The sequence below is a fragment of the Cervus canadensis genome, chromosome 1 (genome assembly GCF_019320065.1).
Source record: "Cervus canadensis isolate Bull #8, Minnesota chromosome 1, ASM1932006v1, whole genome shotgun sequence".
Lineage (NCBI taxonomy): Eukaryota > Metazoa > Chordata > Mammalia > Artiodactyla > Cervidae > Cervus > Cervus canadensis.
Genome location: NC_057386.1, coordinates 25,769,483 through 25,890,195, shown reverse-complemented (window position 1 = coordinate 25,890,195; position 120,713 = coordinate 25,769,483). Strand labels below are relative to the sequence as shown.

General features: G+C 53.8%; 1 protein-coding gene and 1 non-coding gene across 12 annotated transcripts; both read right to left on the bottom strand.

Moving 5' to 3' along the window:
• Positions 1–10,325: 10,325 nt before the first annotated feature.
• LOC122443771 (myosin phosphatase Rho interacting protein) lies at positions 10,326–105,232 on the bottom strand. 11 transcript variants are annotated; one of them, XM_043472365.1, is made up of 26 exons: positions 104,822–105,231; positions 77,841–77,918; positions 75,907–75,972; positions 54,732–54,883; positions 48,656–48,740; positions 43,861–44,074; positions 42,628–42,787; positions 42,274–42,540; positions 39,094–39,235; positions 38,195–38,299; positions 36,831–36,887; positions 35,857–35,925; positions 32,988–33,077; positions 31,280–31,389; positions 28,700–29,249; positions 27,413–27,529; positions 21,337–24,978; positions 18,620–18,767; positions 17,916–18,033; positions 16,809–16,968; positions 15,989–16,108; positions 15,616–15,702; positions 15,037–15,199; positions 14,083–14,168; positions 13,656–13,720; positions 10,812–10,943 (listed from the first exon to the last, which is right to left on the bottom strand). In XM_043472365.1, exons 1-25 carry the CDS (start codon positions 104,942–104,944, stop codon positions 13,688–13,690), a joined length of 6,942 nt encoding a protein of 2,313 aa, XP_043328300.1. In that variant the 5' UTR covers positions 104,945–105,231; the 3' UTR covers positions 10,812–10,943; positions 13,656–13,687. The 11 variants fall into 11 exon arrangements, with proteins under 11 accessions (XP_043328271.1, XP_043328282.1, XP_043328305.1 ...); XM_043472356.1 differs by having other exon boundaries at positions 13,660–13,720; XM_043472336.1 differs by lacking the exon at positions 13,656–13,720 and having other exon boundaries at positions 10,326–10,943.
• A 13,982-nt stretch (positions 105,233–119,214) lies between these two features.
• Positions 119,215–119,321, bottom strand: LOC122425136. Its single transcript, XR_006264716.1, has one exon. It is a non-coding gene; the product is annotated as a U6 spliceosomal RNA (small nuclear RNA).
• Positions 119,322–120,713: the final 1,392 nt, after the last annotated feature.

Here is a 120,713-nt window from a genome sequence, read left to right as displayed (position 1 = left end):
GTTTCAGGTAACAGGCGTTCTGTTCTGAGGGCCTGAGGAGGTGAGCACTGACATCAGCCTGCAGAGTGGAGGCTGGCTGTCCCCGCTGAGGGTGGGCAACTGCCCGAGGTGACCAGAGCCCCGCTCTGACGGGAGAGGCGTGAGGAGGGGCAGCTGGGTGGCAGCAGGGCTTGGGCCGAGCCCAGCGTGTCCAGTCCTCCCAATAAGCTGGTGGGGATCGCTGCTGAGGCCGCGGGAGGTCCCAGGCTCCCAGCTGGTGAGGGTGGGTGAGCTGAGCGGTGGGTGTGCTCTTGGTGAAGAAGGCAGTTCAGGCCGAGTCTGGGGCTTTGTACTGGGTGGCAGCTGTCCGGGCGCGTCCAGAACTGCGCAGGCGTACTAAGGAGACCCTGGAAGTGTAGCTGACGTGCCTCAGGGCAGTAACCGGAGGGCAAGAGGCTGGGAGGGGACTTGTGTAGTGTGTGTCCAAAGCTACGTGCTTTGTCCGCCAGATTCTGGCATGAACAGGACCTTTACAGGAAGTGGTCAACCCCAGGAGGCTTGGCAGTTACTTCCTAAGAGGACTAGAGGCGGCCTCTCTTACTGACCTGACCCCCACCCCTGCCCCACAGCCTCTCGTTCAGCCTGTGGTTTGGGTTCAAGCTTGTCATTTTAACCATGGGACAGGGATGCATTCTAACAGCATAGGGGGAATGTTGGCACCGTACACGAGATATTTTAAACTCTTGAGAAACTTGTGATAAAGAAATCGTCCTGGTAGTAATAGCGTGGCTGTCAGTCCCCCTGTACCTGTCAAATTCAGGAGAACGTCGGGATGAAACCACACAGCTCCATTGCTTGTGCTGAACTGCTTTTTTAAAATAGTTTTTTAATGCATTTTTGGCTGTGGTAGGACTTCATTGCTGCGAGGGCTTCTCTGAATTGTGTGGAGCCGGGGTTCCCCTTCTCATTGCGGAGCACGAGTTCTGGGTGTGCGGGCTTCAGTAGTTTGGGGGCACAGGTTTAGTTGCCCCTCTTTACCACTGGGCCACCAGGGAAGCCCCTGAATTGGTTTTTAAAGCAACTGACTACTTTAAAAATAACACTTCATTGAGATTCACATACCATAAAATTCACTGTTTTAAAAGTGTGCAGCTGAGTGTATTGATAGTATATTAACAGATTATTAGTTGTCAGTATGTTAACAGAGTTATTTGGTGGTTATTTACTATAATAACAGGGTTGTGCAGCCATCAGTACCATCAATTTTCAGAGCATTTTCTTCACTCCAGAAAGAAACCCTGTTTCTGTGGGTTTATGTGCTGTGGGTGTTTTGTATAATGGAATCCCACAACACGCTGTGTGATCTCAGGGTGTCCCTCCTTTGCCTAAGTGTAGTGTTTTTGAGGGCCATCCATGTTGTAGCAGGTGTCAGTATTTTTTTACTTATTTTTATAGCTGAATAATAAGTCACTGTATGGACAGATCACATTGTGTTTACCTGTTTATCAGTTGATGGACATTGGGGTTGTCTCTACCTTTTGCCTGTTGTAAATATAATGCTATAAACATGCACATACAAGCGTTTGTAAATGTGGTGCTGTAAACGCTCACATACAAATGTCTGTGTGGACATGTTCTTGAGACTCTTGAGTATATACCTAGGAGTGGAGTAGTTGGGTCATAAAACTCTATTTAACCATTTTATAAACTGCCAGATGGTTTTCCAAAGCAATTGAACCATTTTATATTCCCACCAGCAGGTATAAGGATTCCTTTTTCTCTACATCATCACCAGCAAAAAGCTATTATTTGACTTTTTTTAAAGTTAATTTTTAAAATGGAGGTTGAGGTACAATATTATGTAAGTTTTAGGCATACAACAGTGATTCATAATATTTGAAGGTTATAGTCCATTTAGAGTTGTTATAAAATACTGACTATATGTTGTATTAAATATGCTTGTAACTTATTTTGTATATTGAAGTTTGTACCTCTTAATTCACTATTCTTACCGCACCCCTCCCCCTTCCATCTCCCCGCTGATAACCCCTAGTTTGTTCTCTATATCTGAGTCTCTTCCTTTTTTTGTTGTTTATTTTTTTCTCTTCCTTTTTTGTTGTTTACTAGTCTCTCTTATTTTTTAGATTCCACATGTGATACCATACAGTATTTGTCTTTCTCTGACTTCGCTTAGCATGATACCCTCCAAGTCCATGCATGTTCTTGCAAATGGCATTATTTCATTCTTTTTTTTTTCTTTTAAATAGTAGTATTCATTTTTTTTTAATAGTAGTATTCCTTTGTAGGTGTGTACCAGAACTTTATCTGTTCATCTATGATGGACACTTAGGTTGCTTCTAGTTTCTGGCTATTGTAAATAGTGCTGCTATGAACATCGGGGTGCATATATCTTTCCTAATCAGTGTTTTCATTTGCTTTGAATATATGCCCACAAGTAGAATCACTGGGTCATATGGTAATATTTAATTTGAGAAACCTCCATACAGTTTTCTGTAGTGGCTGCACCAGTTCACACTCCCACCAGTGGTGCAGGAGTTTTCTTTATCCCACATCCTCTCCAGCATGTGTTATTTGTAGTCTTTTTGGTGCTGGCCATTCTGACAGGTGTGAGGAGTGAAGAAAATGCTCTGAAAATTGATGGTACTGATGGCTGCACAACCCTGTTATTATAGTAAATAACCACCAAATAACTCTGTTAACATACTGACAACTAATAATCTGTTAATATACTATCAATACACTCAGCTGCACACTTTTAAAACAGTGAATTTTATGGTATGTGAATCTCAATGAAGTGTTATTTTTAAAGTAGTCAGTTGCTTTAAAAACCAATTCAGGGGCTTCCCTGGTGGCCCAGTGGTAAAATCTCATTGTGATTTTAATCTGCGTTTCCCCTGATGATTAACGATGTTGAGCATCTACTAATAGGCCAGTTGACCATCTGTATATTTCATTTATAAAGAATTTCTATTCAGGTCTTCTCCCCATTTTTAAATTGGGTGGTTTGTTTTTTTGATGTCAAGTTGTATGAACTGTTTATATATTTTGCATATTAACCCCTTATCAGTCATATCATTTGCAGATATTTTCTCCCATTCAGTAGCTTGTCTTTTTGTTGGTGGTTTCCTTTGCTTTGCAATTTTTAAATTTAGTTAGGTCTTATTTGTTTGTATTTGCTTTTATTTTCTTTGCTTTAGAGACATCAAAAAAATATTGCTATAATTTAGGTTAAAGAATATTCCACGAAAAAAAAAAAGAATATTCCACGTATATTTTCTTTTAGTTTAATGGTTTCTGGTCTTACATTTAGGTTTTTAATCCATTATTTTATTTTATTTTATTTTTAATCCATTATTTTAAAATGGAAGTATAATTGATTTACAATGTTGTGTTAGTTTCAAGTGTACATCAAAGTGATTCAGTTGTGTGTGTATATATATGTGTATATCCATATATATATGTTGCTGACCTTTTCAGATTCTTTTCCGTAAGAGGTTATTACAAGATACTGAATGTAGTTACCCGTATTATAACTCACTTTTTAAAAATCTATTTTACATACAGTAGTGTTTGTTAATCCCAAATTCCTAATTTATACCCCCTTTGGTAACCAAGTTTGTTTTCTATGTCTCTGAGTCTGTTTTTGTTTTGTAAATGAGTTCATTTGTATTTTTTTTAGAGTCTACATAGAAGTAATGTATTTGTCTGTCTCTGATTTATTTCAGTTATCATGATAATCTCTAGGTCCATCCATGTTGCTGCAGATGGCATTTTTTCATTATTTTTTATGGCTGAGTAATATTCTATTGTTTATATGTACTGCCGCCTCTTTATCATCTGTTGATGGGCATTTATTTATGTTGCTTCCATATCTTGGCTGTTTAAATAGTGCTGCTGTGAACACTGGGGTGTGTTATCTTTCTGAATTAAGAGTTTTTGTCTTTTCCAGACACATGCCCAGGAGTGTGACTGTAGGATTCTATGATATCTGTGTTTTTATCTTTTTGAGAAACCGTCACACTGTCCTCAGTAGCGGCTGCACCAGTTTACATTCCCACCAACAATGTAGGAAGGTTCTCTTTTCTCCACACCATCTCTAATAGGCCCTTATTCCATTTTGAGTTGATTGTTGTGTATGGTGTGAGGAAATGTCCTGGTTTCTTTCTTTTGCATGAGGCTGCCATTTTTCCAGCAACTATCTGACTTCACCATCACCAGCCTGTTGGGTGTGAGGTGCTGCCTTCTTGTGGTTTTACCTTGTATTTCCTGAAGGACTGGTAACGTTGAGTTCTGTTCATGTATTTTTTCACCTTTTATATAGTCTTTGGAGAAATGTCTATTCAAATCCTTTACCCATTAAAAAAAGGTTGTGTTGCCTGTTTATTGTTGGCATTGTGAGAGCCTTTGTATATTCTGTGTGTTGGTCCCTTATCAGAAGTGTGACTTGCAGGTGTTCCCTCCCACCTGTGGGTAGTCTGCTTGCATTCTTGGTGGTATTGTTTGCAGTGCATGTTTTTGGTATGGTTCAGTTTATCTATTTTTACTTTTCCTGTTTGTGCTTTGGTGTCTTAACTAAGAAATCACTGCCCAGCCAGGCATCACAAATGTTTGCTTTTTTCTCTGAAAGGCTTATATTCAGGTCTGTGAAGCATTGGGGTTAATTTTTGTACATGCTGGGATGTAGGGCAGTGGTCCCCAACCATTTTGGAACCAGGGACTGGTTTCGTGGAGGACAGTTTCTCCGTGGCAGGGTGAGGTGTGGTCCAGGGGGTGGTTGGAGCCACGGGGTGCAGTAGGTGGAGCTTCGCTTGCTCTCCTGCTGCTGACCTCCTGCTCTGCAGCCAGGGACTGGGGAACCCTGACTTAGGGGGTTTGACTTCATTCTTTTTCTGGTGGGTAGCTGCCATGTCCCAGCACTATTTGCTGAAGAGGCTGTTTTCTCCCCACTGAATGGTCTTGACGTCTTTGTTGAAATCCATTGACTGTAAATGTAGGGGCTTATTTCTGGACCCTTGGTTCTGTCCAATTATCTGTATGTCAGTCCTCATGCCGGTACCACACTGGCTTGATTCTGGAAGCCTTGCAATTGTCCTGGGACCCAGTAGAAAGAGTCCTCTTGCTTCATTCGTCTTCCTCAGCATTACTCTGGGCCGTTGTGCATTTCCACAGGAACCTTGGGCCAGCTGGTCAACTTGACGAAGGCAGCTGGGATTTGTAGGGGTTGCCTTGAATTGTAGATGAAACTGGAGAGTACTGCTCTTCTAACAATATTGCATCTTCCAACTCATGAACAAGGGACACCTTTCCGTTTATTTAAGTCTTTTAAAATTTCTTTCAATAAGGTTTCATAGTTTTCAGTATACAAGTCTTACACTTTAGAAAAATGTATCCATTTCAGATTGTTAGTGGTGTAGAGTCAGTTGGCTTTTGTATATGAGCCTTGGATCCTGCACACTTGCTGAGCTCATTTTTAGTTTAATGATTTTTTGGTGGATTCCTTCGATTTCCTATACATGGGTCCTGCCATGTGCAGGTGGAAGTAGACTTCCTGTCTTTCCGCACGGCCGCCCCGCCTCCTCCTGAGCTCTGGGGGGTCTCCAGCGCAGTGGGCAGAGGGGCGAGAACACACATCCTTGTCTTGCTCCCGGGCACAGGCGCGCTTTCAGTCTTACGGTCGAGTGTGATGGCAATGGGGTTTTTCATAGCTGTCCTGAAATGTTGAGGGTGCACTCTTCTGTGCCTCATTTGTTGAGTGTCTTTATCACTTTCCCAATTGCCAACTGATTTTTAAAATTGTACTTACATTGCTTTAAAATACAGCATGTGTTAAAGCTGAACACCACAGTATCAGATCAGTGTCCCAAAGCCATATGTACATTTGTTTGACCAGAATAATTTTTTTTTTTCAGAATAATTTTTTAAATGGGTAAAAATACTACTGAAACATCTTGTCAACAGTTGGACCAGTACTGGAAAGTTTGCATCTCAAGTTTACTTTCACTCCCTTTTACAGATACCACAGTTGATTTCTAATAGTCAGACTTTAGTTTGTGTTTAGCTGAGTGAAAGTTTGGATCCCCACATTTTCACACATTTTATTCCAACAGCGATAGTATTGCTGGCAGTGGGGGTGGGGGAGGCAGTTTCTTATTTTAAATTTATATAGCCAGAATTTTTAAAATGCAGTGGGATAGACTTCAAAGTATGTCCCAGAAAGGGCACATTCTTCTGTGAACTCATGGTTGTGGCTGGGTGTGCGCGCCTACTAGGTCATAATGTAGGATGCATGTTTTTTTTAAACAGAAAGTAAAGCTGTTGCAAATAAATCTGCTAGTAAAGGGGCAGGTATGGGGCAGTTAGTTCCTTCTTCTGGTTGGTATTTCTTTCCATCCTTTTGGCCCCTTGAAAGTTTCCATAACTGAGCCAGTGTGTCTTAATTAGATTATGGATGTAAACTATTTTTAACTATTTACTGTGTGTGAACATGTGAAATCTCCTGATTTTAAAATGTTGACAACTCACCCAAAACTTAAAAAATGGGTTTTGTAAAAGTTAAACCAAAACTCCATTATAAACCTCTAGGTTCCTGATCCAGATTCTGACTTTTGACCTCAATGCTTGTTTTGCCTTGTGTCCTTCTGTTAAACAAAACCTCTGTTCACAGCATACAAAGGGTGATGCAAAAATAGTTTATTAGGACATTGTTTATGTAAAGTTAGGTAATATTTACAGTAGAAATGATCAGCTACATCCATGGGAATCTAGCATGTCACACAAAGGAATAAATATTTTGACAAAGTAACACTTCAGTTGTAGCGAACACTTGATCAGAAATTTTGTTTTTAAAAAAGAGCTTCTAACTAAACTAAGCGGTAAAAGTTTTTAATTGTCAGCAGCAAGCTGACCAGGCTCTTCTCTTCCCGGGGCCCCTGCTGCCCGCATGAGGGTTGGGCTCCCAAGGGTGGGCTCTCAGGGTCTGAGGGCAGCCCAGTCTGGTGAGCACTGTCTTTTAGCATCAGCACAGAGCAATGCAGGCTTGTTCTCCGAGCACGTGCCCCCTGAATGAACAGCCGGTGGGGGTAGGCATGGTTGCCATCAGGGACCACTCACAGACGTGTTGCAGCGGCAGCCGCTGTCTCCGTGTCCCCATTCTGTCCGGGGACTGCCTGGGCCCAGCAGTCAGGCACAGCATGTGTTGTCTCAAGTCTGGATTGAGACAGTCACCCTGATAGAAGTGTGTCTGTGAGGAAAATCTCTGAGGATTCTAATTGTTAAGGAGCCACTTAGAACCTTACATTTTATAAATACTACTTAGGAAAACTCTTATCACTTAACTGGTTTTGAATCCTAACAGTCAGTAGATATGTTGCCATTACTAAGGTTAAATCCTAACATCAATTGGCTGTGATACAAACATAACACAAGAATGAGTTTTGTGTTCTTTGTACTGTTCCCAGCTTCCTATGAAATAAGACGCAGATGTGTGTCCCAGCTAGCTGTGGAGAGGTGAGGGTGGATGGCAGGGACATCTGACGGACAGGCAGCATGGCAGGGGCTCAGCCTGCAGGTCCACGTGGTGGAGGGACGGCAGTGTGAAGCCGCCACACCAAGCCCAGAGCCCGTGGTCTCCACGTGGCCGCAGTGCCCTGACACAGACCCTGATGCATCAGGCTGCCGGCACGGCCTGGGTTACCGTGCATGCGGCCTGGGCAAAGAGGAGCACTCCTGCGTCATCCTCCTGGTTTTCCCTCAAGACTGAGTGACTTTCCCAAGAATGAGGAACACGTATTACCAAGATCTTTCAGGAAGAAACAGAACCAACTATTAAATGACTCAGGCTTTATAAAAGATAGGTCAGTCATTAAAAATGTTTCCTTCTCATGTTGGTTGGAACTGTGTCATACCCAAGCTGTTTCTTCTTGTCTTAAAAAGCGGTGCTTATATAAGGAGAAAGAAAAACCCACACACAGACTTCGTCACAGAAATCCACTGCAGTGACTCTGAGCACTGTTGACACCGCTTGCTCTGCATGACGTCCCAACAGTTCTCCACACAGAGGAGCAGGGAGCCACCTGAGGGGCCGGCGCCTGCTCAGGGAAGGGGAGGCCTTCTCTTTACAGAGGAACCTGCTGTTCTCGAGAGACTGACAGAGTTCACACCCCTCCTGGGTTTCCGTCCCGTCTTCTATCAGAGTACCAAAACATGTGGTTTCAGAGACCTCCCTTCAGGCTGTGGAGGGTAGAGCCTGGCAACAGTGTGTACGTGTGAAGACAGAAGGGCAACCCCGTGCCCCGAGAGGATGGCAGGCCCGCTGCAGCGGGAGTGTCCCAGGCGCCCTGCGCTCGGGGCCGCTGGGCGGGCACAGCGAGAAGGTGGCGGTCCCTTTGCAGGACAGTGGCCCTGTGGATGTTGGCCTTGGCTTGCTCAGGCAGACCCTGAGTCACAAGTGCGCTTTTGTACAAACTGCCGCTCCCGCTCTTCGTAGGTCTGGATGCTGCGAGTGACATGCTCCAGGGCTGCGGCCCGGGGCTGGGCCTTCCCGAGTTCTTTTCCTCCCACCTGCTGAGCCCCTGCTCGGTCTCGCAGCATGGCCATCGCTCCCCCCCACAAAGCCACACTGGTTCTGACGCCCAATGGCACAAGCCCTAGTGTCACACTGCAGCCAGCACAGTCACCCAGACGCTGGCTTTCAGCCCTGCCCGGGGCTGGCGGAACGCGCGCCCAGAGCGGGCACGAGCCTGGCACGCGTGCCAAAGGTGCGCAGGCGCACAGCACGGTCACGTGACGCCACACCTCCAGCTGTCCCCTTGGCGGGGGGTGTGGCTCAGATGCAGGTGCCTGCAGGCCCCCAGGGAAGGAGTGAACGTCTATAGAAGAGTCGGCGCAGTGGTCTCCTCCCATCCTTGGGGACATGGGGACGCTTTCCCCGTGGGGTGGGGGCCGGAGCTCCCTGGGCTTGGGGTCACCCGTGCCTCCCTGTCCACAGCCCCCTAGGGTGCCCTCTGCCAGCACAGAAACCACCTCCAAGGCTGCCTCTGCACTTGTGCTCTTTCCTCCTCTGCAGTCGTGGCGGACCCCTGTCTAGGAGCTGGGGTGACTGCTGACCCCCGTCGAGGAGCTGGGGTGCCTGTAGGGAGTGCGCCAAGGACACTGCAGAGCAGGGATCCCTGTGTCCAGCATGCTCCCTCCAGCCATTCACAGCCCTCACCTCCGTGGCCAACACTGCCCGGGGCAGAGGGTGCAAGTTTGGGGAGACCCAGAAAGGCGAGTCCTGCCGCCTCTGGGTGCGGGGGCGGCAATGACGGGGTCCCTGTGCAGTGCTAGGTCAGACCCCAGGGTCACTGATGGAGACACAGAGGGAGAAGCTCGTTTGCCGTGATGAGAGGCAGTGTGCAGCCCACAGGCAGATGGAGCGGCTCCGTGCGGACCCTGCACCCTGAAGGAGGCAGCGGTGGCACAGTCTTAGCGCCCAGATAGCACCCCCTCCACCATCGTCAGACCCTCAGAGCCCCCATCACCCACAAAGGCGGCTCTGAGACACGCTGGTGTAGGAGGTGTCTGATGAGCAGGGTTAAGGAGCTTTTGCAAACATGGACCAACAGCAGCAATGCAGTGGCCAGCATAGGGTCGGGAACAGGGAAGGCCCTGCAGCCGGGTGCTCTGAGCTGTCCCAGCGAGAAGATGGGCAGGGCCACATGCTTTGCACCCCCGGGCCTCTGCCCTGCCTCCAGGGACACCCCACGTGGCCTCATGTGTTCATTTCATCTACAAACTGCACAACAATGTGTATGTTTTCACCCTGAAAGTACCTGCGTACCCCAAGGCCGTGGCCCTCATCCGAGCGCTGACCAGATGCCGCACGGGCTCCCCCTGGGGCCATGTCCCTGCTCCCATCCTCACAGGATTCGTTTTTACAGAGTGCTGGAGGGTGCCTGGTGGTGGTCAGAAACGTGTTACTCAGGCCACCGAGAACACAGAGGCACGGGTGCAGGCCCCGTGTGGACGCCCCAGTGCCCTGGGCTCAGCTCAGGTGAACCGAGCACAAGTGAACACACATCACAATGGCCGGTTTCCATCTAGCTCCAACATCCTCTCTGCCTTCTTGACATAACAGGGTCTCCAATCAACCTTCCCAAAGCAAGTGGGGGCTTCTTTCTAGAAAGGTTAGGGGTGAGTAAGCATTCTCCTCCAGTGACTCTGAGGAAACGTGCTGTCACTGTGATCCCAGTCTGGAACCCAGGCTGCAGGGCAGCATCCGCCTCATGTGAAAAGAGTGGGGTTCCTGGTGACCAAGAGAGAATAAGCATAGGAAGGAATGAGAGGGGCCGGGTTTTGTGCAAGATTTAATAAAAAACAGACAAAAATAGGAGTGGCTGCTTTCAGCATTTCCCAGGCTGTGAAGGGTTTACCACGATGGTCTGGGGTGCGGCTCTAAGCGCTGTCAGTGGATGTGTAAGAGCTGCTGCCCTCGCCCCAAGCCCACGGGGCAGGTGCAGGCTCAGCCCCACCCTGGGCTTCCAGGTCCTCCCTGGGCTGCGAGCTGTCAGCACGGGACCCACAGCACAGCCTCGTGGCCCCTCCTGCCCCGCCTGCGTGCGGGGTGAGACAGAGCTAGCTTATCCCAGGCTGCTGGGCCGTAATACTGACAGGGAGCCGGGGCAAGGCGGGGCAGGCTGCAGTAACCAGGGAAAGCTTGGATGAAGACCCCAGGGAGTGGAGCGAGCCACCCACAGGCCAGTCTCTCATGCATCCGACCACAGTCAATGCAGACAACACCACCAAGAACGAGGACGACAATAAAAAATGAAGGGATGGACAGGAGTGGCACGGGGGCTGTGGCCGGGAGGTGTGTCCAAGCTGCACGGGAGCAACTAGTCGCGCTCCAGGTCCCGGGACTCAAAGAGCTTCAGGCGATCTTGCACCGTCAGGCCTTCCTTCAGACTCTGGTGGAGAAACAGACAGGCTGTTGGCCTCGGCCCTGCAAGGTGCGGGCGGCCAGTGGTGAGGCACGGCGCGGGGCCCCGGAGGGTTAGTGGGTGTGCGAGGAGGGCCACGGCCCCTGAGGAAGTGGTGTTACTGAACAAGAAAGAAAAAGTCAGAAACAAGACCGATGCTGAGCTTAGGGCTCTGTCAACAGGCAAGGATGAGACCAATGGCGCTGGAGAGAAGACCCTGCGGAGAACAAGGAAGCACCTGCTGTGCCCATATGTGGCCCCAGGAGGCCCCGAGCACGCTCCAGGGCGGACAGCCTCCCTGCTCCCGGGCCTCATGGGCCCCACTGGTCTCTCTTGGGGCTTGGGGACATGGAGGCCGTTCCTGAGCCTTTCAGAACAGAAGCCTGCCCATATGCGTGTGGACCTTGGTAAAGGTGAAGAACATCCAGACCCTGGTGGCACATGGAGGCTTCCCTGAGGATGAGGGCAGGTCTGGGCCCGCTTTCCCTGGGGCCCCGGCTTCACCCAGGACAGTGCTGCTTGCCTGTTTTAACTCTGACGCCACCAAGTGCTCAGAGGAAGGGGATAAGCCCACGTCCCACTGTGACTCCCCGTAACGTGCACAAGGGCCTCACGTGTTCTCAGGACTCTGCTCCCAAGCATGCCTGCTTCAGGTCAGTGCCGCTGTCTACACAGCAGTGTCTCACCCAGGGCTGGCCCTGGCACCTGCCACCCATGCTGTTCTGGCTGGGAACTTCCTTCCCTAAGGGGCAGCAGACTGCTAACTCCTGAGACCCGAGGAAACAGGCTTCCAAGCCCTGTCACAGGCTGGAAGCGGTCAGTTGCTGCCCACCCAGCACCTCTGTGACTCTGTGCGCAGCTGCCCAGAGAGGCCCCCCGTGAGGACCCTCGACACATCCCGTCTGCTCTCAGTCCCAGAGAAGCCCGGCTGCTCTTAAGACGAGGAGCTGCTGACCCAGTGAGGCCAAGCTCTCCTGTCCCTGAGGGAGGCAGGTACAGAGACCACCTACAGGAAAGGCAAACACCCACAGAGCAGACCTTGGTTCAGAAAGCCCTGGGGACACAGTTAGTTTCTGGGTGACTTCACTCCTGTCTACAAACACATCAGGACAGAGGGCCACACGGGACCCGTGTGGCTGGCTGTTGACAGCACGTCATAGGCCCAGTGGTGTCCCTGAGGAAGACAGCAAGGGCCCAGCTTCTCCCTGGGCCAGCAAGAATGCTGTTCTTATGTTGAAAACTTGCCAAGCCAAACTGACTCACTGTGACTCTTGGGAACCCTGTCCCTGAGCTCCCCCCAACTCACTTGGTCCAGCCTCGCCAAGACCCCCGGACAGACAGACCCTCGCTTCCTGCCCCCGCCTTCACCAGCGTGCAAGGCCTTCTCAGCACACCTCTGCAGAGGCCTTGTGAACAGAGACCTGGCCCTTTGTCCAGAGCCCAAGCTCCTTGCTGTACTGCTTTCAGGATCTTAGTTCCCGACCAGGGACTGAACCTGAGTCCTGGCACTGAGAGTGCCAAGTCCTAACCACTGGATTGCCAGGCAAGTCCTACAAAGTACTTTATTTCCCCTGACACGTGGTCAGCCTGAGGAGGCGGGCTCGCTGGAGCAAGGCTTCCCTGAGAGTCCTGTCATTTACAGGCACAGGCAGAAGGCCCACAGCACTCACGGTGAACCTGTAGCAATGGCAGGCCAGCCTCAGGCAAGGAAGTAAGATTCGTCAATAAGAAAACCAGAAACCAAAGAATAAGTCTGGGTTTGCTGAACAGAATTGCTTCCACGTTTAAAGAAAAAAGCCCCGAAGTTTTTAACCAGTCTGAACCATATCTGGTGGTAAGTGACTCAGGTCTGTAGGAACCTAAGTGTAACACACACACAAAAAAAAAAGGAACCTAAGTGTAACCGAGCTGAGGACAAACTGCTCAGGTTTACTTCAGCTCCTCCTGACACAGACCCTGCTCCCTGCCGGCGAGTGGGGGGCACCTGCTGGCCAGCCCTGAGGCTCCATCAGCATCCCCTCTGCCCAGCCCTTCCTGCTGCCCTCAGCTTCCTTACCAGGGAGTCAACAAGATCAGGTCAGTCGAGCTGGTGAGCCCACTCAGGAGGGAGTGACCCTGGGCCCTGGATGCCTGGCCCTGTGGGAGCCAGGAGTGTCCAGGCGCAGTGTCGGAGTCAGGCAGCCAGTGTTCAGCCCATGCCTCCCATCTCTGAGGTGCCTGGGTCCTCGGGGCTGGGAAACGCTCAGCCCCTAGTGCCTGTGGGCCCCTTGCTCTGCTGAGCATCTGCCAAGCTACAGGCATGAGGCATCAGCCCCCTTGGACTGTCGATCCTGGGGGTGGGGAGTGGGAACTACTTCAGTGACAGGAGGCTCTCGTCAAGCTCGCCTCCTGACAGAGGGCAGAAGTGTCCCAAGAGAACGTGAGCGCACACCATTTGACACACACAGGATGAAGGGCTGACAGCACCTGTGCCCCCCAGGATGCGGCTCTGGGCAGCCTGCCAGGCTGGGGGAGCACCCCTCTGTTAAGAGGTTACAGTAAACTCCCCAGAAGAGGTAAGAAACTTCACATGGATCCTGTCTGTGCTGCTGAGCAGGAGGAACGAGAGTGACGGGAAAACGAGCTCCCGTGGAGGAGTGAGCAGGGCATGCAGGCAGCGCCCTCGCGGGCGGCAGGCGAGTGGCGTGAGAGGAGGTTTACCTACACGACAGGGGGCCGGGAAGCGGGTCGTTTCAGTTATCCCATGAGACCTGCTCAATTACGGACTGTCAGGGGAAGAGCAAAAACAAGACACACACACAGTAAATCCTAAGTGCAACAAGCTGGGCACCCCACCCTCCGCCCCACCTTCCCGCGGAGGGGTGCACGGGGGCAGGGGCCCAAGTGGAGGAAAGTGTTCGGATGGTGTCAGCGTGAACTGTAGACATGCGAGGGGCAGTCCAGATGACAGGACGGCCCCCAGGAGCCCCGCCGTCACTGAGGAGACAGTCCTGCTGCTGTGCAAGGGGCACTCAGCCTGAAGCCCCAGCACTGACCCAGTGGGATGTGCGTGACTTGAGGCACCCTGGGGACCCTCCGTGCAGCCCCTGGTGGGCTCTGCACACCCAGGGCGGGCCCCCAGACTCACCTTGGACCTGAGGCCTCTGAGCTGCCGGCCGACACAGGACCTGTCTGTCTTCAGGAAATCGGGATTGCTCTTGGACTTCATGATATCTGAGAAGATGAAGAGGGCACGGTGCTAGTTTTGTAAACCCCCCAGAACACACAAGTCTGAGAGCTTCCCAGCTTAGCATCATCACTCACGTGACATCTCCGTCAACAAACCAGGGGAACGCCAAGCCTATAACCATGTCACAAGATCCTCAGAACAAGGCACGGGGAGACCTGGAAGATGACTACGGCCCCAGGCTGGCCGCGGCCCCCACTGCTGCTGGGCAGCCCTGCTGCCTACTCTCCTGAGACCCCGGGATTTAGCTTCCTATACTTAAGGCTCGCTCTCCCTCTCTTGTGAAGAGCTGCATGGTGACTAGCGGGCTAGAAGCTGAGCCAGCTCTGTGCTCCTGTGTGAAGTGCCAGGTCACAGGATGCATGCGCTTCTGACTAACCCAAAGTCCTCTGGCCCCCAGACTCCTTGGAAGCAGCCAGTGTTACATCTGAGCTGAACTTTGCTGCCTGTGGCCTGCCTGCCTTTAAGAGAACTCCTAACGCCTGGCCAGCAGCGATGCAGACCGCCGAGCAGGGGTCCTCACTAGCTGAGGGGGAGGTTCCAGGATCAGTGAGTTTGGACGTGGCCTCAGTCCTCGCCCTGCGGCCTTTTATAGGTTTTTTGGTGAAACCCCAGGATCACAAACCAGTGAGAGCCACTTCCAGAACCAGGGAGTCCATCAGGAAAATGAGAAACATGGCCTGCTATCGTGAACATGCGTGCCAAAGAGTGACTGCCCCTCATGAGCTGGTGCCCGCCACGCCCTGACCATTCAGCCAGAGAGAGTGTCTGACACAGTAAGGGTCCTCTGCTGGATCAAGGGCCAGCAACCCCACCACCTAATTTCCAGAGAGAATCCAGAGCCACAGGACTCACCGTATCCGGACACAGGCGGGTTCTCTGGGGACTTCTCACCCAGCGCTTCTGTGGCGGCTTTCAGCTGCTCCTTCAACCTGCTGACGTCACAGTCGGCCTTTGCCCTCACAATGCTGAGTTCTGTGTAGATATCTTTGTACTTGTCACTGGCGTACTTCTTGTCCTTGGGGACAAAAGGATAGCAGAGAGTGGTTACAGATAGGCTGGACTAGGGATGCCTCCAGAAGCGGAGGAAGCAGGTGGAGCCCATCTTGCGGAGGCAGAAACCAGACACAAAGTACAAGGGGCGTGGCAGGGCCCCCGCTCCGTGCGGGCTGGTGCTGCCTTGACCCTGAGGACACCTCTGTGCTTCAGGCTGGAAAACCCTGTCCTGGCTACCCCAAGTGAGTCCGCCTCCAGGAGCAGCCGCAGGAAACAGCCATGCACTGGGGCCTTGGGCCCCGCCAGGCGGGGGACAGGACTGGCCCTCCCTCGTGTCCGCTGCCCCTGCCCGAGAACAGGGTGAACGTACTCGGGCCTCTGCGTGTGATCTGGACACGCGTGGCCCCACCCTCCAGGCCCTCGTGGGACATGCATTACCCGCAACGCTGTCTGTAACTCGTCCTTGAGGGAGCTGATCTCCTGTTTCAGGTACTGAATTTCTGATTCCTTGACCCTCAACAAGACCTAGAGAAAGAGAAATGAGGGAGCTGCAGTGTCACGCAGTTGTTCAGTGTTTCGTTTTGGAGATCAGCACTTGTGATGTGGTGAAAACCAGGGAGGGGGGCAGGTGAGTGAGGATGGGTTAAATGTAAAGGTCCCTGGGGCCTCGAGAGGTCCCCTGCTGCCTGATGGCTAACTGTTCTTTGTGTCCTGGCACGAGTTGGGTTTTCCCATAAGCTGGGGCCACCCCTGGTCCCACGTGCAACTCATGCGCTGCAAGCTGGTGAAGGGACCTGGCTCTGAGCCGTACCTCTAACTCGTAGGCGTCCTTGCCCTGTGTGAGGGGCGAACCAGCGGCCTCGCCACCGGCGTCCCCAGTCAGCAGTGTCCGTAGCCGTGAGATTTCTGCAGCCAGGCGGTTGTTCAGCTCCTGGAGACAGCGACACAACCACAAGGTGCTCTCAGAGCTGCCTCGGGCTGTGACCAGGGTGCAGTGGGCGTCTGAGTCAGCACGTGAGCTGTGACACCTGTGCAGAAGCTGTGTGCATGGGCCGGAGGTGTCCATGGAACTGCCCCGGCAGGAGCCGTGCTCCCAGCCCGTCACCACAGCCGGTGCTGAAGCAGTTCCAGTTGTTCCCCAGTTTCTGCAGGGTTGGGGCCTTTTGCTGCCCTCAGCTTCTTTCCAGCTGACAGGTGGTTGCCTTTGGCCACTGCAGTGACCAGGCAGGCAGCTGTGGGCCCCCAGGGTCTCGAGCTGGGGCCAGGCTGACAGGCCTGTCTGCTCGGTGCCTTGGGAGGATGAGTGGTCCAGTGCACACAGAGAGGCTCTCTTCAGATTAGACCTACCTTGAGCTGTTCCATCAGCCAGTATTTTAAGTGTGCCCCAGTTTTCTAAGCGGCAGGCACATTTTAAGAAAATAACCTGACAAAATCCCATGTGAGCCTTGTATGGTCTTGACCGGGAGGTGTTTAAACACAGTCCCAGCCTTGGGGATGGAACCCTGGACCCAAACCACACAGTGACAAGAGAAACAGAGCCCGAGGCTAGCAGCGGCGGTGCCTTCTGCCCACACCCTGGTGAAGCTGTTCATCGGGTGGGGCCTGCAGAGCAGGGCCCCTGTGAGGCTCACCTGGTTGTGGGCATTGAGCTCCTGGTTCTCACGCTGGCATTGCCGCAGGGCCTGCCGCTCGGCCTCCAGAGCCTGGGCCAGGTGGGCGTTCTCCAGGCACTTCTGCGAGTACTGCTCTGAGAGGACCTCCAGTTCACGTTGCACAGACTGCAGCTCCTCCCTGGGGAGCGGGCACCACTCACTCCTCTAGCCACGCCCTGGGCCCAGCGTCCCCTTCACGAACCCAAGGGACAGCGGGACACCACCAGGCGGGGCAGCCACGCGCACCCCGTGCCCTGTCACAGCTGCAGGTCTGCAGCCCGGCCTAGGGCTCCGTCCATCCCCCGGGAGTCTGAACTCCTCTCCTGGGGTTCGGGATCGGGAGAGCCTCACCCTTGCACCCAAAACATGCTGTTTCAGATGGAGGCCAGAACTGGGCCATTTCCAGCGCTGGCTGACAGCCTACACCAGGTCTACCCGGATTTGGAAAACCAAGGCCAAGGGGCTACAGGCTGCCTCCAGCTGAGGTGAGCTGCTGCTGCCGCCCACCCACCTCTACCGTGAATACGGCCCCCGTGAAGGCGGCTCTGCATGGCCTTCGGTGGCCGAGGGGAAAGCTCCCAGGGGTGCTGGTTCCCCTAAGGGCAGAGCTCAAGAGCAGCTGTGGGGTGGACGTGCCTCACCCTGCCGCCTTGGCAGAGAACAGTGGAGCGAGTGCTGCTTGAACACGTGGGGGTTGTGGCCACATCTGCATGCACAGTTGAGGCATCCGCACTGCGCCGCCGCCCCCCCCCCGGCCCCCCCAGCTTCTGAAGCAGGGGCAGCTGACGGAGAGAAGGGATCCAAGGGTCTCCCAGGTGGGTCCTGAATATCTGACACTGTTAAGACCTCTTCTGCTACATCTTACTCCTTAGGTTTTACTAATTGGCTTCTGTTCAGCTCAGTAATGGGACCACTTGGGCCATGAGAGCAGTGCTAGGCCAGAGTGGTGTGGGGCGCCTTGAACAGGAGGCTCTGAGTGGCCTTAGTGCCTTGGGCCTCCACCTGCACTCCCAGGACCCACATCTCAGAGGCTTGCACAAAGACAGGTGGAAGGCACTGTCTGCCCAGCTGGCCGGCCCAACTCACAGGTACTGTCGCCGCAGAGCCTCGACATCTGCGTTGACACTGCTGATCTGGGACCGCTGGCTCTTCTCTAGCTCCCGCTCCATCTCCTCGCGGTGGGCGTTCTTCATGGCTTCAATGGCTGTGGACAGGATGTGGCCCTTAGTACCAAGAGGCTTGGGGCGAGACCAACAGGAAGGAGGCATCCTGCACCTTTGAGGCTTGGCCCATTGGCAGGTGGGCCAGGAGGATTCCCAGGAAAATCCCCGACAAAAGGCATCAGGTGTGGTTTGGTTTTAATATTTAAAAAAAAAAAAAAACTGATTCCATAAACACCAATATAATATAGAACAAGCAGGCTTTCAGGTTGGCCTGTCTTCTCTGAACAAGCAGGCTTTCGGGTTGGCCTGTCTTCTCTCTCAGTGCTAAGACCCAAAGCTGCTGTGGAACACAAAAGGTGGGAATGCTGGCTGAGGCCCAGTGCTCACTGCTGCCGCTCCAGGCTCTGACGGACCAAGGCCCTGCAGAATGTCCGCTATCAGAGAAGCACCAGCAAAGAGGCTGACAAGATGAGGACAACCCCTCCAATGCACAGGTGTGACTGGCTCGGGGCTGATGAACTCCCAAAGTGCTCCTTCCTTAAGCCAGCTGTCCCCCTGGAGAAGTGTTAGAGCTTGTGCCCAGCTCAGTGAGAGCCCATCACCCATCCCGGGGTGAGCGACTCCCACCTGAGATGGTGGCCGCTGTCTCCTCAGCCAGGAGGCGGTCCTTCTCCTCCCGCAGTTTCTCCAGCTCCCGCTGGTGCTGCCTCTGCAGGTCCTCAATCTTCTTTTGGTGTGTCTCTTCCATGGCTGCAAACCCCCGCTCGCACGTGGCCTGGAAGGTGCACAAGGGGCTTTACCCACTTCCCTTCGGCTCCCTGAGCAAACCGTGACTGAGCAGACCACAGTCCCACCCCGCCTGGCCCGCAGGGCAGGGAGCTGCTCTCTGGGGCTGAGCCCGGCACCAGCTCACACCCAGAACAGTTAGAAAAGGGTGTTCAACCCGGTGAGTCCTGCCTGATTCCTGTGGTTGTTTTGAGTTCCATTTCTCTGCAAAAAGCTGGTACTGTGGGTAGGAGGCTGCTGCCATGGAATTGAAAACAGCCCATCCTGGCCCTTTATGGAATGACTGCCAGGTACGACTGACAGGAGGACGACAGAGAGCATGGGCAGAGGCTGGCATGTCTGGTCTTGAGTTAACCCCTGATGTGCTCAGCACCGCCATACCCCAGGTGCTGGGCACAGTTGTGAACAGAGATGTCTTGGTCAGCTGCCAGGAGCTGAGAGACCCTGTGAATGACAGTGACCCAGGACACGGAGCCGGGGGCCCAGCCCTGCCACTGCCCAGCTGGCCACTCTGAGATGGTCACTGAACTTCTCAGGCACGCGCTGAAAGAATCAGATTAGGGTGTGGGACACTTCCTTTTCCTTGTGAAGGAGTACAAAGAGGGGTCCTAATTACCAGGTGCCTCTGCTCATTGCATCGAGGTCATGGCAGAACTGCTCCCCGGCCTGGTCTGTGCCTTGCTCCAGCCTGGCTTGGTTTATGACCTGGATGTGGCCTTGGGGACCTAAGAAGTGGTCCCACTACCCCACACACCCACCCTGTATCCACCAGGCCTGGCCTATCAGGTTAGTCTTCTGCCCGGGGTGGGTGAGCGTGCCTGTGGCCGTCAGGGCTGGTCTGTGCAGCCCTTTGGTGGATGGAGGCACACTGGGGCCTCTCTAACAGAGAGGGCTTTGCTCAGTAAGGCACAGCAACCACGTTTCTCAGTTCTCTTTCAGAGCTGCGAGAATGTGGCCACATCAACTCTGATCTAAGTCTGCGGGATCTTCTTGTGCCCGGATCCAGGAAGGATACCAGGAACCCAGTCTGTGTCTGGGCACCTCCGTCTGACTCCCACAGGAGCAGACAGACCTTTCTAGACTCCCCAGTCAGCATTTTCACACTCAGGGTCTGCACTTCCCTGGGACAGACCTGCTGTCCACCACTCACTGGGCATTCCTCCTCACAGTGCCTTCCAGATGGAGCCCCTGTCTCCTCTTTGCAGCTCACACACCCCTGGACACCTGGAGAGTCCCAGAGCTGCCCTCCCACATGCTTTGGTTCAGCATGGCCTCTCGGTCAACACACGGGCAGGGGAGTGTCTAAGTCATAGTTTGATGGGAATGTTTTAGAGTATTTCAAGGTAAGGATCAGAACTCTTACAGAAACACTCAGGTAGTTCCTTGGATAGCATATGTTAATCTGTAAATACAATTCTAACTTGTAAGACAGTAAACCCTGGGGTCAGTCGGTTCCTCGATGACTACTGTGCAGAGTTGCCAGAAACGGCACCAGCTTGCAGCTATCAGGAGAGGAACCGAGAACCCAGTCTCCCTCAAGTGACTGCCATCAGCCCGGCACCCAGGAGAGCAGTTTGGTTGTAATTCCTGAGTCTCACAGGACCCAACGAGAACAGACTCAGGACAGAGAATGCTACCCAAGTCCCCAGCCTGGCCTACATCCCTTCAGGGGCCCAGCATGTGCCCACATCAGCACAGGGGCTTCTTCCCTCCTGACTTCAGGCCAACTGTGCAAGAGGCCGGTCCGCACCTCGTCTAAGTTGCCTCCCGTGCAGACCCTGAGTGTCAGGGGAAGCAGGTGGGACATTACTTTCAAACGCCTTGCTGGTGTGCCCTGACCGCATGAGACCGTGCAGCACTTTCCATCAGCCCTTGAAGCTTCCTCAGGATTCAGAATGGCTTTCAAAAGGTTTGGACTGATTTGGGAAAAGGCAATAGAAACAGCCTGGCAGGTGCCAAAGTGCCTGCTAATGCCCAAATTCTTATCACAGCAGCACAGCCACCTCAGCACTGGATGTGGTGCCGGCCAGAGGAAGGGGGACACGTGAGGAGCCTGGCATTTACTGCACTCGTGTGGCGAGAAGCCCAAGAGCAGGCGGCCCAAAGCCCAGGCAGTGACACACAGCTGAATGCTCCGCGGCCGGGAACGTCACCTGGACAGGCCAGGGCCATGGCGTCCTGCCCACCAAGCGGGGTGTGAAACAGGATGGATGTGTTGGGGGAAGGTCACTTCTCCAAACCATGGAGAAAGGAAGGCTGCACCTCCTTGAGAAAACAACCATTCCTGCACAAGGTTCCCCACTGGACGCGGCCCCTGGTGGGGGAGGTGGGAAGTGTGGCAAACACCCCTGTCCTTCGAGAAGTCCGACTTTACACTCCCAGGACAGTTAGGAGAGGAACCTCACCAAGTCCAGGCCTGCACAGCCTGGAGGTGAGGGTGGGGTCCCCCATCGGGCTCTGCTGAGACCCCCTGAAGCCCACAGGCAGTCAAGGGGGAACAGCACATTTGGAGCTAAGAACCCTGTCCCAGCTCCACCCCGACCGCTCTGCTTTGAGACCTTGAGGCTCTCCAAGTCCCTCTGGCGCTCCTCCTGCAGCAAGGCCACGCCGCCCGACGGGTCCTTGTGCTCCAGCTCCTCCCGCAGGATGTCCACTTGTGCCTCTAGCTCCTGGACGCGCTCCCTCAGCCCCGCCATGGACTCAGCCTCGCCCTCAGCTGGTGAGCCGGAGAGGGGCTGGCCCTGGTAGTGGCCCAGAGTTTCCTGCAGGCACCGCAGGGTCTGCGAGTAGTGCTCCTGCAGGGCCCGCAGCTCCTCCTCATGGATGGTCTGGAGCTCTCTCACCTTGAGCTGGAACCTGGCCTCCAGGGCCTGCACCTGCTCCACAGGCCGCCCCCCCAGATCCTGCTCGGCCCTGGCCCCGGCGTCAGGCTGGCCCCGGGCCCTGCCACATGCAGCCTGCAGCACGCCCTCCATGTGGACCTCCTCCTTGAACTGCTCTGGTGGGGCAGCCAGACGCTCGCCGTGCGCCAACTCCAGACGCCTCTGCTGCTGGTCCAGCTGGGCGACCTTGGTCTGGAGCTCCACGTTCTCCCTTTGGGTGAAGGCAAGCACGTCCAAGTACTCGCCTTTCTGCTTGCGGAGAAGCTCCTCGGACTCCCCTTGCAGGGCCCCCAAGGCCTGCTCATGCCCCTGATAGGGGGCCTCCTGGCCCAGCCAGGACTCCTTGTAGCCCCGGAGCTCATTCTCATACTCGAGCCGGATCCTGCAGGCTGCATAACACACCTGAGCCTGAAGAATCGCATCCTGAACTAATAAAGAAGAATACTGGCCGAGGCCTCCCAGACAAGCACGGCGCGAGAGATGCTGGGACGCCTGGAGAAGCTTCCGACAGTCCCCGAGTGCCTCCACAGAGGGAAGCGAGGTTAGGGACGCAGAAATCTCCCCCAGGAGACTGGCCTTATCTTTAAGCTGCAGGGCGAGCTCCTCCTGAATAGCAGCTAAGACCCCAGAACTCTGGCTGGACAAGGGACAAGCCAGGGAGCCGGCTGGGTCCTGATGACTTGGTGCTTCTACCGGCGGGCGCCCGGCCCAGGACACCTGGTCACCGTCTCTGGTGCCCAGCGGAAGCTGCAGGGCTTCCGAGACCTGCTGCATCACCCTCTCAAAGGCAGGGGTCCGATAGGCCCCCAGGACCTCCTGCAGCATGCACTTATGCTGTTGCAAGGCCGCCTGTGTCCCCTGGAGGGTCTCCTGGGTGCTCCGGAGCCTGCGGTGGAGGGACTCCCTCATCGAGCATGCGGCGAGACTGAGCTCGGCCCTGACCCATGTGGCGTCCGCCAGGGCAGGGGCCGGGGCCGGCCGGGCACACGCCTGCCTGCCTCCTGAGGCGCTGGCTGCCTCTCCGCCCAGCATCTCCAGGTGCCGGCTCAGGGACTCGACCTGGCTCCAGAACTCTCCATCCACCAGCACCTTCTTGGCCCAGGCATCTGCTGGGGCCTCTGGACAGACCACGGCACTTTCAGACTCCAGCGGCCACCGTCCTGACTGAGCGATCTCCAGGAAGACCTGCGACATGTCCAACGTCGTGTTCCGTAGCGAGTCTGCGATCTGGTCTATGAGGGCGGCTTCCAGAGCGATCTGCTCAGAGAGGAGCTGCAGCTGCTCCTGCTCGCTCAGCGTCAGCATGTGTGGCAGCTGCTGGGATGGCGCCTTCTCCTCCTCCGAGAAGCCTGCTTCCCCCGTGGAAGATGGCCGGGGACGCAGGGCCTGGACAGCACCCACGAGCAGGCTCTCCAGACCAGCCAAGGGCCCTGCTCCTGCGTCCCCTGGCAGGGACCGCAGCTGTTCTCGACAGCTCTCCAGGCAAGCCAGAGCCTGGCTGTTTTTCACCTGGAAGTCGTTGAGCTCCCCAACATGGCTCTCGACCGCCTCCGCCCTGGCCTGTCTCTCCTGCTCCAGCTGGGCGGCCAGCGCGGTGACCTGGAGCAGGCTGGCTCGGAGCTGCTCACAGAGCCGCGCCTCGGTGCCGGCCCACTGCTGGTGCAGCGCAAGCAGGGCCTCCTGGCTCTGGCCCTGCTGGCTCTCCAGCCTCGCCGTCACACCTTTGAGCTTCTCCTCAGTGACGTAGAGCTTGGTCTCCAGGGAGTGGATGATGGACAGGTAAGCGTCCGGGTCGCTGGGCATGGGAAGCGAGCTGGGGGTAGCCTCTGATGACATACTTTCCTCCGAGGGTGAGCGCTCCTGACTGGTGTCCGAGGACACGCTGCTGGCCCCGGTCTTCTCGCACCCGTCAGGGTGGGTATACTTCTGACACTGGATTGTGGAGAATCGGATTCTTTGCCTCTTAACGCCAGGTACTCCCTGGTCAGGTTTTGAGGACACTTCCGACCTCAGGAGCACCATGCTCTCTTCTCTGCTGGGGCTGCTGTCCCCCAGCTCCTCCCCTGGGGCCACATCCTCCAGCCCCGAGCAGGGCAGGCCTGGAGGCATGCCGGCAGTCTGGCACTGCAGGCCCACATGAGCAAGGCTGTCCTCAGCATCCTCCAGAGACTCTGTGGCCAGTCGCCGTTCGATCTCTCCCTCTGCCTGGAGCTTCCCGTCTGCCTCATCTAGGCTGCTCCCCAGGGCGGACGTCCCCAGAAGAGCCTGCTGCAGGCCCTGCCCCTCCCTCTCCAGCACCTTCTCGTGCGCGTCCTGCAGGCGCCGCAGCTCCTCCTCCTTTTCCTGGAGCCGCGTGTGTGCGCCCTGGAGCTGGCCGGCCACCCTCCTGAAGGAGTGCTCCAGGCTCTGGTAGTCAGCCTCCCTCCCCCTCAGCTTCTCCTGCAGTGCAGCCACATCCCCATCGGACAGGGTGATGCGGCCCAGCAGCTCTTGGAGACGCTGCTGCGTCAGATCGCGCTCATCCCGCAGGCTCTGCACGTGCTCAGCCAGCTTCTGGATGCTAGCCTCCTTCATCTCCAGCTGCTGTTCCAGCCGCTGCACCGCCTCGCTGCCCTCACACCCGGCGCTCAGCTTCTCTTCCTGCAGCGCCTCCACCCGGTGCTCATGCTCCTGCAGCCGCCCCTCAAAGGCGCGGGCCCTGTCCTCTGCCTCCGCCAGGCTCCGCAGCAGCTCCTGCTTCTCCCGCTCGCAGCTCCCCAGTAGCAGCTCGTAGTTCCTCTGCAGTTTCTCCTCCATCAGCCTCTGGGCCCGCTCACTGGCGCCCAGCTGCTGGCTGAGGTCAGCGATGCGCTCCTGCAACTGCTGTACCTCCTTGTGCCGGTCCCGCTGCAGCGCCTGCTGCCGCTCCAGGTCCCGCAGCTCCTGTGTCCTGCCCAGCAGCAGGGCCTCTGCGCTCTGCAGCTTCCGCTCGCTGGCGCGTAGCTGGGCGTTGAGCGCGGCCTCACTGTGCTGCCGCTCCTCCAGCTGCTCGCGCACCTTGTCCTTCTCCAGCCTCAGCTCGCCCTGGAGCTTGGCCAGCGCCTGCTCCTTGATGGCCAGCTCGGCGGCGGTGTTGCCCAGCCGCGCCTGGAGGCTCCGGATCTCGGCCTCGTGGTGCCGGATCGCATCCTTGGCCTCCCCGTAGCTGCGCTTCAGGGCCTGAATCTGCCGTGTGATGAGCTCCTGGCGCTGGCACTGGGCCTCCAGCTCGCCGTGCAGATCCTGGTTGACTCTGTGGAGCCTCTGCCAGGTGCCAGACGGGGAGGTAGCCACTTCGGTCTTAAAAAAACCGATGAAACACGAGTTAGTAACACTCGGCCTCCCAGTTCTGAGTGTCACACCTCTGGCCGGGGTCAACCACAGAAAGGCTCCTTTGTGGGTCTGTCTTTTATCCTTTGCACAATTTTTTCCCCCCATTTAAAAAAATAACAAATCATCTCAATTTTTTTGGTAAGCAGCTGTTTCCAGATAAACAGAAAACATGAACAGTAACATCAAAACAGCTCTAACTGCACAGCTTCTAGGAGAAATAAACCAAACAAAACTGAATAATGGAGCACAGTGGTAAGCAAACGAAGACTGCGGGACGAGAGACTCTGGCAGGAGGCGCGGGTAGGAGCAGAGCAGAGCATCATTTGTTTTGCGAAACAAAAGGCACATGGCTCTAGACCACAAACCCCACAAGAGCGCAGCACCCGACACGCTGCCCCTTCCTTCTGGGACAGGAGAAGGAAGGGCGGCACCGCTGGTGGACGTCAGTGAGGTGACATCCGAGACACTCCTGTGGGAGGTGGCGCCTGTCCTCCACAGTGACAGGAAGAACTAACCTCTACCTGCAAGAAGACAAAACGAGGGGGAACGGAAACCATGGAGTAAAACATGAGAGTTAACAAAACAAACCTTTGTGGAGTTCAAAATAACAAAGTGAAGCATGCAGAAAATAAAACAATTGAAACAAAACTCCTCAAACTGAAAGGCATGCAGAACAGACAGAACTAATTAACGGAGGAAAAAACAAGAACATGAAGGGAGTGAGAACAGCTCAGCCTCAGAACTGGCCTGCCCATGGCTCCCTTGAGGTATGCTGGCGGGGAAGCCACAGGTGTGACACTCAGTTACATAAGTTAAGAGACACTCCACGGCCACACATGCCAGCTCCTCCTCCCGGCCGGCAGCACGGCGCCCACCCGCCACCATGACCCTCCTCACCCTTAACCCCAGAGGCCCTCCTCGCTCACCCAGACTTGAGATCATAAGCAGTGTGAAAGCAGAGGGAGGTTAAGAGTAACTGCCCTCTGACCTGGGAGGGAAGTATTAACATATCTGGCCTGGGGCCAGGCTCATGCAACCATCCAGGTCAGACACAGGTGGGTTCTAAGGTTAGCAATGTGCAAAATCTGCTGCCAGGATCTTCTCGGCCTGGCAGCCCAACCGGGGTTTAAAAAGGAGCTCCCCAAACCTGCAGGGTCTCTGCACAGATGTCCCAGAAAGTCCTGGAGTGACATGTGCAGCAAAGAGGGGTGTCCCCACACTAGGTCCCAGGGCCTCAGGGTCTGAACTGGGCATGGCAACAACTACGGCTGAAGGGCTGGGAGAAGGGTCCAGGGCACACGGGGTGCCTAGGGCTGAGGCCAAAGCTGGGGGAAAAGGAAAGCAGAAAAAACATCCACCAGAGGGTGTTGTGGAGAAGGGCAGGAGGACAGACTGTCCCGAAAGTCCACCAGACCAAGGAAACCAGTGTGCTGCGGTCTGCAGATGCAGAGATGTATCACAGCAACTCAGGGGCCTGGAGTCAGGGGTGCCCTCTGGGACCGTGTCTTCATCTACACAGACAAGGAACCTGGTGCTGGGGGAGGGGGTGCAGGACCCAGACTGGACTGTGGCGCCCTCAGCCTTGCATGACGAGACTTACGTTCCCAGCCCCACCATCCTGCTTTGCCTTTCCTGGAGCTCAAGCTCACCTGTCTGTTACCTCTCCCCACCACACATCTGCTAAGGGGGCAGCGGAGTGCTGGACTCCAGAATGGAGCAGGGCCTGGAGCACTGCGGGACGCGCAGCTCACACCAGCCTGCCCTGCCCAGATGCCCTCCTGCCTGTGAGACACCTGTGGCTCCCTGGCAGCCGGCACTCTGGCACAGAGACCTCTGCGGGAGACAATGGGTCTGGACTCTTGGCTCAGGAATGGGCAGCTGTGTTTCCCCCTCAAACCTCAGGCTCAGCAGAAAGTAAGATGTGGGGCTGCTAGGCAAGTGGACAGTCCCAGGCTGCCCCATGGGTGGGGCACAGACATGGCTGGGGGAGGGGACCAGTCCTAGCTCTGCCACAGGCAGATCCTAAGGAGGCACCTGGGAGGATCCTAAGGAGGCCTATTCCTCAGTGTCTTCTGTAAAATGAGACTAACGCTCTTCTTGTGAAGTTAGAAATGACTTGCAAACATGTGACATTGATTAATAAATATATGTTGGGCTCTTTGAAAGCTGAAAAGAAAGACAACCAGAATTATTTTATTAAAAAACAAAAGAGCCTTAGCTGTAGAGGGTTCATCAGACTCTCCCAATGTTGTATGAGCAGCAGCAGCACACTGTCCAGAGTGCCTGCTCCTGCAACAGAGGGCCCTGGAGCCTGGCACTGGTTTTTGCACATTCCTAGCCTGCCTGGGTCCTGCACATGAAGCCCGTGGGTGCCCAGAGGGTGGCAGCCCCTCAGCCCTACCTGCAACACATAGCCCTCCCGGGCGCTCTGCTCCCGGCCCAGAGCCACCCTCAGCTGGTCCTGCAGCAGTCGGTTCTGTTCCAGAAGGTCTGAGGCCTCCTTCTGGCTCTGCTCCAACTGCGGGCAGAAAGACACACGTGTGAAGCAGGATGGCAGCAGTGGTCAGGGGCAGCACAGCATGGCCCTCGTGGTCCTCCCGGTCCAGCGTGGTGGAGCTCGCCGGCAGGTGCACTTCTCGGGTCTACACTGCACCAACGGTTCAGCTCAGGCCGTGAGTCTGCATGGGCGCCACTAGCTTCCAGCTGCTGGGGGCTGCACCAGGCCAGGCCCTACAGGAACAAGGCCTCCATGCCTGTGTCTGAGGGAAGACCGCCCACTGGGTCCTTTGGGTGTCCTCAGCATGGCCAAACAGGCCTGTGCTGCTCCAGGCAGGCCTTGTGCCAGGCTCTACACCTCAGCTCCTACAGAACCCCCTATGACCAGCTGGACACGATGGATTTTGTATAAAATCATGTTGGTGAAGATATGGCTCCTAGCAGCTGTGAGTCCAGCTGTCGCCTGCTGCCCCCTTCTAGCTGCAGGGCCCTGGTCAGTGGGGAGCTGGGTGCACAGCAGGCTGTGCTGACTAGCATGGGGACCTTCGTATCAAACCCTGCTGTCTGAAACAGTCTCAGAGTCCAGTGTGTGTGGCCTGCTGACCTACAGTCCAGCTGTTTAGAGCAATCTCATTTTGGACTGTTAACTTACTCCGTTTTGCCTCCTTTATTGTATTAACAGGCATAGAAAAGTGTTGATGCTAGTGGTAAATATAAGCCTCATGAATCTAACAAGATGAGAGGTGAAGGCAGGCCAGATGCCCAGCCTATGGTTTCATCAGCCTCCAAAGTAAAGAGCACACCTGAATCAGCAGGCAGGCCGGCCATGCACACCCCTCAGGGCTCACCCAGGGTGCCAGGCTGCTGTGCCCAGACAGGAGCCTACCAGTTCACTGTCCTCTCCGCCAGTGCACCCCAGAAACAGGGCAGGTAAAAGACACCCCACCCCACCCCCACCTCTGGCCCCACTGGCTCTCAATGGCAGTACCCACCCCTCTGGTCTATGGAAAGGCCTGATGTGCACCTTCCCTGACCCAGCCCTCCCCCCAGTACTTATCTGGGACCCGTCTGTGTGCCTGGTTTGCTGAGGGGCCTACAAGCCCTTGGGCCTAGGCCCACAGCTCCTATACTCTTGGGCACAGAGGGGGCCAAGGAAAGGGGCTGCATGGAGTCAGCCAGCACGCCCACCCACCCTGGCCGCTACCTCCTTCTCCAGCAGCGAGGTCAGCTCGGGCGTGGAGAGTCGGTCGCTGCCATCCTCAGAGGACAGGTGCAGGGGGGCGATGGGCACCTGCTTCTCCTCCCGGAGAGGGGTGGTCTCCACCTGATGCCAGCGCTGCTCGATCTCCACATGCACATTCTGGGTCCTGAGCTCAGCAGCTGTAGGCGGCCCCAGGCCCCGGTCGACCTCCATGCGCAGGGCCGCATCCTCTGCACTGGGCCCCTCCACATCCGGCGTCCCAAAGCGCTTGCGCCGCTCCTCCCGCCGTCGTGCGCGCTCCCGCTCCAGCTCCCCGGGTTCTGCCTCGGCCCGAGAGCCACCAGCCCTCTCCTGGGCCAAGGCCTGCTGGATAGGGCGGAACTCGGCCCAGTCGAAGGTCTTGGAGCGGCCCTCGCGCCTGCGCTCACGCGCCCGGCTCCTCTTCTGCTCAGGGTCAGGCTCCCCAAGCTCCCCGTCCTGCTTCTCCAGCGGCCTTGCCTCCGAGGGGGAGCCGCTCCGGGCCTTCACCTGCGGCAGCGAGCTGCAGGGGCCAGAGACAGTGGTCAGGTGGGGCCCCCACCACCAGGCCCGGCCCCTGCTGTCAATATGTGCTTTTCCTGCTCAGCTGCGGTCCCTGGAGGGAACCCCAAGGGGCTCTGAGCCGTGCCAGCAGAGAAGGAGCCACAGACGACAGCCCAGAGGTTTCCTGCTGGATGATGATAGGGTCTGAGAGCCCTGTCAGATTTGCTGGGCACAGCCACCATCCAAACGAGGCCATATGGGAGGGAAGCATGTGCTGGGCTGACGGTGTCAGAGTGAACGGGAGCAGCTACTTTCCTCAAGGCTTGTGGGTTTTCAATAAGCGGGTAAGGAACACAGTCAGTGTGACAACCCTGGGACCACCTGTGGGCCAGTGAGCTGGCCGGCCCAGGTGGTTCCCATGAACCAGCACCACACAGGGGCTCACTGGTCAGGACTTGAGAAGACTGGGTGGCCCACCTGGGCCAGACGCTGGAGGACACCCCTGCCTGCCCGGCAGCCGGGTGCACCCCCTCCCCCACAACCCTAAGATGTGGCTGTCTCAACATAAGACCCCGAGACCCCCCCACCCTGAGCAGAATGGCCTCTGGTCCCACCCAAGCCCTCAGCACAGGGTGGGAAGCCCCTGAGTGGCAAGGGCTAGGGCTGGGGGGCTCCAGGGAACACAGACAAGGAACCTCCGGAAGAAGCACCCTCTGTCCTGGGGGCTTCCAGGTCAGGACCACATGCCTGGACACATTTCTCCAGGATGGACCTTTCAACAACACCCAACTGCAAGCTGGCCCACGGCCCCAACCATGTGATGGTCAAGATGACATAGCACCTCTCTGCCACTCTCTCTGGAGATGAAGCCCCTGCGACCCCACCAGATCGGGGCTGCAGCACTTGGACTGAGCTACAACTTCTGGCATCTACACCTTCCTGGGACATGGCCTAGCTGCACTAGCTGCACTTTCCTCAAAGTGTAAAAGCCCCCACACAGAGCACACAGTGAGGCAAGCACCTATGGCTCAGACCACGGACACTGGAGTCTCTTCCTGTCAGGAGAATGCTGTGGCCCTGACGTGGAGGGGAGGAGCTGTCCTGAGCCACGTGGGCCTGAGCACGTCCTCCACACTGCTTTTGAGGCCAAAGCCCCACACCTGCTCTGTGACACCCGAGGCTGACATCCCCCGACCTGGAGCTGGACCGGCCGCGCGGGGTCCTTCAAAGAGCCCAGAGAGGGCCTTGGCCTCTGCTCCTGGTCCTACAGACTCAGGAACAACCAAATACTCTGTTCATCTAACGAAAAAAGGAATAGAGTCAGCACAGGACAGAAGTAGAAAGGAGAGTCCCTTTAGGATCCCTTCCCGACTCTGTTAAAAAATGTAGATGACCAGGTGGGAAGCAGGACTTGGCAAAGGTGTGAAGCCACCCCCAGTAAGAGATGTGAGTGCTCTGTGGGCATGAGGGCCACCCTCCGGACATGGCCTCCAACCCAAGAGGCACTTGAGAAGCACTGGGACTACAGGAGGGAAAGGGTAAGGGAGAAACTCTCAGGATCAGTGAAGGCTCTGAGGCCAGGAAGTGAGGGTAGCAAGAGTTCTGGCTGTCACAGAACCAGCCGCATGCAGAGATCCTGTCCTGTCTGCTTTTTGTGAAATGAAAACAGCAGGTTTCTAACCATCAGGGCAGGAGGAAAGTTTGGGGCAAATGATGACCTTCCCAGAGGTGGCTATCAACACGGGAACATCCCCAGCTTCGCCCCCCGCACCAAGAGCTCCAAAGGGACATTTGTCCTGGTTGCACAGACATCCTGCAGATGCAGGAGTGAGGCAGAAAGACCAAAAAAAGGCAATGCTGAGGTGGCCTGTGGACACAGCATCTGGTGCTGCCTTTAACCAACCAGGGCTCAGCGGCCGGAGATGCCCTGCACCCAGGCCCCAGGGAGTTCATGCACTGGGCAGGGCTGGCAGGGGGTGGCGCAGTGCAAGTAACAGACAGAGGAATAGGGTGGCTGCACTGAGTCTCCTGGGCACCTGACTGGCTCACCTCGTCACGTCCGGGGCAGAGGTTGGGTGGACGTGCTTCATGATGGTCTGGATCCAGTTCCTCCGGATTCCGGACGTCATGGCAGACAGAGTGAAGGCGCCCTCCTTCGTCTGCATGGAAGATGAGGCGTTAGCCATGAGTATCCCTCACTGACCCCGAAGGGCTTGCAGGAAGGACTCACCCCCAGGATGCCCCTCCCAGAGGAGCTGCTCTTGATGGGAGAGGCTGAGGGAGGGGGGTCTCAACACGAGGCCCAGAGAGCAGGAACCTGGCACCACCCCCAGCATCATCCGCAGAGGTGGCTAGGGGTCTGGCTCACTGAGCATGCCTCTCCCTCCTGCAGGACAGGGGCACAGGGAATCATCGGAGTCCCCAAGTCACAGCTGGAGTCCAGATGCCCTGGAGCCCAATGGACTGGGGAATGGATTTCTCCTTCTAATGAATTCACTGGCCTTCAGGTCTGAACTCGGTCTCCTCTGAGTTTGGTTAACCTTTGTCACTGCCATGTGCTGAATCTAAGCCCAAAGGTCAGGAGAGGAGTCCCAGCCAGGGAGCCCAGGGTGGCAGCTGGCAGGCTGCTGGGTGCCCGTTGCACACCTCAGGCTCTCAGGAGGGAAGAATTAGCTTTTCCCAAACCTCATGGTTTAGTCAGTAAAGACTCCGCCTGCAATTCAGGAAACCTAGTGACTAAACACAGCACAGTACAGAAAGACAGGTCTGGCCTTTGCCCTTCACCACTGTGGTGCAGAGTGGGGGCTAGCCAGGCCAGAAGGACCAGGAGTGTGGTAAGGAGATGCTCTGGCTGTGTAATGTCAGCTGGCCTCTGGGGGAAGGGCTGGAGCTTGCCTGACCACATGGATAATGATCCAGTTGATGGGTTATGAAGCTGCTATGAACACTCTGGACACACTTGGGCCTGGTGCCAGGCCTAAGCCCGAGCAAGCTCCCCAGGCTGGAAGCTCTGTGTGTTATCAAATGTCAGTGCCAATAGGGAGACTTTCCCCAAGGATGTGAAAGCTTCCTGTTCAGTGCAGTTCTCCACGAGGCGCTTCCTCGGGCTGATCCCAGTCTGTACCCTTTGCTAGAGTGTGTCTGCAGTTTTAAGGAGAGTGTTCCCTGTGCTCTGAGTCCTCCCGGCTAGTTATCGGACATGTGGGGGTTCCGGGGCACCCTCAGACTTGCAGTGGGCATCAGCCAGCTGTCATAGCCGGGGGTCTGTGCCCTCACCTCATCTGGCTACCCCTGAATAGTCCTTGAACCCCCATCTTTGATGAAGTGGCCAGTGAAAACTGTTCCATCTGCCTAGTCAAATAATTTTTTTGAGAATGGGACAGCACCTTGCACACTGAAGTCCTTCCCAAGATTGTGGGGCAGAAAGACTCCCATGAGTGGCTACATCGATGAGCAACGAGTAAGTGCATGAGAAGCTAGTGCCTTGAAAGCTGAAGAAGCAACACCTTCACTCTTACTCCCCATACCCCACCTCTTTCCAGCTGTCCCTGTTCTACTGAAAGAAAGATCCTATTACTACAAAGGCTCTGGACAGCCTCGAGGGGGAGATGCTGACGTCTGCTTTCTGCTGAGATCACAGAGCGGGGATGGGGTGAGGAGCTACAGGACAGAAAAAAGGAGAGGATGAGGTGCCCACCCATCAGGCCCATGGCCCTCCCCTCACACCCCGCCTGCTGCCCAGCCCCACCCTACTCACATGGATCTGGAAGCCATAGTTTCTCTGCACTGGGTACTCTGTGACATCACAGCACGTAGACAAGTCGATTTCCCCATCCAAGTCGGCTGCCTGCAGAGAAGGTGAGAGATTTAGAACGTAAAGGTCAGTGTCCCGTGAGCTTTTTGGCTACTGGACAGGTGTTCTCGCAGGTGCTGCCGACCACACACCACCTAGAAGCATCCATGCCACCCCACCCCCATCCTGCCAGGGACATCCAGGCCAGGGTTCTCAGACCTCCTTTACACTCTTAAAAAACTGAGGGCCCCAAAGAGCTTTTGTTCATGGGTGTTTTATCTATTGATGTTTGCCATATTAGAAACTGAAAAAAAAATGAAAAATAAAAATTTTTACTCATTTAAGAGCACAAACCCATTTCATAAATAAAAAGTATTATTTTAAAAAACCAGCAGGACTTCCCTGGCAGTCCAGTGGTTAAAACTTTGCCTTCCAATGCAGGGGATGTTTGTTCAATCCTTGGTTGCAGAGCTAAGATCCTACATGCCTTGTGGTCAAAACCAAAACATGAAACAGAAGCAATATTGTAACAAATCCAGTAAAGACTTTAAAAATGGTCCACATCAAAAAAACTTTGGAAAAAAAAACAGCACAAGATTTTTGCATCTGCCTTTAATGCCTAACTTCCGAGGATACCTGGATTCTCACGTGGGTCTCTGAATTCAGTCTGCTGGTAGCTTTTGGCTGAAGTATATGAGGAGGGCCTGGCCTCACACACACTCAGGCTGAAAAAGGGAGATGAATTTTAAGTCTTTTCAGACAGCTGTGGCTGTTCTTCTTTGACAAGTGGTAGTTTCTTAAAGATGAACTGCACAGTGGAATCTTTCTGTCCTTGCTATTATGTTAAAACCCACGGTTCTGCCCTGCTCCGTGAATGGACCTCTGACCCACGCGTGACCTGGTGACACCATGTCCCGTCTCCTGGGAGAGTCCCTAGACACTGATGTTTCCTTGTTCCAGAGCAAACGCTGTGTGTGTTGTCATCACTACCTATTTCATCAGGAAAGTCTAGGCTCAGGGATGCTGTCAGGTGAGCGATGATGAATACAAGTTTCTCAAAGTTCCAGTTTTTCTTAAAAGTTCAAATTGAATCATTGCTAACAGTTCTGTCAGTTGTCTTCCTTGAAGGAAGAGACTTGGTTCATTTAATCAAGTGAGCATCTGTGTGTTGGTGTTTAAGTAGAGATGATGGGCTGTGAGGAGGGGGGATGGCAGAGGGCAGCGTGGTTGCAGCGGGTGCTCCCCATGAGGTGGCGTCACGCCTGGACAACCAGCACAAGAGACTTTGCCAGCTTCCGGCGGGCGTTGAAGGCTGAGACTAATAAATCAGCACCTCTCCTGTCCTGTCAAGGCCCTTTCTGTAAGGCTGTAAACATGTGGCAGTGAAGGACACACTGGCTATCTGCTCCTGCAGCCTGGTTGGCTAAGGCATAAGGTCAGCACACGGGACGAGGTCAATGGCACTGTAGTCTTACAGCACTATTTTTGTTATAAAACCCTGGACGGGTCTCCAGGGGTCCATAAAGTACACTGTGAGAACAACCCAGCACTTGCGTGTGCTCCTGTAACCCCGGCGCCCATGCTACTCCCCATCTGCCTGCCCACCAGCCTCTGTTGCCTGTGCTTACAGAGGCATAAGAACCACTAACATCATTCATATTCCTCCAGAGGAGAATCCTGGAGTGAGAAGCAAGGGAAAAGGTGCAGGAACAGAATGCCAAACTCAGAAGAGGAGTTTTTTTTGTAGGTGAAGAAAAAGCCCTTCTGTTTGGTGTTCAACCATGGAACCAGGGCTCACAACCAGGCTGCCAAGTTCACCTGCCACATCCATCTTTGTCCAGAAAACAAGGGATAAGATATATTGGTTTGGTTCTTTGCAAGACAGTTTACCACAATATTTCTGTGTTCAGTTCAGTCGCTCAGTCGTGTCTCTCTGCAACCCGATGAACCGCAGCACGCCAGGCCTCCCTGTCCATCACCAACTCTCAGAGTCCACCCAAACCAACGTCCATCAAGTCGGTGATGCCATCCAACCATCTCATCCTCTGTTGTCCCCTCTTCCTCCTGCCCTCAATCTTTCCCAGCATCAGGGTCTTTTCAGATGAGTCAGCTCTTTGCATCAGGTGGCCAAAGTATTGGACCTTCAGCTTCAACACCAGTCCTTCCAATCAACACCCAGGACTGATCTCCTTTAGGATGGACTGGTTGGATCTCCTTGCAGTCCAAGGGACTCTCAAGAGTCTTCTCCAACACCACAGTTCAAAAGCATCAATTCTTCTGTGCTCAGCTTTCCTTATAGTCCAACTCACATCCATGCATGACCACTGGAAAAATCACAGCCTTGACTAGACGGATCTTTGTTGACAAAGTAAGGTCTCTGCTTTTTTATACGCTGTCTAGGTTGGTCATAACTTTCCTTCCAAGGAGTAAGCGTCTTAATTTCATGGCTGCAGTCACCATCTGCAGTGATTTTGGAGCCCAGAAAAATAAAGTCAGCCACTGTTTCTCCATCTATTTGCCATGAAGTGATGGGACTGGATTCCATGATCTTAGTTTTCTGAATGTTGAGCTTTAAGCCAACTTTTTCACTCTCCTCTTTCACTTTCATCATAGAAAGAACAAAACTGTTCATCCTGAGTTTTAAAATGAGACATCTCTTAGTGTTTTTCAAAGAACACAGACAAGAAAAGCTGCTGAAGCCCCCCCATCCCAGGTGCTGAAGCAGGGCCTGGAGAGCCTACTTCCAGCAGAAGCCAGTCCCGGAACATCAGACTCTGCCCCAGGGCTGGACTGGGCCACCCATCAGCACACAGCGTGGACCCGAGACACTCACCTCCTCAGCCACAGAGTCCCTGTAGAACCTCAGGCTTTGATCAGCAAGGACAAACCAGTGCTTCTTCCACTGAAAAAGAAGGAGTAAAGTCAAGACTGAACTGAACTCCACACTCCTGCTCTGAGGCGCTCCACAGCCAGGGTCCTGGGGGAACACAGACAGTGGGCGGCCCCTCTGGCTGGGACACACATACAGGACTCTGCTCAGGCCACAGGCAGCCACATGCACATGCCTTCTCCCCGGTGACAAGGCGGTGTGGGCACTCCACCCGCAGGGGTGCCAGGCAGAGGGAAGCCAGGCCCCCCAAGCTCAAGGAGGCAACCTGTGAGTTGTGGCCACCTGCTGTCTAGCCAGAGGGGCGCCCACCTGCTGCCAGCAGGGGTGACCCAATCACAACCAGCCAGACTTCCCAGTCTTCACTGTGAGGAACGACAGGGGCGCTGAGTCTGCAGGCAGAGCCGAGGGGGTGGATACAGAGGGGAGAGAGAGAGGAGGAGGACAGGGGGGCGGTCTGGGGATCTCGCAGAGGGACCCAAGGCTACTCCTGCCTCCTGGGAGGCCTGGTCTCCACCCCAGCAGCCACTAGTGGCTCACTCTTTCTGCTCAAGCCTGCTAGCTCCTCCCAGGCCTGTGGCTGCATCTCGGCTGCTGCCCACCACCTCACAATCAGGGAGCCTGTTCTTGGGGAACCTGGGCTCTCAGGAAACCTCTGGAGAATGTGGCCAGGCGGGAAGCTCATGTTGAAGGACATCCCCAGGCCTGAGGCTGATGCTCACCAGGAGCGGGAGAACAGTCCACATGCTGGCAGCAGGCAGGCTGCCCACCACACCCCCACTTCTGAGGAGACGGGGTCGTGGTCACAGTCCTGGAGGTGGTGGACAAGGGCCAGTGCTCACACACCCACGGGGACAAGGCCAGCTGGACCTTGCACCTGCTCCCTGGCGCCTGGGGCCACGGCAGTTCCAGCCACTCACCTGGCCATCCTCATACTGCTTGGTCAGCCAGCCTTTTTTGAAATTCAGCAGGTCGGGCTAAGAAAGAGGAATAAAGAACAGCTCAGAGAAAAGCAGCCTGGTGTCTGGTTCTGTGCAGAGCAGACTGACGAGGCAGGCATTTCTCTCCCCATGAGGGGCCCTAGAAAAGGGGCTTTTCCACGTGCCGGATGAGCACATGTGGCTCCTTGCCCTGGCAGGGGCTGCCCAAGCCACTCTCGGGGTGTGCATCTCCAAGGAGGGCAAGGTTGCGCACAGGGCGCAGGTGCGGCCCCCTCGGCCCATGAGCAGCACAGCAGGGCCTCCAGGAAGCAGAGAACAGTCCAGACAGAGCCACCCGGCATCTCGCGTGGAGGGAAGATGAGCAGTGATGGCTGAGACTGAGAGTCTCATAAAAGCCACGAGAAGACTGATGGCACCTGGTGTGAGCACGACGCAGCAGTGAGCTGCCAGGACCCTCCAGCCACCGGCCTGCCAGGATGACCCTGAGCCCCCGCTTCCCTACAAGCAGCAGAGCCAGGACAGCAGGTGCTGACAGCACCTGAGAGCACCCGGAGGGCCCTCGCAGCCCTGGGCCTGGCTGGTGTCTCATGTGTGGGCATGGGCAAGGCCAGGAGAACAGAGATGCAGCACTGCAATGTCCAAGGACCCAAGGAGAGTTAAGAGAACATGTGCCCCAGGGCGGGACACCCATCAGCCATGGGTGCCCTGGAGCCTCTGCTGCGAAGTCTAGACTCCAGGTGAGAGAGCGTGTGCTCTGGCCCAGCTCGGGAGCCGCTGGGGGCCCCATGCCTGGAGGGGTGGGACCAGCCCTGGTTCCTCAGGAGGCCAAAGACAAAGGCAAGAGGAACCCATGTGAGCTGCTGTCTTCACTCCTGGGGCTCTGACTTGCCTTTCAGGGCTCCCAAGGGGGCGGTGGTCCTATTAGACCTGCCTGACCACTCCCTACCTCCACCCAATGGCCACAGCTCCCGTGCCCTGGAGCGAAGCCAGGCTCCCTCCATGGTGACCCCATGAACAAGAGACATGCCCAGCAGGAAGGGGGCTCCTGCCTCCAAGACGTCACAGAGACAAACACTCAAAACGAGAAGAACAGAGGTTCGTGCTGTGGCCCCAACCCCCAGAGCCAAAATTCTGCGGTCCTGGCGGCCTCCTCAGCCGGAGATCTCAGAGCTCAGGATGCCCACATAGCCCAGAGAAGGGGCAGAAACACAGCATCTGCTTCTCACACAGACACGATGGCCCGTGCACAGGGGGCAGCCAGCACGGACACCAGCAGACAGAGCCCCGTGACAAGCAGCAGGGGCGACGTCTCCAGGCCTCAGAGCACAGGCGCCCGGGCTCACCGTCAGGGAGGACTCCGTGGACCTCCTGTCCAGTGACTTGGCTCTTCGGTGTGGAGACAGGGGGGAAGCCGAGGCGTCTGGGAGAGGAGCTTCGCTGGGGAGGTCCTGTGGCAGAGAGCAGTCCCGTCAGCACCAGCCAGTCCCCTCGTCCGCTAGAGCCGCAGGAGGGCGGGCTTCAGGGACGTGTTACGGGCAAGGAGCGGGGCTCTGCTGTCTGGTGCCTTGGCACCTCTGCCCCCGCGGACAGGACCTGCGTGGAGACAGGACCCATGCCCAGACTCCTGGTCCTGAGCCTCCCACTGCCTGCTGGGGCTTGAGCCGCTCTGGTGGACAGGGCAGCCTTTTCTTGCAGATGTACCAGCCACTCAGCTCTCCTGGTCCCCACTCTCCCTGGGCCTCAGAGGTTCACAGAAGGAAGAAGCTGGGCTCTGTGCAACAAGTAGGAGAGCCCAGAGAGAACGGGAGGAAGACAGAGGGTGGACTTAGCAGGACCCCAAGAAGTAGGGGCTCTGGAGAGGAGTTTCAGAAGCGGAATCCACCTTGGAGATTCAGCAGAGAGAAACGAGGGCTGTGGCCATGGCCAGAAAAGACAAGAAGGAAGGAGACCAGACGGCCTCAGAGAGGAAGAGAGCGGCTCTAGTCAGGACCTGGGACCCAAGGCGCATGAGAGCAGCTCTGAGCAGAGATGGATGGAATTCTGAGAGGAAAATGCAGAAGACAGGCCTCACCCTCAAGAAGTTCACTCAGGGAAGAAGGTGAGAGACGCAAGAAACGACCAGGAAACGAGCAGGAAGCTGGGCAGAAGTGCACCCACATGTGAGTGGGCTGTATGGGGGGCTATATGCTGCGGTCCCCACCGTCTGCTCTGCCCCATTATTGCCCAGAGCCCGGCCGCTCACCCGCTTCCTAGGAAACGCCCTCTTCTCGCTGCGGCCTTGTCGAGTGTCACTTGAGGCTGAGGGCCCGATGGACAAGTTGGTCTCCATGTGCTCTGCCTTCTCTGTGTCCAGGGCCTCAAACTTCTCTATTACCTGGGACCTCCTGCAAGAGAGGGCACAAGGCCACTGAGGGGGGAGACAGGGTCCCCGGAGCCTGAGGGGACATGGTCCGGAGTCTGAGGGGCTCCTGCAGCCAGCACCCCACGCCGGCTCACCCCAGTTCCTGGGCCACCCTCGTGTGGGGTGCTGGCCACACACACCCCTCGTTCGGCCAGCTCACCTCATGCCCTCACTTCCTCTCCCACCTCCACACGGGGCAGCTCTTGGACATGGCCCTGCCCTCTGCCTCCCAGCCCCACACCGCAGACGCCGCACGTGCTGCTGTACTGACACACTTGGCCCTCACACGCCAGCGCCCCCTCTGGAGCCACAGACTGGTGGAAGGCAGCCAGCACCTTGGGCACCCCGGCCTCACCACGTGCCTCAGCAGATCGGATGCAGCCCCCACCCCAGGGCGTCCAAAATTTAGCAAGAAAAAGACCCACGAATTAACATTGTTTCTGCCAACAGTAAAAAGAATCAAAACCCAAATTAAAAACAAAGCAAGTTGATTTCGTGTGAAAGGGCGGGCGGCATCATCAGGCCATCTACGGCTGGAGACGGAGCTGAGATGGGAGCGAAGCAGGCGGAGGAGGGGCGAGTAACGTCACAGCGACACAGCAGGAGGAGTGGAGAGGGGCAAGACCTGGAAGAAAACAAGGCTGGAGAATGAATAAACAGAAAGAACTGCTGGTAAAAATCAAATATGGTAAATCAAAATCATCCCAAGAATTAAAGCAAAAACCCAAGGCGATCACTGAGGAGGGAGACTGTCCTGTCCCCACGTCATGAACATCCGCCTGGTGGATGCACCCTTGTGAGCTGCCCACATGTCCCCAGGCCAGAGGCCTGTTTCCCCTGAGACATCTCACAGGGAGGTGGCTGCCCTTGCACTGGACTAGCAGCAGAGTCGAGGGCAGCAAGTGAAGGGCCGCTGGGCCCAGTAGCCTGAAGCCTAACTTCATGAGGAAGCGGAGGGGAACCCAGAGGCCAGCTCGTCCTTGGGAAGGGACCAGCAGAAGGGGCTCTCGGGGGTCCTTCCTCAGGAAGGCGGAACTCCCTGGGACCAGCTCCCTGTGGAGCCATCTCTGCTCCCGTGGAGTCTCCTGCAGGCCAGCAGCAGCTGCAGCGGGGGAGCGAGCGAGCGAGCACAGGAAGCCAGGCGGCGTGGGAGCGCCTGGGAACCACGGGAACTCTCGCCGGTGCCTGGGCTGGCTGTGCACCGAGGTGCCTGTCCCATGTGTCCTGCTAGGTTTAGAGGACAGACCCGCTCACATGTAGAACGAGAGCTCTTTCAACCGACCTCAGGACCAGAAAGCCCCACAATGGCCTCGAGGTGCAGGGGCCAGTGAGTCAGGCCAGTTGCATGCTGCAGGCTGGGCCGGGCACGAGAGGTCAGAAGAGGGAAGAAGTGCCGCCTGCCAGGGGTCTGGGGGAGTCCACCTCAGGTGACTGTAAAGTGGGGCCTTTTCAGCTCAGGTCCCTGTAGTCCTACAGCTGGGACAGCAAAGGCATCCCGGTGAGCCTGGTCCGGACTCCCAGCCAAGGGGCAGGCGGGACCTTGGCAGCTGGGCCTGGTGTCAGCCACTAGCGGTTCAACCAGCCATCCCTCCACACTTGCTTGACACAGCTCACCATTTGAGAAACACTGGGGAGGCTCTGGGGCCAGTCCAAAGACTACTTCAGGGCCAGGACTGGTCAGGACACCCACCCTGAGGCCTCTCAGTCAGGCTTCCGGCAGCCACCCCCTGGGTATGGTGGCTGGTGTCCTGCCCATCTGGGGCTCTGTTCTGCACCACAATACAGGGATCCGGTCTAGCACCAGGAGCGGCTCAGGACCAGACAGCAGGCCTCAGACAGGACAGCAGCCAGTCAGAGGACACGAGGGCAGTGAGAAGTGATGTGACAGTGTTAGGATGCAGAGGAGAGGGCCCCAGGGGAGCCGCACCAGGCAAAAGCCCCTCCCCATGGTGGCAGAGCAGGCGAAGCAAAGCCCCAGAGGTACCATCTGTCCCGGCCATAGCCAGGAGGGAACTCCAAGCCAAGCAGGTGTGCTGAATGTTAATTCTTTGGTCCCTGCCAAACCAAGGTGTGGCTGCCTGCTTGGGGGCCTCCAGGACGCAGTGAGAAGCCCCCTTGCCCAGGCCACTGGCCGCCTACATCTAGCCAGTCCCGTCACTTACACTCAAGCGCACTAAGGACAGCCTCGGCCTGCCCTAGCTCTGCTGCCCCAGGCTGTTCCCGTGAGGATGGGCCCTGCCCCTGCACCCCGTTTCTGCCCTGCGTATGGGATGCTCACACACCTCAAGGGGTTCCTAGTAAGCTGGGCAGAGATGCTGTTTGGAGGGCGTGTCCCCCACCCCTCCAGGACTGAGGCACCTTGTTTGCGGTTCTCTTCAAGTGTATCTTCCTAGTGTTGGAGGGGATGCCTGGGAGGGCAGGGAGGTGAGAAGGAGCAGGGGAGCAAAGCAACCCGGGCTCTGCAAAGGGTCATCCAATGTCCCCACTCGCTCTAATTCTAAGCTGGATGGGGCTGGAGGACACTACACTAACAGTGGGTCTGAATCGCCTCCTTAGAAAGCAGCTTCTTTGTAAATGAATGAAAACCTCAATTTTCTCTTCCCAGAGCATGTTACAGGCTCTGGAATCATTTTGGGAGGTCTGAAACCCTGCATGGCCCACTGCACGCCAGGGTGCAAGCCCTGCTGCTGGACAGAGGCTCTGTTTACACGCGGGGCTGGAAGCTTCTACTGGAAGGGGCACTGGGGCACTCTGGTCCAGACCTGGACTTGGGAGGCTTCAGAGACAGAACCACGCTCTTTCCTCGCTCTCCACAAGTGCAGGGCCCTCCCCACCTCACACCACAGCTCTACCTGGCCTTGGCCCATCTCCAAACCCATGACAGAATGTCACAAAATGTATGAGTGTGTGAGTGCACATGTGGGTACCTGTGTAAGAGCATGCTGAGTGTGCACAGTAGGGGCTACAGGAGTGGGCAAAGTGTGTGCAAGCCCCTGGCCGTCCAGACCCCCCGGCCCTTACCTCCGCTCGTTGCCAAACAGACGGGCCACCTCTTCCCTGCCAGGGCTCCGGGCCCGAGTCCTGCGCTCCAGCCGCCTTCTCTCCACCTGGAAGGCTTCTCGGTGGCTGATCCTGATGGCCTTAGGGACGTCGGCCAGGGTGGCATACTGCCTGCTGGCTTTAAAGGCACAGGCACGCCCCAGTCTCTCTGCTCCCCACCCCCCAGCACTGCCGGAGTCCACGTGGGCAGGGGGATGGCTGGCCACATCCAAGGAGTTGAAGGAGCTGCTGCAGACGGTTCGGGCAGGGGGTTGAGGACCTGGGGGAGGAAGGGGATGGCCAGGCTCGCAGGAGGGTGGGCTGGAGTCGCTGTACCTGTTGGTGGGGGCACCCGGGCTGGGCGGGGAGAGCGGTGGGGGCAGCTGCTGCTCCTCGGCCTTCACGTCCTGCTTGGTCTTCTCCAGGGAGAAGTAGCCGCTCTCCACCCGGACTTTGCGGCCACAGTCCACGCGGTCACCACTTGTGGTGCTCTCCTCTGGAAGATGAGGGACAAGAGAGATGCACGGCCTGCTGCCACCTCTGGTTCTATGACCTTTGGAGATGGCACGCAAGTCCAAGGCCACCCCAGGGCAGAACCCTTTCCCAGGAAAGGAATGGGGCATCCTTACCTGCCTCTCCCTAACGGGTACCTCTCTACCAGACAGCCAGGGGTCCCTGAGCTCTAGTCTGGGGGCTCAGCTGGGACAGCAGGATCCCCAAGAAGGGACATCCCACCAACAACCACTTCCCACTGAACACCAGGGAGGACCCAGGGAATGTGGTTAACACTCCACACTGCACTGCAGGGGGCGTGGTTCAATTCCCTGGCTGGGGAACTGAGATCCCCGATACCACACAGTCAAGCTGGAAACCGAGTACATCATGACAGAGGAGTACATCATGAGAGGCCGTGCAGCCTCTCAATGTGTCGTTAAGAAGCCGGGAGGCACACCTGGGGGGAGCAAGGAAGGGCAAGTCCTGGCTGTGGTGGGCACCCACAGCAGGGGAGTACCGAGCGGCCTTTTGCCCAGAGCCTGAACAAGGTGCATCTTGCCTGAGTGAGCATAGTCTCAGCTGCCCATGTGTCTTTAGTGGACAGATGGAAACAGGGAAGCCGGCCTGTCATACAGAGCCCTCTAGGCCTGGACAACGGAGACCACGTGCTGCCCCGCTCTGCTCAGACAACTACAAGTCCTGGAAGGAGACGTGCGGTCATTCCAGCTGTTCCCCTGCTTCAGCCAGCACCTGGGCAGGGTGCAACAGTGGGAGAAGGACTGGACAGCCCTTGCTGCTGCTCGCAGGAGACAGTGGGCTTCAGATAACCAGGCCTTGAACACAGAGCAGCCACGGGGAGCAGAGGCTCCTTTGGACACAGAGCTCGCAACAGAGCATCCCGATTCTCATGACACCAGGCTGGGGCTCGGGAGCCACTGAAGGCTGGAGGGCCGGCAGACACTCACGGGCACCCAAGCCCCAGCACCAGCTCACCCTGTCGGGAGGCCCGTCCTAGTGCTAGGAGGTGAGGCACCAAGACATGCAGGCACGGTGGCCACCCTGGCTACCACTTACCATCTCTGCCCTCAAGCCCTGGCTCCCTCAGGGTGCTTGCCGCAGGAGGCTGGCCCTGGCTGGGATTCTGAGCTGGACTCAGGCTGCTCCCATCTGGCTGGTCCTTGGCCCTCATTTCTTCCTGCCAGAGTGTGGACTTGGTGGTGGGGACTTTCTCAGCACTGGGGATGCTGCTGCTGCTGCTGGTGACAGCCATCTTGGCCGGCCCTGGCTCCTGCAGGGGAGAGTGGTGTCCATGCAAGCCTGGGAGCACCCTGCCCAAGCCAGCACACGGGTCTGGGCTGCCCGAGTACCTGGCTACCAAGGTTAGCTGCAGTGTCAGAGGCCCAGATGCCAGAAAGCAAAGTTCAGCACAGAGACGGCCCGGCTGGGCTGGAAGCCTTCCCTCTTCTGCAGCCCCAGCCAGCACCCAAAAAGCCTCTAGGCACGCAGAACGGGAGCCTGGAGCCCAGGTGGGATCCCAAGCTGGAGCTGGTGCTGCCCCAACGGACAGCATTTGTGTATGAGGTACTTAGCCAGAGCATACAGAGAACTGTAACTCCACACTGTAAGCCTGTGGCACCTGCTCATGTCCGAGGCCCAAGCCCCTGCCCACCCAGGCACTGGGATGCCTGCTCCTGACCCACTACCAGCAGGATGGCTCTGGGCACCCCCCAAAGTGAGGCACATCTTGGCGGTCCTTCCCGGAAACAGACTGCCTGCTGGGCTCTGACTAGCACCACACCTTTCTAGTCCTCACCAGCCACCCCAAAAGCTCCTACAAGGAGAGCTCACCTCAGCTGAGAGGAGGTGGCAACCCATACTCACATGGCCAATAAGAGGCAGAGTGAGGCTCTGAGCATTTGGCACCCCCAGGGGCCCCTGGGAGAGGAGAAGGGCCCAGGACGGGGGCCGCCTGTTGGGTGGGCACCTGTGTCCACAGTGAGACAGCCAGCACTTTGCCTAGTTCAGAGATTTCTCAGTTCCACAAGGGTCTCAGGCCTCCTGGGACAGATGAAGCCGGGATAGCTCTCCCGCAGACCCGGGAACGCCCACCACCCCTTCTGTCACAGCCATCAGTAGCCCTGCCTCCCTGGCTGGAGACTCCTGAGCGCTCTGAGTCACCGTGGAAGAGGTAGAGTCCTGGAAGAACGCGGCTTCTGACAGTTCCCCAAGGCTCCAACAGAACCAACTCCAACGACCCCAGGACACCAGCCCTGCGGCCCCAAGCCTGTGGTCAGCGGCGCCCTGGCTCCACACCCAGCAGCCATGCTGCCCTGAGCAGAGGTCTCTCTGGGTGCCCTGCTGTGCCCCCACAATAACCTGGGGCCCACACTCTGAGGCCAGGCATGGCTCTGCGGGGCTCAGGGTGGAGCCGTGTGAGCGTTACCTGGAGACCGTGCTTGATGAGTCCGTCCCCTCCGTGGAGGGGGGCTGGACCAAGGGACACAGAGGCTGCCAACATGGGCTGTGGAGGAAGGGCAGCACTGTGCCCGTGAGAGTAGGGCCCTGACACATGCACGCATTCCTGATGCTGGGGTGAACCCAGCATTGGGCAGGGTGCTGGTGAGGATCTCCAAGAGGAAATTCCAGGCTTGAGATGTGAGGGTCAGTGACAGGGCTTCCTAGAACCAGGCGGTGCCAGGCCTGCCTCCTGGGCCCCTGACCTTCTTAGGACTCAGCCTAGAGGAAAAGGGCCCTGGAGGCGCTAAGGTCCATGGTGAGTCTACTGTGGTAGCTGTGCTGTCCCCTGCCCGTGTGCCCAGCCTCACCCAGTCAGCAGGGGCAGAGGAACGGGGCAGGGGCTGGTTTCTGGGTAGTCACTTCTCTCCTCCAGAGCACATGGGTGGAAAGGAGACGTGGCAGGGGCGGGGCCAGGGCCACACGGCACCATGCCCATTCCCCACACTGTCACCACTGTGGTGGGGGATGCTGGCACTCACACCAATAGAGCCCTAGTGCCCGTGAGAAGCAGAGGAAAGGCCCAGGGCCCCAAGGTGTCCTCTCTGTGTGGCCAGGACCACTGCAGGCCCAGGGCTGTCAGTACAATAAAGAAGTTAGCTGAGAGGAAAGAGAAAATGGGGTAGGAAGGGATACCCAGTCAAGGGGCTTCTGCAGCCTCCACATGCTAAGCAGGCCCCTCGTGCGCAGGTTTCCCACAGAAAGCCACCTTTTCTACCCCTGGGGCACAGGACCTGAGCAGAGGGCCAGTAAGGAAAGTTCTGACCCAGAGTGGGCATGGCAGCAGGTCCCAATGGGTAAAAAAGATGCCTGAGAAGAGGTGGCAGCTCACAGCAAATGTGTGGGCCTGAGGTGGGTCAGACCAGAGCCTGACTGGAGCCTCAATCACGGCGAGAGGCCTGGTGTTTTACACATCCCTGAAAAAGACCGAGAAGCAGGGACCAAGAGCCCAAGCGAGTGAGCAGACGGAGGAGCCAGCCTCCCACAGCTCCGCCCAAGGATGTGTGCCCCTAGCCTACACACCGGGCTGGGTAAACACGCAGCCCCTGGCCTCACCCAAGTCCCAGCTCTGGGGTCTAGGGAGATGGAGAATGGAACCCCTGGTCACACCCTGAGTGGATGACCACTCCTCTCTAGGCATCTGGGTACCAGGACGCCCTTCCTCAAATAGCCAGAACAGGAAGAGGCTCCTGGGAGCCCATGCCTGTCAGGCTCCAGCTCTACAGGTCTGGGCCAGCCTGTCTCCCCACTGCCCTGGGCTCTGCTGCAACCCAGCCCCCAGCCAAGGGGGTGTCTGCTCTCCCCCACAGCCCCATTCTCGATGTTCCTCTGGCCTGAGGAGTGCCTGCACACTCCATGGCCCCAACTCCCAGATACCTGAACGCTCTCCTTGAAGCAGGACCCTGGGCCCCCTGCCTGCCTCAGTTCCTGGAGGGCAGGGTACAGCAAAGGGACCCCCCCAGTCCCCTGTTAGTCCGACCCAAAACTCTGGGGCCATGAGAAAAAGGCTAGGTTTGGGGTCTTGGGTTCTTCTCTCTATAGGGGCCCCTAAGGCAATCTCAGGTTGCTGAGGGAGCTGGCCCAGAGACCCCCAGCTCTCCTCTAGAAAGGCCACATCCCTCCTCAAGACTGACTCACAGAGACGGTCCCTGATGAAAACTCATGGATGCCAGAAACCCGCAGCCTCCGGCACAATGCTCAGGGAGCCAGAGGCTGAGCAGAGGAGGCTGGGGTCCTCCATGCCCCAGGGGCCAAGATAACCTCTGGCAAGTGGGTGATGTCCCCACTCAGAGTATGAAGTAACACTGAGGGGAGAGGGTGTTCATGGGGCTAGGGACAGCGGAGAAGATCCCCTAGTCTGGCTGGAGTGTCTCCTGCTGTGCAGCTGCCCAATTAAGAGGCAGGAGCTCTGCCCAACACTGCTTCTGAGGCATCGCTGCGGAAACACATGCAACACTAAACACTGCGATTCTCTCAAAGAAGTTTTGGGGGATTTCCTGTCTGCTCTTTCCCAGCAGGAAGCTCCACTTTGCGCTTCCGTGAATGACTGTGATTGCATTTTGCCCACTTCCTGCCAGGGACACTACGTTCCAAGAGGGTGTTAGCCTGGGGTCCCCTCAGGGCGGGTGGGCAGAGAGCAGACAAGGACCGCTGGCTGAGAGCAGGCCAGGGAAGTCTGAGGGGCATGCAGGGAGGGGCACCCTGGCCAGGCACACCACCCTGTCCTGCCCAGACTGCCCCTCAGGGAAGCCCATAGGAGCCGGCAGGGACTGCTGAGCCCAGGGGTTGCCAGGTTCTCCACGGGAGTGCTATCAGGCTCTCGGGCATTTGAGACGCCAACAGGCCCCGGGTCTGCATCCTGTTCCCTCACAAGGGTGTGGAGGGGCTCAGGCAGGCAAGGCAAGTGCGTTGAGTCACAGGGCAATGTGGGGCAGAGGGTGCACATTCACAGTCTAACGACCGTTTGAATGAGTGGGGTTGGGGCGCTGACCCTCCAAGCAGTCAGATATCCAGCACAACTTAGGTTGGCCCACTGTACCCACAGTTCCACATCCATGAATTCAACCAACTGAGGACCATGCAGTCCTGCGGGATTTACTATTGAAAACAATCCACACAAAGGACTCCCAGAGTGCAAACTTGTGTAGCTCCAGGGTCACTATACTGAGCACCCAGAAGGGGCCTGGCACTTTTGCCACTACTCATAGTAATCTGAGAACTCGATTTCAACAGGCCCGTTTCATAAATCAGTCCACTGAGGCCCTGAGCCCTTCTGGTGCCCTGAGTCCCTGCAGACCAGCCAGGGAGGGAAGCCCTGGACCCGGGGGACTGCCCCAGCCACCTCCCACTCTGGCCTCATGGGAGCTGGTAGGAGCACAGAATCAAGGCTGTGCCAGTGCTTTCCATTTATGGGTCCCCTGAGAGCCCCTCACGGCCAGGCACTGCAGGACCACTCCTCCTGGCCCTCTGCCCAGCCTGCTGTCGCAGAATTGTCTGTGTGAAGGTGGAACTGAACTGAGCCTCTCCTCCCAGCATGCTCTTGGCTCCCAGCAATTGGCAGGATGGTCAGGGGAGGGATGGGCACTGTGCGGTGATGCCTCTGGGGGCAGCCTCACAGCGGGCCACCCTTTCCAAGTGGGGGTCCTGCCCTGAGGCTTGCAGAGGAGTGTGCAGACAGCAGCCCACAGACTCGGAGAAGGAAGGCGAAGACCCCTGGGGTGAGGGCTGCCTCAGCTGCCTCAGCCCTGGCATCACCCCTTCCTTCCCTTGCCCCCAATTCTAGGCTGGGTCCTGAATCCCCCAATCTCCCAGGGTGCTTTTTCTTTGCCCCAGCTCCACCGAGGGGATGCCTCACCTGTGGCGTGGGGGGCTCCACCTTTCGCTTCTTCTTCTGGTTCTGCTTGTTGGTCCTGGGATAGACTGTGAGCATCTCCAGCCATCTGGGAGACAGGAGGGTATGGCACCAGTCAGACCAGAGCTGCCACTCCAGGGCAGGAAGTGCCAGCAGCACAGCTGGGACACGGACAGGCTGACTGCTGGTCTGGTGAAGATTTGGCACTGCTTTTGTTACCAGCCTTCCTCTGGGGCTGAGACTCCACTCTAAAATCGCCCTCCTGGAGTGTGGCTGGCCAGCATAGACACGCTGCGACTGGGAAGCCCCGAGGACCACTGGGGCAAGAACCTAGGAGTCATTGCCAAACTTTCCCACAGTGGTCACTTCTGGGCACTGTGCAGCTGACCTCCCACACTCTGGAGGGCTCACCTCTGGGCCCCAGCTGCACAGTGAGGGTACCCTTGGGGGCACCTCGGGAGCACCTCTGGGGAAGGCCTAGCGGAACAGCCCAGGGACCAACACCAGGGCCCACACTGGAAGGTCTACTCTGGACCAGCAGCAGGGAAGGCAGGGAGGGGCATGGACTCAGATCTGGCTCTGCTCCCCTCAAACCAAGACCCAGGCGGCTCCTAGCCCTTAGGACTTTGGCCTCTCATCTCTGGAACCAGGGGGGCCCCTGCTTGCCTCTCTGGAGCTCTGTGGTAGCTGGGAAGGTCGGAGCAAGGGGAAGGAGAAGGTGTGGTGGGAGGAGGATGTGTGGCGCGGGGGAAGGGTAGCGCTCTCTCCACAGGGGACAGTACTGCAGGGGACGCTGGGCCAACTCTGTCCAGACACAAGGGTCTGTGTGGGCCTGTGGCCAGCCTGTGACAACAGCCTGGCGGCAATGGCTGAACTGCTGAGGGAGGCAGGGTCTGCACTGCCAGCATACTGGCTGAGGCAGCAGTGAAGACCAGCACCCCAGGCGCAAGGCAGGCAGAAGGGCTTGTCTTCAGTTCTCAGAGGTGCTCCTTTAATGTGTTTGTGTGTGGGGTGCCGCTGGAGTGGCTGTGCTGCTGGCAGCTGGGAGAAGGGTGGCATGTGGAGTGCACCCTTCCAGCAGTGGAGCTGAGGCCCAGTCAGGTGAGAGCGGGGGTTCTCGGCCTTAGAGCGAGCAAGCGAGTGCCCTGCATAAGGAGATCTGAGCACAGGCTCTGCTCCCAGAGCCCCAAAGCCAGGAGGAGATGACGGCTCACTCTGCACAGGAGCAGACGAGCAGGCTCCAAGGGCTCACCCATGTACCCTTAGGAGTTCGAGTGCTTGTGGGTTAACAGACTTGCTTTCTAGCCTGCCAAAGGGAACAAATTTCCTTTGCAAAGTTCACAATAAGGACCCTGCCTGCAGAGGGCCCCTCTCCAGGCTCTACCTGGGAGAGTAAAAGAGACAGCTTGCGAAGTCACGTCATCCTCCAGGGCCTGGGAACAGCGCTGTGGCAGGCATGTGCAAAGCAGTCAGGGAGTCCTGAGCCGGTGAACACTGGTCCTGTCGCTCTTGACTAGTAACACTACCAAGCTGAGCAAACCTGTGTGCCTCACATGATAGGGCCTTGAGGGGAAAGGAGAGAAGACCTGCACCACCGCCACACAGCTGACTGGACAGAGCTCCTGAAGCCCCTGCCAAGTGCCAGATGGAGGTCCCATCAGAGGCCAGACCATGTGGTGCTGACCTGGGCCCCAGCTCCCATACTCCTAGTGCCCTGGGACCTCAGACACCCTTCCTTTCCAACGTCACCCAGGCCCCTCCCAACTCGGGGGTGTGTGTCTGTGTGTGTGATGCCTAGATCTCCTTGAGGAGTCTGGTTGGGCAGTGGAACCTCAGCCAAGAGTGTCTGCCAGACAGGCCATGGCAGCAGGTGTGAACCAGGACCCACGACTGGCTCTGCTGCCCCCTGTGCCTGGGGAGATCAGGTTCCCTTCACCTCTGGCCTTCCGTCTCCAGCTGCAGAACCACTGACCCTGAGGGTCCCACTGAGTGGGGAATGGCAAACCACGTCAGCATTCTTGCCGTGAGAACCGCATGAACAGCATGAAAAGGCAAAAAGATATGACAACGAAAGATGAATTCCCCAGGTCAGAAGGTGCCAAATATGCTACTGGAGAAGAGGAGAGAAATAGCTCCAGAAGGAATGAAAAGGCTATGCCAAAGCGGAAACAGCACCCAGTTGTGGATGTGTCTGGTGGTGAAAGTAAAGTCCGATGCTTAAAGAACAATACTGTGTAGGAACCTAGAATGTTAGGTCCATGAATCAAGGTAAATTGGAAGTGGTCAAACAGGAGATGGCAAGAGTGAACACTGACATCTTAGGAATCAGTGAACTAAAATGGACAGCAATGGGCAAATTTACTTCAGATGACCATTATATCTATTACTGTGGGCAAGAATCCCTTAGAAGAAAAGGACTAGCCTTCAGAGTCAACAAGAGAGTCTGAAATGCAGTATGTTGGTGCAATCTCAAAAATGACAGAATGATCTCGATTCATTTCCAAGGCAAACCATTCAACATCTCATAGTAATCCAAGTATATGCCCCAACCAGTAATGCTGAAGAAGCTGATGTTGAACAGTTATATGAAGACCCAGAAGATCTTCTAGAACTAACACCAAAAAAAGATGTCCTTTTCATCATAGGGGACTGGAATGCAAAAGTATGAAATCAAGAGACACCTGGAGTAAAAGCCAAGTTTGACTTTGGAGTACAAAATGAAGCAGGACAAAGGCTAACAGAGTTTTGCCAAGAGAACGCACTGGTCATAGCAAACACCTTCTTCCAATAACACACAAGACAACTCTATGCATGGACATCATCAGATGGTCAACACCGAAATCAGACTGATTATATTCTTTGCAGACAAAGATGGAAAAGCTCTATACAGTCAGCAAAAACAAGACCAGGAGCTGACTGTGGCTCAGATCATGAACTCCCTATTGCAAAATTTAGACTTAAATTGAACAAAGTAGGGAAAACCTACAAAGTAGGAAAAACTACACCATACAGGTATCACCTAAATCAAATGCCTTATGATTATACAGTGTGACAAACAGATTCACGGGATTAGATCGGATAGACAGTGTGTCTGAGGAACTATGGACAGAGGTTCGTAACACTGTAGTGATCAAAACCATCTCCAAGAAAAAGAAATGCAAAAAGGGAAAATGGTTCTCTGAGGAGGGCTTAAAAATAGCCAAGAAAAGAAGAGAAGTGAAAGGCAAAGAAGAAAAGGAAAAATATACCCATCTGAATGCAGAGTTCCAAACAATAGCAAGGAGAGAGAAGAAAGCCTTCCTAAGTGAACAATGCAAAGAAAATAGAGGAAAACAACAGAATGGGAAAGACTAGAGACTTCTTCAAAAAAAATCAGATACCAAGGGAACATTTCATGCAAAGATAAGCACAATAAATGACAAAAATGGAATGAATCTAACAGAAACAGAAGGTATTAAGAAAAGGTGGCAAGAATACACAGAAAAGTCAAAGTGTTAGTCACTTGGTCATGTCCAACTCTTTCAGACTCCATGAATTGTAGCCCGCCAGGCTCCACTGTCCATGGACTTCTCCAGGCAAGAATACTGGAGTGGGTTGCTCCAGATCCTCCTCCAGGGGATCTTCCTAACCCAGGGATTGAACCCACGTCTCTTATGTCTCCTGCATTGGCAAGCATGTTCTTTACCACGGGCACCACCTGGGAAGCCAAGAATACACAGAAGAACTATTACAAAAAAGATCTTATTGACCCAGATAACCACAGCGTGTGATCACTCACCTAGAGCCAGACATCCTGGAGTGTGAAGTCAAGTGGACCTTAGGAAGTATCACTATGAACAAAGCTAGTGGAGGTGATGGGATTCCAGCTGAACTATTTCAAATCCTAAAAGATGATGCAGTCAAACTGCTGCACTCAATATGCCAACAAATTTGGAAAACTCAGCAGTGGCCACAGGACTGGGAAAGGTCAGTTTTCATCCCAATACCAAAGATAGGCAATGCCAAAGAATGTTCAAACTACTGCACAATTGCACTCATTTCACATGCTAGCAAGGTCATGCTCAAAATTCTTCAAGCTAGGCTTTAACAGTATGTGAACCAAAAAATTCCAGATGTACAAGCTGGATTTAGAAAAGGCAGAGGAACCAGAGATCAAATTACCAACATCCGTTGGATCACAAAAAAGGCAAGAGAGTTCCAGAAGAACATCTACTTCTGCTTTCCTGACTTCACTAAAGCCTTTGTCTGTGTGGATCACAACAAACTGTGGAATAGTCTTATTGAGATGAGAATCCCAGACCACATTACCTATCTCCTGAGAAACCTGTATGCAGGACAAGAAGCAACAGTTCGAACTGGACATGGTACAAGACTGGTTCCAAATCGGGAAAGGAGTGTGTCAAGGCTATATATTGTCACCCTGCTTATTTAACTTATATGCAGAGTACATCATGTGAAATGCCACACTGGATGAAGCATAAGCTGGAATTAAGATTGCCGGGAGAAATATCAACAATCTCAGATATGCAGGTGACACCACCCTTATGGCAGAAAGCGAAGAGGAACTAAAGAGCCTCTGGAGGAAGGTGAAAGAGTGAAAACGCTGGCTTAAAACAACATTCAAAACACTAAGATCAGGGCATCTGGTCCCATCACTTCATGGCAAATAGACAGGGGAACAATGGAAACAGTGACAGACTTTATTTTCTTTGGCTCCAAAATCCCTGAGGACAATGACTGCAGACCATGGGGTCTAAAGAGTCGGACATGACTGAGAGACTGAATAACAACGAAAATGCTTTACGCTCTTAAAATCCATAACATTCTAAGAGGAGGATTAAGGAGAGGCAGTGAAACTGGTCCTCCTGTCTGCCCCTGGTGTTAGAAACGAAATCCTGCCTTTCCCCATGGGAGGATGACTAGCAGGGAGTTGGCACCCCAGGAAGAAGCCACCCACCCCTCAGCAGCATGGGCCTGGCCCCCGCTCCACAGCCACCTTAGTGAAAACAAGATCTCACTTCCTCCCACGGCCGCCTTGGCCAGCTGCAGCTGATAGGGCCCCAAAGCCCAGCCCATCACTCAGCCACCTCCCTTTCACGAACGCAAGGTGCCTGACGTCCTAATTCCTTCTCCTCCTTGTGCAGTAATCAGCCCGGCCCCTCAACCCCGAGAGTTCATTTTTTCCTGTGCACCTTAGAGAATGACAAGTTTCTCCATGACCCAGTGCCCGAGCTCCTGGCTGGGCCAGGGGCACCTGCTCGCCGTCACGCACCATGTCACTTACCTGTGCGGCTGCGTGCACGGAAGAGCAGGGCCCCCAGGATGCAGAGGTGACAGAGCTCAGAGCATGGAGCTCAGCCCCCTGCGCTGGCGACTGCCTGGAAATCTGGGTCCCTCTACTTTCCAGGGCTTCTCCCAGCCTCCACCCAGGGCATGCTGGGCTTGGGGGGTGGAGTAGCCCAGAACTCTGTTCTGTCCATGCAGACAAGAAAAGCAGTGCGTGTGGTCACCCTGTGGTGACTCCTGAGTGCAGACACGGGGGTCATGAGGGAGATATGGCCTCTATTCCAGGGCTGACCGCTGGCTGAAGAGAACACATTTGGGCAAACCCCAGCCTTCATAAGTGCCAGCTGACACAGCCACACGCCTCACTGGGGAAGGCTTCCTGGGGGCTTCACAGCTTGGAGGATGGAAGGGAGGGCAGGGGAGAGGCAGCAGGAGACGTGCGTGACAAACAGCTCAGCACTGCAGTGCGTGGGGCTGTGGATAGGGGGCTGGGAAGGGCCCCAGGGCCTTTCAAGCAGGAGGGGGTGAGGCTGGATGAGCTCTAGAGACCGAGCCCCTCGTGGCTGAGTGAGAGGAGGCCAGAGTGAAGTGAGGATGGAACAGAAGACCAGAGAGAGGCCTGGAAGATGCGCTGACACCAGGAGAGGGAGGCGGCAGGGGCAGCTGGGCAACTGTGGGCGGGGATGAAGCAAAGGTGGGTGGAGAGAGGGACTCAGCAGACACAAGGTGCAGACAGTTCGAGGACCCCTGGCAGGTGGGGCACGTCATCTCAACACACATGTAGCAAACTCACCCACTGATGATCTCCTTGGTCTCAGCCCGGATGAAGTGCTCCTTCTCAGGGGTCAGAATGCACAGGGAGAACTTCTGGCCTGTCCGGCCCTCCCCATCCACCACGTCTGTGCACTGGTTCATGTTGATGGTGCCCTGTGGGAGGGTTGTGGGCTGCAAGAGGAAGACATGGCAGGAGTCACCCTGGGGGCAGAGGGAACGTCCCTGTCTCCCCAGGTCCTTCTGGACCCTCCTGGCTTCTCCACCATCACTGGGGCCTCACAGCTGTGCAGAGCCCCCTGCCACGCAGAGCAGGGGGGTGGGCTGCCTCAGTCTGGCCCTCACAGCCCCACACCCCCCTGACCCACCCTGGAAGGGAGCAGTGACAGGTCTGCTCTTCTCAGAGGACAACCAGCTGCATGTTCCTTCCCACTACAGAAGAACAGCCCACGAGTGCTGGGGGCGGGCGGGGGCTGTCTGTTGGGGGAACAGGCAGCAGATGCCTCTTGAGGACAGCTGGGGTGACGGAGGCAGCCAGGAGCCTGGTCACAGAGGGTGCCTGATCCAGAAAGCAGTGAGAAAAGCTACAGGAGGTAGTTTTGAAATTGCAAGGCTATTTTTAAAGGCTAGGAGGGGCCAGAGAGAAGCACACCTTGAAGACAGACATGGGGCAGGCAGACCAGAGCCTCGCACCTGGGGTTGTCAGAGGCGGGCCTCCTTCAGGGCTGCCGGGGCAGGGCTGGGACAAATTATAGCACTTCCCCCCTTTTCTCAGTCAAAGCTTCGAGACACTGACATTAGGGAGAGAAATCCAAAAACAAGATACTGAGTGGATGAGTGAGGACCCTCCTGGAACGCAAGGAGGCTTTGGGGAAGGAGGCAGGGGGCTTTGGTGGCCACCACACCAGGTGCGAAGACTCCATGAAGGGAGGGGAGACCAAGCTCCAACTCCCACCCTACCTCCACCTCCATAAGGAGCCTGTCCCAAGGGCCCAGCACTTCCAGGCTGATCCTGGAGAAGCAGCAGGGGTAGAAAAGGCCCACAGTGGTGGCTGGGCTCCCTTCCTCCCACCAGCCAGTCCCCTGCTGCAACACAGAGGAAGGGGACCTGGTCTGAAGATGAGACGCCGAGCTCTGCTGACCCACTGCCAGCCAACCCCCTTTTTGTCCCCTGAGGCCCCACCCAGGAGCCAGACCCCAGAGGTGGTGGCTTTCCAGAGTCCTCGCCCTGACACAGTCGCCAGCTCGCTGGGTCAGTGCAGGGCAGGGAATAAGTTCCCCACTCCAAGAAGCCTTTCCGTGGGGGCCTCTGGGACCCGCCCATCCTCCTGGGGCCCAGCTCAAGATGGAGGCGGCAGGGCAGGAGGGCAGCCATGCCCCCACAGAAGAGCATACACTCTCACTGCGTCTTCAGTGCGTCCTATCTCAGAAGTGCCCCCAGGTGGGCATGAGAGAGGGGGCCACACCCACGCCAAGCTGAGAGCTTCCCGAGTGAAGTAAAACCTTGTAGTACCTCTCCTGGAGGCTTCCAGCCTGCCCTTAAGCTGGAGAAGGGAGCCTGGTGGGTGGTCCTCAACCAAGTAGCTGATGAGGGAGGTGGCCCAGGTCCCCCACCTGCCTCGGGATAAGCGCTGTCTTCCCACCTTCTTCCTGCCTCAGCTCCAGGCCCTGCTTCCTTCCCCCACATCATGCCAGTGCCTAGCAGAACCCTCCCTGGGTGGTGGCCTCTGCCCTCTCCAAAGGCAGACCCCCTCAGGCAGGACACTTGATCCCCACTGGCCCCGACAAAACACACGGCCTCTCTGAGGCGGGGCCGCAGGAAGGACCAGGGCGCCGGGTGGAGCGTGGCACCAGCACTAGAGCAGGCAGGCCCGGTGCTCTGCTCTGCTGTCCTCCCTTGTCCCTCATGCTGCCGGGGCAGGTGCCCGGCCCTGCTGAGTCACCCTGCGTCACACACACAACACACACAGGTAAGTTCTGCGGGGGCCATAAAGTACGTCATCACAAGTTCTAGCGTTTCCTCCTCACTGGACCACCCAGAGGGCCCCGGGCGACACGTGCTCCTCTTCAGAGGCCACTGCTCCAGGGCTCGGGGCTGGAGCTGCACCCTGGTGCCTCTGCACAGCGAGTGTTCACCTGGTGAGGCTCCCTGCCGGCCCCACAGCTCCATGTGGTCACGGGACTCAGGCACCAACTGTACCCTGAGGCTTTCGGCAACCTCTCCATGATAAGAAGGTGGTACCTCCTCCACAAAGTTTGCAGAAGGGCCATGAAAGGCAGAGACATGACAGGTGAGGGCTGAAGGGCACAAGCGTCTCTCTACCACCTCTAAGCCAGGATCACCCAGTTATAGTCTCTCTCATCCTTCCTTAAATATGACCTCCCATGAGGCAGGCGTGACCTCATCCTGTCACACACAAGAGACAGGAAACCTGGGAAACCTGTCCAGGTTCACAGGGGCCAGCCCTTCTGGTCTCAACAGCGCCCCCCCCCACCCCTGCCCGGGAAGCAGCAGCACAGGAGCACCCACATGGGCCCTTCCCTGCTAAACTTCAACGTGCCTCCCATACAGTATAGACTGTAACCCACTACAACACTATGGGTCAGTGGCTCAAGCTGTCCTGGCCTTGACCACGTGGCCTACCAGCATGCACACATCCCACCATTTGCAGGGCAAGGTGCCCCAGGCTCAGCTTGTATGTACCTACCCTGATCCTAGAACGGGCCATTTCTCCAAGGATCCCTGGTTCCTTTCACTGGAGAACAGAATTAGAAATCAATACTGAGGAACTAGGTATGCTCATTGCTTTTGGGGTGTTGCTGCCTCCAGGCCTTCTCAGATGACGGACAAGGAAACAAACACAGGTGCGTATAACCTGTGCAGTCACGTCTGCATTCACCTTCCCCTCCCCGCCCCGCCCCCCCACCTATTACTATCTATCAATTGCGGGATCTGTCTCTCCTGTGCGTCTCTGAAGCTAAACACACTGGTGTCCTCCACTTGAATCCAGGGCCATGTGCATCATTCCAGCCTCTCCCTCTGCTTGCCTGGGCCCTAACACACCCAAGTGGCCCAGGCTGTGAACCAGTGCTCCACGGGCAACTTTACCACCGCGCACAAGGCACCCAGCATGATCCCTTCTCCTTCAGTTGTACAGACTCCACTCACATCCAAGGGCACATACCACCTTACACACTCCCACCTGGACTCTGCACAGAAGTCCTGGAGAAGAACGCATCACAGCTCCTTGTATATCTGAGAGCCCTCTGGCTCTCAGATACTAGTTCTACACTTCCTGCCTCCAGCACGAGTTTCGGAGCCCTCTCTTCCAGGGCATGCTGGCTAAAGAGGGAGGGAGGAAGGACACAGAGGGGAAAGGCCAGGGGCTCAAGGCACCTGCTAGCAGAAGCCATTCTTCCAGCCGAGACGGAGAACAGGGCTGCTCACAGAGGGCGGTGGCGGGGGGCACCGGCACACAGGCAGCAGGGCCTGCTATGGAGATGCACACCCCAGCTCTGGTCTGCAGGGTGCCATGCCCGGAAGGAAGGCAGTGCTCGTCTCCTGCCCAGCGGCTCCAGGCAGACTGGGAGAGAACACACTGTCGTCTGCTATGGGTGGGCTGGAAGCCACGCAGCTTCTGGGACCATGGCACTCAGCAAGCCCTCCTGCAGGGCCCCCTGCTCACCCTGGTGCTGAAAGACCCCAATACTGAGGTCTGAAGCAGCCAGAAGAGACTCTTGGGGACCAGGAACAACCAGAGAGGCTGGAGAGAAGGCAAGAGGTCCTAAACTGTAAGGTCTGAGTGCTTAACGCAGTGGTTTTCAACTTTTGCTGAATAATGGAATGACCTGGAAAGATAACTAAATGCAGGTTCCATGCCCAGATTTAAACTGTCTGGGAGTGGGGCTTGGGCATCAGAATTACCAAAAAGCCCCTTCATGCTTCTAACACCGAGGCTGGGAACAACTGCCTGGAGGGGAGATGGGTCTGCTCACTGCCACAGCAGGCCCAGCACCGCGGGCTGGCTGGCCCAGGCCCTGGCCAGCTGCACTAGGTCACTAGGCAGCTTGTGGCTGGGCCAAAGAGGACCTGATGAAAGCATAACAGAGGGGAGAGGAGAGACAAAACACAGCTGTTGCGGGCCCGCTGAGGGTGAGGGCCAGCGGGGTTCACAAGAGAGGGGGCACTACTGGAGAGGTGGTATCATCAGGCCCCAGCACCCCAGGCTCGGGTTAGCACCCCCAAGGTCCTGCCAGCCACAGTGAGAAAGAAAACAAAACCTCAGGCAGCCTGAGGGGAGGAGGAGGGACACGGGTCTTCTCCTCGGGTGACTCTGTGAGGCCCTCGACCAACTGGGAAGGTGAAGACCACGCCAGGAAACCCTATCACCCACGGGAAGGTGAGGGCCATGGCGGGGCTGCCACACTTCCTGTGATGAGAAGACAGTCCCTGCCCCCAGCGGGGCCCAGGTGACCGCACACAGGCACAGGCTGCCGCCTCCACCGCCCCGGCCCTGAGCGCCAGGTCTAGCTCCTCCAGCTCCTACCCAGCATGAGCGTCTGGCTGGAACACAGAATGGGGGGAGCTTGTTGCTACACAGAGCATGCAGGCAGGTCACATGAGCACACACACACCCCCCTCCTGTCAACCATGCCGTTGAGCCTTGAAACCAAGTGGGGCTGGTGCTACTACTGAATATGGCTAGGCAGGACCCACACAAGGTGGGTGCCCAAAAGACTTCAAATAGCCTTTTTATGGAGAAATTCTCTGATTTATTCCAAGAATCCACATAATTGAGAAACTCTGCTCTGAGCTCACACCAATTCAGAAGTCACTGGGCCTCCCTGCTGTCCAGGTTTTAGAACACAGGGGAGCAGAGCAGTAACAAAAGTGTCCGGCAGGGGACTCCCAGCCTGGACACAGGCCAGGCACGGCCATGGCCCCCCAGACCTCCCCATGCCCCTCAGGGACCCCAGGCTCCAGGGACACTCAGGTGCCCATAGGCATCCACCTGCAGCAAGAGTGCGGGTCCAGGGCACACATGCTGTGAGCCCGGGGCTGACATCCCCAACCTGTCTCAGGACAGGCCTGTGCCCAAATGCCATGGTGCTGAGCAAAGCATCCGGCCCTCCCGTCTCTGACCCACAAAACCAGGCTGCAGGGCTGAAGCCCCATCCCGTGCAGGCTCCTAGGCTCCTTCCCAGGGATCTGTGGGGCTCATCAGCAGGAGGGGTTGGAGCCTCCTGGAGTGAGTCCAGGGCCCTGGAACAAGCACCCTGTTCTTCCCAGACTCAAATGCTTCTCCACAGTCCACAAGAGAACCCACAGGCACCGACCCTCTCCCTCTCAGGGTAGGAAGCCTGGAGCACATCAATGCCGATGCCCTCCTGCTTAAACTTCCCAACAGTGGGAGAAGGAGGAAAACCTCCAGAGAGAAGGGGCTTGACAGCAAGGTTCTCTGCCTCATTCTCTGCTTGCAAAGACTTCCCTGCCCAACAAGGCCTGTGAGAAGCTGAGGCCTAGCGGGCTGATGGGGCCTCGTCTAAGGACGGACGCACTCACTTATTTCTCTCCTCCTGGAAACTCTCAACCAAGGGCTTGGAGGTGTGCACTTCCTGGGCCCTGCGCTGACCCGGTGACATTTTAAGGCCCACCTTTACGATCTGTCCCCGCCTTACCTCCTCTAGGTCCAGTTCTCCTGCCCCACTCCCACCCCTGGAGCCCCGCCACCACCACTGGCTCTCCTGGCATCTACACATGGTTCCTGACAGCAGGTGTCTGCCCCCAGCAAGACCTCAGAGAAGCCTCTTATGGAGGCCTGGGAGCACCGAGTTCTCCAGATCCATTAGCTGCCTGGGGACGCAGAGGACGGGGAGGGAGAGGTGCTACCAGCAGACGCCACCCAGCCACAAAGGCGCGTACCCTGGAGACGTGTGTTCTGCACTGCCCCCACCCTCCCGGGTCTCCTGGACCCATCAGGACCCTGCAGTGGGGGCTGTCACCACTGCAGAAAATAATTTCAAAAACAAGGAAACATGCACAACTGGAGTCCCTGTTGTTGTCCATACTACTGTCAAAATGATTCTAAAATTTGTTTCTTTTAAAAAACACAGAAAATACACACTTCTAAAAATCTGGATGTACTATTTCAAAACGTTCATTTCTTAATTAGGCGACACATGTCCCTAAACCTGAGAGGAAGGGGCTCCTTTGGGGAAGCGGGCCTTTGTTTGACAGCAGAGCCAGACCCTCCCCCACCTCACCCCTGCAGCGAGACAGGAGGGCTGCGGGAAGACAGACCATGAAGCTGCAGTCTCGTCCAGGGCATCCAGTATTCATGCTCATCCTGAAAAGCACTGCTCCTTTCCCCACACCACTGAGAACGTGGAGATGTAGTGAGGCTACAGAAGTGACCACAGTCAGCTAGCAGGCGGAGCTGGAAGTCAACCCACACACAACCACCCAGGTGTTTTCTGACAAACTGCTTGAGGACCGGCCAATTCAGTTTCATTTCATTCTGACGGGTTCCAAGAGGAGAAAGCGCAGCCTAAAACAAGCCGTGAGCCTGGGCGGCCTGTGCTGGTGCTGTGCTCTTCCTGGCCAGACTGATGGCGCTTCGGACAGCTTGGACCTTGAGGCAGAGTCCCTCCAGGAAGCAGGGACACAGGTCTCCAGGCTAACTGGCCATCACCCTACACCCAGGACACTGCAGGGCAGTGGCAGAGCCTGGCCAGCATCACTGGAGGGCCTCTTTATGAACTGAACATTAGGGTCCCTTCAAAACTCCTTCGCTAAAGCCCTACCCCTCAATGAGATGGTGCCGGGAGGCGGTGCCTCTGCGAGGTCATCTCTGCTCTCTGCCATGTGAGGACACGGGCAGTCTGGGACCTGGAAGACAGCTCTCACCAGAACCCGACCATGCTGCACGCAGATTTTGGACTTGAGAAATAAACCATGTTGTTTGTTAAGCCACAGCAGCCCAGATGGAGCAGGTCAGCCCCTACTGCAGCACCGCTGAGGACAGGTGCCCCTGCAGAAGGACATCCACTCTGCCCTCTGCTGAGGGCTGTCCAACAGGCTGGCAGCAGAGACGTGATGCCCAGCGGGAGTAACTCTGAGCAAGGAAACCAGAAAGGGCATCTCACCATTTAAACCCCAGAGGTTCACATCAGAGAATTTTCTGAATTGTTGGATTATCACCTCATCTTTGGGCTGTCCTGTTCTCGCAAAATCTGTACAATGAGTATGCTACTTTTATGATTGGGAAAAACAGTTGTAACAGCAAACAGCTTTTGTAGCATTTGCTCCCCTGCGTATGACCACTCCCCTTGGTTTCAAGATCCAATCCAGTCTTTACATATTTTTAATTGTCTATATTTTAGCCACAGATTTGCTTCATTTTAAGAAATCTTAATCAGCAAATTCAAAGTTACAAGAAAAGCAAATGCAGGGGCAACTTTTTACACTAGGGTACAGGGCAATGGGTTTAGGCTTCCCTGTGGGAACCAGTGAAGGCGCAGTCTGGGGTAGCAAGGGAAGAGAGGACGTCCATTCTTCCTGTGGCTGGTGGTGGGCGGGTGGCGGTGGTGGTGTCCTGTCCTCCCACGACTGGGCAGGAGCTTGGAAAGAAAGGGCCTGTGAGGAAGAGGAGGGAAGACAGGGAGGGCTGAGAAGCAAATGGCTTTCAGCTGGCCCCAAGCTTTCAAGGCTTGTGCCTTTGACATGGCTATTTTTGGGTTTCTGAGTGGGGAGAAAAAAAGAAATTCTTCCCATCACTGCCGAACTTGGCAGCCCCTTTGCCCTGGCTCCCCTCCCTACCCCTCCCCCCTACACAGCCCCTCTGGGATGGAGGAGGCCCACCCTGGAGTACTTCTCTCCCCCAGCCACCCCTTACTACCCCCATGCTCTGAGGAGGATCGGGAGGCCTCACCCACTTGCCTGTCTCTTTCTATGGCGCTGGGAAAATGGGGGAATAAATGAAGCCTCAATTAGGCACGCATCCAGGGTTTGGGGGTGGGGGGAGGGGCCGAGGCTCCAGCCCAATCCAGGAATGCCTGAGAAAGCTGCAGGAGCCTCCGCAGCCTCCCAGGGTGGAGGCTTCCCACAGACTCCTTTTTGGTCCACACTGACCAGGCGGGCAGGGGCCTGGGAGCCCGGCCTCACTCCCACAGCAACTCACTGCAGGAGGCCCGCCGGCTGCAGAAGGCTGGCTCCTGTCCCCCCCTTTCTTCCTCTCTGGTGTCCTTCCCAGAGCAGGAGGCAGGACCCTCAGAGTGTGGACCCAAACCCAGGCGGGTGGCAGCCCTCCAGGCCGAACAAAGGCAGTTTTCCCCTTTTAACTGTGGAAACCCAGCATTTCTTACTTATTCCACTCTGAGCCTGGAAAGAGCAATGAAACGGAGATCTTATTTCTTCCCCGGGGGAGCAGTGGGGGGAGTGAGGCAGATTCTGGAGGGAGGAGACTGGAGACTGGGCAGGAAGAAGCACTGTACCTTCCCCGGGGGGAGCGGTGGGGGGAGTGAGGCAGATTCTGGAGGGAGGAGACTGGAGACTGGGCAGGAAGACGCTCTGCACGGATATTTTTAGAGCATGGGAATTAAGCAAGCAGGGCCACTGTGGGGCCGGAAGCCTTTGTCTCCATCCAACTCTGAAAGGCCAGTGGGCAATGGGGAGGAGGGCCTGGGGCGACGCGCGGCAGGGAGGGTGCAGCGGACTCTAGGGAAAAGGAAGCCAGCAGGAGCAGAGGGCTCTGCGGCCCCCTCCCACCCCTACCCCACCCCACCCCTTCAGGCTGCTGCCACGCTTTATAAGCCGGGCAGACGTCATGGCCACACAGCAGCTTTGTGGCACGGAACAGTGGTGCCCGGCTCCCGGCAGGGCCACCACCTGCTCCAGTCCCCTAGCTCTCAGAAGCATGGGGAGGTGCAAGAGGCCAAGGTGTGATGCCAACCACTCCAACTTCCTTTGCTGCTGGTTCCGGTCTCACTGTGGAGGAATGAAATGGAAGCTAAAATAAGGCTTTCCAGTTATCATCGCGGTTCCAATGCATCAGGCTGTCTCAGTTCTTTAAGACTACAAATATGGTCTAACCGTCTGAGAGGTGCCTCACTCAGAAAGCACCCCTCTACAACCTCCAGGACAACCACACAAATCTGGGGGATCCGGACATGGAGGGAAGAAAATAGAGAGGACACCCTCCTCCCAGCTGAGGAGCACAGAGTTTCCAGAGCACAATCGGGCAGTAACTATCAACTGCCTCAAGACAGTTCACAGCCTGGACCCAGCAACTCTGCTTCTGGGAATGTCGGCTGAACCATTATACTGAGAGAGAAGGAAAGGAAGAGAGTAGGGAAGAAAGAAAGAAAGAAAAAAAAAAAACACTTCAAAGCGACTTGAAGTATGGAACAGAGTAACTACAAAGCGTCTGTAGTATGGAACAGAGTAAACACAGCTACCTGGTGACCTAACAGGTAGCTGTTCAAGACTGTGCTTCAAAGGGTGACACAGGGAACCTTTAGAATAGCTTCATTAAATACAACAATGTTACTTTTGGGCCTCACTTAAGTATACAACTACACATCCTAGGAGGACACACAAACCATGACATCTGCACATTTTTACCTAGGGTCATAGGGCAACATTGTTTTCTACATGCTTTTTACTGTTTCCCAAATTTTTCGCCATGAAATATTTATTTCTGGCTTTGGGGGTCAGAAACCCCTCTTTCTTTAGTCTCATCTTCTACCACCATCCGTGTGCTTTGACCAATCCTGAACACCCACCTCCGGAGTGCTCTGAGTCTGTCCCTCCCCAGGGCGATCCAGAGCTTGCGGGGAGCACTTCTGGGGCCAAGCAGGGCATGTCTGTCTCAGCGCTGTGCCCCCGTGCCGGCTAACCCTCCTGCCTGATGATATAGGCTATGAGGTCCTGGAGGGCAGGACTCTTCCCCATCTTCATTTTTCCAACTCCCAGTCTGCCCACGGCACACAGCAAGTGAATGAATGAATCAACCTCTCCTGGCTCCCTCAGGCTGCAGGGAGCATCGTGAGGAAAACACAGGGTATGGGAGAAGGAAACAACTGTATGCGCGGCCCCGGAGCAAGGACAGGCCTGCACCGCACATCCCCACGGTCCTTCTCAAGGCAGCCAGAGTATCGGTTACAGAACCTGCCCAGCCCTGACAACAAGGGTCTTATTGTTGGTGCAAGTAGGTGCCTGGGCCCAGTCAGTCAAGGGCCTTATTCACCAAAGGGAGATTAGACGGACTGTCTCCCTCTTACTTTCCTGGAACAGCGGTCATCGTTAACCCTTTGGTTTCTAACCAGAGAATCAAGAATTTCATCTTGATCCAAAAACTCCTGAGCCAGAAGAACTGTTTCCTAACAGATGAAAAGTATCTCTTCCTCATAAAAGGCACTGCAGCCTTAATTCAGGAGATGAACACACATACCTGCAGCAGGCACACTTACGCTCACTCTCAAAGACATCACACCAGGTACACAAGCTGTGCAGACCCAGGACAACAACCTGCCCCACAGACGATCTAGGAGAGGACAGAGGAGCGGGGCTCACGAGGGGGATGCCCAGGGTGGACACTGACTCCTGAAATCCGTGAGGGGCCTCCAGTCAAACACAGCCAAAATCACACAGCTACGCACTCAAGTTGCTGATAAAACTCTAATAAAAATGACCACAGATTTTTAAAAGGTATAACTCTCAAACACAAAAAACAGGAGAGAGCAACAGATGTGGGATAGTAAATAAATTGTGCACACCTGGAGAGGGACCCGGGGGAGCAGACTCACGCGGTCCCAGAATTCCTCACGCTTAGGGCTGGTCCAGCACCTCCGCTGACCTCAGAGGCGAGACGAGCAGGAGGGCTGGGCAGCCCCCGTTCAAGGAGCACCAGCCCACAGGGTGGGGTCCCATGGGCAGCATCCACAAGGTGCTCTCTGAAGAGGTTCTGGACTCAGGGCAGGAAGCACCATGGCGGGGTGTGGGGGGGGGTGTGTGCATGGCGGGGGGGGGGGGGCAGAGGCGGGTGGAGGGCAGGAGGTGGAAGATTGCATGAAAGTCATCATCCTGAAAGCTGAGGCTGCCCCAGACAGGAGAGGGGAGGACCTGGATCTGGGGGCTCTCCAGTTTGCAGCCTGACTGTCCTAAGACAAGGCCAGCCAATCACCACATAAGCCCTGCACACACATAACCTCGTTCTTCAATACAAATGTACAGCTAAAGGTCACACTCATTTGAGAAAGCCCAAGACCAAAACAGGCAGGGAGGGAACCAAGAAGAAAGCAAGTCAGACCAAAGACAGAACAGAATTTCAAAATAACTGGAATTATAAGAGACAGTACTGAGTCCATGAAACTGGAATAAGATGCTATAAAAAGGGATACACAGAGAACAAGAAAGGAGCCCCAAGAAACTCTAAGTATCACAGCTGACGTAAGAACCAGAATAGAACAAAACAGGATCACTGGGATCAGAAATAGAAGGGTTTACAGCAAGGTTAATGAGGTCTCAGGAACAACAAAGCCATGCAAAAAAAAAAAAATAATAAAATTAGAGACTGTCCAAAGGAACCAACAGCCAAATAACAGGAGCTCTGAGAATAAAGACCAGGGAAGATGAAATAAAAGAAATTACCAGAGGAAAAAAAAAAATACAAGAAAACTCCTGGACCAGAAGAACTGAACTTTCCTCATTGAAAGGCACACAGGCTTCTGGCTCAATGAGAGAAAACAGGCCCACAACAAAGCACAGCCCATGAAATTCTGGAGCCCAGGGGCTCATGAGCAGCCCCTCAGAGTTTCCAGAGAGAAAATGCCCTTCGTTCACCACGGGCTCAGGAACCATACGTGAACCTGACAATGGTGCCTTCACAACTCCAAGGGAAAAATGTTTCCAGCCTGACATTCTATAACCAGTCCAGCTGCCAATCGAGAGTATAGGCAAGAAAGGCATTTTCAGACATGCAAGGTCTCAAAACTCTTTCCCTTGTGCCATTCTCAAGAGGCTTTACCAAGTAGAGAAGCAAACCAAAAACAAGAGATCAACCTAAAACACTCAGAGAAGCCTGAAGGGAACCCCAGGTCAAGAGCTGAGCAGCAGGCCTGGAGAAGAGCCAGGCCAAATGGGAGAAGCAGAGAGCAGTCTCCATGAGGGATGTGACCATGAAAAAAAGAAGACTCTGACCGAAGGACTTGCCCACATTAAGGAGAACTTTGTAGTTCTGTCAGGAAGTGTAAAGTTCAATTAAGGTTAGTTAAATATAAATCAAAATGAATGGGGGAGGGCAACCATAAACTTCAAGAGAAACCAAGTGTGGAAGGAAACACAGCCATGGTCATTACATGGCTTGAGTGGCAGTTTTCACAGGGTCAGAATAACATAAACATTACTGATCTAGCCCTCCATTTAATACCTTACATGGGCTGGCTTATCAGACTGTTTGTATTGCCTGTTTCCCAGGAAAGTAAAAAAAAAAAAAAAACCGTCAGGCAGGGAGGGCTGGGCCCATGATGGGGTCCCAAGAAGTCAGGGAGCAGGGCTGAGCCCTGGAGGACTCTGCAGCCTGGCCTCGAGCCACCTGGCCCTGCATAGGCATGTGAGGGGGCACCATGGGTGCACACACACACACTGATACCAGTCACTTGGCTTTGTTTCTTGGACCCCAAATGTTTCCTGTTGCTGACTCTCATAAAATGACTCTTTTTTGACAGTTCTCTCCCTACTGCTACTTAATTTGCTCCCTAACCAATTATTCCAAGCTGATCCCTTTCCTAAAACCCAAAGTCACTCCTGTCCCTGCAGGAGGGCCAGACGCCCCCAGCCCATTAACGCAGACACTCACCCTCCAGACCAGAGTCGCAGCGCCACAGAAGTCCACCCACAGCTCTAAGGACCTCCACCAAGGATGCCCACCACAGCCCAGTCTCAGCTGCTACCCCTGCACAGAGTGAGGTCCCCAGAAATCCCTCCACCATCTCAAAGAACTGCTGCTCCAACCATCCCATGACCCCCTCCATCACTGTAAGTAAGAGCCGTGCACATGCAGAGGGCTGGCAGGGGCCCCAAGTGGACAGGAGGACGTAAAATCACCTGCAGCCCCTCTGCTCACAAGCCATGGGTGTCCCCTTAACAGATGTGGGCACACCGGGGGAGTCGGAAAGAGGACCGTGCTTCTCATTAGGCTTGAGGGCACCAGACACCGTCGGGAGCTCATCTCTACCCTGCTGCCCATGACTGAGCACGTGGGTAACTGGGAAGGAATGAAGGCACACAGGATGGTCCCAGTGACACGGAAAGGCACTCGCCAGGCCACCAGTCCCCAGGTCCTCTCAGTAGAGTCTGAAAGTCAAAAGAGGGAGGATTCCGGGGCAGGGAGGGCAGGGAGGGCAGGGAGAGGCTTCTTAAATGCTTACGACAGACATGCCAGAGTCAAAGGGGATGGCAGATTGATCTCAACCCCTGGGTCAGCTGACAGGTGCCGGGCTTCTCCTACACCCACATGCATAGTTTAAGGTTCTGTCTATGCAGGCAAATAGCAGGCTCTCCCTTGAAGCACTCACTGCCCTGTGCAGGAAGACTCACATGGAAATCTGCATCCTAGGGACCAGGAACAGAGGAAGGAGATCCCCCATGGGAGTGGTGCCTATGTCCTCTCTTGGTTCTTTGAATGATTCAAGGTTACCTGCAGAGCATTCCCACCCCACCTGGCAGGGATGCATGTGCTCCTTTCTATCTGAGCCTCTGCACCCACTCATTCCTGCATGTTCTCCTCTAACTTCTTTGCTCTATGAGGCACTGGCAGCACAGAGCATCCATCCCGCCCCAGATTCAGGCCCCGTGGAAGAAGCAAGCCCTTCCCTTCAGGACCAGGTGACCCCATACCTACTGGTGGATTTCCCCAGCCATAAACGGACTTCTAGACCCGGTCATTCTTGAAACTCCTCTGCTGTAACTCCCAGGAGTCTGCTCTGTTCTTCATTCCAAACAGCCCCATAAGTAACCACTGGTGGCCTCCACCCCCCAGCTGTTCCACACTGAGAAATGCCACCAAGGCCAGCAGGTAGAGTGGTAAATGACCACAAAAAGCCACCAGAGGCAGAACGTTATACTTTCCATTAGACACGAGGCTCATACATCTTAACAAGCCTGTGTCCCAGGCTTCTTCCTCCACTCAGTGAGAAGGGCCTACAGTCTGGCCACCAGTCTCCAGGGCACACCTGTACCAAAGGATGCTTCACTCTAATGGGTGCAGCCTTCTGTGTCCCAGGGAGTCATACTTGAGGAAGGAAGGTGTGTGACACTTCTGAGTGCCACCGCTGACCCCTGATCTTTGGACAACAGGGCTTGATTGGGAGGAGTTCCCACTCCCAGCTGGGTTCATCATGCCCTTTCCTGTCACCCACCGTAACATTTCCAAGTAACCTGAAGCTGACCCAAGGATAGTCCAAGGCAAGGCAGCCTGCAGAAAGCCCAGAGGCAGAGCCCTTTACAGACTATATTTCATCCCCAATGCACTTATACTTAAGAGTCATTAAGGAATTAACTGTGACAACATCCCTCCCAGAGAGGTGAAAATGATGTGTAGCTGTCACGATTAAGTAAAGACAGGACAAGGATATCAGCTGCAGCCCTCAAGTCTAAAAATGAAAGCAGGCAGGGGTGCAATGCCTCAACCCTGGAGTCACCTTCTTGACATCTGGCTGGGGCCTGGCTCCTAAGCGCTCCTGCTGAGCTGTCCTGCAGCAGCCCCTCCCCGCCCCCCAGCTGCTCTCCCCTTCACCCAGCCCCTGCAGAGGCCTCGGAGCTCACAGAATGGCGGCGGGGGGGGGGGGGGGGGGGGGGGGGGGGGAAAGGGGGAGGGAGGGTGGCTGTTCACACTGGTAAAGCACTCAGACTTTGGCAAATGTTTTTTAAGTTCATTATTTTGGAAAAATAATTAACTGGCGGACACGGAAGAGGTGGTGCAGGCTTGCTCATGCAGGCTGCGGGCTGGGCCTTGAGGCACCAGGGTGATTCTGTCTGGGGAGGTCTGTCCAGTCCAGCCAGGGCTGCTGGGGGAGTGGGGGTGGTGAAGCAAGGGTGGGATCATGCACAGCTTCAACTGAAGTAGCACCAGACTGTGTCAGTTTAAAGCTCCCATTATGTTTCTATGCAGAATTCCATGGGGAAGACAGAGGTCACCAGCCTGCCTGTGACAGCACCGGGAGAGCCCTGTGGGACGTGGAGCACCCACAGGGCTGGGGCGGCCCCCGCTCCTTCACAGCCCCCATCCTGCTCACAGGCTGACATAGGGATGAAAATACTTCCAAAGTTTAAAGTTATTTTTTAAAACTGCCATTTTTACCACAGCAACCACAGGACTGAGGAGGGACAGCTGAGCAGAGGAGGGAAGGAAAGCAGTCCGAGGTCACTGTGGGTCCAACAGCCTCTGAGGTCATGTGGAGGGCAAACCGGACACTTCCTCAGAGAGGGGGGACTGGAGGAAACCCTCCAGGTACAGACTCCACACCAATGCCCTCTCCCTGCCCCCCTCGGGCCCCCGACACAGCAGGTCTGCCTCCGTGCCCTGGAAGCTGAACCCAGGTGGAAAAGTACGAAGGTCAAAGCCAGGCCAAACGCATGGAAGGTTTACAAATAAATCTAAAGACATGAGACTGATTCATAAAGCATCAGACGGGGGTCACAGGAAGCTTCTCTGCCTCTTGGAGGCATAGGGTGAACTCTTCACTGCAATTTCCACACACCTCTGAATGTACATTCACACACCCAACTGCAAGCCTGAAGAGAGCCTAGTTGAAGGAGCTGGAAGGCACACGGAAAACCACCAGAGCTCCCATCTGTGGCCACAGACAAACCCGAGGGTGGGCTGGAGGCCAAGAGCCCAGCCCGCCCGCCCGCAGGGGCCAGGTGCGGCCGAGCCGCCCACCACTAGACGCAGCAGCAGCAGTGGCTGGGCCACCGGGCAAAGGACACGCCCTTCTCCCAGAAGGCATCTCACCAGCTCACAAACTCCCAGTTCTGACTCTTGCAAGTTTAGTGATGCCACCATCTCTTGGGGCCTCAGTTTCTTCTGTGAAATGGAAGGGCAGTACCTGTCAAGCAGGAACTGGAGCGAACATCACGTTAGAGGAGGTGCCTGAAGATCAGCCACAGAGCACCAGACTGAGCACATGGCACCCCTGCAACCCCTACGACCAGCAGGGTGGTGGCCAAGGCCCCCACTCCTTCCAGAAAGCTTCTCTGACTCCACAATGCACCCACTGCCCTGAAGAAGGTGTGCACTGGGGTTCAGCTTTGTATTTAATATTCACATGGGTCCCAACGAGTTGTGTGCTTCACCGTGAAAGGGACCCTCTTACGGCCACATGTCCTCCCGCCACAGCTCTTTACTGTGGACGTGACGGCCACCGTGGTTACCAGTGAATCAGAATAGTCAGTCTGCCTGGGAAAGCTCCAGGAGGGGGGTGGGGGGGGGGAAGGCCAGCACTTAGAGCAGGGATGCTCTGTTGCCTATACCTCGTCACATCACAGGGCTGGCTACTGAAACTGTGGGCCCTGGGCCCTGCAATCTGCAGGCCCTGATGCAGGGGTATGATGGAGACTGGGCTGCAGAGGAGCGTCTCCACGGGCAGCGGGCCAAGCTGAGTCCCTCCCCATTCTCCCCTGGGGCCCAAACTCATGGAAAACCAAGTAGGCAAAGGTCCTGGGATCAGGCATCCTCTAGGACTGTCCTAAGGAAGAAAACTGTAAAGGAGGCAGACCCACAACCCAGCATTTCTCAGTTCCTCTGAGGAGTGCTCAGACCAAGCCCACCGCCTCGCCTGTGAGCACAGAGCCCGAGGTGACTCCTCTGGATGGAGTGCCTTGCCCAGGGGACTGATGAGCCCACAGCTGCCCTCCAACAAGGGACGTGAGGGCTACCAGAGCTCTCCCCACTACCTGACTGGGGTGTGACACGCACTGAAGAGCCAGCAGCACGGCCCCAGTGAAGGAGGCTCGGCATAGCTCTGGTCTGGGCTGCCTTTCCAGGAATCTTAGGGCACAAGGTGGGAGGGCTCCACACACCTGCCATGGAAGCGTGGGCACAGCCTCTCCACAGGTTTCACAGAGGAGAGATCCATGGTCAGTTCGCTTCAGAGCAGAGTTAACTGCATCAGACCTTCCACGATAAGATTCTATCATATGCTCCGACATGAATGAACCTTGAGGACATATGCTAAGTGAAATAAGCCAGACACACAAGGACAAATACCATGACCCCACTTACAGGAGGTCCCTGGAGTCCTCAAATCCAGAGGCACAGGAAGTAGAAGGGTGTGTGGTGCGGGTTTGATGGGGTCAGAGCTTTGGCCCAGGAAGATGGAAAGAGCTCCAGAGAGGGGTGGAGGGATGGTGGTGGTGGGCACACACCAGTGTCAGTGTGCTGAATGCCACTGAGCTGTAGTTGTTAAAGTGGTACATTTTGTTGCATATATTTTACCATAGTTTAAAAGCAAACAACAACAAGTATTTTTGCCTGGCTTCCAGGAGGAAAAGGAAGGGAAAATGAAATCAAGAGACAGGCTGCCAGAGCTCGTTGGTCACAGGTTCCCCCCGCCCCAAGTCTCCCTGCCCAGTGACTTCACCTGAGACTGGGGGCTGCTTCCCCTCTGGATGGGGAGCTCCCCCAGGAAAGCCTTCTAGTGACCCCAGCACCACAGCTCAAGGGCAGAGACGCAGGAACAGCAGAGCACAGGGTTTGCAGAAACAAAGGCAGAGGAGAGGGGGAGCCCTCTGGGCTTCCAGACTCTTCACTCTGTCCTCTCCGCAAGAACCAGAGGCCCAGCCCAACTGCTCAGGCTCCCACTTGTCTGTGAGGCTGCCCTGAGCCCACCTCACCTCTGCTTGCGTTTGGAAAATTTTTTTTCCTTTTTTGGGCAATTTGCCTCTCCTCCACACCCACCAGTTACAGGGTATGTGGGTGTATCGAGAAAGAAATTTCCCAAAAAAGGAAAAGTGATCCCGAAGGTTAGTCCCATCTCAGAGCTGCCTGGAAGAGAAAGGCAACAATCACCTCTGGAGTCAAACTAGCCTGAGGCCCCAGACCCAGCAGGAGACCCCACACAGAAAGGTGTCTCCAAGCAGCCCTCCAGGGACCAAAGCCCCCTCCCACTCGGAGTCCCCACCTGTGCTCTGAGCCCTCTGGAGTGTGTTCTCTCTCTGCTGAGGAACTACTAAGAGCTTCAAGGCAGAACACACCTAACCCTTCCCCCAGGAGTACCCAGGTCCCACCTCCTCCCCAAGCTTAACGGAAGTCCTGCAGCAATGCAATTACAAAATTGATGATTTCAACTCAACAATTTTGACAGGACCTGTGCTCCCCAGACCCCAGGTGAAACAGTACAGAGAGGGGGACCAAGAACTATCGGGGGCCTAGGGACGCAGGACAAAAGGCTAGTTGGTTAGACCACACTTAAGCAAATGAAAACAAATAGTAATATTATAAATGTAAAAGCTCAAGTAACAATTTGAAACAAACTGCGACTAAGTGTTAAGGGTCTAGCCATAAAACACTATAATTTATTACATGCAATAGATTAGCAGGGGAGGGATGGGGCAAAACTAAACTTGGCAAGGGTGGCAGATTAGCAGTTCGTCTGATCTCGGAGGCCTGGCTAGTGCTCGGATGTGAAGCTGCTGCTCTCAGAGACCAATACCCAGATGACCGTTACACAGGCCGGGGTGGGGATGGGGTCTGACTGCCCTGAGCAGCTGCGAGAAGCGGTGCCCGTCTGCTCCCTGGCTGTGAGCCTCACAGGCAGCTCTGCCGGCCCTGCAGCTGCCTGATGTGCAGGACCCCCACAGCAGGGACAAGCCCAGGACCACTTCACTGGCACAGATGGTCCCAGCCGGCAGGCTACCCCGCCCCGTCACCTCCCCCACTCCCAGGAAATCTCATGGGGAAGTCCTTCCGAACCTTGTAGGAACAGAGATGATAGCAAGTCAAACGTGCCTAAATCTCTTTAAAAAAACTTAAGTAAGCCACTGACCAGGTCACACAGGGTCTCTGGGCTGGCACTGACTGTGGGGCCGTCCTGGGCCCTGCACTCTGTCTGGCGGCACGTGGCCTCCATGAGGTCCAGCGGCACCCGGGCACCGCTGAGACTCAGGACGGCAGCTCTGACGTGCAGCCCCAGAGGCCTTGCACGGCAACTTCGGCACAGTGGTCACCCGCTCCAGGTGGAGGCGGGAGTCAGCTGTGAAGAACAGGGCCTGACACAGACCACAGGGTGGCAGAGACCGCTCCAGCCCTGCAAGCCCCACAGTGCCAGCCTCCAGAGGCTTTCTCAGAACACCCACCATGGGGGCTTTCCTAAGGCAACAGGGAAACATGCCACTTTACAGGTGTTTCAACACAACGGCTACCGCTCCCTGACACAGAAACGAAGCTCCTTTACCCCTGGAGGGGCCGTGCGCCTGCACCAAGAGCAGCGCCAGTCAACCTCTTCGCCCACAAGCAGGGTCAACTCCTCCACTCGGCACCCACCGCCCTCCCCACAGCCCTGCTCTTCCAGGGCTTCCTTCTTCTTGAGTGCAGGACACCCCACCTCTGCCCAAGCATCGCAGGACAGGCAGGCGCGGGGAGAGCGGAGGGCGCAGGGGGCCATGCAGGACCAGCTCTCAGACCAGTGTGCCCTGCGTGTTTACCCAGCAGCCGCCCTCAGGCTGTGCAGCTGAGCTGAAGAGACCGCGGCCTGTACCAAACCCCAGCTGGACCTAAAGAAAGATTTCCTGATCAAGATCATCAGTCTCCAGACTGAGTCCAGGAACTGTTTTTCAGGATGGTTCATGGCGCAGTCCTGCCTGGATGTCATCCAGTGAACTCCGAGGCCCCTTCCCCACCGTCAGTCTTTGCAGGACTTCAGAGCAGTTAGCCAGGCACAAGGAGGACAAAGGAACCCCCATGCATCGAGCCCAGCTCCCACCTCAGGGCGCCTGCCGGGGTGATGGCCAGATCGGGAGAACACACAGGGCAGTGCAGTCACCAAACGACATGTGTCCAGATGAATCCACTCGCTTGCTGCTGCCTCCAGCAAAGTCTACCCTACCCCAACCCTCACAGTGTCACCAACCCAGTACCTCCTGCTGCTCTGGACACAGATGTGCCCACAGCAAAGCCCCTGCAGCCCATCCTTGTTGACAAATCCTCATCAGAAAGAAAGAAGAAGAAAATTCTTTTTTAGAAGGACACAAGGCACTAGTCAACACAGAACAAAGTATCATACCTATCAATTGCATCCTTAGATATCAGACCCATTAACATGTCCCGTAAACAAAATAGTGACCACACGGCATCACAATGATGAGGACCCCCCACGTGGAAACAGCACTGATGACCTGGTCATGTACTCGCTGTGACAACCACCAAAAATTCACATGTCCACCAGACTGCAGCGTCCTCTGCTCACACTCCTGTAGTAAGCAGATGCACTCTGAAAGGGTGGGGTCCACCATGCTACACGTGTGAATGGATATTCCCAAACCATCCCAATTAAAAACGCTGTACACACACACTCACACATTCCAAAGGAACAGGAAAAGGTACTCAATTTTGGAATTCATACTTGAGATTAGTTAGGAGAGACCGTCTCCTTTAGAGAAAAGGACAGGAGACAAAATGAGTAGAAAAGAAAAGTCAGAATATTCCACCAGGTTGGCAAATATCCCTCCAGCTCAGGAAGCGGGAAGCAAACCAGGCAGGTGGCAGGACAGGACGGGGCCTGTACACCCCAACTTAGTGACGGGAACACCAACCCCGTGGCCAGGAGGCCTCTGAACAATAAATGGGATGAGCGACACCAATCACAGTCACAGATCTGAGAGGAGCCCTGGGCCAGGGCAGGGGGGCCTGCAGAGCCCAGCGGGCACAGGCCCGCCCAGGGCCACCCCACCTGCCCTGCAGCCCCTCCACTTCTGAGGGGCTCCTTCTCCCTGACCAGAAAGGACCTCCTCCCTCACTACTGACTCTCACCCGTGGCCACAGAAGGTGCCTCAAAGCAAAGGTCAGGGCTGTTAAATGCCACTGCAACTAGCTTCCACAGTGCTTCAAAATTCCAGGCTTCGGCGCAGAAGCCGCAGTGAGAGCACACAGCGGAAGAGGCCTGGGGGAGGCTGGGGCGGGGTAGGGGGAGAGGACACTCACCATCTCGTCCAGGGCGTAGCGCAAGAGGCCGTGCTCGTAGAGGATGAAGAACCGGCGCTGCCATTTCTGCAACGGAACACACAGGAGTTGGGAGGGTTCTGGCCTGCCTCCTCATGCGGAGTCCCTGCACCTGACAGGCCTGCCGCTAAGGCCCGCTGGCAGCACAGCTTCCAATGCTGGGGCCGCGGGGGTGGAAGAGCAGGGCCTCGTCAGCCAGGACTGGGCCAGCGAGAGGCCGCAACCACCCAGCAAGTCTCCAGTTACTGAGGCTGAAAAAGCCGCCTGGTCTGTTTCAATTTGCGAGCTCCTCCTGAGCAGGAGTCATGCCCGGATCAACTTTCTCTATCCCTCATGTACCCAGCACAGAGCTTATTACACAATACGTGTGAATTCATAATTTGTTGAACTACCTGACCTGATTATGGGATAACCTGAGAATTGCTAGGCACTGATTCCCCACTTTTGAAAAATCTGGAAAAGTGATATAAAAGGGTTGTTCCAGTGAGCCACAGGGAGTGTAAGGAAGGGGAAAGTGAGCCAGGCTCCAAGATTCACTGAGCAAGAGAGAAGTAACAAAAATCAAAACTGAGGAGGGGCAACCAGTGGGAACAGTTCTGATATCTAGGGAGGGACTGACCAGAAAAAGGGGCCCCTCTCTGCCCTCTACCCAAAGGCCAGGCCACCGGGGCTGATGGAGGTCCAATAGCACTGACGTGGGGAATAGAGAGGCCCTTCATTTGAATGTGTGGCGGCAGGGGGCATGTCTAGAACGTGAGACTGTTGGTCCCCAAATCTCAGAGCTCGTCATGAAGACCCATGATCTATCTTCAACATTTCCACAAGTCCAACAAAATTCATACTTCTGCTGGCAATAAGGCCACAAGAATGAACTAAAAAAAAAGAATGAACTAAAATATTATGGCTCTTTGCTTTGGACCAGAATTATATCATTTATAATAATGATTTTCCCATCAGAAGCTGGAAATGGCAATTCTATGTGAACTAAATACAAAACAGGAGAAAGGGCTGCCCCCCAGTTACTGTAGCCACTGAACACAGTAGCCCCCGTGGTCTTCACAGGGCACTCACATGGCCTTGCAAGAGGGCCTGCACCCTTCCCGAGAAATATTCCCAAGGCTTCTGATGGTTGTTTTTAAAATGAAAAACCCATTCCAGAGGAAGCTTGAAGACCCCAGATACAAGGCATGTTCTACGGGTACCACAGCCCCATCCCAGAGACACTCAGGATGGGGCAGCAGAGACCCAGTGGCAGGGAAGAGGCCCTCAGGGATCAGGGGCTGGCAGGGGTGGGTGGCAGTTCCCAGAGGAGCATGCATGGAAGAGGAAAGCGAGCTTTAACTGGAGCCAAATCCAAGGGGATCCCCGACAAAGGAATAAGCACTGACTGGGGTGCTGCTGGTCTGACATCTCCCTGCTCCTCTCAGACCTGCTTGAGCAGCAGCCTGTGTTCCGCAGGACCCGCCCCCCAGGGGCTGGGTGCCCAGCAGAGATGGGACAGAAGCCAAGTGGGCCCTGGAGGCCGCCTCCCTTCATTCGTGCTCATCTGCTGAGCCCCCAGCTGGGGAGGAAAGGAGGGGAAGATGGGGCTGGAGGAGCAGGACGCCAGCACTGAAGGAACTGGGAGCCTAAAGAGCAGAATTCAAACATGTGCTGAAATGCCCTCTGACCTTTTCCATGTAACTGTTTCTAGAGCTGACCCACAGAACAGGTAGCGTTCTTCTGAATGAAGGGCAAGGTGCAACTATGTGTAATCAGGCTGTTCCTGTGGGCTCTGCAAGCTCACTGAGTAAGGGTTTCCTGTGGCTCCTACCATCTTAGGACCCACAGCTCACCTCCCTCCTCCCATGGTCCATCTGCCTCAGAGGGCCCTCTCTGGTGAGTCCTCCCCCAAGAATTCACTCTGAAGTCCTTACCCGAGACCGGTGCACTGGGTTGTCGAAGTCCGTCCCATCTGGAGCCAGGAGCAGCCAGCCGCCGTAAATGGGCTTTGCCTAGAGGAGAGAAGGAGGGCCGGTCATCAGTGACCTTGGACAGGTTCAACGGGCAAGCTAATGCCAAGCTGACAAGTGCCCGCTGGAAGAGAATCCACCTCCGCTCCACGCCCTCCATGCATGCGCCCACTCCCAGCAGGAGACACACTGGGGAGCAAGAGGCTCCAGCAGGCCTGGAGCACCTGGTATGGAGACAGGAAAATGAAACCTAGCTGGAGTCTGGACAAATGGAGAATAGAAGACTCCTAAGAGCAGACACCACCCTGCAAGTTCCTGATCAACCCACCAGGGTCACTTTCTTCATCACCACGTGAGTACCAGGCACCAGGGATAGCCTGTGATCAGCATGGCCAAAGGCCCTCATCCTGAGGGTACAAAGCCTGGGAGCAGAGACACTGCTTCAGCCACCACCACAAGCACTGGCCAGAGAATCATCAACTCACCGGTTGCATGACCTTGGGCTGAAAACCTTCCCAGTTTCTATCTTCATATGCAAAAGGTGTGTGTAACAATAATTGTATCTGCACCTCACAAATCTTATGTGAGGACTGATGAAACACAGCCCAGCACAGGAAAGAAAATGGCAAGAAAAAAAAAAAAGAAAATGGCAAGACCGCTGGGAAAACAGTCTGGCCGTTCCTCAAAAGGTTACACTTAGAATCCCTATGGCTCAGAATTCCACTCCTAGGTGTACACATACTGAAGAAAACTGAAAGCAAGTGCTCAAGTAAAAACCTGGATGTGAATGTTCACAGCAGGACTATTCAACAATTGCCAAAAGGTAGGGACAACCCCAGCGTCCATCAGCAGATGGATGGAAAATTTGGCCCATGCATTCAACGAAACGGCATTCAGTGATAAAAAAGGCATGAAGTGCTGACACGTTCGTTGCAACATGGCTGAACCTTAAAGACCTTATGCTAAGTGAAGAAGAGACACAAATGACCGCAAGTTACATGATTCCACTTGTATGAAAGGTCCAGAATAAGGAAATCCACAGAAAGAGGAGGCAGATGAGTGGCTGCCAGGATGTCGAGGGAGCAGGAAATGGGGAGTGGCTGATAACAGGTGTGGGGTTTCTTTGGGGGTGATGAAAATGCTCTGGAATTAGATAGTGGGGTTATTTGCATGAACTTGTGAGTATGCTAAAAATTACTAAATTGTATGCTTTAAAAGGGCTTCCCTGATGGCTCTGTCAATGAAATAACAGAGAATTCTTCTGTCAAGAGAATTCTTGACAGAAGAATTCTGTCAATGCAGGAGACCAGTTCGATCCCTGGTCCGGGAAGATCCCTTAGAGAAGGAAATGGCAACCCACTCCATATTCTTGCCTGGAGAACCCCATGGACAGAGGAGCCTGGCAGGCTGCAGTCCATGGGGTCACAAAAGAGTTGGACACAACTTAGCAACTGAACAACAAATGCTTTAAAAAACTGAATTTTATGATATGTCAATTATCTCAAAAATTGTATAAGAGGGGTTAAAAAAAAAAACCCGAGTACAGTGTCTGGCCTAAAAAGCCTTAATAAATGATGGCTAGTTTTGTATTTCTTACATCCAAAGAGTGCCCCCTCCCCCGAAACCCTGGCAGTAGGAGTTCAACAGGAGTTAAAGGATGAAGACAGACACTCAGACTCCACCTCCCTTTTTGGCCACACCAGACCTGAAAAAGGGCGGCTGAGGCACAATCAGCAAAACAAATCAAAACCCAAACCCTCTGCCTGCTGTTTACACACAGACTATCCCTGGGAGAGGCTTAGGGTCCTCTTAGCATGCGCTTTACTCAACATTTCCAAACTGGAAGGCCCTGTCACATCACCTCATTTTGAAAAGCTGTAGAATCTGTGACTCGCAGAGGGCAGAACACTTGCCCGAGGTCACAGAGCATGTGGGGTGAGCATGTCTAGGCTCCCACAGGGCCTTGAGACCCAGGAAAAGCACTGGCTTCTCCCCGTGAACAGAAAGAGGGGTTTCGGGCATGGGGTGTGGAGTAGGCCGAAGGAAGGAAGCAAGACTGACTTTGATGAAACATGGGAGTAGGTGCTGGCAGGGAACCAGGAGTTAGAGGGACATGGCCCAGAAGGACCATGGAGTATGTGGGATGACATACTGCCTGGGAAAGCAGAAGCAAAGAGAACAGAGGTCTGTTTTCTCAGCAAGAACCAGAGGCACCCAGCCATCCCCCAGGCAGACAAGCACACTCGGTCTCTCTCTGCCCCACTTGGAGATGCACACACAGGACAGAGGGGTTGGCACTGGAGAATGACCCCTTGTACCCCAGCCAGGTGACTCCCTACCATGGCCACGGGGCCTGCAGGTCTCTGACCTGTGACATCAGGAGGTTAGAGCCCAAGGCCTTGTCTCCTCAGTTTCTGTCTGGCTTCAATCACATACCACCCTCCTCTTTTCTGGCTCCAGGGCTTTGGGGTGACCACATTGTCAGCTACACCTACCTGTCCTTTCCTCAAAAGGGCAGTGAGAGACATGGGCTTGGCCAGGTCCCTCAGAATTTGGCCTGAAAGCAGCATCATTATTCACTCAACAAACACCTCCTCGGCGAGCCTACCAGCACCCACCTCATCTGGTGTGACTTCCTTATACGAATCACCCCAAAGCAGACCCCACCCAGGTGAGTAGGTCGTCCTGAAAGGTGTGAAGGCTGGGCCAGTGGAGGACATGGGGCAAGAGACAAGGCCTCCAGCAGCCCGGGAAGTGGGCAGTGTTCTGCAGGAGCGTTTATCAAGGCAAACCCTACTGACAAAGGGCAGAGGGGGTTGCCCAAGACAGAGGGGGCGGACGGGCTGCGGGGGGTGATGGCTACAGGGTATAGCGTTCCTTTTGGGGAGGATGAAAGCATTCTAAAACTGACTGTGATACTAGTTGCACATCTCTGGGAATACATTAAATCACTGAACTGCACAGTTTAAATAAGTCAACTATATATGGTAGGTTAGTTTCATCTCAATATTAAGTTATTAAAAAAAAAATCATTTACCAAGGCCTATGTCAGGCAGTGGGAAAACAGAGATAAATAAGAAACTGCTCTCCCTCCATGGGTTCACAGTCCACAGCAAGCAAACAGGGAACAAATGACTTGTGAGGAGGCAGTGGTCAGGGAGGGGAGCACTGATGATCATGGGCACCGCTGAAGCAAAGACAGAGGCAGGAGCCCGTTCACCAATGGGGTTGGTTCGGCTGCCACCCTCCCTCAACTCGTCAGCGCTTCTCACTGAGGGCTCCAGATCAGGAACCCCTTCCACAAGCCTGGAAAGCCACACCCAGGGACACACGCTCTGAGCCTCCTGCTCCTCAGGGAACCTCAAGCTAGACATGTCCACCTGTCTTCAGTCCACAAGAAGGGTGCCCCAGACATGCAGCTGCTGCCCCCACTATTTCTCAAAGGGTCTAAAGATGGCAACAGCCAACCCAGCCATGCCAGGGAGTCCACAAGCGCCCCACACAGCCTCTGTCCCCACAGAGGAGGTTTACAAGCCACAAGCCAGAGGTTTGTAGGGCAGCATCCCTCCTGTTCTCACCTCACCTCCCCTGGGAGCCCCCAATGACCTGACATACAGACTCTGGTGACCCCAAAGGCAGCTGGCACAGGAAGTGGGCTCTAGAAACTCCTAGTGGCCCGTAGTTTTGTTGCTATTTTCTGCCTGGGTGACTGGGGTTTACTTTAAGGGGCAGGGGGACAGGAGAAGCAGGTAATTCTTCTTGATACTGAGGGCCCAATGGATGGGACTTTGGAGTTCTGCTTCAAGCAGGCCACTGGGAAGAAGCCCACTGGTCCAGTCCCTATGCAAAAGTCACCATCTGGGACCACCTGTTGGGCCTCTCTCCCTTCCATTAAACTCAGCCCTGCCTCACACACCAATAAACCAGAGGCTGCACTTCCGCTGACCTCTGCAAAGAGGCTGCTTGCTGGTGGCTGGGGCATCCTCCTCAGCCCAAAGCCCTTTCGAAAATGCTCACTTGACATTTCTGCTTCGAGATGAGGTGGATGTAACGTCCCTATGCCTCCCACTAAGCACAACTAAAAGCCTGGACACTGCATGTTAGACAAACCTAAGGAGACTTGAAAAGCAGGAGAGAAGACTGCAGAGGGGCTGGGTACTCAGGAGTCGAGGCACCACCGGGAGCTGTGCAGCCTGGGTTTCTTTTGGCCTCACTGTCCCAGATTGGGGTCTGGAGGAGAGGCCATATGGAAGCACCAAGAGGCACAGACAGAAAAAGCCCCAGAAAAGGCTCTCCCTAGTCAAAGAACCAGGGAAGGGATGACTTGGCAAAACAGAGAACTCTTACAGAGTAATCAGCCTACCCCAGCCGGACAGAAAAGACACCGCCACACTCCCACCCTCCCCCAGCAGAGGCCAGACTTCCAGAGACTTCCTACTCAGTAGGGCGAGGTGTTGGGACAGCAGGCAGGGGCCTGGGACTGCCCTGCCCACCCAGCAGTAAAGGTCCCCTCCCCCTCCCTGATATCCGAGGAGGACACCTGAGGGGCTGCACCCCGCCCCCTATGGCAGCAACCACGCACCTCCTGCCTCAAGTGTCCACGGAGCCCAGTGAGGAGCCAGACTCCTACCTCCACCGAGAGGCAGGAGGCAGCAGCCCTGCTTCCCCTGCTGGGCAGTACTAGAAAAACCCGACTGAAAGAGAAAGGTCAAACACAGCCCAAAGTCACCGAGCATGACACAAAACTGTCCAGGGTGAAAAATCACCATGATACCAAGAACCAGGAAGGTCGATGCCAACACCAGGTGTCAGGCGTGCCGGAATTATCTGATGGAGGTTTAAAGCTGCCGTGCTACATGGTTCAACAAGAAATTATGAACATGCTTGGAATACATGAAAACACGAGAGCCTGAGCAAAGAAACAGAAGCTGTAAAAGCCAGGTGAAAATTCTGAAACTGAAAAATATAATAACTAAATCAAAAGCTCAATGGATGGGCTCAAAAAGCAGAAAGATGGGAACAATGGAATGAATCAGTGAGCTGGAAAACAAAAGAACAGAATTGCAGAGACAACACAGAGAAGGCAGACTGAAGAATGAGAGAACAGAGTCTTAGGGAACCTGCGGGGCTGCAACAAGAGATTCAACTGTGTCATCAGCATCCCGGAAGGAGAGAACGATTAAAATACTAGGACTTCCCTGGTGGTCCAGCAGCTAAGATTCTGAGCTCCCAATGCAGGGGGCCCAGGTTTGATACCTGGTCAGGGAACTAGATCCCACATGCCGCACCAACAAAGATCGAAGATCCCACGTGCTGCAACTAAGACTCGGCACAGCAAAACAAATATTTTCTAAAAGTACTACTTACAATCATTGAAAAAAAAAAAAAAATGAAATATTAGACTTCCCTGCTGGTTCAGTAGATAAGAACCCACCTGCCAATGCAGGAAACATGAGTTTGATACCTGGTCTGGGAAGATTCCACATGCCACAGGGCAACTAAGACCACACTCCACAACTACTGAGTCCACGTGCTGCAACTGCACACCCAGAGCCGGTGCTCTGCAACAAGAGAAGCCACCGTAATGAGAAGCCCAAGCACTGCAAGGAACAGTAGCCCCTGCTCGCCGCAACTGGAGAAAGCCAGGGCACAGCACTGAAGACCCAGTGCAGCCATAAATAAGTAAACAAACATCCAACTACAACATAACCTAGGAATCACATTCCTGGGCATTTATTCCAGAGAAATAAAAGCTTACACTTCACAAAAACTGTACATGAGTGGTTACTGTCTCTTTATTTGTAAAGGCCAAGAAAAACCTGGAAGCAATGCAGATGTCCTTCAGCGAATGAGTGGTTAATCCGTGTACACCATGGAATACTAATGAGCAATTAAAAGGAAGCAACTGGTGACATACACAACTTGGATGAGTCTCCAGAGAATTAGGGTGAGTGGAAAAGTCAACCCTGAGGTTACGTGATGTACAATTCCACTGACAAAACATGGCTGAAATGTGGAATTTCTAGACATGGAGACAGACTTGCAGCTGCCAGGAGTTAAGGAGGCAGCAGAGGTAAAATATGAAAATATGAAAGAGAATAACCTACAACCTAGATTACTGTACCCGGCAAGGATCTCATTCAGATATGAAGGAGAATTCAAAAGCTTTACAGACAAGCAAAAGCTGAGAGAATTCAGCACCACCAAACCAGCTCTTCAACAAATGCTAAAGGATCTTCTCTAGACAGGAAATGCAAAAAGGTTGTATAAACGTGAACCCAAAACAACAAAGTAAATGGCAACGGGACCACACCTATCAATAATTACCTTAAATGTAAATGGGTTGAATGCCCCAACCAAAAGACAAAGATTGGCTGAATGGATACAAAAACAAGACCCCTATATATGCTGTCTACAAGAGACCCACCTCAAAGCAAGAGACACATACAGACTAAAAGTGAAGGGCTGGAAAAAAATATTTCATGCAAACGGAGACCAAAAGAAAGCAGGAGTTGCAATACTCATATCAGATAAAATAGACTTTCAAATAAAGGATGTGAAAAGAGACAAAGAAGGACACTACATAATGATCAAAGGATTAATGCAAGAAGAAGATATAACAATTATAAATATATATGCACCCAACATAGGAGCACCGCAATATGTACGGCAAACACTAACGAGTCTGAAAGAGGAAATTAATACTAACACAATAATAGTGGGAGACTTTAATACCCCACTCACAACTATGGATAGATCAACTAAACAAAAAATTAACAAGGAAACACAAACCTTGAATGACACAATGGACCAGCTAGACCTAATTGATATCTATAGGACATTTCACCCCAAAACAATCAACTTCACCTTTTTCTCAAGTGCACACGGAACCTTCTCCACAACAGATCACATCCTGGGCCATAAATCTGGTCTTGAAAAATTCAAAAAAATTGAAATCATTCCAGTCATCTTTTCTGACCACAGTGCAGTAAAATTAGATCTCAATTACAGGAAAAAAATTGTTAAAAATTCAAACATATGGAGGCTAAATAACACGCTTCTGAATAACCAACAAATCATAGAAGAAATCAAAAAAGAAATCAAAATATGCATAGAAATGAATGAAAATGAAAACACAACCCAAAACCTATGGGATACTGTAAAAGCAGTGCTAAGGGGAAGGTTCATAGCATTACAGGCTCACATCAAGAAACAAGAAAAAAGCCAAATAAATAACCTAACTCTACACCTAAAGCAATTAGAGAAGGAAGAAATGAAGAACCCCAGGGTTAGCAGAAGGAAAGAAATCTTAAAAATTAGGGCAGAAATAAATGCAAAAGAAACTAAAGAGACCATAGCAAAAATCAACAAAGCTAAAAGCTGGTTTTTTGAAAAAATAAACAAAATTGACAAACCATTAGCAAGACTCATTAAGAAACAAAGAGAGAAGAACCAAATTAACAAAATTAGAAATGAAAATGGAGAGATCACAACAGACAACACTGAAATACAAAGGATCATAAGAGACTACTACCAGCAGCTCTATGCCAATAAAATGGACAACTTGGATGAAATGGACAAATTCTTAGAAAAGTATAACCTTCCAAAACTGAACCAGGAAGAAATAGAAGATCTTAACAGACCCATCACAAGCAAGGAAATCGAAACTGTAATCAAAAATCTTCCAGCAAACAAAAGCCCAGGACCAGATGGCTTCACAGCTGAATTCTACCAAAAATTTAGAGAAGAGCTAACACCTATCTTACTCAAACTCTTCCAGAAAATTGCAGAGAAGGTAAAAACTTCCAAACTCATTCTATGAGGCCACCATCACCCTAATTCCAAAACCAGACAAAGATGCCACAAAAAAGAAAACTACAGGCCAATATCACTGATGAACATAGATGCAAAAATCCTTAACAAAATTCTAGCAAACAGAATCCAACAACATATTAAAAAAATCATACACCATGACCAAGTGGGCTTTATCCCAGGAATGCAAGGATTCTTTAATATCCGCAAATCAATCAATGTAATACACCACATTAACAAATTGAAAGATAAAAACCATATGATTATTTCAATAGATGCAGAGAAAGCCTTTGACAAAATTCAACACCCATTCATGATTAAAACTCTCCAGAAAGCAGGAATAGAAGGAACATACCTCAACATAATAAAAGCTATATATGACAAACCCACAGCAAGTATCACCCTCAATGGTGAAAAATTGAAAGCATTTCCCCTGAAATCAGGAACAAGACAAGGGTGCCCACTCTCACCACTACTATTCAACATAGTGTTGGAAGTTTTGGCCACAGCAATCAGAGCAGAAAAAGAAGTAAAAGGAATCCAGATAGGAAAAGAAGAAGTGAAACTCTCGCTGTTTGCAGATGACATGATCCTCTACATAGAAAACCCTAAAGACTCTACCAGAAAATTATAGCTAATCAATGAATATAGTAAAGTTGCAGGATATAAAATTAACACACAGAAATCCCTTGCATTCCTATATACTAACAATGAAAAAACAGAAAGAGAAATTAAGGAAACAATACCATTCACCATTGCAACAAAAAGAATAAAATACTTAGGAGTATATCTACCTAAAGAAACAAAAGACCTATACATAGAAAACTATAAAACACTGATGAAAGAAATCAAAGAGGACACAAACAGATGGAGAAACATACCATGCTCATGGATTGGAAGAATCAATATTGTCAAAATGGCTATTCTACCCAAAGCAATCTATAGATTCAATGCAATCCCTATCAAGCTACCAACGGTATTTTTCACAGAACTAGACCAAATAATTTCACAATTTGTATGGAAATACAAAAAACCTCGAATAGCCAAAGTAATCTTGAGAAAGAAGAATGGAACTGGAGGAATCAACCTGCCTGACTTCAGACTCTACTACAAAAGCCACAGTCATCAAGACAGTATGGTACTGGCACAAAGACAGAAATATAGATCAATGGAACAGAATAGAAAGCCCAGAGATAAATCCACGAACCTATGGACACCTTATCTTGACAAAGGAGGCAAGGATATACAATGGAAAAAAGACAACCTCTTTAACAAGTGGTGCTGGGAAAACTGGTCAACCACTTGTAAAAGAATGAAACTAGAACACTTTCTAACACCATACACAAAAATAAACTCAAAATGGATTAAAGATCTAAATGTAAGACCAGAAACTATAAAACTCCTAGAGGAGAACATAGGCAAAACACTCTCCGACATAAATCACAGCAAGATCCTCTATGACCCACCTCCCAGAATATTGGAAATAAAAGCAAAAATAAACAAATGGGACCTAATGAAACTTAAAAGCTTTTGCACAACAAAGGAAACTATAAGTAAGGTGAAAAGACAGCCCTCAGATTGGGAGAAAATAATAGCAAATGAAGAAACAGACAAAGGATTAATCTCAAAAATATACAAGCAACTCCTGCAGCTCAATTCCAGAAAAATAAATGACCCAATCAAAAAATGGGCCAAAGAACTAAACAGACATTTCTCCAAAGAAGACATACAGATGGCTAACAAACACATGAAAAGATGCTCAACATCACTCATTATTAGAGAAATGCAAATCAAAACCACAATGAGGTACCATTACACGCCAGTCAGGATGGCTGCTATCCAAAAGTCTACAAGCAATAAATGCTGGAGAGGGTGTGGAGAAAAGGGAACCCTCTTACACTGTTGGTGGGAATGCAAACTAGTACAGCCGCTATGGAAAACAGTGTGGAGATTTCTTAAAAAACTGGAAATAGAACTGCCATATGACCCAGCAATCCCACTTCTGGGCATACACACTGAGGAAACCAGATCTGAAAGAGACACGTGCACCCCAATGTTCATCGCAGCACTGTTTATAATAGCCAGGACATGGAAGCAACCTAGATGCCCATCAGCAGATGAATGGATAAGGAAGCTGTGGTACATATACACCATGGAATATTACTCAGCCATTAAAAAGAATTCATTTGAACCAGTCCTAATGAGATGGATGAAACTGGAGCCCATTATACAGAGTGAAGTAAGCCAGAAAGATAAAGAACATTACAGCATACTAACACATATATATGGAATTTAGAAAGATGGTAACGATAACCCTATATGCAAAACAGAAAAAGAGACACAGAAATACAGAACAGACTTTTGAACTCTGTGGGAGAAGGTGAGGGTGGGATGTTTCAAAAGAACAGCATGTATACTATCTATGGTGAAACAGATCACCAGCCCAGGTGGGATGCATGAGACAAGTGCTCGGGCCTGGTGCACTGGGAAGACCCAGAGGAATCGGGTGGAGAGGGAGGTGGGAGGGGGGATCGGGATGGGGAATACGTGTAAATCTATGGCTGATTCATATCAATGTATGACAAAACCCACTGAAAAAAAAAAAAATTAAAAAAAAAAAAAAGAGGACAGGAGGACTGTGACAATGTCCTGTAATGTTATTAATATAAGATGCAGCCACTGGGGGAAACTGGGTAAAGAATACACAGGATCTCTCTGGATTGTATCTTACAACTGCATGCAAAACTATAATGATCTCAAAATAAAAACTTTAATTAAAAAATAATAAAAAACCAAAAACCTATTACTTTAGGAAACTCGTTCCACACACACAGGCATATGCCTTCTGGAGGAGGACCCACTGCAACCCAAGAGCAAAGAGGCTTAGCCATGAAGGCTTCTGCAGTCCACAGGGGCCAGCCCCAGGCCAAGCAGCCTGCCATAGCCTCAGCTGCACTGCGTGAGCTCACTGGCTGGCCACCAGCTTCTCCTGAAGCCACAGGCACACGCAGTTTCTGAAGGCTGCAGACTGGACCACGAGAGCTTCTTCATCCCCTCCCCCTACACCACCCTCGGGGCAGGTGTGGGTTGCATCAAGCCAAGTGGGCGGGGTGGGCTACAGGCAGGGAAAGAGCAGGCACCCAGCCTGCCTTACAGAGCATCACCCAGCTGCCACCCTGATGCTGCCCAGACACATCCAGGCCTCTGAACACAGCTGCGTAATCACAACCAGCCCCACGGTGTCAGGCATTACACGCTGGGCTCTCAGCTCCATGGGGCCCATCTGAGGCTCAAAGAAAGGAGGCATATATGACAGACTGCTGACAGCTCACTCTTCTGTCCCCTCAGATTCACCTGCCCCAGAGTGCGAGGGGCCCTGAGAAAAGCAGACATATCACACAGTATGGTACCCACAGAAACGTGGGTACCCACGCCTGTCATCCTAAAGGCCCCACACACAAGCACCTCTCCTCCATGGACAGGAGTAACCCCTTGTCTCTACTCAGGTCCCTTGAAGTAGAGTAAACAACCCAGAGCCAGCTGCTTACTGAGAACTTACTAGGGCTCCCCTCCTCCAAGCTGTGCCCATACTCACACCTCCCGTGAACAGAAAACTGTCTTCTGGCCTCGGGGCTCTGCACACACAGGCCTCTGCAGAGAGAAAACCCCACCCTGCAGCCACGCCCTGCTTACCCCGAGGCCGTTCTCCAAGCCCCCCCCCCGCCCCCCCCCCATCTCCAGCCCTCCTGCTTTCACATCCTGCCTTTGTCCAGCAAGGTGCCCAGTGCAAAGTAGGGCTGCCTGACATGTGAGTCAGTGGACACACTGAGGCAGCACTCAGCTGCTCCCCGCTTGTCCTCCAGGTGCTACTGCAAGGCCTCTGAGCCAGGACAGGGTGAGCCCAGGCCACACCTCTACCTTCCACACACAGAGCCCGGTCACCAGGAAGAACCTGTCCATCCCCAACACCGAGGGACAAGCTGAGCGCTGAGCAGCACGTGGACAGGCTGGCCTCCAACTGTCCTCCCTTTCCTGAATCCAATCCCCACCAACACAGCATGCGCCATGGTGGCCCCGATAGAAAGCACGGACGACGCAGGAAAGCCGGCACTCGCAGAGCAGCCAGGCGGCCACACGTGGAGAGAACCCGTCTCCCTGCTCCTCCCTGGTAATACCACAGCCAGACATGGAGCCTAAAGAGACGACAGAGAGCAGCAAACTGGTGTGGGTTTGGAGCTCAAGCCAAAGGGGGCGGAGCTTAGGGACCAGCAGTGTTCAGGGGAATGAACCCCAGAGTGGACCTGGTAGGTGAGATGGTCCCAGAACAGCATGGAAGGAAGGACTATAGAGCATTCAAGGCCAGCCCAGAGGGGACCCCAGGATGCCTGACTCTGAGGTGGGGCAAAGCATGCGAACCCCACAAAGGCACCCTCACACAAGGCTGGACATGTCAACTCCAAGCACAATGACCAGCCTCATGAAAGTTCTTCAAGGAGAGCAGTCCCACACAGCCTTGAAGAAAGACCCACATTGTGGGGGCCAGCGTTCCAGCTCGGGAACACTCCTGGGCCAAGCTGGAGGATGAGGAGCTGCACCGAGGCTGGAGGTGAGGATCTAGTGAATGCTCCGAGGATGGGGTGTCAGTAGACTGAAGCTAAGTAGTTATAAGGTTGGCTCCCTGCTCTTCTTTTCCCCAAAAGTTTTTGTGGAAACGCTTCCATGTGCTCATAGCAAACAGGCTTTTCAATATTTTCTGCATTTCTATTCCAAAAGGAGAAACGATGCCTGGGTAGCAGCCATCTGGCTATCTTTATGAACATGTAAATCACAGGGGATTTCAAGGTCACCTGTCTTTTCGGGGACATGTGGAGGTAAGTCAGTAACACGAAATGTGGGCACACGTCCAGGTCAGTCTGAAGCCTCACCCTCACCTTGAACTGGCCACCCGAGAAAGAACACTCCATCTAGGCAGACCGCAAAGGGAGGCCTGTCCCACCTGCCTGACCCACACCTGGGTCAGCACACGCCTCCACAAGCCAGTAGGGCAAGACCCCAGGAGCGTGGGCTTCTCACTTAGAACAAACCTGCTGGGGCAACCAGGTCAGCCATCCCTGCAGATCCCACCTCAGGCTTCTCCTCCCAACGCCACGTGGGCCACTGTACTGGGACTCATCTAAGGGTCTCGAGCCCTCAGCAGAGAACACTGTCCTGCTGCTTTACAGCCATTCAGTTCTAGACCCAAACTACACTCCTCCACATGGGCACACCTGCTGGCATGAGCTTCCAGGGCATGTCATCTGCCTCCGAAAGCCAGCAGAGTCATCGGCCACTGCCAAAACAAGCACAATCATGGGGAAGCCCCTGCACCCGATTCAACACCATCAGGACCCAGGGTGAAAGAAAGTGTGGCTTCTGAGTGAGAAAGGGGAGCCACCAGGTGAGTGGCCCTGAGGATGCACGCTGCAATCGAGTGGGCGCGTGGGAAGGCTTTCTGAAATGCCCTTCAGTCTGCTCTGCCACCCAGCCGTCCTACTCCCCAGCGCCAACAGAGTCAACACCCACGGCTTACGGGGCAGGTCACTGCTCCAGGCACTTCACTCACGCGCTCTGCCACTCCTCCTCATCTCACATACAAGGAAACCACAGTGTCTCAGCAAGTGTGAGTCAAGGCCACCTAGCCCCGTATCATGCCTCCGACCTCTGGACGCTGGCCACATCAGTGAGCCACTCCCAGGAGTAAAAGCTGGCACCACCGCAGCAGGATGCACAACCCTAATGGGTATTCTAGTCCTGACCTCGTCACTCAGGGCCTCCCCAGACATCCCTCCACCTGAGGCCTGGGACCTGCGTGGAGCCCTGATTCATGGTCCCTGTAAGGAGCTCACCACAGAGTGGACCACCACGAGCCACCGTCCCTGGAGCTGTCCACCCAGCGCGGCCAGGCACCAAGGGCTGTGAAGGGGCTTAGGGAGCGGACAGAGGCCATGGGGCTCTTCCTCGGAAGGGGGAGTCTTCCCTATCTGTGCACACAAAGACAGAAGTGCGAGCACAGGCTCCCACCTTCGCCCAGAAAAAGCAGAGCCTCATAAGTAGAGCGACTCTATCTATTTAGCATCCAAATTGGGACACTGGGAAATGAGCAGGGATCCTACTAATTACACCAGGACACGTGGCCCTAAAGAAAGAAACTTACAAGAAACGCAGTTTACACATCTCTGCTGCCAAAGGTCAGGTTGCAAAGACAACAGAGCCACTGAGAATACCTACAATGAGACAAAGACACAAAACGTGGAGCTAAGGGTAAGGACCTCAGCAGCAGGGAGCAGAGAGGAAGGATGTGGAAGAGACCTCCATGAGGAGCAAGCACAGGCCAACGGCAGAGATGGAGGTCAGGGAGGCCAGCTGGCATGTGAGGAGCCCCACGCTCCCCCCAGAAGCAGCAGAGCCTCACACATAGTGCCACCCCCTCCCTGGGAGCATGTTACAGAGCGGGGCTCCCAGAGGGGAGGGCACATCCCAATCGGCCATGCGGCTGGAGCCTTTGGGGCCCTCCTCCAGAGCTCTAAGCCCAAGAACCCTCTGACAGTCTCACCCCTCAGCCAAATCAGAAGTAGCACTGGACAGAGCCAAAGACAAGCAATACTTGATGAAATAATCACCCGAACGCCAACTGCTCTCAGCACAGAACACATCCACACTGCTGCCACACACCTGACCACGGCTGAGCCCCAAGCTGTGTGTGCAGACATGCACCTGTGGGTGCGACAGGGCGAGGTCAATGCCACGGCAGTCCAGCACGCTCCTGGGGACCTGGGGTAACTAGGATGGAGCAGAGGACGGAGGTGGAATCTGCAGTGTTAGCTACACATGGGCAGCAAATGCCAAGCCAAAACCAACAGAAATACAGGAAACAAAGACGTCAAATAATGGTTTGGGTTGGGCTTCCTGGTGGCTCTTCCCTAGTAAAAACCACGCCTGCCAAGCAGGAGATGTGGGTTTGATCCCTGGGTTGGGAAGATTCCCTGGAGAAGGGAATGGCTTCCCACTCCAGTCTTCTTGCCTGGAAAAATCCCATGGGCAGAGGAGCCTGGCAGGCTATAGTCCATGGGGTCGCAAAAGAGTTGGACACGACTTATCAACCAAACAACAAGCAGAAACCAAAACTGAGATGGGGTAATAATGGCTTTGGGTTATTTTTGTAACAACTTACTTTTTTGAGGCATAATTCACATACCATACAACTCCTCTGTTGTACAACAGGCAAAATTCAATACAAATTCAGGTTTGTATTGCATCCATCACCACCATCAAGTCTAGAACAGCTTCGTCACCCCAGAAAAGAAGCCCTGTGCACTTTAGCTGTTATTCCCACACACTCTCCCCCAGGGTCCCCAGCAGCCACTAACCTGCTTTATGTCTTTACAAAGTTGCCCAATAGGGACTTTTCACATGATTGGAATCAGTAACACATGGTCTTTTGTGCCTGACTTCTCTCACGGAGAGTATGCTTTCTAAGCTCAGCTGTGCTGCAGTGGGTGCTTGTCTCACTCCTTTTCATGGCCAAATAATATTCCACTGTGTGGACGGACCACATTTGTTTACTGATGACACTGGAGTTGTTTCCCCTTTTGGTGACCGTTGTTAAAAATCCTTTAGGAGAGATCAAAGAAGAAACAACAGCGGTCTAACTGACCCCAAGCCCCTTGGCTATTGGCTCCCAGCAGCTTCCCCACACCTCACCATTCAAGGGTGCACCAGTGTCTCTCTGCATCGCCTGGCCTTCAGCTCCCACGGCCCCCTACCCCAGGACATCAAAGCCCCAGCTTAGCTCCTGCTCAACAGGATCTTCAGGAGGGAATGGAGGTTGGGGCAGGGAATGGCCTTGGCTGCTCCTATACACAGGCACAGCCCCTCCAGGTCCTCATCCTGGACTCCTCCATCTGCCCATGCCATCTCTGCCCCTGCGGCCCGCTGTCCACAGTGCTGAGCTCTGGCCTGACTAGGTGCTTCCCAGCACAGTTCACAGCAGATCTCCATGGGACCCAGGAATACCCCCACAAGCCAATCTCCACCCTGAAGACCTGAGGAGTCAGATAGATGTGTGTTCACAGCAGCACGATTCACAAAAGCCAGAGGCAGAACAGCCCATGTGTCCCTCTACAGACAGACATAAACAAAATGGTCTATGCCATAGAATGCAATATTCATCCAGAAACAAGCAGTGCACACTGATTTCGTGTTACCACGTGAACTCTGAAAACATGCTCGGTGCAAAAAGCCCGACAAAAGGTCACAATTTCTACAATTCCATTTTGATGAAATATCCAGAATAGGTAAATCTGTAGGGACAGAAAGCAGACTGGTGGCTGTTGAGGAGGGGGGGTGGGAAGTGGGATAAAGCTGCTCAGTAGTAATGGATGTTCTTTTGGTGTGATGAGATGTTTACATTACAGAGTGCTAGTGACTTCAGCATATCGTGATGAGATGTTTTACATTACAGAGTGCTGGTGAATTTAGCATATTGTGAATGTGCTAAATCCAAGTGAACTGTACCCTTTAAAATTATTAATTTTAGACTTCATGAATTTTACCACAAAAAAACAAAAACTCACATTCAGAGCTCACTGGATCCCAGGCCCCGAGATGGGAAGGCATGCAGTTGCCAGCCTGCTGGCCACCACCCCTCATTCCCCAGCTCAGCTGCCTGCTCACCCCTCTGCCCACACACATGCCCTGCAAGTCCAGTCCATGCCCAGGCCTCCTCCCTGGACTGCAGCAGCTGGAGCAAGAGGGGAAAGGAACACTTTAAAAAAGAAACCCTTCTCTGTTTGGGCTTGACTAGGAGCCCGTGGCCACGGGATTTTTGGAACATGACGCCATTTGTGGCAAAGGGAGGAATGCTAGAGAATGCGTGGGACAAATTTTGGAGCCAATGGTTTTGCAGGAAAAAGTCACACCCTGTCCCTCAAAAAGCAATGCTTCCTATAAAGTGACAGGTAGGACAGGAGAGTCTGATGAAAGGAAGTAAGAGAGAGACAGGAAATGTAACACGTTCAGCCCAAGCCTCGCCTCCACCCCACCCTTCCCAGCACACACACACTCTGACAGGGCAGCTCCCAGACATGAGGGGCCAGAGATCTAAGGTCCAGAAGGCTGGCCTGAGCCCACTCAGGTTCATTTGGGAACCCTGGGAGGAAGGTCCAGGTCAGACTGTCTGCGCAAGTTCCAGGACCTCTTTCCATCTCAGTTTTCTTATCTTTCTAATTCATAAGGCTGCCGTGAATGTAAATGAGTTAGCAGTGGCCGGGCACACAGCAATTACTGTCAGCTCTGAATCCCACCACTGCCACAGAAAATAATCCCAGCGCACATCCAACTAAGCACATCCATCCCAGCGCACTCCTCCAACTAAGTATAAAAAACCACACCAGAGACGGCTATGTGGCCGGTACGCTGGCCCCATTCCCAGAAGAAACCCTAAGCTCACAGGTTTCCAGGAGGCAAGGGAGATGTGGGGATGAGAGGCAACCGGCTGTCTGCCGAGATGGCACCTGCCTGTTGACAAGCTAGATTGCAAACTCTCACAAGGAGCCACGTCTGCTCATTTATACCCCACAGAAGGGTGCCCTTGGCAAAAGGCTCCACCCCCTGAAAGAGTGTGTGATCCCTAAAGGATGTGGGGCAGTGGGGGAGGAAGCCAGAGGACCCACTTGCCAGCTGAGGCAAGTTATCAAAGCTGGTGACCCAAGGGCCTGGCCCAATCTCCTGCTCACTGCCCAACTCAGTACTAGGCCCAGGCTGCTCTCTATGCTCCTCCGGCCCTTTCACCCAGGCCCAGTGCACGAGAACTTGGACTCCTAGACAACTGCTCCCAGGGGCACCTGCAGGATAAGCAGCTTCTCTTAACCCTCTGCCACCTTGCTGATGGCAACAGAGACACTTCCACACAAAGTGACTTCTGAAATTGGGGCCTGCCACTGCCATCCGACTACACAACTGCCCTCCCTGGGATGGGCGCCGTGCGTTTCTCTGGGCTCAGCAGGTGCTCAGGGGTGGCTGCTGCCCCAGCTGCTGGCCTCCAGAGCAGCCCACACCCTCCAGGGGTAGGTCTTAGCCCAACGTATCTGGCCTCTCCAGTTTTGTTGTTGTTGTTTTTGCCACACGGTGCAGCATGTGGGATCTTAGGTCCTTGACTAAAGGGATGGAACCTGTGTCTCGTGCAATGGAAGCACAGAGTCTTAGCCACTGACCACCAGGGGAGCCCTGCCTCTTCGCTTCTTGTACTCTAAAAATTCTTAAAATTGGCTCACTCTTCATACTTAAACACATTCTGAAAATCAAACCCACACAAGCAAACGGACTGTGGTCCTTCCAATCCCTGGGGGCTGATGTGGGGCAGCTGCTAAGTGGTGCCAAGCAGCTCACAAGAGAGGGGCAGCCTGGGCTTCTGTGGTGTGGGCACCAGGTAGACAGAAAGAGTTTGAGGGTAGCCATGCTGCAGAAGCTCATCACAGAGGCAAGTCCCCTCTCTGGGTCACCACGTGCCCACCACACACTGAGGCATTTACAGAGCTGGGGCTTGCTCTTTCCTGCAACCCCCATCCTCACAGGTACACAGACATGGGTCTTGTTGCAGCCCCCATTTTCAGAGAAGGGATGCAGACACTTAAGACTCTGAGTAAGTTGCTTAAGCAGCATAAGACCCAAATCTGAGCTGAAAGCCCCCGTCCTCAACCCTCCCATTCCCTTACCCGAGCACGTGTGAACTAAAAGCGGGACTGTGTCAGATTTGTAGGTCAGAGCGGTCCCCAAGCGGAAGACCCACCAGCTCAGGTAGAGAGGCTCTGAGAGTGGCACCCGGGGGACCTGGACTCTTTCTCTGGTTCACCTGGGACTCCCAGCAGCTGCTACCCTGCCCGGCCCCTTGAGCTGTGCACCAGGACACTGGGAGGGGAGAGAACATGAAGTCTCCCGGTTCCAATCAGAGCTTTAGGATCTGAAGATCAAGGACACAACTATTTCCTGATTCAGAATCCCTCAGGGGAAAACAGTGCTTCCCGTTCAAGGCTCACCAAAGGTGTGGTCACTGCAACAGGCCAGCAGCCTGTCCAGGAGACGTGCAATACCCCAAAGCTGAGACGTTAGAACCTGCAAAATGCTCTGCCCTTCCCATGCCCCCCACCAACTAAGGAATCCAAGTCAGGGCAAGGCCCTGTCTCTGACAGCAAAGGTTAACATTTGCTTTCAGACACAGAGTGGACAAACAGAACTCTGAAAACTCCACACTGGCCTTCCTGTGACCTAGACTGAAACTCTCTGGGTCTCAGTGGCTCCATCTGCTAATGGGGACAATCCTTCACCTGCTTAAGGGTGGGAGCATCACCCAGCCCCTCAGGCCCCTTCTCCTTGGGGTAGGAATTAGAAGTCTGTCAAACAGCTTCAACTTAGTTTGCAGACCTCGGCCTCCTACTGAAACCGTAACAGGTTAACAAGTCACAGTGGCCTTCCCAGGAGGAGGGAGGCCGGGCTCCTGGCCGCACATAGGCTGGCAAGGGAACCAGGTGGAACACAGCCCATCCCTAGGCAGCTCAATGACCTCAGGCTGATCTAACCAACCCTGACCGGTTCTTCACATCCCTACTCCACAGGTAGCCACGCTGTCCCCAGCCCTGCTCGCCTCCCCAGACACTCCTGCAGACAGTGGAAGGAGGTCACAGAACACACAACCCTTGGATCCAGGGCGACTCAGGCTCAGGAGGACTCCACAGGCCTGTCCACTCACCCTCACTACGAGCTGCCTCCAAGTCGGGGGGCAGGACACCACTCAGCACAACACACACACAATGCTGAGTGAGGGGAGGAAGGAGCCAGAAGGGTTACAGGCTCCAGGCAAGAATCAGGCTATGGTTTCATGTGAACTAGGATGACCCTGAGGAAACCAGCAAGTGGTTTGGAAGAGTCTAGTCCAGTCTCCAGAGACAAAATGCCAAGCCCCTGGCTCTCTTGCCCCCAAAGGAAGTAAGAGCATAATAATAGTGGAGCTGGTATTTGGGGGTCCAGCCCAGGGCAGCTGTGAAAGAGCCCAGACCATTTCACAGAGCCCTCACTGCTAAAATCAAAGGCACCACAAAATCTCAGGCAGTCTTCAAACCTGCCCCTCGTACTCTCAGGAACAACTGGAGGGCCCATGCGTGGGAAACAGAAACAAACGGCTGAGCAGCCAAGCACCAACTGCATGTCGCCCAGAACCGTGTCACTTTTTCTGTTTCATACACATTTCTGTATGAGACTCCTTTGAGTAAAAGGCTCTGCAATTTAAAGTTTGAAAACGAGTGACCTGGTTCAACCATGTCGTCTCAGATGGGAAAGTGATACTCAGAGAGTAAGTTTTCAAGGATAAAGGAAGCCTGTTTTCTCAGATTAACTGCTTCGAAACCAGTCCCCAGTGCTCCCCACTCCTCCCTATGTCCCACCTGCCGCCCACAGCAGAGGGATGGAGGCAACAGAAGTGCAATATCCTCTAGTCTTTCCTCCCTGGCTCAATGCTCTCTCTTCTTTCAAGTCTAGATGGCAACTTGGTAACAACTTAAAGATGGGTATTCCAAGTCAAATTTATTTCAGCTAAATAGCATCAGGGTGCCAATGATCTGAAGAGAGCCCAAACAAAGGCTGCTCCCCACAGCAGAGGCCCTTGACATCCTTTCCGGAATATTAATTACCGCAAAGGGATTCGGTAGCCTCCACAGGCCTGGTCAGTACTCTCCATCCATTCCATTAGTGAACTAGACCGCTCCTGAGAACAAAATGTGGGCAATGGCTTTAGAGGTGGGAAACCGAGGCCAGAAGAACATAGGCGACCTTTCTGGGTCACTCTGCAACGTCTGTGCCAAGAACAGAACACAGGTCTTCCATTGTAGCCCTTCTGCATGGCAAGGGAACAAGAACTCGGAAAGAAAGGTCAAGTAGCAGGCCAGAACGCTGGGAAAAGCAACTAGAATGCAGCTGCAGAGCACTGGATGAGCAACACAAAGGGTGGTGCGGGATGCAGGCAGCACACCTCCATGTGCCCCCATCAACCCACCCTCGGCTCTCACTCGCTCCCCAGAGCATGTGTCTGCTAAGCCCTGACCAGCCAGCACCCTGCTCTCCTCCTGCCCTGGCCAGAGCTCTCAAATACAGTAAAAGGAGTCACCAAAAAAGAAGTGACTTTCAAAAAAAGAACCCCCTGAAGCTGGCAAAAACACACCATAAAGGGATGCAGATAAGAGTATCAGTACCCAGCTGATACTCTTTTTGTAGCTCCAGGACTCCGAATGCGAGCTGAGGAGAAAAAATCCACAGGCACAGCCTTCCTACCCTGGAGTTTCCCGGAGGGTCTCAAGAACCCAGCTGTGGGCCAGGCCACTGCAGCCAGAGCCGCCCCATTCATCACTGTAGACAACAGCCACACGTGGCCACTGAGCACTTGGAATGAGGCTAGTCTGGACCAAAGGTGCTGTAAAGGTAAAAGAGCATATAACAGCATCTTTACATGTTGAAACGGTAATTAATGTTTTAGATACATTAGGTTAAATATAATTAAAATTAATCTCACCTATTTCTTTTTACTTTGTAGCAACCAAAAAATTTTACATTACGTATCTGGCTTGCATTACGGTTCTACTGGACAGGACTGGTCTAACCAGGCAGGGGCAGGGGGCACAGGGTGGCAGTGGGTTGGGGGTTGGAAAGCTACATATGCTCACTCCAGAGGCCAAATCTAGCCCACTGGCTACTTTCTCTTAAGGTCCCAAGACTGAGAATAGCTTTTACATTTTCAAATGGTTATATAGGTACCTACCTAAATGCCTCAATTTTGCCTGTGGGCCTACAAAGCTGAAAATATTTTCTGACCCTTTAAGAAAGTATTTGCCAATCCCCAGACTCTAGAAACAAAACAATCAGATACTCACTCCAGAAACACTAGAAGCAGAGGGCAGGTTTAGGATTTGTGTGTGTGTGTGTGTGATTCTTGATTTTTATCAAGACAAAATTCACACCACATAAAATTAAGCACTTTCAACAGAACAGTTCAGTGGCATTTAGTACATTCATAGTGTTAGGCAAACAGCATCTCTAAGACATTTCATCCCTCCAAAACAGAACTTTGATCCCATCAGAAGGTACACCCTGTTCCCCTCTAAGCAGAACCCTTGCAACCACTAATCTGCTTTGTGTTTCTACAGATTTACCTGTTCTGGACATTTCATATAAATGTAATCATACAGTATATGACCTTTTGTGTCTGACTCTTTCACTTAATATCAGTTTTTGAGGGTCAATCATGTTGTAGCATGTCTCATTACTTCATTCCTTTTTATAACTGAATGATATTGTATTGTATGGACAGACAATAATTTCTCTGTTCATCCACTGATGAATATTTGGGTTGGTGCTACTTTCAGCTATTGTAAATAGTGCTGTTAGAAACATAGGCATAAACTATTTGTTTGAATACCTGTTTCCAATTCTCTCGGGTATATGCTAGGAATGGAATCACTGAGTCACGTGCTGATTCTTTTGAGGAACTGCCAAGCTGATTTCCACAGCAACTGTACCATTTTACACTCCCAGAACAATGCACAAGGGCTCCAACTTCGCCACATCTTCACCACACTTAACACTTGCCCGTTTTCTTCTACAGCCATCCTGGTGGGTATGAAGTGGTACTTCACTGTGCTTTCAATTTGCACTTCGCTAATGACTAACGATATTAACCATTTTTCATGTGCTTGTTTGGTCATTTGTAAGGTCTGGGACTTCTGGCACACCCTTTACCAAACTATCTACCAATCTGAATAATCACAAATCTTCTAAAATGGGTGGGCATGAAATCTTTCCTTTGTTTCTGAGATAAGTGTTAAGTCAAATAAAGAAGTTCCATACTCTGGAACATCTAAGAAAGTCACAGAATAAAAAGAAATGATGAAATGACTGATGAAATGATTCACAAGGAGAACAAAGCCTGGTCTATCCACCTCTATGTCCTGGATTCCTACCCCAATGCCCCAGAAGCCCCAGCATCAGAGTATGAGCACAGCAAGTGGCAGAATTAGACTGGGGGGCTAGGGGGAGACACAGGAGGACTGAAGCGCTGGCAAAGATCAAGACTAACCTCCTTTTTCTCCTGGAGAGAGACAACCCAGCCAAGGTCCCACCAACAAAACAGTGCTAGACCAGGGACTAGAACTGAAGTTTGGTGATTTCTTTCACAAAAAGCCATGCTTAATGGGTGCACAAGTCAGTTGGAGAGGCAGACATCCAGCCAATACCCACTAGGAACCCAGGCTGGGATGAGGACCTGGAAGCCAAGACCCCTCAGTTCCAGATCTGCTGCTCCCACTGACCAACAAGCCCTCCTCATCTCGTTTCACTCTACACAGCCTCGTGAGTAGCTCCATTCACTCCTATGACATCAGAATTCCCACTGAGCCCCAACCCCTCCTCCAGCTCTAACCAACTACCTGAGTGGGTGATTCCACCTCAGGATCAAATTGGGCCTCCACCTCCTTGAAGTCAAATTTACCGCTTCTTTTACTCGGGAATTCCCTACTCCCCCAAATCTACTCCAAATCTGCTATTCTCAACTGCCGTTAAAGGTACTTTTACCCAATCAGGTTTCCTCAATTCCCACCTCTGATCGACTGCCAATGTCTTGTTCCCAGTGTCAGCACTGACCTGGAGAAGACCTTTACAGACATTTACCTGGACTTCTTCAAGAGCATCTATTAGAGCTTCTGCCTTTAGCCAGAATTATTATCTTCCTAGAACACAAACCCAATGGGTTAAAAAGCTAAGCATAGGTAATTCTCTGGAGGTCCAGTGGTTAGGACACTATGCTCCTTTCACTGCCAAGGGCCCAGGTTAGATCCCCCGTCAGAGAACTAAGATCCCACAAGCCACACAGTGTGGCCAAAAAGAAAACCAGAAACAAAGTTAAGCATAAAAATAATATTTTCAAAAAAAAAAAAAATATTTTCTTACTTATAATAAAGAAAATATTAGAGGCTATTTTATAATGCTGGAAATAAAACTTTTATAAGCATGAGATTAAAACTACAAACGAAAAACATGGAAACTTAACTGCATTCATATTTAAAACTACCATATAAAGGCTTCCCAGGTAGCTCAGAAGGTAAAAAATCTGCCCGCAGTGTGGGATACCCCGGTTCAATCCCTGTTCGGGAAGATCCCCTGGAGAAAGATACGGCAACCCATTCCAGTATTCCGGCCTGGAGAGTTCCATGGACAGAGGAACCTGGCAGGCTACATACAGTCCATGGGGTCACAGAGTTGGACACGACTGAGCGACTAACACACATGTGTAAGGAGAGAAAAAACCATACATTCACTTAAACACACTATATAACAGGTGCTGAGCCTGCGTGCTGTAGAAGCCCGTACGCCACAGGACGACCCAGGGTACCAAATTAATATCTAGAGTGGGAGTCAGCAAACCATGGCTCCAGGCCAATCCTCTCAACTGCCTGTTTTTGTAAATAAAGTTTTACTGGAAACAGCCATACCCCATAGTTTACATCTTGTCTACAGCAGCTTCACACAGTGGCTTTTGTGGTACAGTGGCAAAGCTCCATAGTAGCCACAAAGGTCTATGGCCCACAAGGCTGAAACATTTACTATCTGACCTTTTACAGAAAGTTTGTGGACTCCTGACCTAGAATATATACAGAAAACTCCTACAACTCAATGGGATGAGGGGTTGGGGGGACTAACCTGATAGAAAAATGGGGAAATAATATGAAAATCCACAAAAGAAACAAAATATATCCAACAATTATTATTAAAAGAGGCTTAACCTCACTAGTAACTTGGGAAATTACTATAGAACTAAACCATTTGATAATACCCAGTCGTGGCAATGATAAGATATAGTCTTTTCCAGAAGACAATTTGATGATTATCTGTAAATATATATATATATATATATATATATAATGCACTTTATATCAATTCACTCATTCTATTTTTACAGATCTGCCCCCAGAGAAATACTTGCACTTGTGCGTGTGCAAGTGCGCACACACATACCCAAAAGCAATTAGAAAGCTGTTCATTGACGCATTCACTATCTATAACAAAACCAGTAAAGAACCTCGCTTCCCAGCAATAAGGTAATGGTTAAACTATGGTACATCCCTGACGATACAAAATGCAAAACAAGTTTGGTATACTGATATGTATGTATGACCATGAAAATGGCTACAAGACATCACGGCAAGGGAAAAAAAAAATTAGGTGGCAGAGCAAAAATGCACACAGTTTAGGTTAAAAAAGATTTTTTTCACTGTACTTGAGTCCATATGTATGCAGAGAAATGCACAGGAGAACAACTAAAGTATAAACGCCTTAAAGAGGAGGTAGCCTCGATGATCCCTGATCTATCTTCCAGCCTTGACCGTCTAAAATAAGCTCGGGCCGGAGGGGCAACAGGAAGCAAGGACTTGGGGAAGACTGATGGGAACCGATTGGCTGAGGTTTCCTAATGGAGCCATGAGGATGGGGGGGGCGGGGGGGCGGGTGGAGGGCCGGATGCAGGGAGCAGCAGCTAAGGCTGTTGGCAACAGCCCTGAGTCTCCCTCCTCTTTTCAAGAGCAGTTTCTTCCTGAAAGATCCCAGGAGGTAGAAGCCTGGTGTAATCCCTCCAGGCACAAATAACCCAATCATTTCAGAAACTACCATTCCACTTGTGCCCGGGAGGGCCCAGGCCTATTTCAAAACCTACACTTCAACTGTGAACACACTGCAAGAGTAAGATACTTTTAAATTTGCAACATCCACCCAAGAATCCAATTAATAATCAGCATTTTTTAAACAGATACATTTCAAACATGCAGATTTCATTCCAGTTCAACTATGCTTAAGAATCAGAAAACAAGCCCTTTGAGGTGTAAACACCCAATTTAAGCAGCTGCCTGGAATAACTAGAAAACTCTCAGAATAACCCTTGCCAAGACCAGAAACTTTCTAAATTCAAGTTTACTATTCTGCAGGTGATTCTTTTTTTTTTTCCTGCAGGTGATTCTTGTTTGTTTTTTTTTTTTAACTGTAAAAGGAAAAAGTTTACTAAGATATCACGCCTCGCTTTTCATAACAGCCTGGTGAGGGAAGAGAGCCAGGGGTTGCTACTCCCAATTTATGGAGAAGGAAATGAAACTATACCGAGCAAACAGATTTGTTCAAGGTCACGCAGTTGCCAGTGACAGCAAGCCTACAAGCTCGGTCTCCTGAGTCCTGGTCCAGGACCCTCATCGCCACAGTAACTGCTTCCCCGGGCGAGGAGTCCGGTGGAGAGGAGGGCATGTCCCTTAGAAGCCCACCCACCACCGAGACCACCGGGAAACGGGCCCTGAGGTCCTGACGCTCTGACTCCGCGGCCCCGGGTGTGGGGTGTCGGTACCGGGAGTCTTTTCCTGGCCGCTGGGGACGGCGGCGGGTCCCGTGCCGTCATCCCTGCCAGGCCACCCACTCCGCAGCGAGAGAAACGGCCCGCCCCGGCCACTCGAAAGCGGCGAGCCGGTGGAAGAAGCGGCCGCGACGAGGTCAGCTCCCAGCCCCGCGCAGGGGGACCAGGGAGACCTCGAGGAGACGGGGGCCGGGGAGAGGCCGCGTGGGGGCAGGACGGCCTGGGAAGCGGGAGTGCTCGCGCCGGGCCGCAGAGCCCAGCTCCGGAGGGGCCGGCCGCCCCAGCAACCCCGCCCGGGCACGCGGGACGGCCCGGCGCCGCGCTGTGGGCGGGTTTCCGCCGTCGAAGCCTGCGAAGCCCCCCGGGGACGAGAGACGCGGCCGGGAGCGACGACTCTGGGGGCGGGGAGGCCGCGAGCCCCTCCTGCCGGCGGCCCGGGGTCGCGCCCGGAGCGAGACCCGGACCCAGGCCGCCCCCGCCCGGAGCCACCGGCGAGAGATGGGGGGGGGGGGCGCAGAGCCGGACGGCCGCAAGCGGCCCCGCGCTTTGTTCCCGCGCTCGGCCGGGGGCCCCGAGCCGCCGAAACGCATGAGTCACCCGGCGGCGAGCGGAGGGCGCCGCTCGTCCCGCGGGCGCCGCTTTGTCCGCCCCTCCCGCGTCTCCCGCTCACCTGCGTCAGGTCCTCGTCGTTGAGCAGATGCGACTCGCGGGGCTTGAAGCAGTTCTGACACTTGCTCTTGTTGAAGATGTTGGCCTGGAATTTCCTGCACGGGTTCTCCTTGGCCGCCGACATGGCCGGGCGCGGGCTCAGGCCGGGCGCCGCCGCATCCCCGGCCGCCGCCTCCAGCCGCGCACGCAGGCCAGAGCCTCAGAGAGCGCGCGGCCCTCGCCGCCCGCCCGCGCCGCCGCCGCCGCCCGCCGGCCCCGGGCCCATGGACGCGGCCTCGCGCGCCCGCTCCCGCTCCCACCGCCCCGCCGGTCCCCGCGCTCGGTGCCCGCGCAGCCCTCGGCGCCCGCGGCCGTAGCGAAGGGGAGCGGAGCGCCGGGCGCACTCCGGGGCGGCGGGCGCGCGCGAGGCGACGGGCCAGCGCGCGGGGCGGGGCAGCGCGCGGGGCGGGCCCGCGTCCCGGCGCGATCGGCGCCTCGTTGGACCAATGGCAGCTCCACCTCCCGGCTAACAAAGAAACCCTCTAGCCAATGGGAGTCGGGGGAGGGACAGAAGGCGGCCTGGCGCAAGGTAACTTGTGTAGGCGGAGGAAGGTGGGGAGTGGTGGGGCGTTCAGGCTTGGTGGACGGGCGCGCGGCCGCCGGGCCTGACAGCTGCGGGGGCGGGGCCTGCCGGCGGGGCGGGGTCTGTGGGAGGGGCGAGGAGGAGAGGGGCCTACCGGCCGGCTCCGCAAACAGCTCTTGCAACCTCGCGGTCGCGCGCCCACGCGGAGAGGATTAGTTTGACACCCACTGGGCGCGGGCCCCGCGTGGCGGTCAGTAAGGATCCCTACAGTTCCAAATACTTGATATGCGCGAGACTCACAGCCTCCCCACCCACATTTTACGTGGGCGGACACTAAGGAGCGGAGAAGTTAAGGAGAGGGAGGTAGGGTTTCGAGGGGTGACTAAGAGGCGTCAGCCTGGAAGAGCTGTCAGTTCTATTGCGGGAGATTAGTGAGGGCTGACGCGATGCCAGCTACTGAGCCAGGCATTCCTGCCCCCATGACGTGCTGGAGGAAATTAAGGCTCCGACGCCCGAAGTCACTGGAGGAGGGAGGGGTCGCTGTGCTAGGCGGGCCAACTCTCACTCCAGTCGTCCACTCTCCTGCCTCCTAACCAAAAGACCACTTGGCGAAGACTGTAAAGGGGGCGCAGGCAGAAGGCTCAGCAGCCCAGAGAGGGGGCTCCTCGGGGAGATCAGGGGTGGCTTCAGGGAAGAGGGGAAATCCAAGCAGAAGGTGAGAGGTTGGGAGGGGCTGGTGTAAGGGAGGAAGGAGCCTGACGGGATGGGGCTGGCAGCCTGGACCTCGGGTTTCAAGCTCCGACCGGTAAAGGTCATCCTGCTGGCAGTCAGGAGTTCATCATCGGAGTTTTCAAACAGGGGGGTGAGCCAACTCGCCTCACAGAGAAGGTGACACCGAAGCATGTGTTAGTGGTGGGGACAGCAGCTGTTGCTTAGGGAATGGAAGGTTTTAGAAGTAGCAGATGCTTCCAGGGCTGTGTACTTTTCCACTGAGCATCCGGTGAACATCGCAGGGAGGTGGATTTCAAGTCAGTGTAAGACAATACTTCCCTCCAAAGGGAGCTGAAGAAAGGTGGATCCACGTCCTGTGGCCACCTGAGGGGAAAGGCCAGCTCTTGACCTTGGGCAAGTGCCTTCACCTGCTGGCTGCCTCAGTTACCTCATCTACAAAACTGGCATGATTGTGTGCTTGTTGTGAGCATTACATGACACAATCCTTATAAAATATTTAGCATAATGTGTCAAAATGTTAATTGGTGAATCGAGGCAAAGGGTGTTTATTGTCCTATCCTTGTAATGTTTCTGTTGGTTTACACTTTTGCAAAATAAAAAAATGTGTGTGTGGCAGGGGACAGAGAGAATTGCACAGAATCCTCAGAAACTGACACCGATGGTGGCCTCTGGGGAGAGAGCTGGGTGGTGAGAGGTGACCTACTTTTAATTTTCACTGTGAGCCCTTTTGTTTCTTTGGATTTGGTATTATGTGGTATCCCTGGGTTGGGAAGATCCCCCAAAGAAGGGAATGGCTACCCACCCCAGTATTCTTGCCTGGAGAATTCCATGGACAGAGGAGCCTGGCGGGCTACAGTCCATGGGGTCGCAGAGTTGAACAGGACTGAGCGACTAACTTTCACTTCACAACTTGTTTTAAAATAATTTTTAAAGTCTCACCCATGCCTGAAGGCTGACTCAAAGGCTCCTGCCCTTAAGAAAATGCTTGGGGGACTTCACTGATGGTCCAGGGGTTAAGACCACACTTCCACTTCAGGAGGCACAGGTTCGATTGCTGGAGTGGGAACTAAGATCCCGCATGCTGCGTGGAGTGACCAAAAAATAAAGAAAAGTGAAATAGAAAATGCCTGGCAAGTTCAGCTCTAGTTGGCACACACATGTGGCACCTGCCTTGAATGGAAAGGGTCTGCAGCTGGGCAGGAGATGACGTGTGATTCAAGTCTCCTGGGAGGAGCTCACACTGAGCAAGCAGAGACAGATAAGAGCAGAGGGCAGAGAGACAGTCAACCGGGGCTGTTGTGAGGGTCCAGACAAGGGGACCGAGCTGTGTGTGTGCAGCTTCTGGGAGGGCTGCTTGGAGGAGGCAGTGCTAGGGCTGAGACATGAACTGAGTAAGAACCAGCCAGGATGAGGCGGAGGGCAAGCATTCCAGACAGAAGTAGGGCAGAGTCAAGAGTGATCCAGAAAGAGCGAGCAGACCATGCTCACAGAGCTTCAGCCCTCGCAGAACAGACACCTGTTACCATAGGTTACAGCCCGGCCTCTTCAGGGAGATGGGTTGTTGGTGTTTATTATCATCATTTTATCTCCATTTTACGGAAAACACACATGAGACTTGGGGCATTTAAAGAACTTGCCTGCGGTCACAACACACACCCTCTAAGAGAGGATTCAAACGCACACAGTCTTCAAACGACCCCAGAGCTTCCTGGGCAGCTGGGAACCAGTAAGTGATGTTGTTAGACTGAACACTTAAGAAGGGCTGCTGGCCTGAGAATGAAGCAGAGGAAGAGACTGGAAGCACAACTGATTGGAAACTACTGCCACAGCCCAGGTCACGGCCTGAACTAGGACAGAGTCAGGGGTAGACGATCAGAATGAATTCGGGAATATTCAAGAGGGAATCAGGTAGACTTAACCTTCTAAGTGCTGTCCTTCAGACAGGACCAGACCATGGCACCATGCAAGCAGGGCTGGGTCAGGAGTCCTGCTCCATTTCCCCAGAGCTTCCCTGCCTGGCACAGAGTAGGCACTTACGAAGTGAACGGATGAAAACTGACTGTCCCATCTCACTGTTGTGTCTCCCACACCAGAGTATAATACCCATGCACACAGGGCATCTTATCACCTTGGCTTGTTTCTGGGATCCTAGAACAGCACCTGGGACCACATCAAATACTGCACGTGAATGCTCATTGGGCTGTCCACTCAGAATCTGTCCACTGCAGACATCTCTATGGATGATGTAAAGCTCAAGCGGGCAATGACGAGGCAAGCAGTGCTCTTCTCGTGGGCTCCACATGCAGACAGGGGCATCTCCCTGCTCTGCGCCCCGACACCATCCTATAAGGGAGCAGGACTCATGGACATGCACACACACACGTACATACATACACATACATATGCATTACACACACATGCATATACATGTAGACACATATACACACAAACACGTATATGCACACATACATATACAAGCACTACATATACACATATACACAAGCACATACACATGCACACACACGAATACATATACACATATACATGTGCACACATACACACGTGCACATATATACACATACACACGTGCATACATGCAGATGCACACATACACATATATACCCCGCAAATGCTCTCGGTCTGGTTCATGATGAGTAACTCTCATAGGAACATCCTTGGCCTGACTCTGGCTGAGGAAAGTACTTGCTTTGTAGGGTCCACCCAAGAAGGGTTAGCTGGGTGTTTGGTGAGTGTGTCTGATGTAACAGGAAACTGCCAAACAGTCCTCCAAACTGGGAGCTGGCTTTCCTCTCCCATTTACTTTAAACTTGGTAATGAGATTCACCAGGGGCCATGCTGCCCCTCCAGCTCATAGACCACCCCCGGAGATCATGGACCTGGTCCCAGCGGCATTCAGGAAGCTAAGCTGTAGATGCTGTGCCAGGCCTGCCTGATATTTGGGCAAGTTTTGGAAACAATGGTAGAGCTGGGGTTCTTCAATCTTAAGGGATTTAAAAAACACCTACTCTGGGCCCCTACACCCACATATTCTGATTTAATCAGCCTCTGGAAAAACTCCTTGAGGGGTTGCTGTAGGGGCAGGGGGATGCAGCCCAATGGTTCAGGCAGAGTAGGAGTAACAAGCCGAGAGGTCGCCGGCCTGGGAGGGCCCAGGAGGTCTTGTGGCTGTATGAAAACACCCACCCAACCCAGCTCATGACTGACTCTGCTTTACTGCCTCTTGTGGTTCTGTGGGCTGACTAGGCCCAACGAGTGGCTCTGCTAGGTCTCACAAGAGCGCAGTGAGAAGGTGTCCAGACTGAGGCCTTCCCTGTCCTCCTCTGTCCTGTGGCCTCTCTCCACAGCTCAGGGATCCCCAGAGTCCGGGAGGGAGGAGGCAGAACCAGCAGGCATCTCCCAGCCTGGCACCAGCTCCACCATCCCTAGTCAGTGCCACTGCCCAGCCCCAGCACTGCCCCAGGGCCTGCATCCCCGGGAGTGCTTCCCTGGGCCCCTGAGACTGGCTGCCACAAACAGTATCTGCTTCATAGGTTACTGTGAGGATAAAATATATTAATACACAGGATGTGCCTAGTTTGATACCTGTGACAGTAGTTGCTCAGAAGCTTTCTGCTTTTACTGTTGGGCCTAGAACCCCTGTACTGGGGTTGGCAAGCTTTTTCTGTAGAGAGCCAGCTAGTAAATGTTTTAGGCTTTGCAGACCACGTGGTCTCTGACACAAGCACCCACTCAGCTGTTGTTCCGGGGAGGCTTCATAAGCAATACATAAGTGCATGAGTGAGGTGGGGTTCGAATAAAACTTTATTTACACTAACACGTAGAGGGCCAGGTTGGCCCTCTCCCTTGAGTCCCTTCTTTTCCTGTCGGTCTGGCCTCCCTGTCCTGGCCAGTCTCTCAGGAAGGTGGGTCTCCCTGGTCCTGGTCTAGCCCCTGTCAGCCGTCACGTCGGATCATGTGGTTCTGTGGCCATGGAGCGCTGTCAGTGTGCTCCATGCTGGGTTCTGTGTTCCCTCACATATAATCTCACTAAATGCAAATCAGTTCCCGCAGCGCCAAGTGGTGCCTGGTGGGACTTCTTGGTACCCCCCCCACCTTCCAGTAGTCCCCCCCAAAGCCACCCCAAATGACCTATACTTCAAATGTTGCAAACACAGCTTGCCGGCCCCTCTCTGCCTCCCGCTTGGGGTTAGTATTACTCCCAGTTTACAGATGAGGAAACTGAGGCACAGGGAGGTCAAGGACCTCACTCAAGGTGGTAGAACCAGTAAATAGTGAGGCTGAACTCAGATGTGTGCAGTACATTTATAACCAGTGCTCTACACTACCCAGCCAAGGATGCTGTGGGCAGGTGGGCCCTGACCTTCCCTGGGGCTCAGGTGCCCTGCCCTCGGAGGACGTCAGAGGAGCGTGTAGGCTCCTTCCAGCCTGATTCCCACAGGCACCAAATGACCACAGTCCTCAGATACTGGCCCTGGGCAGATAAAGTCCAGCAGGAGGGAAATTTAGCTGTCCTGTTAAAATTTTCAGCATGCACACCCTCTGACCTAGTGAGTCCTCTGGGAAGACAGGTGTGGAACTGCTCACGCGGGTGCACAAAGGTATGTCACGGACAAGGATGCGCAAGGCATCATTGTTCCCGAGAACAGAAACATGGAGACGCGCCAGCTGGCCACCTCTGGGAGATCTGATAAATAAATGATAGTTCTTTGATAGAGGGGAGTACCATGAAGCCAGTAAGGAATGAGAGGGTCAAAGTGGTCAGCCTCCTGCCATGTAAGGTGAAGTTTAAAAGCTGGTTGGGGGGTGAGGAAGGCTCAGGAGGGAGAGGATAAATATAGTAACGACTGATTCCCATTGTTGTACAGCACAAACCAACATAGCATTGTAAAGCAATTATCCTCCAATTTAAAAAAAAAGCAAATGTAGGAAGAAAGTGTAGAAGTATGTCATGCAGTCAATTATTTAAAAATATTATGTTTTTACTTGAAAACAAAAGAGCTGATGGGAGGGACTTCCCTGGTGGTCCAGACGCCCCATTCCCAATGCAGGGGACGCAGGTTCCAGCCCTGGTTTGGGAAGATCCCATGTTCCGTGGAGTAACTAAGCATGTGAGCCACAACTGCTGAGCCCAAACTCTATAGAGCTCGTACTGCCCAACAAGAGAAGCCACCGCTATGGGAAACCCACGCATCACAGCTAGAGAAAGCCCTCGTATAGCAGCGAAGACCCAATGCGGCCAAAAATAAAATGCATTAATTATTTATTTAAAAAGAAAAGAAAAATTTAATAAAGGAGTCAATGTCACCTCAAATAAACCTTTGTAAAAAAAAGCTGGTGGGAAAATGGTGTGTGTGGTGCTGATTCCTGCCTTAAGTGTAGATAGATAGATATAATATAGATAGATAATATATCCACACACCGCATTTGCACAGGGAAAGTCTAAAGGCACAGACACCAAACTGTTGAAATTAACCCTGGGAGGTACAAGAATGGGAATTCTCAGATAAGCTACAGATTTACAGTGAACAAACATTTGGTTTTTATTAATATAGAGAATCCTGTGATGAAGGTTGGTATTCCCACTCCCAGCTCCACAGTCACCAGCTCAGGATGAGTCTCCTTTTAGGCACCCTTCTCCCCTCCCATATTATATTAGAGCAGACCCCCAACTCATACCATTTCTTCCATAAACACTTTACTGTGTGCAAAGATCACACACAGGCACACCTTGGAGGCATTGTGGGTTTGGTTCCAGACCATTACAATAAAATGAATATTACAATAAAGCAAGGTGCACACACACACACAAATTTCAACATGTGTCTCTAAAAGATAAGGACTATTTTTTTTTAAAGCAGCCACAACACCATGATCGCACCTAAAAACATAATAATTCTTTAACATCATCTAATGTCCAGTAAGTCATTTCTAGTTATCTCATAGAAACATGAATTCTTTTCATAACAATAATAATAAAGGTTGAAAAAAAATAAAAATAAAAATAATAAAGGTTGAAACAGAAAAAAAAGCCAGTCCAGAGGGCAGGCTGGTACAATCCTCCTGGAGGTTTGTTTAGTGACACTTATCAAAGCCTTAAAAATGTGCTTATCTTTGACGCAGCAATCCTGACCCATGAATTTATTCCAGGAAAACAAGTTGAAAGAGGGAGGCAGATGCCGTTTGCCGGGTGTGCCGCTCCTCTCACAGAGAGGCTGCTTGGAAAGTATTTGTTGAATGTGAGGTTGAGCTTCAGTGTCATTCCCTGCTGCTTTGTTTGTAAAAGGAAAAACCGAAAGCAGCAGAACTGAAAGACGCTAGGGTCCCAGCTCAATAAACAAGGGCAGATCTGTAATGGAATGTGGCCCTGTCATTGAGCTGGTTGTGATAATACTCGGAGATGCTCCCATTCCCTCGAGTGTGGCCCAACATCCCGGCGGGCATCCAAGGCTCCGGGTAGGGAAGGGGGACCATTGTATGTCACGGTGAAGAAGCCCAGCAGACACGCCCCCTGGACATCAGCCGTGATGAATCACACAGACCTCAGGTGCCCAGATGCGATGCAGTGGGATGGATCTCCCCTCAAAACCGCCATCCTAGTCATATCACAAGAAAAACATCAGACAAACCCAAATGAACCTGCATTCTACGATGCCTGAGCACGCCCTTCAAAATTGTCAAGGTTGCGGATCAGGAGAAGAGGAAGCAGCTTGGCCTGAACCCCAAGTGGGATCCTGGATGGGGTCTGGGAATAGGAAAAGATCAGCTGCTGAAGAACCGACAAAATCCTGTTGAAGCTCCTGGTTTAGTGAATGATAATATACTAATGTTAATGTTTTAGTTTTGGCAAACTTGCCATGGTTCAGTAGGTGAGGTTCGCATTCGAGGAGGCTGGGTAAAGCATAGATAGGAGCCAAGTGTGCTCTCCTGGCTACAAAGCTAAGTCATTCCAAAAAGTAAGAGTATTTTAAGGCAACGGAAGGTAGGTATTTCTTAGCATAGGGATGGGTACATGATACATTAAAGGGGGAATCTGTGTCTAGGCTCATATAGTTTTCGCTAAATGACCCCAGTTTTGTAATAAGTCAGCGACCAAGTGTATGTATATACATGAATGGAGGTATACGCAAAATACACGCACAAACATGCAGGAAGACAATGTCTGGGCTCACAGACTCCCATGGCTGCAGGCCCGGACCTGGGGAAAGGTGCCACCGTCCTTCTGAAATGGGCAGCAGCCTTTTGGTTCCAACCAGTCGTCCTGCAGGATGTGGAACCAGTCCTGACGGATCTTCTCATTTTTCAGAAGAAATCAAAATCCAGGCTGTTACCAAAGTCTCTAGGGCCCACTCAGCTGTGGGAAGAGGGCCTCCAGGGTCACATGGCCAAGGAGAAGAGGGCTGGGGTGTCAAGAGGCTTGCAAGGCGGGCGCCAGCAGCACCATCCCGCCTCACCCCCCTCTGCACCTGGGCCTGAAGGACAGCCAGCCGCCAAGAGGGGTTATGGGTGGGGGCATGCCACTCTCCCAGCCTCGGCCATGTATACAGCCAAGCTGGGGCAGAGGTTTACTCAGGGCCCACAGGCCCAGGTTCTGACCCTCTGGTTGGGCAGGTCACTCTATGTGTGTGCGTGTGCGTGTTAGTGATGGATCCAGCATCCCCTCGGGCATCCATGTCTGTGTGTATCTGAGGGGTCTGGGCCTCTTTGAGGGTGTACACAGGCATGGCCATGTTATGTATTGGCGTGTTACCACGAGTGTACACTACTCGTGTATGCTACATGAGTATTGGCGTGTCACCCACAGGCCCACAATTGCGTGTGTGTGTTGTGCAGATGCATACATCTGTGTCTCTGTTGTACACATGTGAAACAAGGCTCTATGTTTATGTGAGTCTGTGGGCAGCTGCCCTGTCTGGCTGGCCCTGATGCCTACACATCTGTGCTTCCGTGGGACTGCCTGTGTGTCTGCACTGTGTATGCATACATGTGTGCATGTGTGTGTTTGTGTCTGTGTGTCTGCTCTGTTTGGTTGAGTTGTGTTTGCTTGTATGTCTGTTGTATATATGGGCATCTCAGGCATGTCCATGCCTCTATGTGTGTTACTGTATGTAGCTGTGTGTTGTGTCCACTGAGTGTATATATGTGTGCATATATGTGGGAGTATTGGGATCAAGGCTCAGAGTTTGGGTCATTCAGTCAGCACCAGCTTCTCAATTCCCTGGTTCCTGAAAGTCCCTACATAGGGTCCAAGCAGCCCCACGAGCACCCAAGTCCCAGCCAGAGGGTGAGAAGGTCAAGGGCAGGCCAGCTGCAGAGTCCAGGCTCAGAGCTTCAGGAGTCCACTCCTTTGTGTACACACAATGCAGCCACCAGCCTGGCTCAGCGTGGCTCCTGGGGGCCCCTTGACTTTGCCCTTCAGAGAGTATTTTACCTAAGACACATCCCCCACAGCTTCATCACCCCTAAAAGTACTGCCTGAAGGTAATTTGTTTACCGGTGAGCAGGGGCGTGGGCTGGGGGAGGGGTAGGAAATTGAGGCTATGGATGAACGGGAGCAGCTGGACTGAGTAACAGGTGCAGGAATCCTCAGAGCCTTAGGCCAGAGGGACCTTGGAGATCTTCTGGTCCAGTCCCCCTGTTTTACAGATGAGGACACTGAGCCCAGAGAGGGCAAGATCTTTACCTGAGGACACACAGCAAGTCCCCAGCAGAACTAGCATTCCCTTCATAGAGCCCGGCATCCCAGGGTTCATAGCCCATAGGAGTGATTCATTCATTCAGCAAACATGTATTGATGGAGACTTTCCTGATGGTTCAGTGGCTAAGACACTGTGCTCCCAATGCAGGGGGCCCAGGTTCAATTCCTGTTCAGGGAACTAGATCTCACATGCTACAACTAAGAGTTCACTAAGACCCAGCATAGCCAAATAAATATAAATATATTAAAAACACGTATTGAGCACCTACTGAAGCCAGGCTCAGTTCTGAGCCCTGGGGATATAGGCACGGACAAGACAGACACAACACTTACCCTCATGGAGCCTACCCTCTGGTCAGAAAGACAGACAAGAAACACAGAAATAAGACCACGATGACTGATGCCAAGCGCTCCCCATGTGACACCAGGTGGCTCCAACCAGGGCACCCACCAGCCACAACTCCCCTCAGTAAAATGAAAGGTGCCTTGGCTGCAGCAGCCACATCTCAGCTGAGCCTTAGCCACATGTGGCTGGTGGACATCAAGCTGGGTGGCATAGGGAAAGGACTTTTCCATCAACCCAGAATTTCCTGCTGGATGGCACAGTCTGGACAGTGAATAGAGGAGCCGCAGTGTTGGTGGCCCGGGATTGGGGACACCTGAGCTGCACCTAAGAGAAGGAGCTGCCACATGTCATGTGCCAGCAAGATGCAGCAGGGACAAAGCCTGTGAGGAAGGAAGGAGTGTGGTGGGGACAGAGGGGACACCGAGATGGTGCTGGGGAGGTCGCTGGGGGCCACTGGCCTTGACCAGGAGTTTCTGCTTTATTTTAAGGGCATCAGGAAGCCACAGGCTGTGATTTAAAGCAGGGGAGTGGTACGGTTTTTAAAATACATGGAGAATGGATACATGGTGGGGGGTGGGGGGAAGAATGGAAGGAGGGAGACCTAGTAAGAACACCACTGTGTCCCAGGGAGGAAGGTAACTATGCTTTAGGGGACAAGGGGGAGGGGAGCCACTAGTCACACCCTGAACCTCAGGGTCCTGGAGCAAACCGTACCTGAAGCTAAGCTTCACTTGATCCTCAGGCTCCTTTCTCTCCTCTTGGTTACTGGGCACTGACTTGAACACCCTCACTAGTACCGTCCACTTGGCTCCCCCTCCCCCACAGGCTGCCTGAAAGTCCTCCAGTCCCTACTATATGGCAGTGCTCAAACCAGTTCCCCAGCCTCCCTCAGTGCCCGGGGTCCAGCTGCTCTTCCAGGGTCTGGCTCCTCTTCCTGCATCCCCGGGCTGATAAAACAGGCCCATCTGGTTGCCCTGGGTGCACAGGAAGATGCTTTAGGTCACCTGGCATTTCATTAACTTCCCCACCACGATGGCAATCTTGGAGCTGGTGCGGAGGCGGCCAGAGGAGCCAGCTTGCTTTGGGGCCAGGGGGCCTAGAGAAGAATCTGGGGATTCATGTCGAGAGAAGGGGTTTCTGGTGCCACTGTAGAAAGAACTCTTTAAACACAGCAATGGCATAGCCACGCTTCACTAGCAGAGGAGCCCCCAAGGCGCTAAGAATGGGACAGGAACCCCTCTCCTGAGCAGTGGGCAGAGCTGGGATTGTGCTCCCTTGTGGGTCACCCTGACTCTGAAATCCCACATCTCCTGCACTGGACGCCAGTGCTGAGAACAGAGCTGTGTGTCTTGTCTCCTTCTGCACATATCCCGCCCCCACCCCCGAGTTTCCTTCTGAAACTGCCTGGCCTGTGGGAGGCTTCAGAGGCTCCTGGAATGAACAGACAGCTCAGGAGAGCAGAGCCCACCACCACCAGCCACCCCACTGTGGTCCTGGACCCGATGGAGGAGAGGGGTGTTCGATCTGGCCCAAACTGGAGAGGCCTGGTGGGTCACAGGCCAGTGGCTGGTAGGGCTGCAGGCACACTTCCCAGGTGACAGCTCAGCTTCAGGCATCCACTCTTGCCCTGCCCAACAATGGGTCAGACTCAGGTATGACCTCTCCAGGCCTCTGGCCTGTGGTTCAGCGTGGGAACGCTGCAGCTCATGAAGGAGGTGCAACTGGAAGTCCTACCTGTGGTGACTGTCGCTGGGCTGCCTGGCAGCCCGAGGCCTGGGTGCACGTGCGGATCCCTGGGTCATGGGCAGGGCACCGGGCTGCAGACTTGCCTCTGGGTGCGCTTGGCCACGCCCTGGGCTTACGTCAGTCAGTGGCGTGGACTGTGAACTGGGCAGCCTCTCGGAAGAATGCAGCTCATTGTCAGCGATCAGCCAGGATTCCTTCCCGGCCCCACCCGGAGGTGGAGGCTGCCCATCTGTCCAGGGGCCCGGGAGGTGCTGGCGGAGGGCTTCCCCACCCCCACCCACGATAGCCCGAGCAGCTCCAGGAATGAGAACCGGTACTATCTGACCTTTCGACCACATGCCAAGACTTTATAATAGGAGAAAAACACAGTATGTGTTATATCCTGGCGCAGGCCTGTGTTACATCCGCCCTGACTTGTCTAACCCTCCCGACCCCTTCACGCCCATTCTGCAGATGGTGAAGCAGAGGCTGGGAGCACTCACCTCGCTTGCAGAGCTAGTGGGCAGGGAGCCAGGACTCGGCCTACACAGCCCCCACCAGACATCTCTCAGCATTACAGGGTCTCCAGATCCTGCCTGGAGCACACGGGTGGGGCGTGGTGGTGGTGTGTGGTCTCAGCTCTCTCCAACTATGGCTGTGACCTCACCCTCTCTCCCCCAGAGGTCTCATCTCCTCCCCTGCAAAGAGAGGGGTCATGATAAAAACCTGAGGAATGAACAGCAAGGAAGGACTTCAGAGACGAAGCTGGGTCCCCATCTGGCTCCACACGTGTGTGCCCACATGCTCACTGAACTACACGCCAGATCTACACAATTTTTTAAAATGGGTAACCCTGAAAAAAGAAACACAAGCTCTGCAGCCTGATGTAAATCCTGGTGCTCCTTCGAGTGGGTGGCCTCGGGGACACATTGTCCCTGCCCAGCTGGGCCACCACCTCTGGGGGGCAGGATCCTCTCCTGGGGTCTCTCAGGGCAGCTGCTGCTGTTTGCTGTTTAGCATTCAGTCATGTCTGGCTCTTTGCGACCCCATGGACTGTAGCCCACCAGGCTCCTCTGTTCATGGAATTTCCCAGGCAAGAATATCGGAGTGGGTTGCCATGCCCTCTTCCAGGGGATCTTCCCCACCCTTGGCAGGCATTCTTTTACCACCTGGCAAGCCTCCTGCAGGGTGGGCCAGGCATAAAGCTTGAACAGGGAGGCCTGGCCTGGAGGAAGGTCCAGTGGCTGGTTGTCATCAGCGAGGGAAGACTGACACCAGGACCCGTGAGACATTTATTTCACACGAGCTCCCTCAGCGCTCTGCATGCGGACATGGGGCTGGGCTGGGCTGGGCCAGGCAGGCGGAGCGGACGTGCTGGGGCCGACTCGGCCTCTCCCTGGGGGCTGACAGGCCAGCTCCTTCCTCCACCAGGACGTGACTTCCCGAAGTTGCACAGCTCATGACAGCCTCGGCCGGACCCTGGGCCGGCTCCTCCGGCTATCCCAGCTGATGTCCTTCCATGCATGAGAGGAGCAGACAGAAGGGCTGGCAGTTGGTGCCACTGAGGGCGTGAGTCCATGGGCGGATCTCCAGCATCCCCGTTCCAATCTCGTCTGCAGATGCTCTCACTGAAGAGAGCCACCACTAGCCGGGGGGTGACCAGAGGGGCGAGGATGGCACTGGCCTCCAGCACAGCTGGAGGGCTTTCAGGAAGGTCCTGCAGGGCACAGGGAGCCTCGCTGTGGCCTCAGCCAGGACCCGGCTGCCCTCCTGGTCCCAAGTTCACTGGTGGCCACGGTGGCTAGCTCTCAGCAGGATGAGTGGTTGCTCCTGGCCTCGGGGAGATGGAATGCACCCACCCAGGGGACGGAGTTGGGTATCTCCCAGGGCTTCCCAGGTGGCTCAGTGATAAAGAATCCACCTGCCCATGCAAGAGACACAGGAGACAGGGGTTTGACCCCTGGCTTGGGAAGATCCACTGGAAAAGAGAATGGCAACCCACTCTAGTAGTCTTGCCTGGAAAATTTCACGGACAGAGGTGCCTGGCGGGCTATGGTCCATGGGGGTCACAAAGAGTCGGATAAAACTGAGCACCGCCACTAGGGCAGGGCGCTTCTAGAACACCCTTGGAGAAGAGGAGCCCCAGGCACTGCTGCTGACCCCGCCTGCCCTGGACACCCCCAACACCCAGCTCTGGTCCCACAGGGCTCGGGACCTCACTCCCCACCAGCGAATAAGGCTGAGGCCGAGTGGCCTTCCCTGATGGTCTCTGAGGCTGGGTTTTGGTTTTCCTTCTGTCCCCACACTTTTTTTTTTTTTTTTTAACGCTTCACAAATTTGCGTGTCATCCTTGCGCAGGGACCATGCTAATCTTCTTTGTATCGTTCCAATTTTAGTATATGTGCTGCCGAAGCGAGCACTGTCCCCACACTTCTGGCCTGTGCTCTGCTCCTATGTCTGAGGCTTTGCGACCGTCGAGGGTCCTCGGGCTCTTCTAGAGCTTAGTGCTGGGAACACAGGACTCAAGGCAGAGCCCCTGAGGGTGGGGGTAGGGGGCAGGGAGACACTGCCCTGGATCCAGTGACCATGAATGTGTCAAGTGCGTCCTTTGGCTGGAACCCTCAGGGTCTCTGCATCAATGACCACATGCCTGAAAGAATGATACTGTCACCTTCCCTGGAGATGGGGTCTTCACAGGGGCTCAGGGTTACAATGAGGTCATGAGGGCGGGGCCCTGACCCAACATTACAGGTCTCCTTAAAAGGAGGATATTTGGATACAGAGACAGATAGGCATCAAGGGAAGAAGACAACCTTCCACAGCACAGGGCGGCTCCTCCCATCGCAGCTGCAGCAGGACCAGCCCTGCGTGGGCTCCGGGAGGCAGGAGGTCCCAGTGTTGAAGCCACCCAGCCTGTGGGGCTTTGTCCAGAGCCCTGGCAAACTAACGCATGTCTTTACTGAGGTATAAATCACACATCACAGAATTCACTCATTTAAAACATACTTATAAAATAAAATAAAACATACTTTAGGGACTTCCCTGGTGTCCAGTGGCTAAGACTGCACTCCCAGTGCAGGGGGCCTGGGTTCCATTCCTGATCAGGAAACTAGATACCACGTGTTCCAACTAAGATCCAGTTAAATAAATAAACGAAGAATTTTTTTTTAATGTACAATTCAGGCTTCCCTCGTGGCTCAGTGGTAAAGAATCCGCCTGCCAATGCAGGAGACACAGGTTCAATCCTTGATCCAGGAAGATTCCACTTGCCTCGGGGGCAACTAAGCCTGTGTGTCACAACTACGGAGCCTGTGCTCTAGAGTCCACGAACCATAACTACTGAAGCTGTGCACCCATGCTCCACGACAAGAGAAGCCACCCCAATGGTAAGCCTGAGCACCGCAGTGAAGAGTAGCCCCCTAGCTCACCACAACTAGAGACAGCTCGAGCAGCAACGAAAACCCAGTGCAGCCAAAACTAAATAAGTAAATAGAATTATTTTTTTAAATGTGCAATTTGGGGCTCTTCATTCTATTCATGGACTTGTGCACCTCTCACTCTGATAGAAATTTACAGCATTTTTCTTCACTCCAAATGGAAACCCTGGACCCTCATTCTCTCCACTTCTCATCCCTGGAAACTACTGCTCTGCTTTCTGTCTCTACAGATTTGCCTGTTCTGGATACTTCATGTATGTGGAAGCAGGTACTGTGTGACCTTCTGTGACCAGCTTCTCTCATTTCGTATGAGATCAGTGTTCATCCATGTTGTAGTGTGTGTCAGTGCTTCTTTTCAAGGCTGAACGATTTTCC

Bases quoted from the DNA above. Each gene is read 5' to 3' on its own strand.
- LOC122443771 (XM_043472326.1), bottom strand. From the start codon at position 104,944: ATGTCGGCGGCCAAGGAGAACCCGTGCAGGAAATTCCAGGCCAACATC. The intron at 18,034-18,619 runs GTGGGAGTCGCT...TCCTGTCCACAG, and splicing joins GACAGCGGCCACCATCTCAG to CCATTGAAGCCATGAAGAAC. The intron at 10,944-14,082 runs GTGAGTCTGGGG...TTTCTCCACCAG, and splicing joins TCAGAGGCCTCAGGTCCAAG to AGTCTGAAGGAAGGCCTGAC.